General features: G+C 37.2%; 3 protein-coding genes across 4 annotated transcripts in view; all 3 read left to right on the top strand.

Annotated features, from left to right (window-relative positions):
* Positions 1-23,820: 23,820 nt before the first annotated feature.
* On the top strand, positions 23,821-58,397 carry LOC129657091 (transmembrane protease serine 11D-like; the record flags this gene model as incomplete). Its single annotated transcript, XM_055587407.1, has 9 exons — positions 23,821-23,944; positions 25,784-25,902; positions 40,404-40,471; positions 44,840-44,994; positions 48,132-48,170; positions 51,232-51,409; positions 54,676-54,939; positions 56,073-56,211; positions 58,236-58,397. Coding segments are annotated over 9 exons (1,248 nt in total), but the record flags the coding sequence as incomplete, so codon positions are not given.
* Positions 58,398-68,616: 10,219 nt separating this feature from the next.
* On the top strand, positions 68,617-137,445 carry LOC129657931 (transmembrane protease serine 11C-like). Its single transcript, XM_055588698.1, has 10 exons — positions 68,617-68,672; positions 74,139-74,254; positions 88,145-88,263; positions 104,383-104,450; positions 105,823-105,986; positions 120,617-120,655; positions 124,252-124,423; positions 125,619-125,878; positions 127,197-127,339; positions 137,284-137,445. The coding sequence occupies exons 1-10, from the start codon at positions 68,617-68,619 to the stop codon at positions 137,443-137,445; spliced, it is 1,299 nt and encodes a 432-aa protein (XP_055444673.1).
* A 4,735-nt stretch (positions 137,446-142,180) lies between these two features.
* The window catches only part of GNRHR (gonadotropin releasing hormone receptor), a 16,535-nt gene continuing 14,536 nt past the window's right edge, over positions 142,181-144,179 (top strand). For both annotated transcript variants that reach the window (XM_055588699.1, XM_055588700.1), the window contains exon 1: positions 142,181-142,702. In XM_055588699.1, the coding sequence (XP_055444674.1) occupies positions 142,181-142,702 (522 nt within the window). The remainder of the gene's footprint in view (positions 142,703-144,179) is intronic.

Raw genomic sequence — 144,179 nt, 5'->3', positions numbered from 1 at the left:
CAGCCTATGGAGTAGTTATAGCCTTTCACAAAATACATATCACCTGTTATGTTTAATCATAAGTTACCAGTATAAATAAAATATTTACTGATTTGCAAGATTTCCTGTCCATTTCACAAGTCATATGATTGGTTCAAGTTGATTCCTTCAGACTTGTTTAACAAGTTAGGTTTTAATTGTGTGGAATTTCCTCCTTTGCTTGAGTTCTTTTATAGATCACATATAACATATGAGAGTCATTCATTTGAGTGGAAATCTAGGAGCAGTTGCATAGGCAGAAAAAAGGACTTCATTATTAAGGATTAAAATGTATAGGTAAGTTCTGTTTTTGTTTTGAAATTTTGACTGTATCATAAAGCATATGAAAAGTATACAGAAGCTTAAGAAATTTTGGTTGTTAGTTACTTCTAGTTACTGTTCTCAAAACTTCATTGAAACTTACTAGTTAATGTTTTAGGTAATATGCTTGATATTGTTTAAATAAGGTGCTTGGCTGCTTGACTGAATTTTTAAACAAATTGAATAAACCTAAATAGATGACTTAGTATTATGAAAACATATATTTAAATCAGGAAGTGTTTTTGTTTTCTCATGTTTAACTTCTCAGAAAACTGATGTGTGGTTTTAAAATGTAATCAGTAAAAAATTCCTTTGCTGTTTTAAAGTTTTTAAGGGTTCTGTATTTTTACTTCTGTCAAAATATCACTTTAGTTATTAAATATGAAGTGAATTCTGAAGCCCTCTTTAAGAAAGCAAAAACTGTATTTGTCTACCTTTTATATATTATGATATCATTACTTTCAAGCAAGTTTTTGTTGATACTTAAGAAAAAATAGTATTTACCTAGTTTTCTTTTCAATAGTTGCTTATCTTCATATACTTCCACATTAAAAAGCAATAAATTATAGCACAATCTAGAGTCAGATGGTACAATCTCAAAATTATACAATTTGAGATGTTTGTGCTTGCATCTGTGAGTATATTGTTCATTTTGTTTTCCCATGAACACAAAAAAGTGTGATACAAATAAGTCATTTTAAAAGGGAAATAAATGAAGTATGGATAGTTGGCCATGTCAAATGTAGTTGAGTTTATTTTAAATCTCCTGAACTTTAGGAAGGAAGAAATCCAATCAATATTCAAAAAAAATTTAATAAAATATATGTACAATTATATGCATTTAAATATATATATAACAATAAAAAATGGGTGGCAGGAACTTCCATGGTGATCCAGTGGTTAAGATTCCGTGCTCCCAATGGAGGAGTTACAGATTTGACCCCTAGTTGGGGAACTAAGATCCCACATGGTGCAGCCTTAAAAAAACAAACATGTGTAGCAGCCTAAGCTTTCAAAAATAAGTATTAATTAATAAGTAATAATATAAGAAAATAATAAAAATAATTTCATATTCATACAAGGGATAGTATAAAAACCTATTAAACTAGGATAAAATCTATGAAATAGCATATATTGTATGCTCTCATTTATGTGAAAATCAATCACAAAATTATATTTACTCATTGACTTACCTCTGAAAAACTATACATATGAAAATGTCTAATGAGAAATATAAAATATTAATGTTTGTTGTGTTACAGTGGTGAGCTTATGAATTATGTTTTTTCCCATTACTCCTAAACTTTTTATGACAATGTGGAATTGTTCTAATAATCACAATACAATTTGAAATGATTTTGCTAAAACATTTTTAATTTTGTGAAGAAATTCCTCTGATTAAAAAAAAAATCCTCATAAATAGCTAAACGTCTTTCAAAGAAAAATAAAAGGAAACTTATAAACAATGAAAATAATGAAATTGTACAATTTCAGAAAGCCTTGAATCAATTTAATTTCTAAACTGATCCATCCTTACACTCAATAAGACCCAAACTTTACAGTTACAAAAATAAAAAACAACAACAAACAACAGCTCTTCTTTGGAACTCGGTTTCTATGCAGCATACTTAAAAATATTTTCTCTCTTAAAAATAAGCTGTATCTACAAATAATAAGTTTTTCCTTTTTTATTAACCTAAAAGTACATAACTAGAAATTAGTTTTGCTCATTGGTTGGTTGATTTTTATTATAAGACGATAATCAGAGTCACTATGCCAAATTGGTGAATTTTGAGAATAACAACCCTTGTTCAACAATTTGAGGACCCATGACTATGAAACAATGTCCCTGTCAACCTGAGTAAACAGAATTTTCAGTGGAAACGGGAAACCTGTTACTCAAATGGCATGGGTAATTTAAAAACAGCAAATTTTTATTTTGACAAGACATATGCCTGAGTTTAATGGTGGGAGGAATTAACTGAAACTTTCAGTTTCCTTTTACTGGAATATCCCCATGAACATAAAGACACACCGTACTATCTTCCATTTAAAATAAATAAATAAATAACTCAAGCTTCACTATTTTATAGTTCCTCCATATGCTCTGAGGGAGCAACTGGGTAGAGGAAGTGATATGAAAGTAATGTTTTTAGGTAATTCTAGGTCTTTTTTAGGTAAAATAATCAGGTAATTTTGTGATACTTTTGGTTGACAATGGGATCTCTTAAATGGTTTGTGTGTGTGTGTTAGTTGCTTAGTTGTATCCAACTCTCTGCAACCCCATAGACTGTAGCCCACCAGGCCCCTCTGTCCACGGGATTCTCCAGGCAAGAACACTGGAGTGGGTTGCCATTTCCTTCTCCAAAAGGAACTACAGAAAGAAAGATAGTGAAGTCGTTCAGTCGTGTCCAACTCTTTGCGACCCCATGGACTGCAGCCTACCAGGCTCCTCCATCCATGGAATTTTCCAGGCAGGAGTACTGGAGTGGGTTGCCATTTCCTTCTCCTTAAATGGTTTGATTACTTGCATATAAACTCTAAGACCTCTTTTAGGTTGTCCTCTCCTAAATGTTGCAAAGATGGTGTGTTTCTTTTTTTACCTACCTGTTTACCTCTCTCTGAAAAGGGAAATCCTATCAGGGGACCCAGGAATCTGGGCAGTGGAGTTATTGTGATATAATTATTATTCTTTTCAAATCCTCAAGTACCCCAGATTTTCTCAGGTCCTCTAAGAGAGTGTGTTTTCCACTGGATTACATGAAAAGTGTGAAATGAAGTTTGGAAAATAGGATGAAGATTCAAATTTGAAATTTAGCATGTAGTTTAAGGAAAGATTAAGGTAAATGAGAATATCTCAGCTCAGGAACAGACATGTCTTAGAAGGACTCCTCCCACCATAACAAATCTTATTTCCATTTCCTTTCTTTTTGTTCACGCTCATGATATGATTAAATGATCACATAGATGTGTCAGTCAGTCAAAAGACATGGGGAAAAAAGCTATAACTGTCAGAAATACTTTCCAAATTCTGCCTGTTGATTCAATTCTGGTTTGTGAATTGCTGTTTTAATTTTCAAAAACCATGCTTAAAATTGTAAACCATTAGGCAAAAGATATATTTCTCAATAGAAATTAGGCAAGTGAATACCAATTTATCTTTACAGTAACAGAGCCCAAAATGGTGCTTTTAGAGTACAAGATACTATGCATAAGAACTTCAAGCCACAAGCTGAAAGAGCTACCCAATGGGCCAGACCAGAATGTTTAAATAAAAAGGAATGGTCAAGGGTATGAAATGTTGCTAAAGGTCTATGAGACATGGGTACCCCAATGTTCATCGCAGCACTGTTTACAATAGCCAGGACATGGAAGCAACCTAGATGTCCACTGGCAGACGAATGGATAAGAAAGCTGTGGTACATATACACAACGGAATATTACTCAGCAATTAAAAAGAAGGCACTTGAATCAGTTCTAATGAGGTGGATGAAACTGGAGCCTATTACACAGAGTGAAGTAAGTCAGAAAGAAAAACACCAATACAGTATATTAATGCATATATATGGAATTTAGAAAGATGGTAACGATGACCCTATATGCGAGACAGGGAAAGAGACACAGATGTAAAGAACAGACTTTTGGATTCTGTGGGAGAAGGCAAGTGTGGGATGATTTGAGAGAATAGCATTGAAACATGTACATTATCATATGTAAACTAGATCGCTAGTCCAGGTTCAATGCATGAGACAGGGTGCTCAGGGCTGGAGCACTGGGATGACCCTGAAGGATGGGATGGGGAGGCAGGTGAGAGGGGTTTCAGGATGGGGAACACATGTACACCCAGGGCTGATTCATGTGAATGTATGGCAAAAATCACCACAGTATTGTAAAGTAATTAGCCTCCAATTAAAATAAATAAATAAACAAAAATCTAAAAAAAAAGTCTATATCTTATCTTCCCTTAGAAAGTCATAAGGGATTTTTTTAAATGACAATTTAAAAAAATTAGCCATTTTTTAAATGTCCCCACTGTCTTACAGAGCAACACAATAAGTACTCGATATCTATTGATTTTTTTCCACTATTCATTCAATAAACATTCAATTTAATGTTTCCACCATTCATTCTGTGTAAGAGAGTGCCCACAATATCCTAGGTTGATTAATTAATTTAAAAGAGCACAGACAAAAAAATTAAGAGACATGTGTAGTAGATGTGAGAGAATCTACCAAATAGAATGGTCATGGAGTGAGAAGGAACCATCTATGTGAAGCACGAGAAAGGAGAGACCTGTGAGTTTCCTGACCTGTGAAGGTGGTCAGGAAACTCACTGATTCTTCATTCAATGACAAAGGAGAAAACTCAAGTTCATAGAAGTGATTTGCCTAATGTCAAGTAGCTTTGCTGATCTCTTCCAACAGTGTTTTCCTCCACACTATGTAAACTGCTTCCCAAGAAAAGAGATATATCTGCAACATTTTTACTAAGTTCTAAGGAACATATTCTATTGTGTAGGTTTCAAAAAAGTTAGTACCAAGACCCTGGAACTCTGCTCATTTCATATGACACAGAATCCTCCTGGGAAAATGATACAGAGAATCTCAATTTTTTCCTCTGCCTCTTGAGAAAAGCTGGGCAAGAAGCCACTAGGATTAAGTTCTGAAGGGTTGTTGTTTTAAAAAATATACTGATGCAACTAAATATTACTCAAGAGCATTTGAAACAACTAATCTTGGGTTTGGTCCATGATTCATTAAAAGCTACTTCTTTTCCCTATGAGAACAATTATCATGTACTGGATACAGTTAAATAGAACTAACCATGAAGAATACATTCAAGGTTCTAACTTCAGTCTCCACTCTTTCCAAGTTATGGGTAATAACACTTAACTAGTAGCTCTGAGAGAATAATTCAGTCAATTTCCAGATTCTCTATTCTATCCTGCCCACTAACTTATCCCAGCCAGCTTGTGCTGAAATGTCTTTCTTGCTTTAGAACCTACACTAATATATTTTTACTTAACTTGTACATTTCTTTTTTCTTTCTTCCACCCCATCATTCACAGTACCTCCTCTGTCCCCCCCACAAGTAAACAATGTTAAAAATCTAGTATATATGTTTCACACAAAGTAAACCAGATTGTCTCACTGGCAATTGTTAGAATTTTTAAAATTTGGGTCTATAAAGAATAATCAAATCAAACATTGTAAGATAAACACATTTAGAGCACCAAAAAAATGCTTCCTTGTGCTTCTCCAGAGTGTGATATACCAAATTTCTCACCTCACTGGGACATGTTTTGTAGAAACAATGAAACCGGAAATATCCTGATGCTCTCAATTTGGTATTACAAATCAGATCACATTGAGTTAGGAGTAAGAGCCCCTAAATACTACACTCATTTATTTCCTATAGAAAACAAATACATATCTGGTTTTATATTAGGGTCAGTATATTTGACAAAGCAGTAAGTTAAGGTTTTCAACATTTCCTAATGATCTTATAGGAGGATTGTCTCCATTGTACTTGGACTTCAGGAAACAGAGAAGAAACTAGGCTGCCTTTACTAAAAATCACTCTTCTCTGCCTTGGAGCTATTCTGATCTAACTGTATCCAAAAGCTTTGTTCCACAAAGTGTGGTCCTTGGACCAATAACATCAGCATCACCCTGGAACTTGTTAGAAATGCAGAATCTTAGGCCCAATCCCAGATTCACTATTTAAATTTGCATTTTAACAGGCAACTCATATATACATTGAAATATAAGTACTAAACAAACCAACTGAAACTAAACAGCTACAAGGTAGTTTCCAAGTATTATTCAAAATTCAGAGCATTGGGCTTCCCAGGTGGCACTAGTGGAAAAGAACCTTCCTGCAAATGCAGGAGTTCTGAGACTCAAGTTCTATTATTGGGTCAGAAAGATCCCCTGGAGGAGAGCGTGGAAACCCACTCCAGTATTCTTACCTGGAGAATCCCTTGGACAGAGGAGCCTGGCGGGCTACAGTCCATAGCATCTCACAGAGTCAGACACAACTGCAGCAACTTAGCGTGTACACTTACTTCAGAGCATATTAAGGATGACCAATGAGTGAAAGTTTTATGAAGAACAGGATAACTGCTTAGTTTTGAAATATTTTCCCTACCAAACAGCTTATTAGTTAGAAATGGAGACAAGAAAATTTATAGTCAAGAGACAATCTGCTTACCCAAACAATGTTAATATCACCAACAGTGAGGCAAATGGCCATCAAGTGTCCCTGGGGTTCTTGGTGTTCGAGTATGTGCCATCCTACAGGGTACTATAGGACATAACATCAGTTTTATGGAATTCCTCCCCAAGTTGCTAACATGTATCTAATCATGTGGAAACCAAACTAAAAATAATCAGTCCATCTTTTTCAAAGTGTCCAGGTCATGAAAGACAAAGACAGACTGAGGAAAGTCTCCAGAGTAAAGATATATGACCTAAATGAAATGAGCAGTCCCAGATTCTATCCTGAACCTAGAGAAACAAAATTATGAAGGACATTATTAGGACAAATAACAAAATTTGAAAATAGGATATGTTTTAGTTAAAAGTGTTGTGATGATGATGAATGTCCAGGTTTTTAATTCTGTGATTATGTAATAAGTGTATTCTTAAGTGTTTCAGTTCAGTTCAGTTCAGTTGCTCAGTCGTGTCCGACTCTTTGCAACCCCATGAATTGCAGCACGCCAGGCCTCCCTGTCCATCACCAACTCCCAGAGTCCACCCAAACCCATGTCCATTGAGTTGGTGATGCCATCCAACCATCTCATCCTATGTCATCCCCTTCTCCTGCCCCCAGTCCCTCCCAGCATCAGAGTCTTTTCCAATGAGTCAACTCTTTGTATGAGGTGGCCAAAGTATTGGAGTTTAAGCTTTAGCATTAGTCCTTCCAATGAACACCCAGGACTGATCTCCTTTAGAATGGACTGGTTGGATCTCCTTGCAGTCCAAGGGACTCTCAAGAGTCTTCTCTAACACCACAGTTCAAAAACATCAATTCTTTGGCTCTCAGCTTTCTTTATAGTCCAACTCTCAATGACCACTGGAAAAACCATAGCCTTGACTAGATGGACCTTTGTTGACAAAGTAATGTCTCTGCTTTTTAATATGCTGTCTAGGTTGGTCGTAACTTTCCTTCCAAGAAGTAAGCATCTTTTAATAAAGTCTAGTGTCTTTGACTTATTTTCAGATGATTCAGGAAAAAAAATGGAGAAAAAGAGAGTGAAAGAGAGAGAAAGTATGTGGGACAAAATGTTTAAAATGTTAAATTTAATAAACAATTTACAGGGAAAAAAAAAAAAAGAAAGAGAGTTACAGCAAGACGTACTTCTGTGTATTTACATATGAATGAGCATGCCCTCTCAGCTGGGTGTGCAGTAGCTCTCCCATTCCTTTCCTGCAGAAACACTGAGTGATTTAGGCAAGTCAGAACTCACAGAGGAGCATTTTCTTAACTGAGCTCCAGGAACACTGTGCTCCTCAAAATGTTAGGTATTTCAGAAAGAAATGGTTCTGCACTCAAATAAGTCTGGGGGACACTGTTATTTAGTCAGTTCAGGCTGCATAAAAAAGGAAGAAATGGGAGAACTGGGGAATGTGTAGAAAATGAATGGGGTTTTTTTTGGTCATTTAGCAGCTGGAATTTAAATATAAGTTTTTCTCTAGGACTGCTTACCTTTTTTTTTTCCTACCCTGGCAAGTAACAGTAATATGTGTGACAGACTTCTGTAGATCTAACCAGGCTTATAAGCAATTCCCAATGCACTCCTTGTAACTCCACTCAAAAAATAAATAAATAAAAGGAAAACACAAATGAGTGAGAGCAATGTTATGGTGGAATTATGCTTTAAATTGTGTATAAATAATTTCAAAACTCTGATGCTTTAACTATTACTTGTAACAATTCGCTTGCTATTGTTGCTGTTGTCATTAACTGACAACACACCTGCTGCTACTGCTGCTGCTAAGTCACTTCAGTCGTGTCCGACTCTGTGCAACCCCATAGACGGCAGCCCACCAGGCTCCCCCGTCCCTGGGATTCTCCAGGCAAGAACACTGCAGTGGGTTGCCATTTCCTTCTCCAATGCATGAAAGTGAAAAGTGAAAGGGAAGTCGCTCAGTCATGTCAGACTCTTCGCGACCCCATGGACTGCAGCCTACCAGGCTCCTCCGCCCATGGGATTTTCCAGGCAAGAGTACTGGAGTGGGGTGCCATTGACAACACACCACTGCATTCTAATACCTAGCTGAGAATTGCTTTGGAGGAAACAGCACTGAAACTTGAACTGAATGGGTTATTGAGTCCTTTTTTGTCTCTGTGAGTTCAAGTCCACCGTCACTGTCAATCATTCTTTGAAAGTTTGGTAATTTTGTTATTGCAGTAAATTGAGAATCATAAAAGATAAACAATTTTAACAGCTTTATTGAAATGTAACTATGTATAATAAAGTTCACCTAAAGTGTACAATTCAGTGGTTTCTAGTATACTTATAGGGTTGTACAACCATCATTAAAATCAAATTGCAGAACATTTTCATCATCCTAATAGATAGATTTAATTTTAAAAACTAATTTCAAGCATACATTTTAAAAGAGCATTTTGACAATAAAATATCACATCACATGCTTGACATATATACACTACCATGTGTAAAATAGCTAGCTAGTAGGAAGCTGCTGTATAACACTTTTGTTCAGCTCGGTGCTCTATGATGACCTAGAGGGGTAGGAAGGGGGTAGGAGGGAGGTGCCAGAGGGAGGGAATATAAGTATACACATAGTTGATTCACTTTGTTGTATAGCACAAATGAACACAATATTCTAAAGCAATTATACCCCAATAAAAATAAAAATATCACATGTATATAGTATCATGAATATTTCTTTGCAATTTGCAGAAAGATGGCAAAATAATGTTGGTGCCAATAAAGGTTAAATATCATCTTTAGGCTTCCTTTGTGGTTCAGCTGGTAAAGAATCTGCCTGCAATGCAGGAGACCTGGGTTCAATCTCTGGCTTCGAAGACCCCCTGGAGAAGGGAAAGGCTACCCACTCCCGTATTCTGGCCCGGAGAATTCCATGGACTGTATAGTCCACCAGGTCACAAAGAGTCAGATGTGGCTGGGTGACTTTCACTTCACTTTAGTTTAAAAAAAAAAAAAAAATTAAAGGAAAGGAAATAAAAGGAAATAAAAAATAAAAAAAGTCTAGTCTTTAAAAACTAAATCTATATAGGAAAAATACTATTTGGAGGAATACAGACAAGCAAATCTTCAACTAAATAGTTATTTCTTGCTCTGAAACTACTCTGGGCTCAATGACTCAGTCAGTAGCTACCTACACTTTCTAGAGTTCAGAGGGAGTACTAATACGGACAGCAGTGCCCTCTAGAGTACATGCTAATCTTTCCCTAACATTAATCAGGCAAGAAGACAGGGAACCTGTCTTCTTTCTCTGTTACATTTGTCTGTACTGATACACCAGGTACATGTGTTTCAACAGTGGTAGAGTCAAGAGAGCATGACTCCATGACTGTGGGTTTGGTGATTTCTAGAGAAATATTCTTAAAATATCAGCATCTCAAGTTCCGTAAGTAGCTTACTGTTCCGTTGTTTCAGATCACTGAGGCAGGCTCACTTTTGCAGACAGTGTCACTGTGTACCATAGCACCACTGTGCCTGTTTGCACACTGAAAAGGCTCCATCAGCTCAATTATGAAAGCAGAACCTACCCTTTGGGCAGCTGCACAGTTTCAGCAAAGTTGACTTTCCTTATAGAAGCATATATATTAAGTTTAGCAGCACTGTGCTGAATCGCTCAGTCATGTCCCTCTCTTTGTGACTCTACAGACTATAGCCCACCAGGCTCCTTTGTCCATGGGATTCTCCAGGCAAGAATACTGGAGTGGGTTGTAATCCCTCCTCCAGGGTATCTTCTAGACCCAGGGATCGAACACATCTCTTATGTCTCCTGCATTGGCAGATGGGTTCTTTACCACTAGTGCCACCTGGGAGGCCCAAGTTTAGCAGAGCAGTAACTTTAAAAAAAAATGCCTTTAGGTCTTTAACAGACTCTGTCACTCAGGAGTCATCAAATACCTTCTGTTAATAATTATACAAGTCTAATTCTATTCCTGAATATGGAGATATATTCTGAGTAAGGAAAACCTGGCAAACTTTACAGATCTCAGTCCAGCAGCAGTCCTCAAACCCTCCTCAGCGGTCTACTCCATTCAATTAACCAGATCATCTACTTGAGAAAAATGAAGCATGAGTGGGACAATTCAGATAAACCATTTCCTTCCTTAGTCTAAAATAAGATAAATATCAAACAAAGATCAGAAACAAGCATCTGGAAATGCTTACTTTAAAATAATGGGAGCAAGGCTGTATTAGAGTTCTGAGTTGAACAGGAAGAACTTTGATTTTCTTTGGATGAGTTTTCCACAGTCAAGAATTTATTCCCCTGAAAAAGTCTTTGAAACCAGCCTAACTTATGAACAAAGACTCTTGTTCTTGGTATATGTCACATTCTTTTATAGTCTTTTCAATATTAGAATCAGTTCCTGCGTCTAGTCAATGCCTTTCTTGAAAGATTTCTTGAATATGTTGAATACACAGAAACCAGAGTAATGGGGCCAGTCTTCTTAAAATGAAGACATTATTCATGAGAAGGAAGGTAGAAGGAAAGGTGGGAAAGAAGGAAGGAAAAACCTAGGGAAGGAAGGAAGGAAAGAAGGAAAAATCCCCACCTTCATGAAGCTTCTAAACCAAAATAGCAAATAAGCAAATTTTCAGAATGGCAAATAAGAACAAAGTCTCAGCCTATAGCTGTGAACTGGTTGGGAAAAATCTATCTACAATGAAATTATTATGATCTTGGTCTCATTATATTATGCCATAAGTAATAAAATAATTAGCTACTGAAGGGCCACTCTTACTCCATTAAACCATCAATCGTTTAAATCATCATACACCCAAGCACCCAGCATGAGTAGTCATTTATGTTGGTTCATTCATTTGACTATTGGTGCCTCTTTAAAGCATAGGCTAGTAAAAAAAAAGTACAGAAAACAATTTGTATTTCTTTTCTATTTGTCAGCCACAATAAAAGTTCATTTCTTCTGGGTCATGGTTCATTGCATTTTTAGCCTCATACATAAAAATTATTTCACTTATGACAATGGTGTGATTACATGTATTTTGTTGATGTTTTGTCACCAAGTCATGTCCAACTCTTTTGCAGCGCCATGAACTATAGCCTGCCAGGCTCCTCTGTCCGTGGGACTTCCCAGGCAAGAGCACTGGAGTAGGTTGCCATTTCCTTCCCAAGGAGATCTTCCTGACCAAGGAATGGAACCCATGTCTCCTACATTGGCAGGCAGATTCTTTACCACTTAGCCAGTTGGGTTACCCTTACAAGTGTTTAGTAAGTATTAATTGATGGCTGCCTAAATTATACATAGACACTGATTTCATAATACCAGGTGCTCATACTTATTACTGGATACCTAAGGCTGTGATAACAGAAAGCTCTTTATGACATCAAATTCATGTGTCTTTGCATATCTTCCTGGACATTTACATTGTAGTTTTTTTTAATCCAAATTTAGTGAAATGAGTTGGTTTCACAGTCTATTTTTCAGAGCTTTAAATTACTCTCTCTCAGAAAGTAGCTTCAAAAAGGATATCTCCAGTCCCAAGATCTTTTCCCAGGCTAATTACCTTTTCTGCTAACTGCTGGGAATTATCATACAGATATTATTAGTTACTAAAATTAAATATTACTAAAATATCCTCCAAAAAACTCAAATTGTCTGCTGATATAACTAGTATAACTAATTCCTAAGTTACTCAGTTTGAACTTTCAGTCTCCTTTTGGGCTGCCACTCTTGCCTCTGGCACTGACTCCTCTATCAGGAAATGGCCCTAGTTTTCCATATTCCATGTTTCCCTCAATCCCTCCTTTTCCATCCCACAGTCTCTACAGGGTCCAAGGCCCATCCTATCCCATTCATGGATTAATGGGTTAGTCTCCCCAGTAAGACCTCCTGCCTCCCAACTCCCTCCCATTCATCCTAATCAAACCACCAGATTGGCCTTTCTACAACATTGCTGTTTTGCTATAACTCATTTCAAAAGCCTGAGTGATGTCCTAAAGCAAAGACTCCAAATCTATCACACTTAGTCTCTTCCGTAATCTCAACTGATCTCGTTTTTCTAGATTATTTTCCGTTTACTCCTCTATAAGTGCAATACATGACCAAGTACTCTTCCCCAAGTACACTTTGTACTTTCTATCTCTTTTGTCTTTGTTTATTTGTCTACTCAGATCTCCTGTCCATCCCATAAAGCAGAGCTCACATGCCACATGGTCTATGATGAGTGGAAACAATTCCTCCTTCCTCACCCAAAAGTCACTTCTCTGACCTCTCAATTTTCTATACCATTTGGCATCTTTACATGCCACTATCACTCTCAAGTCATTTAAGGACTTTTTTTGCATGTCCAGAAAAATAATAGGTATGTAAAATCAACAAATATTTCTGAGTAAAGCAACTGATGACTATAGAAGAAGAATAGAAAATTAATATTAAATTTCTTCTACTACAGAAAGTACCTCAGTAGAGGTGCTAGGGACATGTCCATAGCTATGGACATATCCTTTTCCTTCAGTATAAAGTATATGTGTGATAACACCCAGGTGTCAGTTGGAAGATATTGGAGTTCATGAAAAGCATTATAACAGACATGTGGACACAGGAGGGAAGGGGAGGGTGGGATGAATTGAGAGATTGGAACTGACACATATATAGTGCTTGTGTGCATGCTAAGTCATTTCAGTTGTGTCTGACTCTTTGCAACCCTATGGACTGTAGCCAGCCAGGCTCCTCTGTCCATGGGGATTCTCCAGGCAAGAATACTGGAGTGGGTTGCCATGCCCTCCTTCAGGGGATCTTCCCAACCCAGGGATCAAACCCAGGGCTCCCATGGCTCCTACATGGCAGGCACATTCTTTACCACTGAGCCAACTGGGGAAGCCCTGTGTAAATAGACAGCTAGTGGGAACATGTTATAAAGCACAGGGAGCTCAGCTTGGTGCTCTGTTAGGATCCTGAGTTCCAGGACACAGCCTAGGAAAGGAGTCCTAAGAAAGGAAGAATTTGACTAGCCTATGAAGCGATTGAACCCATATTCTTGACTTCACTGGCAGTAGGTTCTCCTGACCCATCATCAAGCCCCCAATTCAACTACTATATGCGTGCCAACATACACACATGCTTACATACATACCTATTAGCCATTTGTCTGTATCAATTTGCAAAGTTTATAAGAGAAAAATGAATCCTAGGTTGGCGTTTCCCACAAGCAACAGATTTCAAAGTTTTGATATATCATTTCTGGTCTGTTGTATACAGCTATGCTTGTATAATGCACAAAAATGCTGGTTCGGGGGGAGACTGGAAGCCAAGACTGTGCCTCTATGCTCCTTGCCAAGCTGTCTGGCTCAGACTAGAGCTGCACGTAGCCCAAGGAACACCTTATGTCTGTTTCCCAGAGAAATTTCTTTTTTCCTAATTTTCACAAAAACATTGTACAGGCTTGCTCAGGTACCACTTGCCCAGTCTCTGTATACTCAACTGGTATTAGTTCAGTCGCTCAGCCGTGTCCGACTCTTTGCGACCCCATGTACTTCAGCATGCCAGGCCTCCCTGTCCATCATCAATTCCTGGAGTTTACTCAAACTCATGTCCATTGAGTCGGTGATGCCATCCAACCATCTCATCATCTGTCGTCCCCCTTCTCCTCCCACCTTCAATCTTTCCCAGCATCAGGGGCTTTTCCAATGAGTCAGTTCTTCGCATCAGGTGGCCAAAGTATTGAAGTTTCAGATTCAGCATCAGTCCTTTCAATGAATATTCAGGACTGATTTCCTTTAGGATGGACTGGTTGGATGTCCTTGCAGTCCAAGGGACTCTCAAGAGTCTTCTCCAACACCACAGTTCAAAAGCATCAATTCTTCGGTGCTCAGCTTTCTTTATAGTCCAACTGTCACATCCATACATGACTACTGGAAAAACCGTAGCTTTGACTAGACAGACCTTTGATGGCAAAGTAATGTTTCTGCTTTCTAATATGCTGTCTAGGTTGGTCACAGCTTTTCTTCCAAGGAGCAGATGTCTTTTAATTTTATGGCTGCAGTCACCATCTGCAGTGATTTTGGAGCCCAAGAAAAGAAAGTCTGGCACTGTTTCCATTGTTTCCCCATCTATTTTCCACAAAGTGATGGGACCAGATGCCATGATCTTAGTTTTCTGAATATTGAGTTTTAAGCCAACTTTTTCACTCTCTTCTTTCACTTTCATCAAGAAGCTCTTTAGTTCTTCTTCACTTTCTGCCATAAGTGTGGTGTCATCTGCATATATGAGGTTATTGATATTTCTCCTGGCAATCTTGATTCCATCTTGTGCTTCATCCAGCCTGGCATTTTGCATGATGTATTCTGCATATAATTTAAGTAAGCAGGGTAACAATATGTGATTTATATCCTCAATGAATATAAATGTATTTAATTATTACCCAAGATTAAGTTGGAAAATAAACCTTTGAATTAAAAGAAAGTCATGCAGTGCATTCCAAAGGTATATGCACATAAAGTCTCATGGATATGTGATTCAAGGATAGGAATCTTATCTTCCATATGAATCCAGTGTTTTAAGAATGCATCATGTTTTAATAAAGCAAATATATCTAAGAAAACTTAAAACTAGAGCACGAACTCTACCATCATCCAGTTGTGCAATCTTAAATAATTCTATGTCTCTCTTTTCTTTTGGAGCACACTAAAGCTAGCAAGAACAACAACAACAAAAATTTTCTTAAGAACCCTTAAGAAATTAACAAAAGTGTTGGGCTAGATGAGTGATTTGTTAGAAATAGGAAACACAACTCAAAATCAAACAGAGAAGCTATTCCATTTTCATCTGTTTAAATCATTAAGCTTTCAAGTTTTTTAAGACCTTGTTTGAACAAAGCATTCCTCAACTTAAAAAATTAAATCATTGAATTGGATAGTCTCTAATGCCTGCTTCATGACAACCATCGAGATTTAACGAAAGGGACTAAAATAGAAAAAGTCCCTCTTCTTGGAACTATTTCTCATATTCTGCATAACACCAACATATTAATACACACACTGAAATAACTGTCTTTGCATATCCTGTAATATAAGGGCTATAGAAATATTTTGAACTTTCTGTTTCTTAGTACCAACAAGGTATAAATGTGATAGAAATTAATAACAATATAATAATTAACAGAAAACGTCTTCCCATCTGAAGTGGTCATTTTGTAGTTTGAGCTTGACAGATCTGGGTTTGCATTCCAGCCCTCTTACTAGCTGACTAATTAAGCTTCTATTTTATTATCTGTAAACTAGAGAACATGGTGTGCTGCAGTGCATGGGGTTGCAAAGAGTCAGACACGGCTGAGCACCTAAACAAGGGTTTTTAACAGGGATTAAATTAAATGATGTTGAAAAGATCAGCCAGTACATTGTAAGCACTCAATAGATGGCAGAGATTATTCTCTGATCTGTATTTTTTTTAGTATTTAAAATAAGAATGCACAGACTACAGTGTTAAAAGTCCTTCCAAACAATAGTAAAATTATTTTTAAAATCCCTCTTTGCAGTCATTCATTAATTTTTCTATTGCAATGCCCAATGTGGACTCACTCTATAATAGGTATTGTGTATGAATGAGGCATATCCTGGCAGACAAGATGCATCTCTGCCTTTCATGAGTTACGGCAAGGGTCACCAACCCCCAGGTCAAAGATTGGTACTGGTATGTGGCCTGTTAGGAACTCGGCTGCACAGCAGAGGGTGAGCAGTGGGTGAGCAAGCGAGGCTTCATCTCTATTTACAGCCAGCCCCCATCACTCGCATTACTGCCTGAATTTTGCCACCAGTCAGATCAGTGGCAGCATTAGATCCTTATAAGAGTGTGAAAGAAAGTGAACCCTAAACCAGAAGTCAAGGCACAATATACTGAGATTGCCACAAAATAGAAATAAAGTACATAAAAACTGTAATGTACTTGAATCATCCCAAAACCTCCCCCCGCCCCCTCCCCGCCATCTGAGGAGAAATGGCCTTCCAAAGAACTGGTTCCTGGTAAAAGAAAGCTTGGGCACTGCTGAGTTACAGCCTAGATGTGGATGCAGGCACATGAAGGGATAAGGATTGTAGTAGAGAAATTCATTGAGCATTATGAGATCAGATGAGGGGCAGCAAGAGGAGAAAAGAGTAACTACCTGGTGGGAAATGAAAGATGCTTGAATTATTTTAGGATAAAATGAGAACTATACAGATATGACATTCTCCAGGCAAAAGACATCACAAGCAGAAGTGACTGTGACATTTGATCTGGATGAGGTCAGGTGGGCAGGTGAGGATGTGACAGAAGATAAAGTTGCAGAGGTTGGCCTTAAATGCCATGGACGGTTTGAATGCCATTTGAGGATTTTTGATGAACTGTAGATAAATTTAAAATGAGGTATTATTGGAAGGGAGGATATCGGACCCTAAGATTCACATTTTTTAAAGCACTTGAAGGATTGTAAAGGGTTGATTGGAAAGAGGCAAAAATCCTGAATTCAGTCTGGATTCCTCTTTTTCCCACATCTTGTAAGTGAATCATCAGCAAATCCTCTAAGGCCTAAATTCAAAATATATAGAGATTCTTAAAAAAAAAAAAAAAAATAGAGAGAGATTCTTACCATTTTTCATCATCTCCACTTCTACCACCCTTTTTTAAACTACCATCGTCTCTCACTTTAGTTATTTAGTGACCTCCTGCAAGGAGATCCAACCAGTCCATTCTAAAGGAGACCAGTCCTGGGTGTTCTTTGGAAGGACTGATGCTAAAGCTGAAACTCTAGTACTTTGGCCACCTCATGCAAAGAGTTGACTCATTGGAAAAGACTCTGATGCTGGGAGGGATTGGGGGCAGGAGGAGAAGGGGATGACAGAGGATGAGATAGCTGGACGGCATCACCAACTCTATGGACATGAGTTTGAGTGAACTCTGGGAGTTGGTGATGGACAGGGAGGCCTGGTGTGCTGCGATTCATGGGGTCGCAAAGAGTCGGACATGACTGAGCAACTGAACTGACTGACTGACTGAAGAGGTTTCCCTGGAGGAGGAAATGGCAACCCACTCCAGTATTCTTGCCTGGAGAATCCCATAGACAGAGGAACCTGACAGGCTACAGTCCATAGAGTCACAAAGAGTCGGACACAATTGAAGCATCTTAGCATGCATGCAAGAGGTCTCCCTCTCCATCCCAGGCCCACTACTCCCCATGAAGTACCCACAGTGGGCACCTATTAAAGAAATAGAACTGATATCATGCCTTTGCTCAAAACCCTCAAAGATCCTGTCAAAGGATCTTTGACATCAAAGTCCTCAAGTGCAAAATCCTAAATGATTTTCCCCCAACCACTGACTCCCTGCTCCTTATCTTTCTGACCTTATTTTCTTTCAATGTCCCCCACTCCTGTCTCACTCTACTCAGTTCAGGTGCCTCTCTTAATGGTCCTCAAATTTACTCTGTGAGTTCTTGGCTCACGGCCTTCAAACTGCTGTTCTTCCACCTAGATAATTCTCCCCCTGATATCTTCATGGCTTGCTCACTCATCTCCTTCTGGTCTTCTGGTCTTTACTCAAATGTCAGCTCCTCAGCAAGGCCTTTCCTGGTCACTCTATTTAAATTTTCATTATTCCATATATATGCCCTTTCTCATCTCTTTGCTTTTATTTTTCCTTTATTTTACTTACTTTTCTTACTCATTTCTCTCCTCTTACTATTAGGATTGCTATGATTGTTTCTTTTCATTGTATTTCCAGCAATTACATTTTGCCTAGACCATTGTAGGCACTCACCAAATGTCTCTTAATTAGGTAATGAAAGAAAGGAGACCAGTTAACAGGCATTTCACATAATACAAGATGATAACATCCAGAATTAAGAGAGAGAGGATGAACAGAAAGATTTAGGCTGTAGGATAAACACCATACACTGACCTCTCGAAAGTGGAAAATTATCAAGAGGGAGCAGGTACAACTAAATCTTGGGTCTTTAACTTATGGTACCAGATAGATGGTAGGGACGTTCCCAATATTAGAAATAGCAGGGAGGAGAAAAAACCTGGAGAAAAAGATAGCAAGTTCAGTTTTGAACTGAACTGTTATACTTAAGGAGGCTGTAAAATATTCATAAGATGTCCAATGCACAGCTGGAAATAATGGTGTGGAGCTCAGAGACTGAGATCTGAGGGGGAAGATCTATCTCAGAAAATATTACCTTATTAAATGCTACCTGAAACCAGGGTGTAGGATGGGATCAGCGAGGAAGAATATGTATCAGGAAAAAACAATCATGGACCAAATCTTTATATCATACCTGAAATCTTGTTCAAAGAGACACAAAACTGTCTGAAAGTCCTCTACAGACACACTGTGTATATCTGAATTTGTAATTACCTTTCCCTGTTTTCCTCTATTCTTACAAATAATGGAAAGCCATTGCCAACTCTATTAATCAACAACCATATATTGTTTCTAACTATGTATCGATGGACAAAATTAACTAGTATTCTTACATAAATCTGATATGTTAATCTAAGATGTACTCTCAAATTAAACCAACAATTATTTTATTGTGCATATACTATGTGTAAGAACAAAATCCTAGTGCTCAATTTAATAAAAACTAAAAACTCAATAGATGTTGATTCTCTTTGCTTCCTCCAAGTGATATCAGGAGAGATAAAAGTCCCACAGCTTTTCTGTCTCTTGTAGTGTGAGGGAGGAAGTGTACGTCAGAGGAAGTCCATGTTCTTACATTCTAACCCTCCTTTCTATTTCCAGTTTCTGTTACTCCCGAGAAATTATGAGTTATTTATGTTTCTCTGAGCCTCAGTTTTCCTGTCTTCCAGAGGTCATAATAGCCACCTTATAAGACTTTTATGAAGATTGGCAATAAAAATGTATAAAGTCTGCCGCTTAGGTTCTCATAAGAGCATAGAATATGTTTTTCAACATTCTTGTAATTTTCCAAGTCAATGAGAGAAAGAAAGAGGCGGAAGCTCGTTAAACATGTCACAACTATGTATTTGTTTTTCTGTTTAAACACAAGCACTAAAAACTTCACTGATTAAGATCCTGCTTTAAAAGCAAAGGATTTCCTCACAGATTTCCACTGCTTATGAGTCAAAATTCAGACAGTGTTAGCAAACTTATTTTCCCTAAGAATTTGCAAAGCAAACATTGGACACAATTTAGTGTGTGTTGTCATAAGCTTTATAATCAGCCACATACAGAGGTTCAATGACAAGTTGAACCTGTAACAAGAGGGCAGATACCAACAAAAGAACAGATACTTTAGTTGTTTCTACAAAGTGGAACAACACATTGTTATGTAATTAAATACAGCTTGTGAGATTATGCTAATTTGAGGTCCACACCCTTTGTTTATTGAGTCATGTCTCATGGTGTTTTTCAGCCACTGAGTTTTAAGATGTTTTCCATGAACTAAAGCAAAGTTGCCTGAAAAACCATTCCCATGAGAGTCTCATCCAAGCTAAAGCATATGCTGACTCTAGCCTTTGGTTTGGGGTTTTGTTTTGGTTGTTTTTTTTTATTGTTATTTTAGCTTTCAATTTAAGCCTAGTTCTTAGTAATTTCTTACTCTACACTAATAAATCTTGACACTTCTACTCATCTCTGTAAATACAGCTGGTTCCTGGTAGTTGAGGTGATACTTTGGGATGGCTTGCTTCTAGCTCTTCTTTTGGCTCTACCCTGCTGAGCAACCCCTGACATTCGCCAAACTTACAAATGTCAAACAGTGTGCAACTGTGACCACGTGTCACCAGCCACAGCAAGACCACAAAGAAACAGAAGAGTAAACCGAGGCTTAAAAAGTCAGCAAGTATCAATGTACCAATTTTATCCTACTTAGAAAATGACTACAGTTCAGTTCAGTTCAGTTCAGCTGTTCAGTTGTGTCTGACTCTTTGTGACCCCATGGACTGCAGCACGCCAGGCCTCCCTGTCCATCACCAACTCCCAGAGTTTACTCAAACTCATGTCCATTGAGTCAGTGATGCCATCCAACCATCTCATCCTCTGTCATCCCATTCTCCTCCCACCTTCTATCTTTCCCAGCATACAGTTAGTTATTCCCAAATGTTGGACTCTGGACCAGTGTTAGTGAAAGTCAGTTTTCACTAGCATAGCAAAATTAATAAGAGCAATGTAGTAAAAAGATATCATTAAGCTAAGGCTAAATTATTCATCTTTTTTGTTATTCTGAGTTTATGTTATTCCTATTTTCATGAATTTAAATGACCTTTTATTAAACAATAATATTTGAGCTGGTCAATTTTTATAATGTTTAATGTGTTTATTCAACAAAAAAGTCAGCAAGTCTATGCCCACCTCCAATAATCTTCTGAAATGATGTGCTTAGCCATTCAGTCATGTTCGACTTTTTGCAACCCCACGGACTGCAGCCTGCCGGGCTCCTCTGTCCATGGGGATTCTCCATGCAAGAATACTGGAGTGGGTTGCCATGCCCTCCTCCAGGGGAATTTCCCAACCCAGGGATCGAACCCAGGTCTTTCACATTGTGGGCGGATTCTTTACCATCTGAGCCACCAGGGAGGCATACTGGAATGGGTAGCCTATCCCTTCTCCAGAGGAACTTCCCAACCCAGAAATCAAACCAGGGTCTCCTGCATTGCAGGCAGATTCTTTACCAGCTGAGCTACCAAGGAATTCCTCTGAAATGATACTGGTCCCATATCCAAGGCCTTCAAAGTACAAGTGATACAAAGTAAAACACCAGGAGATGCCTTCATCAGTGTGAGTTGCATAAAGCCCAAACACCAGGCAACCCTGCCGTGAAACCTACACTCTGAGAGTCACTGAGTCTCAGATCATCCCCTTCCCATATACACTAGAATGTAAGCAAAACAAATAGAAAGAAATGGAAGTGTGACTGTGTTATGGCAAAATGTAACTGCTTTTCAGTTCTGTTAAGGCTTTTAAAACTGAAACACACCCAGGAGTTAACATATACAACAAATATTTATAAATATCATAAATCCTAAGTGGTCCTAGTAGTAAAGAACCTGCCTGCCAAAGCAGGTAGACATAAGAGATGTGGGTTTGCTTCTTGGTCACTCCCTGGGTCAGGAAGATCTCCTGGAGGAGAGCATGGCAACCCATTCCAGTATCCTTGCCTGGAGAATCCCATGGACAGAGGAGCGAAAAGTCAGACATGACTGAAATGACTTAGCATGCTTTCATGCACCACCTATATATACCAAGTAGCCTACAAAGTGTTAGAAACATATGCATGAATACCAACTTTATTTTCAAAGTTCTCACAGCCTAGTAGATAACATATTTAGTAGAAATATCTACTTTATACACTTTACATAGCCTACATAACATAACCTCATTGATCTTCAAAACAGTCTTAAGCGAGTATTAGTCCCATTTTTCAGATGAAGAAAACCTCAAATAAATGACAATATCATCTTCAAGCAAATGGGATAAAATAGGAATTCATACAGAGTACTTCTGGTGACCTTCCCAGTGTGAGTGTTTGTGGTGGGAAAGGAGACAGTGAGGAAGTACTTGGATTATATGCCTAATATAATCCAAGGAATCAGATACTACAATCTAGAAACCAGATACTGTGTTAGTACAAATCTATTGGCTTACACAAGCTGGAATCAAGTTTGCCAGGAGAAATATCAATAACCTCAGATATGCAGATGACACCACCCTTATGGCAGAAAGTGAAGAGGAACTCAAAAGCCTCCTGATGAAAGTGAAAGTGGAGAGTGAAAAAGTTGGCTTAAAGCTCAACATTCAGGAAACGAAGATCATGGCATCCAGTCCCATCACTTCATGGGAAATAGATGGGGAAACAGTGGAAACAGTGTCAGACTTTATTTTTCTGGGCTCCAAAATCACTACAGATGGTGACTGTAGCCATGAAATTAAAAGACACTTACTCCTTGGAAGGAAAGTTATGACCAACCTAGATAGCATATTCAAAAGCAGAGACATTACTTTGCCAACAAAGGTCCATCTAGTCAAGGCTATGGTTTTTCTAGTGGTCATGTATAGATATGAGAGTTGGACTGTGAAGAAAGCTGAGTGCCGAAGAATTGCTGCTTTTGAACTGTGGTGCTGGAGAAGACTCTTGAGAGTCCCTTGGACTGCAAGAAGATCCAACCAGTCCATTCTAAAGGCGATCAACCCTGGGATTTCTTTGGAAGGAATGATGCTGAAGCTGAAACTCCAGTACTTTGGCCACCTCATGCGAAGAGTGACTCATTGGAAAAGACTCTGATGCTGGGAGGAATTGGGGGCAAGAGGAGAAGGGGACGACAGAGGATGAGATGGCTGGATGGCATCACTGACTTGATGGACATGAGTCTCAGTGAACTCCGGGAGTTGGTGATGGACAGGGAGGCCTGGCGTGCTGCGATTCATGGGGTCGCAAAGAGTCGGACACAACTGAGCGACTGATCTGATCTAATCTGATCTGATTGGCTTACACTGCCAATTCATGGGTGAACAAAATCACACAAATCCACTGCTGCTAGTACAGTTCTAATTAAGTGCTTGTTACTCTCCTGGATCTCAGCTCTCAGCCTTTGCTGCTGCTGCTAAGTCGCTTCAGTCCTGTCCGACTCTGTGAGACCCCATAGACGGCAGCCCACCAGGCTCCCCCTTCCCTGGGATTCTCCAGGCAAGAACACTGGAGTGGGTTGCCATTTCTTTCTCCACAGCCTCTAGCCATATCCTCATTTTAATAATATAGAGGCTATTACTGTGAGAAATGCTACTATTCTGACTCCCTCTGCCCCTCTTCCCACAAAAAAAGATCTCTCTTCAGCACATCCCTGGGGATGGTGCCCAGGTAAGGGAGCTTACCACAGTAGTGTGCAACAAGGGTCTTAGAAGTTGTAGTAAAACAAAAAAGAGTTGTTATTCTTGAGAAACTTATTAACTGTCAGAAGAAGGAAAAGCAGTTGCAAACCATAAATCATATTTCCTTATTCTTCTATCAAACTACCTAAATGTCAACATTTTAGTGCTTAAAAAATGGTAAGAAATACTATTAAAGAGAGTGGTGTTCAGTCTGATTTCATTTCAGAATCATATTCCTATTTGTATGGTGAAAGCCAACATGATATTGTAAAGCAATTATCCTCCAAATAAACAAATAAATATTAAAAAAAGAACCAATCAATTTTCTATGATAGAGCCACATGCAACCTAAGAGACTTCAGAAGTGCTGAAATGATGGCTTCTCTGAGTGAAATATATGGGCTTTGATCTTTTCCCCTTGTTCTAAGGCCAGCACGAGCGACATCAGCCTCAAGATCCCTGAATCCATACCTAGTATTTTTTGTTGTCGTCGCAGTGGTGGTGATCCTGGCAGTGATCATAGGTCTACTTGTCTACTTTTTAGCTTTTGGTAAGTACCAAAAGATTGGAAATACCACTTCTCAGATGAATTAACTGAATATACTTTCAAAGTTTGGCCTTCTTTCTTTTATTGCCACTTTTATTTTTTAATACAACATAATTATATATTTTATTTATATGCCTCTAAATATATTCTCATGTTTATATTTTCTATAATTCAGTATTTTTTTCTCTTCTGTTTTATTTATTTATTTTTGGTCTTTTTTAGTATACCAAATAACATTATTACCCAGGTAAGGATTATTCTAGCTGACGAAAAAAACAATATTTATCTGATGCTAGAGTTCACTTGTTTTGTTTTTCATTAATCCTATAATTTGCTTCTTTATTTAAAATATTGCAAAGCACCCTAAGTTTCAAAATCTAAAAGTTGGATGTACCTAAATATTCATTAATTCATTATCCGTGTCCTGAAAACAATCTTAGGAGCAGGACAGTTATGATAGGAGATGAATTTTCAGTTAAAAAGTAGAAAGAGGTTAAAAACAAACTTTAAAAATGATTCTGTTCTTTTTTGTTTCTCTTTTCTTTAATTTTTTATTAAAAATAGGAAACAGAAAGAAACAACATTAAGAATGCATATACACTCTTCATTAACACACAACTTAATATCCCAGTGAATATTCTCTCAGAGGTTTTAATGTGGATAAAATGTGTCAAATTTCACTAGATAATATATGCTATAATCTGTTTTTTTTTAATTTCAGCTATAATCCCATTGCATTATTTAAATAATTGGGGCTGGGATAGGAGGAGAATGAAGGTATATGGGTATGTGTAAGGTTAGAGACTAAGTGTGGATAAATTTATTCCAGTAACTAGTAATAGTCTTTTCACTCAATTGAATTATAAAATTGTAGCTAAATTTTACTTGGGACTATATTTTGCTATCAAATCACCTAGAGACTATTACGTGCAAGATGAATTACAGAAGTAGGAAAAACCAACATCAAGTTTCAAATTTAATGGATTCCCTCCTAACAACACTGTATTGTCACACTTAAACACAAAGACAGGAGCCTAAGTCCTCTTCAGAGTGTATTCAGTGACCATTCATGACCCTAGAAAGACTTGTCCTTCTGCCACAAAGGACCATACTACCCTGTTCCCGGGATCTCAAATGCTTTCCCTGATTGAGATATTTCTCTGTATAAATTATGTATATGCATGATCAGATGGAAGCAGGGATTTTTTTCCTGAGACAAATTAGGTTATGTCCATGTTCATAATGTTTCTAAGATATGTACAAGTGTGTTAGGAATTTTCATTTCCTTCATAAAACTTAACATATCCTTCGGAAGACCATTTTTGATAGAGTTTACAGTGAACAACCAGATTAGCTATCTTGTCAGAATAGTTATTTTCTGGACTAGCTTAGTCCAGAAAACTGACAGGTCACTAATTCCTCTAAAAAGAATGATATTTGAAATAATTTTTAAAACTATTCAGAATCATTTTGGATTATTCCTTAATAATAAATGAATAACATATTATAGACATCAATAATTCTTGAGTGAATATATCTGCAATCACAAATATCCCTAAAATACAGTAGGAGTGAAAATTATGATACTACTGAACAACTTAATTTCTCAAATGCTGCTGCTCTGATTTTCATGCATTTTTAATGTTTCAGCTTTGCCAATCTTTTTAAAGACTGAAGGAGAAAATAATTTTATTATAGTTACATTTTTACTGTTTAGAATTTTTTCCTTTTAAAGGAATTAATTTTTTTAATTGTATGACATAGCCTAAATAATTCTATATGAAATAAAAATTAAAGTACTTAGTAATGTGAGACTGATTCTGCCTTTTCCTTGTTTTTCAGATCAAAAATATTACTTTTACCAAAGCAGCATTCAAATCCTGGGTAAACAATATAGTGATGAGTTAAGTTCACCAGCTACAGAGAAATATAGGACTTTGAGTGGAAGTATTGAATCTATGGTAAGTTAATATTTGTCTTTGTTCTTTATTTTATCATAAAACAAATATGATAATAAACCTAATATTTTGTGATATATTTACAACTGCTAGATGCATATTTTCCTTCCCTGAATGCTGAAGAATGTGTTTCATTGTACTTCTTCCAAGTCAATTTGCTTGTACATTGGTTCTTATTCACATTTTCTTACATCATGAGTGAAGAGCTTTAGGTCATGAGTAAGTATATTTTTTATGATTATGGCTTCAAAAATTGGAAGTCTATTGTTTGTGCAATTTGAGCATTTCTCTATCCTTGAGTTTGTTTTTTTAAATCATTTTCATTTTGCCTTCTTTCCTTTTTTCTTATGCAACTAAACACACAGGTAGTAAGTGTTAAAATACACGTTAACGTAGTTTGGACAAATAATACTTTGCTTCAATGATGAACACAGAAAATAAACAAAGCAAGTCTGGTTTCTCAAATGAAGAGGCCCCGAGGCTGCCTGCCAAGAAATCTCACAAGCAGACCCTTAGTTTATCATCATAGACCAGGGTTTGGCCTTCAGCCCTCCAGAGTCAGAGCTGACCAATCTCAGCTCACTTACATTACCTTTTCTGAAACTCTTAAGAATATAAATTAATCCAATGGTTGTAAAACTTCAGCATGTAACAAAATCACCTGGAAGGCTTATTAAAAAAACAGATCTCTGGGCCCCAGTTTCAGAATTTCTGATTCAGTAGTTAGAACTTGCATTTCAGCAAGTTCCCAGGTTATGCTGATGCTAATTGTCCAGGGACCTCACTTTGGAATCATTGAGTTAAGTCATAATGAGGCCTATGATGGATGAGGCATTGAGTCATCTGCTTGTCTGACAACCTTTACCCTTAGAGACAAATTAGACTGGGAGCCAAGTTATGAGAAAAGTGCTTCATGAGCATAAAATTAGAGCAAGGGAAGTTAGGTATATTGTTTAAGTGTTTAATGAGATCAGAATGAACAACTGAACCAGAATAATTTGGGAACAGAATCTAGGCCAGGAGGCAGAGGTAGGGCTAATACTGGGGAACATCAGTTGGTTATGTCAGAAGTGGGAGCCTCCTGTTCCTTCAATAAACATTAAACATTAATCCTGCCAAATGCAGTGAACATACAGAAAGTGGAGTAGATATTAGATATTGGATGTAAGTTTGTGCTAAGAGGATAAATTATATCCAATCATGGAGATGAGGGATGGTTTCTTATAAAAGAAGATTTTCAGGCTGACTTTTAGAATGAGTAAGGTATACCACAGCTAAAACATAAGCCAAGACATAAAGAAGAGAATGTCCTTAGCTAATAACAAATTGGGGTTTTATTTTGTAGACAAAAAGTCTTGAACTACAGGCAGAATGATGCAAACAGGATCTGATAGATTCACGTTCACAATGTAAAAATTAGATTATAAAGAGAAGAGCCCGCACACAGTAAGACTAGTTAGAAGCTCATTACCCTGGTCCAGAAGAAAACCAAGGGATTGAAAGCTTGAATTAGGGCATATTCCAGAAAATGTGGAAATGCATTTTAGGCTTACCTCCCCAACTTCACTTCATGGCAAGTAGATGGGGAAACAGTGGAAACAGTGGCTGACTTTATTTTTCTGGGCTCCAAAATCACTGCAGTTGGTGATTGCAGCCATGAAATTAAAAAACACTTGCTCCTTGGAAGGAAAGCTATGACCAACCTAAACAACATATTAAAAAGCAGAGACATTACTTTGTCAACAAAGGTCCAGCTAGTCAAGGCTATGGTTTTTCCAGTAGTCATGTATGGACGTGAGAGTTGGACTATAAAGAAAGCTGAGTGCAGAAGAATTGATGCTTTTGAACTGTGGTGTTGGAGAAGACTCGAGAGTCCCTTGGACTGCAAGGAGATCTGTCCATTCTAAAGGAGATCAGTCCTGGGTGTTCATTGGAAGTACTGCTGTTGAAGCTGAAACTCCAATACTTTGGTCACCTGATGCGGAGAGCTGACTCATTTGTAAAGACCCTGATGCTGGGAAAGATTGAGGGCAGGAGGAGAAGGGGATGACAGAGGATGAGATGGTTGGATGGCATCACTGACACAATGGACATGGGTTTGGGTGGACTTCAGGAGTTGGTGATGGACAGGGAGGCCTGGAGTGCTGCGGTTCATGGGGTTGCAAAGAGTCGGACACGACTGAGTGACTGAACTGAACTGAACCTCAACTTCTTACTATCACTTCCCAACCTGTTGTTAAAAAATCATTAACAATATTTAGTCATAGCATTTGCGTCATGAAAGCCCATTGTTTAGGCTTCAAACCAATGGCCATTCTTAAATTTCTTGAAGAAGCTTCTAGAGATAAACATCTCAGGAGGCCAGTCTGAAGACCATTATTAATAATGAAGCCCTCATACCCACACAAAGACATCTTGTAATGTTTCAGCTGTATACCTAGTTTAATAAAAGGGAGTAAACTGAAAGTGCGTATTTTGAAAATCCCAGCTTCATTCTAGGGAATTAGAACCCGGCTACCAGTCATTAGAGCAAGATGACAGAGATGTCCTCAGCCCTAAAGAGGTCATTCAGTTTCTGTCAGAGAGACTAGATATGTTAGGTGAGTTCATCCTTCATAGAGCACATGTAAAATTGCAAAACACTATTTTGGAGAGAAATGGCATAAGGCATAAAGCACAACATATAGCACATTCAGCAATGTGAAAACATAAACTAAATAAATTTCTTTGAAAAGTTCTACCAGCACCTTTGGAAGATATTCAGTAAGTCTTTAAAATACAACCTCCAATGCCAAAAAAATTGTACAATCTAACTTGTTATTTTTAATTTATTCTCAAAAATGGTCTAAAAGCAAATGATAATGTATGTATAAATTTTGTCATCAAAATGAAAATAATTTTAGTAATCTCTTTTGTTGTAAAGATAAAACACAAATGTAGAAAATTCAGGGCATTCAAGAAATATATTAAAAAAAAACAGAAACATGCATGGAATCTCAATACTCATATATCCACAATTAATATTTTGATGTTCCAAGTATCTTTCATGTAAACTTCATAATCATACATGCACAAACACATATAACTTTCTGTCAATGGAATAAGACTATACATGCTTGCTTTTTCCTACTTTTTTCTCAAAACTGTGTCATAGAAGTATTTAAATATCAATGAAGAAATCTACCATTTTAAATAACTGAACAGTATTATAGTGTAAAAAGATACAATATTTTATTTAACCACTCTTTTGTTGACAGATGTTTAAACTGTTTCCAGTTTTTCACTATTATATTCAATATCTGATGACCATTCTTGTTGATACTTGCACACCTGAATGATTATACTATTGGGACATATTCCCAGAACTAGAATTATCAGAATATAGGTTTATGCATTTATTTCTCTCTAAAGATTTTCAAATTTTTCTTCAGCTTTAACAAGTATTTTATTTCGGAAGCATTTTAGATTTATAGAAAAGTTGCAAAGATAATATAGAATTCTCATATACATCACACTCAGTTTCCTCTGTGTTTAACACCCTGTTGTTCAGTTGCTAAATCATGTCCTACTCTTTGTGACCCCAAGGACTGCAGATGCCAGGTTTCCCTGTCCTTCGTCATCTCCCAGAGTTTGCTCAAATTCATGTCCCTTGAGTCAAAAATGCTATCTAACACCTTACAATAGTACATTTATTGCAATTAATGATTTAATGTTAATCAGCTCAGTTCACTCACTCAGTCATGTTCGACTCTCTGACACCCCATGGACTGCAGCTCACCAGGCTTCCCTGTCCATCACCAACTCCCAGAGCCTACTCGAACTCATGTTCATCTAGTCGCTGATGGCATCCAATCATCTCATCCTCTGTCATTCCCTTCTCCTCCTGCCTTCAATGCTTCCCAGATTCAGGGTCCTTTCCAATGAGTCAGTTCTTTGCATCAGGTGGCCAAAATATTGAAGTTTCAGCTTCGGCATAAGTCCTTCCAATGAATATTCAGGACTGATTTCCTTTAGAATGGACTGGTTGGATCTCCTTGCAGTCAAGAGTCTTCTCCAACACCACAGTTCACAGCATCAATTCCTTAGTGCTCAGCTTTCTTTTTAGTTCAACTCTCACATCCATACAGGACTACTGGAAAAACCATAGCCTTGACTAGATGGACTTTTGTTGGCAAAGTAATGTCTCTGCTTTTTAATATACTGTCTAGGTTGGTCATAGCTTTTCTTCCAAGGAGCAAGTGTCTTTTAATTTCATGGCTGAAGTCACCATCTGCAGTGATTTTGGAGCCCAAAAAAATAAAGTCTGTCACTGTTTCCATTGTTTCCCCATCTATTTGCCACAAAGTGATGGGACCAGATGCCATGATCTTAGTTTTCTGAATACTGAGTTTTTAGCCAACATGTTTACTCTCCTCTTTCACTTTCATCAAGAGGCTCTTTAGTTCTTCCTCACTTTCTGCCATAAGGGTGGTGTCATCTTCATATCTGAGGTTACTGATATTTCTCCAAACAATCTTGTGCTTCATCCAGCCTGGCATCTTGCATGATGTACTCTGCATATTAGTTAAACAAGCAGGGTGACAATATGCAGCCTTGATGTACTCCTTTCCTGATTTTGAACCAGGCTGTTGTTCCATGTGCAGTTCTAACTGTTGCTTCTTGACCTGCATACAGATTGCTCAGGAGGCAGGTCAGAAGGTCTGGTATTCTCATCTCTTGAAGAATTTTTCACTGTTTGTTGTGATCCACACAGTCAAAGGCTTGGCATAGTCAACAAAGCAGACACATGTTTTTCTGGAATCCTCTTGCTTTTAGTGTATTAACTCTAATGTTAATACATTGTTATTAACCAAATTTAATATTTTATTCATATTTCCTCTTCTTTTACTTAATGTTCTTTTCTGTTTCCTGATCCCATCCAGGATAGCAAATTATATAATTGTCATGTCTTTTTAGGCTCTAAAAAGTTCCTCAGATTTTCCTTGTTGGTGATAATCTTGACCAAAAAGTTTGGTCTTGACCATAAAGTTGAGGCATACTAGTCCAGTATTTCGGAGAAGGCAATGGCACCCCACTCCAGCACTCTTGCCCGGAGAATCCCATGGACAGAGGAGCCTGGTGGGCTGCAGTCCATGATGGGGTTGTGAAGAGTCGGACACGACTGAGCGACTTCCCTTTTTCACTTTTCACTTTCCTGCATTGGAGAAGGAAATGGAAACCCACTCCAGTGTTCTTCCCTGGAGAATCCCAGGGACGGTGGAGCCTGGTGGGCTGCCATCTATGGGGTCACACAGAGTTGGACACGACTGAAGCAACTTAGCAGCAGCAGCAGCAGTCAGGTATTTTATAGAAATGTCCCACATCTAGGGGTTTTCTGATGTTTTTCCTTATGGCTAGACTGGGGCATGGGGATTTAGGTAGGAAGACTATAGAGGAAAAATCTCACTTTCTTTACATTGTATGAAGTGGGGGTACATAGTATCAACATGATTTATCACTGTTGACCTTGATCACCTGGCTTAAGTAGTGTTTGTCAGATCTCTATTACTACACTAAAGTTCCTCCCTTTTCCATATTACACTCTTTGAAAGAAAGACACTATGTACAGGCCACACCTAAGAAGTGGAGTGAAAAGTCATGCTTTGAATATTTAAAGTATATTTGAAATTCTTCTATTTGTCTAGTCTTTCCATGTATTTGTGCACCCATTTGTTTAGTTCAATATAGTGGTCTAAGCATTTTTAACAATTATTTTAATTTCTAGATTGCACTCAAGTGACCCACCTTACATTCTTACCACCAGTATATAAGTATGCATTCAGTTCAGTTTCGTTCAGTTCAGTTGCTCAGTCGTCTACAACTCTTTGCAATCCCATGACTGCAGCACGCCAGGCCTCCCTATCCATCACCATTTCCCGTAGTTTACTCACTCATGTCCATGCAACCATCTCATCTTCTGTCATCCCCTTCTCACATGCCTTCAAACTTTCCAAGCATCAGGGTCTTTTCCAGTGAGTCAGTTCTTTGAATCAGGTGGCCAGAATATTAGAGTTTCAGCTTCAATATCAGTCTTTCCAATGAATATTCATGACTGATTTCCTTTAGGATGGACTGGTTGGATCCCCTTGCAGTCCAAGGGACTCTCAAGAGTCTTCTCCAACACCACAGTTCAAAGCATCAATTCTTCAGTGCTTAGCTTTCTTTATAGTCCAACTCACACATCCATAGATGACTACTGCAAAAACCACAGCTTTGAGTAGTTGGACATTTGTTGGCAAAGTAATCTCTCTGCTTTTTAATATACTGTCTAGGTTGGTCATAATTTTTCTTCCAAGGAGTAAGCGTCTTTTAATTTCATGGCTAAAGTCACCATCTGGGGTGATTTTGGATTTTGGATTTTGGAGCCTCCAAAAGTAAAGTCAACCACTGTTTACCCATCTATCTGCCATGAAGTGATGGGACAGATGCCATGACCTTAGTTTTCTGAATGTCGAGATTTAAGCCAACTTTTTCAGTCTCCTCTTTCACTTTCATCAAGAGGCTCTTTAGTTGTTCTTCGCTTTCTGCCATAAGGGTGGTGGAACCTGCATATCTGAGGTTATTCATATTTCTCCCGGCAATCTTGATTCCAGCTTGCGCTTCATCCAGCCTGGCATTTTGCATGATGTACTCTGCATATAAGTTAAATAATCAGGGTGACAATATACAGCCTTAACGTACTCCTTTTCCTATTTGGAACCAGTCTGTTGTTCCATGTCCAGTTCTAACTGTTGCCTCCTGACCTGCACACAGGTTTCTCAAGAGGCAGGTCAGGTGGTCTGGTATTCCCATCTCTTGAAGAATTTTCCACAGTTTGTTGTGATCCACACAGATAAAGGCTTTGGCATAGACAATAAAGCAGAAATAGATGTTTTTCTGGAACTCTCTTGCTTTTTCTATGATCCATCGGATGTTGGCAATTTGATCTCTGGTTCTTCTGCCTTTTCTTAACCAGGTTGAACATCTGGAAGTTCACGGTTCACGTATTGTTAAAGCCTGGCTTGGAGAATTTTGAGCATTACTTTACTAGTGTGTGAGATGAGTGCAATTGTGCAGTAGTTTGAACATTTTTTGGCATTGCCTTTCTTTGGGATTGGAATGAAAACTGAACTTTTGCAATCCTGTGGCCACTGCTGAGTTTTCCAAATTTGCTGGCATGTTGAGTGCAGCACTTTCACAGCATCATCTTTCAGGACTTGAAATAGCTCAACAGGAATTCCATCACCTCCACTAGTTTTGTTCATAGTGATGCTTTCTAAGGCCCACTTCACTTCACATTCCAGGATGTCTGGCTCTAGGTGAGTGATCACACCATCATGGTTATCTGGGTCGTGAAGATCTTTTTTTGTACAGTTCTGTGTATTCTTGCCACCTCTTAATATCTTCTGCTTCTGTTTGGTCCATACCATTTCTGTCATTTACTGAACCCATCTTTACATGAAATGTTCCCTTTGTGTCTCTAATTTTCTTGAAGAGATCTCTAGTCTTTCCCATTCTGTTGTTTTCCTCTATTTCTTTGCACCAATCACTGAGGAAGGCTTTCTGACCTCTCCTTGCTATTCTTTGGAACTCTGCATTCAAATGGGTATATCTTTCCTTTTCTCCTTTGCTTTTGGCTTCTCTTCTTTTCACACTATTTGTAAGGCCTGCTCAGACAGCCATTTTGCTTTTTTGCATTTCTTTTTTTGGGGGATTGTCTTGATCACTGTCTCCTGTACAATGTCATGAACCTCAGTCCATAGTTCATCAGGCACTCTGTCTATCAGATCTAGTCCCTTAAATCTATTTCTCACTTCCACTGTATAATCGTAAAGGATTTGATTTAGGTAATATCTGAAACATCTAATGGTTTTCCCTACTTTTTTCAATTTAAGTCTGAATTTGGCAATAAGGCATTCATGATCTGAGCCACAGTCAGCTCCCAGTCTTGTTTTTGCTGACTGTATAGAGCTTCTCCATCTTTGGCTGCAAAGAATATAATCAATCTGATTTCCGTGTTGACCATCTGGTGATGTCCATGTGTAGAGTCTTCTCTTGTATTGTTGGAAGAGGGTGTTTGCTATGACCAGTGCATTCTCTTGGCAACTCTATGAGCTTCTGTCCTGCTTCATCCTGTACTCCAAGGCCAAATGTGCCTGTTAACTCCAGATGTTTCTTGACTTCATACTTTTGCATTCCAGCCTCTATAATGAAAAGGACAACTTTTTTGGGTGTTAGTTCTAGAAGGTCTTGTAGATCTTCATAGAACCATTCAACTTCAGCTTCTTCAGCATTACTGGTTGGGGCATAGGCTTGGATTACTGTGATATTGAATGGTTTACTTTGGAAATGAATAGAGATCGTTCTGTCATTTTTGAGATTGCATCCAAGTACTGCATTTCAGACTCTTTGGTTGACTATGATGGCACTCCACTTCTTCTAAGGGATTCTTGCCCACAGAAGTAGATATAATGGTCATCTGAGTTAAATTCACCCATTCCAGTCCATTTTAGTTCACTGATTCCTAAAATGTTGACATTGACTCTTGCCATCTCCTGTTTGATGACTTCCAATTTGCCTTGATTCATGGACCCAACATTCCAGGTTCCTATGCAATACTGCTCTTTACAGTATCAGACTTGCTTCCATCACCTTCACATCCACAACTGGGTGTTGTTTTTGCTTTGGATCCATCTCTTCATTCTTTCTAGAGTTATTTCTCCACTGATCTCCAGGAGCATATTGGGCACCTACTGACCTGGGGAGTTCATCTTTCAGTGTCCTATCTTTTTGCCTTTTCATTTTGTTCATGGTTTCCTCAAGGCAAGAATGCTGAAGTGGTTTGCCATTCCCTTCTCCAGTGGGCCACATTTTGTCAGAACTCTCCACCATGACCCGTCTGTCTTGGGTGGCCCTACACAGCATGGCTCATAGTTTCATTGAGTTAGAGAAGACTGTGGTCCATGTGATTAGATTGGTTAGTTTTCTGGGACTGTAGTAGGTATGCTTATTTTCCCACAGCATTAACACTATACATCGTAAATCTTATTTACTGCTGCTAATCAAACAGATAAGAAGTGATGTCTCACTATTATTTTGGTTTCCATCTCTTTGATTACTAGTAAGATTTAATCTCTCTCCATATATTAATATGTCATTTTTATAATTTCATTTGTGAATTTCCTGGTCATGACCTTGACCATGACTCTTACTAGAGCATTTGTGTTTTCATAAAAATCTGGGAAAAAAATTATTTACTTGTTTAGAATATCAGAATTTTCCTGTTTTTCATGTGCATATATTTCTCTAACTTGTGAATGGGATTGACTTTCAACCCCATTTATAATCTAGGATTTTTTAATGCCAAATAGATTAAATTTTTTATGAAGCCAAAATTATCAATCCATCTGTAATTTGTTTGTAATAAGACATAAATCTAGCTTTTTCCCCAAAAAATAACTAGGTGGTGGTACCAAAGCAGTATATTAAACAGCATAATGGATTTATTTGTTGTACCACTTTTATCATACACTAAATTTCCCTTTATTTTTCCTTATTCCCCTCTCTTTCACTGACTAATCTTTTCCTGTACCAGTACCAAACTATTTACTGTGGCTTTATAACTGAACATCTGGCACAGAAAAATTCCCCTTGAAATTCTTTTGACATATGATTTCCATAGTTAATCTCATTTATTTATACTTCTGTAGGAACACTTTGAATAATACTCTAATATAGTGCTTTACAGTATATAAAGTACTTTTACATATATCATCTAACCTTCAGTTCATAATAGGTATATTATTTTTATAGATGGGTAAGTAAAGATAGTAAGCTTAGGAAACATGTCAAAGGCCATTCAACCAGAAAGTGCTAGAAAAAAAATTCAAACCAAGGTCTCCTGATTTCAAATATAAGAATCATACCATTCACCAGTGGTAATATAGTCACATCATTATTCTTGTTTCATAGTCAGTAGTGTTATACTTAATGAGCAGTGGAATAACCCCAGAACTTTCTATTATATTAAATAATTCACTTCTCTTTCCTGGTTCTCAATTTATTCATTAGTAAAATAAAATCATTTGACTAGAAAAAGCCCATGATTATGTGATTTTTACCCAAGATACCATGCTGCCCATTCACCTGTTTTTCTCATCTTGCTTCTCTGGCCATTCCTCCTCTGTACCTTTTATAGTCTCATCCTCCTCTACACTGACATTAAATGTTAAAATTCCCCAACTCTTTGACCTATGCCCTCCTCTTCTCTCACTATTTTCTGTCTCTAGATGATCTCAACCCTGACCAACTTCTACCAACACTTACATACTAATGGCTCATTCTGTCTCCAGCCCAAACTTTTCTTCTGTATTTCAGACCTTTTCACCCAACTGCCAGCTTAATAGCTCTACTTGGCTCATGTAAAAACACCTCAAATATATTTGTCCCCAAATCAAACTCATGATCACCCCATGCCATACTAGCCTTCTTCCAATAATTCTATCCCCATTGATTAAAATGCTATTTATTGTTTTCCAAACCAAAACCCTAAAACTCATCTTTGTACTGCTTTCATTCATTCCAAATATCCAGTCTATAGGTTTTACCCCTATTCTTCCCCTCAAATCCATTCATTTCCCTCCATATCTACTACCACCAGATCTATCCAAGCCATCACCTCTACAATGAAGTACCAAAATACCACCATAACTAATCTGTCTTATTTTGTACCTCAAATTGTTTATCCAGATGCAGCCAGAGAAATTGTTCTCAAATTGCAAATCTGATTTTATTACTCTCTTGTTTAAAACACTTCCTGTTATTTAAGATAAAGACTAAATGCTTCACAGACTAACAAGACTTTCATGATCTGGTCTTTCTATCACTCTAGCCTCCTTGCTTCCTATGCTACAATCGCCTTGCCCTTTCATTCCTTAAACACAGAGTGTTTATTCCCACCTAAGGGTTTTTTATGTGCCATTCACTCTACCTGCGTAGCTGTTTCCTTCCTCTTCAACCAGCTAACTCTGCTTTTTCTTTAAGATCTCAATTAATACACATGCACAATAATGAACATGTAAATGAACAGTTAGGTAATAAAAACTGACACTCTTCTATTCCTGGCTACAGCCACACTGCCAGGTAAAGCAATGTCTTAAGTAAATCAATATACTTCTTAGAAGATTAAAAGAGAAAAGAAAACAAAAGCTCCATCAAATAAGAAGGTATTGAAAATAAGATAGTGATTTACCTTCTTGAAATACCTAACAAGATCTTTTCCCGCTTAAGATGAAAAATATTAACAGCTGTTAGGTATAATATGTATAATGTTTTATCCTTCATATGACTTCATCTGTTAACAGGTTAATGATGGTACTTTGTAAGAGTTTACCTCAATAATCCATATCTCACTTCAATTCTTATCAATTATGAATATGGCTGAGGTTTAAGGATCCAAGGCTATTCTATATTTCAAAGGTAGTATTGTCAACCAGGAGAGAAACATAAAATACTTCTTTTTTCATTGTTTACTTAATTTTAGCCCATTGGAATAAAAGGATCAATAATACATGTTCCAAAACCAAAGAAGTGTGAAAACAAACTCATCTGACTCATTAAACAAATAATAAATTTGAAGGGAGGGGAAAAGGACAAAAGGTTGTATATAAACTTCACTGAAAGTAGATGCATAGCCTCTAGGAGTTGCAGCAGCCAACTGTGCACAGATCAATTTTTTAAACATGCTTTGGACTGTTATCCTCTTACAGATGAAAATAATGAGAGGAAGAAAGGTTACAAGATTCATTCACGTTCCCGGAGCAAGCTAACTTCTCTCTGTATACCCTGTGTATACACTTCCCACCTAGCCCATTTTCTTCCTATTCAAGCATCTGTTCACTGATTTTCTACCAAGAATTTGATAAGTTCTAATGGAAAATTCTGAAAGAGATGGGAATACCAGACCACCTGACCTACCTCTTGAGAAATCTGTATGCAGATCAGGAAGCAGCAGTTAGAACTGGACATGGAACAACAGACTGGTTCCAAATAGGAAAAGGAGTACGTCAAGCCTGTATATTGTCACCCTGCCTATTTAACTTATATGCAGAGTACATCATGAGAAACGCTGGGCTGGAAGAAGCACAAGCTGGAATCAAGATTGCTGGGAGAAATATCAACAACCTCAGATATGCAGATGACACCACCCTTATGGCAGAAAGCGAAGAACAACTAAAGAGCCTCTTGATGAAAGTGAAAGAGGAGAGTGAAAAAGTTGGCTTAAAGCTCAACATTCAGAAAATGAAGAACATGGCATCTGATCCCATCAATTCATGGCAAATAGATGGGGAAACAGTGGAAACAGTGTCAGACTTAATTTGGGGGGCTCCAAAATCACTGCAGATGGTGACTGCAGCCATGAAATTAAAAGACACTTACTCCTTGGAAGGAAAGTTATGACCAACCTAGATAGCATATTGAAAAGCAGAGACATTACTTTGTCAACAAAGGTCCATCTAGTCAAGACTATGATTTTTTCCAGTGGTCATGTATGGATGTGAGAGTTGGACTGGGAAGAAAGCTGAGCACCAAAGAATTGATGCTTTTGAACTGCGGTGTTGGAGAAGACTCTTGAGAGTCCCTTGGACTGAAAGGAGATCCAACCAGTCCATCCTAAAGGAGATCAGTCCTGGGTGTTCATTGGAAGGACTGATGCTAAAGTTGAAACTCCAATATTTTGACACCTGATGCGAAGAGCTGACTCGGTGGAAAAGACTCTGATGCTGGGAGGGATTGGGGTCAGGAGGAGAAGGGGATGACAGAGGATGAGATGGCTGGATGGCATCACTGACTCGATGGACGTGAGTCTGAGTGAACTCCGGGAGTTGGTGATGGACAGGGAGGCCTGGCGTGCTGTGATTCATGGGGTCGCCAAGAGTCGGACACAACTGAGCAGCTGAACTGAACTGAACTGAATGAAAGAGTCCACAGAATTTTCATGTTCTCTATGAAATACAGAATCTTAGCCATAGGCTTCTTCTTTTATCCTCGTATATGGATATCAGCCAATTAATCAACTTTCTTTATGTTGCTTATTATCTTCACCAAATTACCTCAATATTTTCTACATAGCAAAAATGTAATAATTAAATTTAACCCTTTGGTCAAGTCTAGCCTGTGCTGGTACAATATCAAATCATGAAATATAATTACAAGAAACATTTGGTTAAATTTTAGCAATTCCTTCAGTTTTAGGTCAATTCTTTCTACTTCTGTTAAAGTCAAGTAATATTAAAGTTAAATCAGTTTACTAAACTACCTCCTACAATATACCGTATAAACAAACACATTAAAACCCATCCTTCTACAAAGTTAACTAGAATATGGCTGACCAAATGGTAGCATCCTATAATTCTAGATCATAGAATTTTGGTTGACTTTTTGCTTTCTTCTTAACACTTACTAGTAATTCTTGAATTTTTAAAAAAGGAAATTATTTTTATAAAATCAAAAGCCTCATAATTCTTAAAAATGTTTAAGACTTCTAGAAAGAAAAAAAGTTATCATATTTTCTAACAACTGGTTGGTTCAATATCAGCCTAAAGAAATGGATAATGAAAAAGTAAGATATAATATGGTATGACAGAGATTATGTAAACTTTACAGTCTCAAGAATTGACTTCAAATCCTGGCTTAATGTAATATTCAGCATGCTACTTAATTTCCCCATTTGAACTTCTTCAGGTTCACCTCAACCTTGGTCCAACCTCACAGTACTAGCCAACAGAATCCACTCCACAATATGATGGCTTAGTACATCTCACCCTGCATCTTGGTAGAACTGTTCCAGTTACAGAATCACTACTTGTTCTCTGTGAAGCTAAACCTTATACCTCAAGAGAACCATCCTTGCTGGCACTGAGCAATGATTCAGGGGGAAGATTAAAGTTAGGTCAGGAAATAACAACTGATGTTAAAAATAACTTAAGATGTTTAGGCATTAATCAGAAACAATAAGGAAAAGACCATCCTTTATTTCTCTTCCTCCTTCTCATCAGGCTCTCCATTGCTCCTCATTTTAATCTGGTTTTAACCTATTTAAGAACAGTTGCTGCAGGATCACAGTGTAAGTTGTATAGTGTTGGGTTAGCTCATGCCCCAACCTCTTCAGAAAGAGCCACAAAATCACATAACATGAGCTCTCATTGAGCAAAATGTCTGCTGTGTTTAGAATGGCCTCTAGTGAAAATGCATCCTGTCCATTATTATCTTTGTGTAATAGATGAAGAACAGACCCTGCTTCAGAAGGTTTTTAGCTTGTCTAAATCGATCCCAGGTGTTCTAAAGTGGAACTGAACTAAACTGAACTAAAAAAACTCCAGTCTATATTCCTCATTAGCATAGTCCCATGTTTCAGTGTTGGAAAGAGGAAGGAGAGAAAGAACTGTAATTACAGAAAGGTTTTTTTTTTTTTTCCTTTTCTACAGATTACCAAAACATTCAAAGAGTCAGATTTAAAAAATCAGTTCATCAAAGCTCATGTTGTCAAACTGAGGTAAGTGGAACTACAGTATATATATAAGCCTAGATACAATTTGCTTCATTTGACTTTGTTCATAGCATAGATAATGAAAGAGACATTCATACAATGTGTTGCAATATCATGAAAACAGTATCTTGGGCAGCTTAGAAAACAATGTCAAATTATCACATATGGTCTATATATCTAGTAACGTGAATGACTGTTACTTCAATTCTTCATGAGAAAAGGAAGAGAGTTGGGTGATGGTACAGTAACAAGGCTATTTATAAATTCAGGGGATACTATTCACAATGCAGTCTGTGCAAACAGTGCCTTGTGGATATGTGCAATGCTGTGATCCTGGGCATATTCATCCAATATCGGAATGCTAAACCAACATCAAAAGTGGCTTTTCAGTTTTTGTCTCCCTGGAATGTTTTAAAGGATGCTGTGGCCAGATACAGACATGTCTGAGATGAATCAGTAATAGGGGAAGTAGCAGCATGCATATTTATTATTTTCTATTTCTATCTGAATGGAATACAAACCTATTCTTGTGATGTGATGAGATGTGATGTGATATCTCTCCCAACTAAAATAGTTACCCTTACTGAAGTGAAAGTAAAAGTGACTGGCCCTACCACTAGTGTCTCAAATGTCCACGCTGCTCAGTCCTTCAAATAATGTAAAAAAATTCTTCAGAAGAAAGAGAAATGATACTAATTCTTTCTCAAATACTAACAACACAAAAAGATTAATTTTTCTTATTCTTGGTAGAGTCACCTAGTTAAGTACAAGCATGGTGCTCTGGTCAATTAAGTTTTGCTGAGGAGCTCGAAAAGTAAGAAGAATTCATGGGAAGAGTTTGTTTCAAAATGTATTTCAGTCAGTTCAGTGCACATTCACCTTAGTACTCCCTTGAGCAAGTCTCTGTACTAGCCACTAGCTGGCAATACTTGTAGAACTGAATCTGTATTTCTTTTCCTTTTGTTCACTTCCCACTTACTGCTCAATCTACTGCCCTCTGGCTTCTGATCTCACCACAAAATACTAGTTGTCCTTCCCAAGTTCAACAATGACATTTGAATCACAAATTCCAAAAAAACTATATCAGTCCTCTTCTTGAACCTCTCAACAGAATTTAGCACTGTTGAGCTTTTATTCTTTTTTGAAATAGTGCCATCCCTTGGTTTCCACGACCCTCTACACTCTGATTTTCCTTTTACTTCTCAGTTATTTCTTCTCAGTTTTCTTTGTTAGCTCTTATTCTTTCTTTTTACATTCCTCAAATGTCTGACTGTGCAGTAAGCCTCTCATCACACTGAAGCTCCTTTTAGGGGCTTCCCTGCCTCTTATGCTGGGAAAGACTTGAGGGCAGGAGGAGAAGGGGACAACAGAGGATGAGATGGCTGGATGGCATCACTGACTCAATGGACATGAGTTTGAGTGAACTTCCAGGAGTTGGCGATGGACAGGGAGGCCTGGTGTGCTGCACTCTATGGGGTTGCAAAGAGTCGGACACAACTGAGCGACTGAACTTCCCCCTATATGCTAATTATTATCAAAGTTGTATCTCTGGGGCCAGACCTCTTTTCTCATCTCTAGCTGTGAACATATACAGCCATCTACTTGATATCATAATATGGCTATCTTGCAGATAACACAACTTTAATACATCCTGACCTGAACCTATCCTCTGTCCCCAATAAAATACGTTCCTCATTTAGTGTTGTCTACCTCTGTCAGTGGTTTACCTTCAACCTAGTTGCTCAAGAAAGAAATATGAGTTATTCTTTAATTCCTGTCTCTCCCTCAACCCATACATACGATCATCTAAGCTTCAAAGTTCTGTTTCTTAAAATGTTTAAGATCCATAACTTCACACACACTGTCCTCAGTCATCTCTCTTCTGGACTTACACCACCTCCTAATGCATCTCCTCTCCTCTAGTCTTGCTCCATTCCACATTTTACATAGCAACCAGTAAGATTTTTTTGAAATGATAAAGCTAAACATAGTACTTGCTTAATGTTCTTCTAACTGCCACTCCTTACCCCTACGATATATAAACATATATTATGTCTGTATGTATAACATTATATGTGCATATACATACATGTGTAACACAATATATTTTAAAACAGAAGAGGAAGAGGAAAAAAGTGGTGTGAGTGTGTTTATGTGTATTTCAGGCAGAAAGAATAGCTTATGTATGAAGTTTTTGAGGTTAAAAAGAGTGAAAAACTGAAAGCAGTCTAGTGGGACTGGTGAGTGAAGAACAACATCAGTTCAGTTCAGTTCAGTCACTCAGTCGTGTATGACTCTTTGCGATCCCATGAACCACAGCACACCAGGCCTCCCTGTCCGTCACCAACTCCTGGAGTTTACCCAAACTTATATCCATTGAGTCGGTGATGCCATCCAACCATCTCATCCTCTGTCGTCCGCTTCTCCTCGTGCCTTCAATCTTTCCCAGCATCAGCATCTTTTCCAATGAGTCAGCTCTTCACATCAGGTGGCCAAAGTATTAGAGTTTCAGCTTCAATGTCAGTCCTTCCAATGAACACCCAGGACTGATCTCCTTTAGGATAGACTGGTTGGATCTCCTTGCAGTCCAAGGGAGTCTCAAAAGTCTTCTCCAATATCACAGTTCAAAAGCATCAATTCTTTTGCACTCAGCTTTCTTTATAGTCCAACGCTCACATCCATACATGACTACTGGAAAAACCACAGCCTTGACTAGACGGACCTTTGTTGGCAAAGTAATGTCTCTACTTTTTAATATGCTGTCTAGGTTGGTCAGAACTTTCCTTCCAAGGAGTAAGCGTCTTTTAATTTCATGGCTGCAGTCACCATCTGCAGTGATTTTGGACCCCCAAAAAATTAAGTCTGACACTGTTTCCACTGTTTCCCCATCTATTTCCCATAAAGTGATGGGACCAGATGCCATGATCTTCGTTTCCTGAATGTTGAGCTTTAAGCCAACTTTTTCACTCTCCTCTTTCACTTTCATCAAGAGGCTCTTATTTGTTCTTCACTTTCTGCCAGAAGAGTGGTATCATCTGCATATCTGAGGTTATTGATATTTCTCCCGGCAATCTTGATTCCAGCTTGTGCTCATCCAGCCCAGCGTTTATAGTAGTAAAAGACTAGTCCAGAAATAAGAATGGTAGGAGCAAACTTGATATTGGACAGTTTAGTAAACCTTATAAACACACACCACTTTTTCTCATTCCTCTTCTCTTTTAAAATACACTGTGTTGCAGGGAACCATACTGAATATCCTGTGATAAACTATAATGAAAAAGAATATGAAAAAACAAATGTATTTATATAACTGAGTCACTTTGCTGTACAGCAGAGATTGGCACAATATTGTAACCCAGCTATACTTAAATATTAATTTAATTTTTAAAAAAATACTGTGTTATCAGAAAATCTGAGGTACAATAAGGCCAAAAAATCAGATGATGACTTCTGAAAAGACAGCTTGTTACTCACAGTTTCCAAGAGGAAGGGATATGACTCTTAGAGTTGTTATTAAGATCAAATCAATGATGTATAAACAGAATCCTGTTTCATCTATTTACGTGTTTCTCTTTCACCAAAGGTCCCTCTTCTTTGAATTGTTTTTCTATTGTTTGTCTTTTCCTTATTAATTTGTAAGCATTCTGTGTTTATAGGAGGCACCAAGCATTTCTTATTTTGAGTTCCGAATATATTCTCCCTGTCTACAGCTTATCTTTACAGTTTGTTTATGGAATCTTTTGTTGTAGAATATCAATTGCAAAGTGTCTTATTTAAGAATCCCTTCCCTCTCCTATATATAAAGACATTCTCTCATACCTGCTTGTAAGTTTTAAATTTGTGCTGTTCACATTCAAATGCTTTGTTTGTGTGTGGTATAAGCAGAGATTCTTGCACAACTTATTTTCCTTCAGATTTGTGATACTACTTCTATAATATGTTGTTATACATGTCTATGAGTCTGTTTCTGGACTCCTACTGTATGCTATGTACTCTTCCCAAAGTTTTATATATATTAATTCATATAACCTTCTTGATAACCCATTTTAATGTGGAGACCGACATAGGTTAAGAAGAAAAAAAAAAAAAGCCACAAAGTCCAACAGTAAATGGTAGAGTTGGTACGCAAACTCTGGCATTCTGACTTCAAAAACAAGCTATCCTGAATGCTGCGTACAGTGTCCTATGCACTGAAATCAAGGGTTTGTAGGATACCATTGTGATATATCATTACATATACAAACACTGTGTGTGAATCTGTTCTAATGTTAAATTTCTTAAGTAATTTTTTAAATGCCTAATCAAGAAGAAGATGTAAAAAGAACAGAAAATTATCATAATTGTACACTTAAAAATATTTTTATGGCTATTCAGGCAAAGTGGCAATGATGTGATAGCAGATATTATCATGAAATTTAAATTCACCAGAAGAATCAATGAAGCATCAATGAAAAGCAGAATTGAGTCTATTTTACACCAAATGCCAAATAACTCTGAAGACTTGGACATGCATCCAACTCAGTTAATACGTAAGTATCATTTTTTTATATACCATTTCATTTCAGTGTATCCCTCTACAAGTTCTATTTCATATTTTTTATTTAATGAGGGACTCTTTTTTCCTGAATTAAATTTTGTGAAAACAACTTACTATGAAGTTAAATGTAATATATAGGTCTCTAATATAAAATATTCTGATGTTTTAAAGAATCATATTCATATCATAACTTTTATTTGCTAAAAATTCTTTATTGTTTTTCCCCTCTCAATATTCCTTATGAGGGACATTGCTGTCAGATGTTCAATGTGTAATTATGTAATAAGAATGGTAAATAGCTGTTCAAGGTCAGAGAACAGTTTAATTTATGATCCACCTCATTGAGAAAAAAGTATGTAATTGGAAGGTGTCTGGTAAATACTTGTAGAATAAAGAAGGAAATTAGATTTAACAATATCTCTATCTCCTCTCTGAAAATCCACACTACTTCTGCCTGGAATGGAATTCTAGTTCCATTGTTTTCCATCCCTATTGCGATCACTGTGGTCCAAGCCAGCATCATTTCTTACTTGAACAACTGCACTAGCCTCCAAGCTACACTCTTTCTTTACTTTCACAGCCCTTCCAATGTACTGTCCACATATTGATCAAGGAAATATTTTAAAATATAAATACAATCTTGCTTAAAAGTCTCCCATGTATTCCCACAAAATGAAACAAAAACACCACCTGTAAGCAGAATACCATATTTCCTGGTTTACTCAGGACAGTAATGGGGACCATGTCAATTGTGTAAGAACCATTATTAATATTACCCTTTACATGCTCTGATTTGGACAATAAATGATACGGTGATTTCATCTAAAACACCGTATGATCTCATTCATGCTTACCCCTGCAGCCATTTATTATGCTATTCTCTTCCTCATTTACTACAATCTGACCACACCTTTACCTTCTCCATCTGTAAAGATTCTCTCCTTCCTGCCCCAAGCCTTTGCATACATTGGTCCAGTTTCTTATAACACTTCCTAGATCACTCCCTTGCATCTGGTCAAGTATCATCTGGATCATTTCTTTCTAATGTAAGCCTTTTCTGACTTCCACTACTAAATTGTTTATCTCTGTCACAGACATCTTCATTTTCCTTCACAGCATTTATCATAATTGAAACTACAAACTTGTTTCCATGAGTTTGTATTGTCTTCATACTACTCTAAGTTTTCTGAAGACAAGAACCAGTCTGCCTTGTTAATCCTCCTTACTTCTCTTACTCAGTATCTAGTACATAATAAGTACTCTATTAATATTTGTCACATAACTTTTAAAAAAGAAATTACTCAATTCATGTATAAACACTCCTCCAACTTTGTCATGTACTACTCTCTTAAGAAACCATGATTCACCTCATAATAAGCTCCAGATTAAAGGGTTTTGGTGACTCCTATATTGGACTAGTAGTTAATCGGCATACACTTGTTATAATTTTACCAGCGGTTAAAACAATGAAATTCTTTCCTATCTGTTGGCAAATAACCACTACACCAGGCCCACAAAGTTGCCTCTCTAACCCCTCCAAATTCTCCTATCCCTATCCTGGACTCCCAGCTCTTGACCCTGAAACTACAGAGTTCATGCTTAGCACAGCAAGGACCTCCAAGACTGCTCCAGCTCTGTGGGTGGCTGTGTCCTGCCTGACTTGCTGATGTTTATTCAAGTTTGTCTAATTCCCACAACAACCACATACTATAGATCCTTTTATTGTCCCCACTCAGAAAATATAGATAATTGTCCAGGGCATATAGGCAGGATGAAGGCTATTGTTAAAAGTAAAGGTGTAAAAAAAAAAAAAAGAATATAGGTGTCGAATGATGAAAGCATGTACTCAAGTAGAAGCTAAAGGGATGGGAAAGATGGGGCTAATTCAAAGGATAGTTAGATGCTGGAAGGTACAAAATTCGGAAGCCAATAAGATGTGGGAAATAATGAGAAAGGAGTTAGAGACCATTTCAGATTTCTAGCTATTGGTGGGAGTGATGTCATTTACTAAGAGTGTGTGTGTGTGTGTTAGTGGCTCAGTCGTGTGCAACTCTTTGAGACCTCATGGACCGTAGCCCACTGGGATCCTCTGTCCATGGGATTTTCCAGGCAAGGATATCAGAGTGGGTTGTCAGTCTCTTCTCCAGGGGATCTTTCCAATCCAGGGATCAAACCTGCAGTTTGATCCTGCAGTGCAGGCAAATTGTTTATCATCTGAGCCACCAGGGAAGTAGTAAATTGGGGCTAAAATTTGATGACATTGAGTTTGCGATGGCTCTAGGACATTCAGAGGAAACAGCTCAAGCAAAAATTGAACCGGACTAGATAGGCCTTCAGTGTCTGGTACCAACATAGTTTCTTTCTGTGCTCCCCCATCACTTTCCTACATGCAACATTTGTGTTCTCTACTGACTTCATTGCTCCACAAACATCTTATATCTTCACGCATTTGTGCCACTATACCTTTCACCTGGAATGCCTTTCATCTCTTGGCTGCCTGAAAAATTGCCTTTAGGTATTCAAAATACAATTCAAATATTATTTCACCATGATAACATCAGTGAATCAGACAGAATTACTAACGCTCTCCTTTCTCCTCTCTATTTTGCATTTAAATTCATTTGAATGATTCCTTAATTAATTTCCTTCTATAAATTATGTGAGAGCAAACCCCCTATATTTTGTTATACCTGCAGTACTACAAATAATATCAGTCAAGGAATACAGATATAGTTATATATATATATATTAGAATAATTGAAAAATTAATTTTTCTTAGAGATTTATTGCTTTGTATCTCAGTGACTATGTTTCTGTTTTCCCAAGTAAACTGAGTGACTTGAGAACAGAAATATCTTTTAAATATCTTTTAACTGTTCGATGAGAAGCTAATGCACAAACTTTAGTGTGATTAATGACAAATTGGGGCAAGATAATAAAGGCAGGTTTTTGGAGCCTGTGACTCAGATTCTCTCAGCAGGTCTGGGATGGAGCCTAAGAATCTAAATTTAGCAGTCCTACAAATGATTCTGATTATGGTTGTCTGAGGACTACACTTTAAGAGATTAATGTGAAATGATATACAGTCTTTTTTGTATTGATCTGACTCCCCCTCTTTTTTAACACTAGCAATAACTGGCCAGGATACAGTACAATTGTTCACTCGAGGTAAGATTTTAAATTACTTTGTAAATGTGGTTTACCAAAATAACAAGGGTAAATGTTCAAGTGATTTGTACTCTTTGCCAAGGAAGTATCTATTGAGATGGTATCAGTATTCTTAGTTTACTCATGTAGGTTGTTGAAATTAGACACTGCTGACCTCATTGGGCTATGAAGTGATATTTAGGTTTTCTCCTATTTTTAGAAGGAGGAAGAAGTATTAGTGCCATTCCACCCACTCTGTATCAAGTTTGGTCTCATTAAAGTTTTCTTGGCAACTTTGGAAAGTTTCTCCAGCCCTGATTCTATGGTCGCATTTTAGCAGACTTGCAAATTACATTTGGCTGCACCATTTATATAGCTTTTCCTAATTACCAGAATAGTTTGCTTTGTGATAGATTTAAGTTAATCATAGAGTATAATAAAAAAATTACAAAAAGCATTATGAGTTTTATGTCTATAACATAACAGAAAAGTCAGGGTTTTCCAATGTCATTATATATATACTCTCAGGCTAGGATAGCAGACATATGCTGCTGCTGCTAAGTCGCTTCAGTCGTGTCCGATTCTGTGCAACCCCATGGACTGCGGCCTACCAGGCTCCTCCATCCATGGGATTTTCCAGGCAACAGTACTGGAGTGGGGTGCCATTGCCTTCTCCTAATATATCTTGATAGCTGGCCTATCTCAGATACTTAAGTAATATAAGTTAATACTTCCTCTATGGGTGTTTTTCAACTTCATGTATATTTATTTTAATAATTAATGCTTCTTTTTTATTAGAATGTGCTTAAATAAATTACTAGGGGCTTCCCTGGTGGCCCGGATGGTAAAGAATCCACTTGCAACTGGGACACCCGGGTTCGATCTCTGGGTCGAGAAGATCTCCTGGAGAAGGGGATGGCAACCCACTCTAGTATTCTTGCCTGCAGAATCCCATGGACAAAATAATTTACTAGAGAACTTCCTTGGAGTATGCAGCAAAGGAACCTATATGCTATTTATATTCTTAATAGAAGTCTATTCCTCCTCTATCTGGGAGATCTGTTGGAAAATAAATACCTTTGGATGGCATCCTATTGAAGTCATATCACTTACCTTAGAGCTGGTCAGCAACAGAAATTTTTCATGGTGATTTACCTCTACATTTCTTAGTAACATACTAACCAAGAGGAAATAAACCATGAAAGTAGGAGTTGAGTGATCAAGCCCACTCCAGCGCATTTCAGCTTTGGCCACTGGAGTGTTATGGGCTTTCTTAAGATGTTTAAATAAACCTAATCTAGATACTTAAAAACCCTCAATCACCCTCGAGAATATTCTGTGGACCTAAAGTAATTCCTTTTCTAGGGCCCATTTGGTAAGATAGAATCAGTTATGGATGTGGACTGGGTCGTCCGTGATGAACTGCATTACCACCACAGGCTTCATGATAAGAGCAGTTTCCCTCTAATGTCACCAGGCACATGAATCACTTGTTAAATACAGCTGCTAAGAAGTTCTGGGAACCTAATGTATGGCTTGGCGACTCTAGTTAGTAATATGGCATTATACATTTGAAAGCTGCTGAGAGTAGGTCATAAGTATTCTCACCAAACATACACACAAAAATGAGTTAACTGTGTTAGGTACTGTGGGCTTCCCAAGTGACTCAGTGGTAAAGAATCCACCTGCCAGTGCAAAGATGCAGGAGACCGGGGTTCAATCCCTGGGTCAGGAAGTTCCCCTGGAGGAGGAATGACAACCTACACCAGTATTCTTGCCTGGAGAATCCCATGGACAGAGGAGTCTGGCGGGCCACAGTCCATAGGGTCTCAGAGTTGGACACAGCTAAGTGACATGCCCATTAATGCATGTGTGAGGTGTTAGATGTGTTAATTATCTTGAACTTGGTAATCATCTGCAGTGTATTTGTATATAATATCATCACATTGTGCACTTTAAATATATACAATTTTATTTGTCAATTCCTTAGTAAAGTTGGAGGAAAACTGTAATTTTTGATTTGTTCCCTAATGTGGGTCTGAGAGTCAACATTTCTTTTTGTTGTTGTTCATCTTTATTGTGGTACAGCTGAAAATAAAATTGTAATATATTTAAAGTGTACAATGTCATGATTTGATACATGTATATATTATGAAAAGAGTTCCCTCATCTAGCTAATTAACACATTCATCACCTCATGTATTTATTACCTCTCTCCCTTTTTTTTGGCAAGAACATTTAAGTTCTACTCTCTAGTAAATTTCAATTATATAATACAGAGCTGTCAGACGTAGTCATAATGTTATACATTTGATTCTCAGACCTTATTCAGCTTATATCTGAAAGTTTATATCCTTTAACCAAACTCTTCCTTTTTCCCCTACACCCTGGCAACCACTTTCTACTGTTTCTAGGTGTTTGGCTTTTTTTTTAATTTCCACATAGAAGTGATACCATGCAGTATTTGCCTTTGTCTGGCTTATTTCCTTAGGACAATACCCTACAGTTTCATTCATGTTGTTGCAAGTGACCAGATTTCCTTCCTTTTTAAGGCTGAAAAACATTCCAATGTGTGTGCATGTTTCTACATGCATATATACCACACTGTTTCTTAATCCACACATCTACTGATAATCACTTAGATTGTTTCCACACAGAGCCAACATTTCTATCAAGCTCTTTGGGGACACTCATGTTGCAAGTCCACAGAACACACTTTGAGTAGCAAGGCTATTGAGAAGATGGATATTCCCCAGGGAACCTGTGGCCTCAGCTAGTTCCTCTAGCACTGACCTACCTTAACCCCCACTCATGACAAATTCCAAAGAACTCTGAATCTGCTCCACAATTTGAAGCCTCCATGACAATCAAGTTCAGAAATGTTCTCTAAAGTGAAGTCTATAGGTAACAGTCAGATAAGTATTCTAAAAGTATAACATATTGATCATGCTTTTGGAAAGCCTAGCATGTCCTAAAAAAAAAAAAAGACATAAAAGTCATAAATTATGGTGAAACTCTTACAGCATCTCCCAGATGTAAGCATCATGATCTTCCTAGCCACATTACTTCCCTTTCCCATTAGAATGTGGGGTCCGCTCAGACCTGATAAACTTGTCTGAAGAGAGAATCATGGGAGGCACTAAAGCTGAGGAAGGAGACTGGCCATGGCAAGTCAGTCTACAGTGGAGCAGTTCTCACCACTGCGGAGGAGCCTTGATCAGTAATAGGTATATCCTGTCAGCAGCTCACTGCTTCAGAAGGTAAGACTGCAGTTCCCTATCCATCTTATCATGCCCTAGTTGTTTCAGCGAATACTTACGTCTGTGTTAGAGGGTATCAATCAATCACATAGTACTAGAGATACTAAGTATAACACTGCCAATGTGCAACACAGATAAGGTTCATAAATTCAACTGGTTCCAAACCTTGCTTAAATAAAGGAAAAGAAGGGTGGGAGAGAGGCAGACAGAGAAGAAGAGTACCTTTTAGCATCTTCACTAAAATGACCTGAGTAAAAGAAGTTTAGCGTAAAAAAAAAAAAAAAAAAACCATGTATTTGTTTGTTGTCAAATATTTTTTCTTTAGAATTTCTAACTAGCACTTACTCTTCTGCAAATTGCTATACCTCACAAAAGTATCTCCTGGACAATATATATAATTTCTATTTTTTCATATAATTCCACTATCAAAACTCCACAAAACTCTCAAATTATTTGGTTGTATTTTGTTTTTATTCAACCTTAAGAGCATGTTGAATTATCAGCTTCCGATTCACAGAACCTTATTTTCATCAGTTTGTATAAGACTTTTCTCTCATTTTATTTTTCTCCTGTCATACCTGAAGTCCAATTCTAATGCCTTCCCTGCCCCCATAGGCCTCACCCAAATATTTGACATGTGTCTTTAAATATGCAATTACCTGTAAAACCTTTAGTTTGTGTGTGTGCTTCTTTAATTTATATAAGTAAAACTGTGTATAAGTCTCATATTGTTCCTTAATGTTTTTGCTCAACCCTTGCAATTTTAATCTGGTCCACAACTACATCCACCATATCCTTTCATCTAGCTAGGCTGCGCCAACTTCCCACAGCCACAGATTGCAGCACATACAACTTTTTCTCATGCCTGCATATGTGCCTCTCTATAAACCTTCATAACATCACTGCAGATGGAGACTGCAGCAATGAAATTAAAAGATACTTGCTCCTTGGAAGGAAAGCTATGACAAACCTAGACAGCATATTCAAAAGCAGAGACAGCACTTTGCCAACAAAGGTCCATATAGTCAAAGCTATGGTTTTTCCAGTAGTCATGTATGGATGTGAGAGTTGGACCATAAAGAAGACTGAGTGCCAAAGAATTGATGCTTTTGAGCTGTGGTGTTGGAGAGGACTCTTGAGAGTCCCTTGGACTGCAAAGAGATCACACCAGTCAATCCTTAAGGAAATCAACCCTGAATTTTCACTGGAAGGACTGACGCTGAAGCTGAAGCTCCCTAATACTTTGGCCCCCTGATGCAGAGAGCCAACTCACTGGAAAAGACTCTGACGCTGGAAAGACTGAATGCAGAAGGAGAGGGAGACGACAGAGGATAAGATGGTTGGATGGCATCACCAACTCAATGGACATGAGTTTAAGCAAACTCCAAGAGATGGCGAAGGACAGGGAAACCTGGCATGCTGCAGTTCATGGAGTCACAAAGAGTCAGACATGACTGAGAGACTGAACAACAACAAATAAACCTTCAGGAATTTCTCTGACACATGCACCCAGAAGTGTATATACAGTGTGCTAAATACACTGCAGTGCTTTCCAGAATTTTGTATCTTCACATTTAATGCAAAAGAGTTTGAACTTCTTTATCACCAACACAATATTATTCTTTTTTAATTTTTTCTATTCTTGTGAATATACATTAGATGCTCATTACTGTTATAATTTTCACTTCTCCACTTACGAGTTTGAGTATTTTTCATGTCTACTGGCTGTTTGGCCTTCTCCTCCCATAAATGCCTATTAATATTTTTGTTCATTTTATAATGGTTCTCTTTCCATTTATTGTTGGTTTATAGAATTCTGTTTATTCTACAAAAATTTTAGATGTTAAACATTGCAAGTATTTTCTCATGGTTTTTTTATTCATCTGATAAATATATCTATGGTGCAGTTAATTTTGTTTTTAGTTTTATATATCTTTTAATTGATTTGCTTTTTTAATGTTCAGTTCAGTCACTCAGTCGTGTCCGACTCTTTGCGACCCCATGAACCACAGCACGCCAGGCCTCCCTGTCCATCACCAACTCCCGGAGTTCACTCAGACTCACGTCCATCGAGTCAGTGATGCCATCCAGCCATCTCATCCTCTGTCATCCCCTTTTCCTCCTGCCCCCAATCCCTCCCAGCATCAGAGTCTTTTCCAATGAGTCAACTCTTCGCATGAGGTGGCCAAAGTACTGGAGTTTCAGCTTTAGCATCATTCCCTCCAAAGAAATCCCAGGGCTAATCTCCTTCAGAATGGACTGGTTGGATCTCCTTGCAGTCCAAGGGACTCTCAAGAGTCTTCTCCAATACCACAGTTCAAAAGCATGTTACAGACCTTTTTACTGAAGTATAGATGATGTACAATATTATATAAGTTATAGGTGCACAACATAGTAATTCACAGTTTTTAAAGGTTATACTCCATTCATTATAAAATATTGGCTACATGCCCTGTGTTGTACAATATACCCTTATAGTTTATTTATTTTATACACAACAGTTTATATTTCTTAACCCCTGCCCTATCTTGTGCCTCCCCCTCTTTCTCCCCCTAGTAACCATTAGTTTGCGCTCTATGTTTGGCACACTTAATATTGATTTCATGAAATTCATTCTTCTTAACTGTTCAGTTTGTATTTTGGGAGTTTGGCAAAAAGTCCCTATTCCTAGATCATAAAGATAATGCCTTACATTTTGTATATATTAGTGCTCTCTCTCTCTCTGTGTATTCATACACACAAACATATGCACCAAAATCTTCAACAAGCAACATATTTTAGTACAGAAAAATCATTTATCCACTGATAAGACAAGGAGCTCATTCATCACTACTCTTTAAATGGAGCTTCTGCCTAAAGGAAAGGAAAAAAATAACAGAAGGAATCAGTTAAAACTAAAGTGAATATTGTTTCAGACTTCTTAGTTGCTTAAATGGAAGGATGTAGAAAAGGGAAAAATAAAAGAAAAATTTTGCTATACTAGTGTTCATCAAAGTACCAGGATATCCTCACTGGAATAACAGAACACCAGGATGTTCATCACCCCCACGATATGTTTGTTAAAGCATTTCTGTGTTTCTTTAGACCAATAATCATTGTGCCAGTAAAGAGTTACAGAAATAGATCCCAAAGAAATGTTGATCAAATAGTTCCTAGATGGGGCGGGGGGGGGGGGGTGCCGCAGGGCTGGATGACAAACACAAAACATAAACATTTGAAATTCTCACAAGTTCTCTATTCAAATAGCATGTTTTCATATTTTTTAGCTACTCTGATCCTCGCCAATGGATTGCCACCTTTGGTACTTCCACAATATCTCCTCTACAGAGAGTAGGAGTAAGCAGTATTTTAATCCATGACAATTATAAACCTGAAACTCATGAAAACGATATTGCACTTGTACAACTTGATAGAGAAGTCACCTTTGACAGATATATTCATACAGTGTGTCTCCCAGAGGCTAACCAGGCCATTTCACCTGGTTCCACTGCTTATGTAACAGGATGGGGATCTCAGAGTTATAGCGGTAAGTATCTCAGGAAAAATCAAAACAAAGACAACAGCTATATCTCCTGGTACTTGCCACTATGCATTTTTTCTAATGAAGGGACACCTTAAAGGCAGGTTTCTACAGAGAGAACCATCCTACAGTTTGATCATCCTAACAAGGAGTTCCCTCAGCAAAGGAAAGTGCTGTCCCTAGAAACTATAGGGAATTCTCAAATATAGTAATAGGGAAATGTGAAAGGAAGTGACGAAGAAATATGAGTTCTCCAATGATCCAGAGACTCTATAAGGACTCAAGTGGCTCCCCTAAAAGGAAAATTTTAAAAATTTAAGATAGAATTTGGATCGGTATCCTTTAAGGGTTTTAACAACTTTTAAGGTATTACCAGCCATTTAAGTTATTCTGAAATGAAATAAAATTCTGCCTTTACAGCAAGAAATTGTGTGTACACAAGTGTTTTTCACACTTGTTTTTGAAGTGAATAAAATCAGATAAAAAATAAGGATGACATGAAAGAGCAAATATGACCAAAGGGAAAACAAGAGTATCAGCTAGGGAGTGGAAGGGTAGAATTAACAATATGTGCATGTTTCTACCCATGTTGTAGACCATCTCTCCAAGGAATAAAACAAAAGCCTCATTGTCCTAAAAAAAAGTTCATTGTATTTTCATGGCCCAAAGTAATTTGGTATAATAGATAAAATTTGTGCCAATAAGAAAAAATGGCAATGCCATTGTGAAGAAACATCAATATGCAATAAATTCATTCTTTAGCCTTGAAACCAGATTGGTTACTCTTTTGTTACTAGATTAAAGGTTACTCAACATGTAATTTTCTAATTCAGAATCACTCAGTGGATATTTCAGAGTACTAATCTATTTTAAGGAAGCAGACGCTTTTCCCTAAGGGGCACTATATGACAAAGCTAAAATAAAACAAACAAAACAAAGATACTGATGTATGTAAAGGGGTTATCCGTCTCTAATGCAGAAATCATTGCTAAGAAAAAGACTCCCAGGACATCTTCAGTAGCCTTCTTTGCTGAATAAGAGATATATTTGGAGTACAAATATTCTTTCCTATATTCACCATAGCTTCATTAATTCATCTACCCTGAAGTCCATTTTATTTCTCCCTTTATACTTAACAGGCAGCACAGTTCCAGATCTAAAACAAGGACGGGTCAATATAATAAGTAATACTGTATGTAATGCACCAGCTGGTTATAATGGAGCCGTCCTGTCTGGAATGCTATGTGCTGGACTACCTGAAGGTGGAGTGGACGCATGCCAGGTAAGTTCAAAACAACCTTATCCATGTCATTGTTCAAGTTTATAAGCACTTACTAGCATGTCTTACCATGATAGACATAGTAGTAGTAGCAGTGTTAGTTGCACAGTTGTGGGCAACTCTTTGTGACCCCATGGACTGTAGCCTGCCAGGCTCCTTTTGTCCATGGGATTCTCCAGGCAAGAATGCTGGAGTGGATTGCCATTCCCTTCTCTAGGGGATCTTCCCGACCCAGGGATCGAACCCTGGTCTTCTGCACTGAAGGCAGATTCTTTACCATCTGAGATACAACATAATATCACCCTAAATGTCTAGATTTCACAGATTCTTATATGAAATTTTCCTGCATGTTCCACTCTGGGCCTCACTGATTTTCAGCTAAAATACTATAATGCCTAGAGTTTATGTCTCAAAATAGCACTTTATGTAAGAATTTATGAGATCCTATTTGTTTTTGTTCATTCATTCTTTTTAATTGCATCACTTAATTTCTATGTGCCAGACTTTGTACTTATACAACATCACTTGAGCTCAGCAGGTGAATGGTTTAGAAGAGAGAACACAGGCCTAAATGTCTGTTCAGTGAGGCGATAGAGCTGGCCAAATATAGGAAACATTGCATCTATTAAACTAAGTCCCTCTTAGTTTAGTATTTGCTTGCCCTCTCTTGGTAGCATGTTTTGTAGAGAAATCTCTTACTATAGAAGAAATAGCAGAAAAACACAGTGATGGGAAAGTGCTAAGAACTGGCAAACTGGAGCACATATGCATTATCTAAAGGACCCAGGAGCCAATCGGCTCCACACAGGGACTGTCATGCAAGCTGGTGATTCAGACACTAAACCCTTCTCCCCATATAAACCAGTGATTAAGCACTCATGGAAGAACTAACTACGAAGAGCAGTCAAACGAATACCAAACTATTCTATAAGCATAGCTGGTGCTAATAGCTGACTTTTATTAGTACTGACCATTTAGCAGGATGTACTCAGAGTGCTAGGTGTGTTAAACTCTATTAAACACATAAAATTATTATTTACAGAGGAAGAAGCTGAAATACAGAGGGCTGTTATGTGGCTTACTGGAAATCACATAGTTATTAAGTAGAGGATTAAAACCTAGACCAATTCAAGAACCTCAGACTTAACTCATCATGCAACATGGAAGATATACCAATTTTTCTCTCCATATGGACTATTACATGTAAAAATATTTAGTTGGTTGATTTATTATCAATATTATAAGTGGCTCATAAACATTTCATAAGGAATGCTTTATTCATTGCCATATAAATTTCTTTTCCATTATTCACCAAAAGGATATTTTTGATATATCAATACTATACATGAAACACTATGCATTATGCTATGAATAGGAAGATAAATGAGATTTCTAAAAACATGTTCATTCAATAAATATATTCTTAGCCTTCCCTTTGGGCTAGATGCTTAGAGAATAGCAGTGTCCAGAACATGTATGCCTCCCTTCCCTGATGAACCTTACAGTATAGCCTGAAAAATAGATACTGAACAATATCATAAATGCAGTGAGGGTTGCAGAGATGTGCAACTGCTACAACGAGGGGAGCTGACTCAGTGGGAGTAAATTCAAAAGGCATGCAAATGTGCTTGCATAAAATAAAGAAGTAGCAATGAAGGAGATATACACAGGGTGTGAGAGCACTGACAGTAAAAAATAATCTAGCCCAAAGCTAGAAGGGGTGACACTGGGGAGGAAAGGTGGAAGTCAGGGGTAACCCCCTGAAGGAGGGGAGCCTGGTCGGGGTAGCAGGCTGGCGAAGTCTAGGAGATGTGCTTCTCATCTTCTCATACTTGCTGAAGGAACAACATGTGTACTCGGAGGATTTTTTTAATTTTTGCATGACTTAGTATATAGCATTTCAACAAGAAATGTAAGACTAACTTTTCTGTCATTATGTATGTGATTTCTACTATCATAGAAATAAACTTCTTCATTCTTTGGGGTTGTCTTCAAGTTTAAATAATCTCTCATTCTATTTCCTTCAGGGTGACTCTGGTGGCCCTCTAGTACAAGAAGACTCACGGCAACACTGGTTCATCGTGGGGATAGTAAGCTGGGGGTATCAATGTGGTCTGCCAGATAAGCCAGGAGTATACACTCGAGTGACAGCCTACCGTGACTGGATAACCCAAAAAACTGGGATCTAGTGCAATAAATACATCTTGGTTCAAGAGTCTGAATGCAGACATGCCTGTCTAAAATTCTAAAACCTTCCAGCTGCAAAAGAAACTAAGTGTCTTATTTTAAGTTTCACACTATTTAATCTTTCTCTGTTACTATGGGTTTATATTTTCTCAAGAAAATTACATGAATGTTGCATAGTACTGGGGCTATGTGCCAGGGGAAACACAGAAAACTAGTCACAGAGGTAACAATTATGCTATACTTGTGATAACCTAAGTACTACTAGTGAGAAAAGTAGGTACCCGGAGAGTGAAAACTAGAGGCAGCCGCACAAGTCTCCAGGGTCAGAGGAGTTTCCTCTAAGGAAGTCTCATCGAAGCTGAGAAAGGGGCAAAGTATAGAAACTTGCAAAGGAAAAACTTGTAGATAACATTCAGGACAGAATACCGTGAGGCAAGAAAAATACTAGTTTTTAAAATTTCTGGTTACTTAATGTTTTATATGAGGTGTGAGTCCTAAAAGTTATGTATGAAGTCACTGTAGTCATACAGCAATCTTAATTATCCTGTAGCAACATGCTCCCATGAGAACTAACCAATGAATTTCAGGCACTTAACAATCCAAACTAGAATATTCACTCCTCATCAGAGAACCAAAGAATTATAATTTTCATAACTATTATTTAAAATACCTTCATCTATGTGAATGAGAGAATTCATTCCCTCCGTAGAGAAACTGAGTGAATATACCTACACAACATTCTCAGGTAACTTACAATTGTGTACATACATGTTGCTTTTGAACAACTGAATATGAGTAACTTTAAGATCTAAAGATCACCAAGTGGCAGTTATTTTTGAAAGTTTAGGGATCCTCTGTAGCTAAACTCAAGTAATGAATTGAAAGTCATGAGGGAAAAAATAGGAAGGATTGCTTTGCAAAAAAGTAAAAATAAAAAGGGTAAATAGCTTTATTTCAATACAATTATCTTAGTGAAGAAACTTTTCTCTCTCTCCTTTTTCCTCCCTCTTTCTCTCCTCTCCCCATCCCTCCCTCTCTCTCCCCATCTACTTCCTTCCCTCTTTTAATAGATGTACATCCAAAGAACATGCATAAAATATATTAACATTTAATGGCACAGCAATTTATGTAATATGAATTATGAATGTTACTGAATTTTTATGGGATTCTAGCATGATTATCTATGTGTCAGAGCGTCCACCTTTTAAAAGCTAATTCATGACACCTGGATGTCAGAACAACTACATGCATTATGATGAAAATGTCTTGTATTTACTCAGGTAAAATTGTGAAATCATTCACTTAATAGAAGCTGAAAATTTAACTGACTCTCAGTGAAATGTACAAATAAGTACTGGTACACATTATTCCAAATAAACTATTTTAAAATCACTTCTCTGCCTAAGTATTTATTGAAAGTTATGGTTTATGAAGGACAATCCAAAACAATTTACTTAATTGGTTCTCCAACAAGAGAACTGACAATTAGACTCTACAGTTTTGGCACTTTCAACTGCCTTATAATCAAGCTCTATAACTAAGCAAGCATCTAGCTTGACACTTCCTCGCTGCTCCCAATGAGGACAATATTAAACTGGTCATTTAGAGTAAGTCTCAAGGGAATGTGTTTGTGCAAGAGTGTTGGTGTGTTTTCATGTTTGTGTGTGTGCCTTCACATAATCATAAACATACTAGTTTCTATGTATTGAAACCTATAAAGGAAAGTACTTCTTTAGCAGATTTGATTATTTTTTCAAAATATTTAGCAAATATTCATATCTTTATGAAGAGACATTTGAAGAAATCCACCTCTCACATATCACTTCATCTCCAAATTCTCTCATGATGAAGCAAAAACTTTAAATTCATCAGGAACAAAACAAATTATCCAGAGCAAAGAAATCACACTGATCAGAATTCAAATTAAGTAGAAAGCCATTCTGGTGAAAAAGAGAACTGAACTAAATGAGAAATTAATTTAAAAAGCAAACAAAGCTCAGGCATTTTCCTACCTCCAATCACACAAGTTAGACTTGAATTATTTATGCAATAAAAATCTGTTGATACAGTATTAATAAATGATTTTTTCCTTGAAAAATTCATCCATCTAATGAGTCATTCATTTCTTTACTCATCGATTTGTTTGCCAATAGATTTTGAGCACTTCCAATTTGCCAGGAAAATTGTTGGCCAGCTGAGTCAACTTCAAGGAAAGAATAAGATAAGCAGAAGAAGATGCAAAAGTCCTGAGGTGATTACAAGTTTTCGGGTTTGAGGAACACTAAGGGGTTTCCCAGGTGGCACTAGTGGTAAAGAACCCACCTGTCAATGCAGGAGACCTAAGAGACACGGGTTTGATCCCTAGGTTGGGAAGATCCCCTGGAGGAGGTTTGACAACCCACTCCAGTATTCTTGCCTGGAAAATCCCATGGACAAGGAAGCCTTGCCAGTTACAGTCCATGGGATTGCAGAGTCAGACATGACTAAGCGACTAACACACAAGAAGTCAGCATGACTGGAGTGAAACTAATAAAAGACTGGTGTTAGGGGAGGTTGAAGAAATAAATGCAAAGGTAAAATTCTGAAAGGAAATTAGATGATGATGATTTTTTTTTTTTTTTTACTTTCTAGACTTCCCTGGCAGTCCAGTGGTTAAGACTTCACCTTTCAATGAGGGGGGCATGGGTTTGATTCCTGGTCAAGGAGCTAAATCCCATATGCCTTGAGGCCAGAAAATATGAAGCAAAAGCAACATTAAAACAAATTCAAAAGACTTTAAAATGGTCCACATCAAAAAAGTCTTTAAAATTTTTCTATTTTCTGAAGTCTACACTGGTGAAACTGAGGTTAATCATCAGTTGGATCTGTTAAACCTGGAACCTACTTCACTGATCGAATTCCTTTTAATTGCTACTACAAAACTTGTATGTCCTCCAAGTGGCATGTAATCTAAACAATATAATGTTTTCCCAAGTTGTGTCCAGTTCAAGCTCCAGTTGCTTAAGACTGGTGGAGACGGCAGACCCTCCAACCTGGAATGCCTGAGTGACCACTTAGTGACATTTTGATGTCAGAGGGCCAGGTGCTCCACCCTCAGAAGATGCCAACACCACCATTTTATGACCATGAGTTCTATGATGAAGGCTGTAGCTTAGTTACATCTGTGCAGAAACACAATTACCTTATCTTTTTCTTATTTCCAATCATCTTTCCCCATTCTCCCCACACTTCCAACCACCCTGTTTGTTTATCCCAAGTCCCTCCCTTTGGGAAGTCCGATTTAATATTTTGTTCTCCCGTCTCCTCACTTGGCCATCTCATGAATATGAAACAAAGTCCCCCTGAAGCTGAGTTCCTCTGCCAAATTTATGATTAACCTCTCTATCCAAAACTATTCTCCCTTTCTTGCCCCATACCTATTAAGGAAAGAGGAGATTCAAAGAAAAGAGGAGCTTGATATTGAGCAAGACCCTATGGGGTCCTCCTGGGAACAAAAGCACTTCCTTGTCCCCTCTGTTTCTTGTTCAAAGACTTTCCCTGAGTTCCAAAGAGCACATTTAAACTGCTAATAATTAGGAATGTGAGTGAAAGCAAAAACAAAGGAAAAGCAGCCAAGAAACCATAGTGTAATGATAAATAAGAAAATTAGTTCCTCTTTAAATTATATACATAACAATCTGATACTTTTCTTTGAGTTCTTTGACAGGAAGTAAGGCCCTGACCCAGATGAAGGATGGCAACTTCAGGCTGAGCACAAGCATGTAGACCTCAGATTGGTTGGAACCAGAAGGCTGCTGATTAAGATTCCTGGACCAACACCCTATAACCTCACTACCAACCAATCAGAAGAAACTCATGCATCCTGCCCTTAAGTTTGCCTTTAAAGATTCTTCCCTGAAGACTACTGGGGAGTTTTAAGTGTTTTGAGCATGAACCTCCCATACTCCTTGCATGGCCCCTGCAATTAGCCTTTCTCTGCCCCAAATTCCAATGTTTCAGTTTGTTTGGTTCCATTGTGCATCAAGCACAGGAACTTGGGTTCAACAACAAATAAAAACTTTCTCTGTGGCAACACTTCGTGGTCTCAGCATTTGGCTTGCTATGCATCGGCAAATGAACCTCATTTGGTTACACTGGCTACTCTGTAGAGAAAGGTAAAGAGGACAAGAGAAGAAGGGAGACAGTCAGAAGACTAATGCAGTAATCGAAGGAAAAGATGGGACTGATTGGATTAAAGAGCTAACAGTGAAGATGGTGAAAAATAATGCCATTCAGAAAATATATGTGGGGAGAAACAACAAGAGTTTCTGATAGACTAGATTCAGAGGCTGAGGAAAAGGAAAAAATCAAGGTTGACTCAAATTAGGAGTCTGAACCACTGAGATGAAATTTGAGAGGAGTAAGTTTTGCTCAGGGGTGGAGAACTGACAATTTCTTTCTGAATCTGTTACATTTTAAACATACAAGTAATAAGGTCAGGTCAGATCAGATCAGTCGCTCAGTCGTGTCTGACTCTTTGCGAATCGCAGCATGCCAGGCCTCCCTGTCCATCACCAACTTCCGGAGTTCACTCAGACTCATGTCCATCGAGTCAGTGATGCCATCCAGCCATCTCATCCTCTGTCATCCCCTTCTCCTCTTGCCCCCAATCCCTCCCAGCATCAGAGTCTTTTCCAATGAGTCAATTCTTAGCATGAGGTGACCAAAGTACTGGAGTTTCAGCTTTGGCATCATTCCTTCCAAAGAAATCCCAGGGCTGATCTCCTTCGGAATGGACTGGTTGGATCTCCTTGCAGTCCAAGGGACTCTCAAGAACAACTGTAAATGTAAATACATATCTGTAGCTCTGGGGAGAGAGTGAGACCTGAAATATCTATTTGATGACATTTATAGTTTCAGGGAAGTGGGGGACAAAAACCATGCTGGATGACTAGAAGAGGAAGTGGGAAATAGAGCTTTTGGAAAATGTAAGGAAATATCTTGACGATCAAGAAATATTTTGATAGCTAAAGAAGATGGAATGATTTTAGCATCACAACAGAAAGGGATTTAAATGAAAGAAGTTAAATTTGATTTTCTTAAAATTAAGAACTTTCTATCCAAAATACACTATTAAGGAATAAAAAAGTCAAAATGACAGAGTGAGAAGATATTTGCCATATACATAATAGATACCATATATCTAGAATGCGTGGGGAATGACTACAGATCAAAAGGAAAAGATAATTCAAAAGAAAAATGGAAAAAGATTGAAAAGGCATATCAGAAAAAAAGAAGTTTAAGTGGATGATGATGCAAGATGAGGGGTTTAACCTTATTAGAAATAAAGAAATGTAAAATAAAGCTACTGTAATGTATCACAGCTACACATGTACCAATGGATAAAATTGGAAAGTCTGACGATATCAAGCATTGGTCAGGATGTTGTTGTTTAGCCACCAAGTCATATTCTGACTCATTTGTGGCTCCGTGGACTGTAGTCCACCAGGCTCCTCTGTCCATGAGATTTCCCAGGCAAGAATACTGGAGTAGGTTGTCATTTCCTTCTCCAGGGGATCTTTCCAAGAAAGGGATCAAACCCACCTCTCTTGCATTGCTAGTGGATTCCTTACAACTGAGCTGCCAGGGGCTCATTGGTAAGGATGGGAGAGTGTAAATTTCTTTAACGTGAAAAAAAAATGACATTATCAAAGAATATCATATGCATATCCTACAATACAGCAATTTTATTCCAAAGTGAACCCTCTAGAAATGGTTCCCATTGTGTAGAAATATTCAAAGCAGTATTATTCTTCCCAGCCAAACAGTGGAAACAACCAAATGTCCATCAACAGTAAAATGGACAAATAAATCTTATTTTTCACACAATGGAATACAATGCAGCAATAAAAATGAACAGACTAGAGTCACACCTAATAACATGGCTGAACCTTAATATGCCAGCAAATATGGAAAATTCAGCAGTGGCCACAGGACTGGAAAAGGTCAGTTTCCATTCCAGTCCCAAAGAAAGGCAATGCCAAATAATGCTCAAACTACCGCACAATTGCACTCATCTCACATGCTAGTAAAGTAATGCTTAAAATTCTCCAAGCCAAGCTTCAGCAATACGTGAACCATGAACTTCCAGATGTTCAAGCTGGTTTTAGAAAAGGCAGAGAAACAGAGATCAAATTGCCAACATCCACTGGATCATGGAAAAAGGAAGAGAGTTCCAGAAAAACATCTATTTCTGCTTTATTGACTATGCCAAAGCCTTTGACTGTGTGGATCACAATAAACTGTGGAAAATTCTGAAAGAGATGGGAATACCAGACCACCTGACCTGCCTCTTGAGAACCTATATGCAGGTCAGGAAGCAACAGTTAGAACTGGACATGGGACAACAGACTGGTTCCAAATAGGAAAAGGAGTACGTCAAGGCTGCATATTGTCAACCTGCTTATTTAAATTCTATGCAGACTACATCATGAGAAACGCTGGGCTGGAAGAAGCACAAGCTGGAATCAAGATTTCTGGGAGAAATATCAATAACCTCAGATATGCAGATGACACCACCCTTATGGCAGAAAGTGAAGAGGAACTCAGAAGCCTCTTGATGAAAGTGAAAGAGGAGAGTGAAAAAGTTGGCTTAAAGCTCAACATTCAGAAAACGAAGATCATGGCATCTGGTCCCATCACTTCATGGGAAATAGATGGGGAAACAGTGGAAACAGTGTCAGACTTTATTTTTCTGGGCTCCAAAATCACTGCAGATGGTGTTTGCAGCCATGAAATTAAAAGACGCTTACTCCTTGGAAGGAAACTTATGACCAACCTAGATAGCATATTGAAAAGCAGAGACATTACTTTGTCAACAAAGGTCCATCTAGTCAAGGCTATGGGTTTTCCAGTGGTCGTGTATGAGTTGGACTGTGAAGAAAGCTGAGCACCTAAGAATTGATGCTTTTGAACTGTGGTGTTGGAGAAGACTCTTGAGAGTCCCTTGGACTGCAAGAAGATCCAACCAGTCCATTCTAAAAGAGATCAGTCCTGGGTGTTCTTTGGAAGGACTGATGCTAAAGCTGAAACTCCAATACTTTGGCCACCTCATGTGAAGAGTTGACTCATTGGAAAAGACCCTGATGCTGAGAGGGACTGGGGGCAGGAGGAGAAGGGGACGACAGAGGATGAGATGGCTGGATGGCATCACCGACTCGATAGACATGAGTTTCGGTAAACTCCAGGAGTTAATGATGGACAGGGGGGCCTGGTGTGCTGCAATTCATGGGGTTGCAAAGAGTTGGACACGACTGATCGACTGAACTGAACTGAGAAGGCTTCTTGAACACTTCATTCTGCTTTACTAATTGCCTCTGCCTTAAAATCTAAACAAACTTCTCATTATAATAAAAAATGTTCTGTTTTTGGCCTTGACTCCTTTAAGTATAGACAGTCCCAGGGACTTGACACATACCCTGAACTCCATTTAGCCACTGCCTCCAACAAAACTCCCTCCATGCAAGAAAAGAAAACTAAAGCTTCCATAAGTGTCAGTGCAATGAAACAGGGACTCTGAAAGTACAGAGTGAAGTCACTCAGTCATGTCTGACTTTTTGCGACCCTGTGGACGGTAGCCTACCAGGCTTCTCCATCCATGGGATTTTCCAGGCAACAGTACCGGAGTGCATTGCCATTTCCTTCTCCAGGGGATCTTCCCTACCCAGGGATTGAACCCCAATCTCCTGCATTGCAGGCAGACAGTTTACCCTCTGAGCCACCAGGGACAAAATGTAAACTGGGTTTCAAGTGAGTTGGCCAGAAGTAGTGTTTTACTATAACTTTTAAACTACTGTACTTTTTTCTACAATGTTTGCTTTTCAGTTCTAATGCTGTCCTAACTCAGTACCTCTCATACTTACTATGGGCCACCTGAAAAAAAAAAAACAGAAACTGCATTTTGATCATTTCATGATGATTTATCCATCCTTATAAGGTAATTTCAGTAACATTTTTTTGTCCTGAACAGGCTTAAGATGCAACCCTGTTTCTTTTTAACCGTAAATATACCCCTTTCTCTCTACTTTTGACAGTAAGAGCAATTTCATGAACTCATCAACATTGGCTCATAAGATATGTGTTTATCACCCACTTAGACTAATTAAAAGAAAAAAAAAAACCTTTAAAATTATCCCACAGATGTTAAAGTCTATATAATTATATTATTCTGGTTTTAAAAGGAAATCTCCATTTGGTTTATAGCATTTATCAGAAAAGAAAATATTTTTTTCCTCTAAAATGCTGAAGCTTTTTATAATCCTTTCTCTAAAACTTTTCTCTATAGAAGACTCAGCAAGCAGTAATAGTCGTCGTCGTCGTTAGTCGCACAATTATGTCTGACTCTGTGACCCCATGGACTGTAGCCCGTCAGGCTCCTCTGTCCATGGGATTCTCCAGGCAAGAATACTCGAGTGGATTGCCATGGCATTGTTATTATAAATTGACGGTGACTTCATTTTTTTCCCAAACCTGACTCAGGAACCATCAATTGCAAAATGAAACGCCTTTAAATTTAGGGTAACGCTTACCTATGGTACTGCCAGCAACGCCCACAGGAAAAATAAGATGGAATCTAGGCGGTAAGGTCAACCTTCCTTTGTGCTTAGTCTAGTTTCATTTGCTCATAGAGGCCCCACACAGAGGCCTTGCACCTAACACGCGGGATTAGCATTCCCAGCACAGAACCACCAAGCCGACCACTTGGCACGTGTGCAGAATTTGCGCACAACGCTGGAATCCAAGATGGCGGGAGGGGGCCAGGTGAAGAAAGGCTGTGCCTAGCACTCCTAACCTAGAGTGTGAGCCCTGTCAGAATAGCACCCACCTTGCAAGAACTGTGTGCACCCAGCAAGATCTCCTCCAGATGAGGAGAATTCTGTAAATCTACCCTGCTGCCAGCCTGTCAGGGAGAACATACAGACTAGAGCAAGAGCTCACAACTCTCCATTCTTGTTGTTTGGTCGCCAAGTCATGTCTGACTATTTTGCAACCCCATGGACAATGGCAGGGTCTATGTGGAACAATATTTCCACTTGATCCTATAAGTTTGAGTTTCTTTTACAAAGACTGTTATCCAAGGAAGCCTTTGCTCCCAGCATAACTGGATTCTCCCTTCCTGCTGGTCCCTGGCCTCTGGAAAATTATTTTTCTTCCAAGTGGCTAAACATCAGAATGTTTCCTATCTAGTCTCCACAACATTATCTAAATTGGCTGCTAAGAACCAGAATGATACCTAAAAATCGGAAAACTTACTGGTTATTCCATATATACTTTTGATAAAAAAAATAATCAGCACATTTTGGACTTCAGAGAATGAAAAACTCTTTAATGAATGCTAATGTTAGGTTAGCAGTAAAAATGTCAGGGATGAAGTCATGAGAGGGTGATATGAGTCTAAGGAGACAAGAGTTATAAGTTGTAGAACATTAAGATTCTAGTGGAGGGTTAGAACTTGGAGAGCCATTGGTCTTCCACCCAAAAGCAATAAAGAAATTGATGCAATCTAGGTACAGGGGCTGGATGGCATCACTGACTCGATGGACGTGAGTCTGGATGAACTCCGGGAGTTGGTGATGGACAGGGAGGCCTGGAGTGCTGCGATTCATGGGGTCGCAAAGAGTCGGACACGACTGAGCGACTGAACTGAACTGAACTGAGGTACAGGGTTCCCCAACCTCCAGGATCTACACCTGATGATATGAGGTGGGGCTAATGTAATAATAATAGAAATAAAGTGCACAATAAATATAATGCCCTTGAATCATCCCAAAATCATCACCCCTTCACATCTGTTGAAAAATTGTCTTCCACAAAGCCAGTCCCTGGTGCCAGAAAGGTTGGGGACCACTGAAGAGAATAAGGGCAGCTGCTCTCTTCAGATTCACAAATACAGAACTGGGTAAAGACTATCCTTCTCAAACCAGGTGACCTTATTGCTTCCTCAATCTCAGTGACTGAGAATTTTAAATTTTGCCTCTACTTGTGTTGAGTATTTATGATTTATGGAATAGCTCATGTTTTACTAATGTACAATTAGGAAATGCTCAGAAAGTGCTTTGAAGATGCAAAGTTGTATGAGCACTAAGTATTATCATTACATCATTATCATAAAACACATAGTAGCCAGAATCTCATAAGCTAAATAGGTGAGAATGACTGAGCTGCACAGCACTCAGGGAGAAGATGGCAAAAGGACAGCCTCCACAGAGAGAGCAGGCATGGACACCACTGCAGAACAGGTGGGCCTGGGGGCTGGGCAGCAGGGGGGCTTGCCCTCGTTTCTCAGAGAAACTTTCTAAAGGGACCAAATTCATTAAAGTAGCTTCATTCGTATTTTAAATTCTCAAAAATGAGCTTTTTATGGAAATAGGAACAAAGTATATTCCAAATCAAAGAAAAACAAGAGTGATTAAGATTGATAAATTCTAATCATCAGAGTCTGTTTTTTTGTGTGTGTGTGAGAAATTTTTTCATCACAGTTAAAACATTCATGACAAGTGTATATATAAATTGCTGAAGCAAAATTGGGACGTTTTACTTTTTAAGATAACTTCACTTTGAAAACTGAAAGATCACAAGATAGTTATATATATATATATATATATTTAATGGTGTGTGTTGATACAGAGACATTAATGTTATATTTATAACATGCTATTTTACCTATAGGAAGTGATAGATAAAAGTTTAAGTCTTAATTTTTGATCACTGAAATATAAAATGCTTCATTGCTATACATTTTTACTGGTATGATTTAATATTTTAGATAGAAACAAGAACAGAAGGAGATTTTTTTTTTTTTTTTGATTAGCAACACCATATGCTTAGATAGCAATTGGCCCAAAAGTCAAAAAATATGCTGACTGGTTCCATGGCACACACAGATGGACAGATAAGTTTTGATTAGCACACAAAGATAAATGTTCTCACACATATTATAGTCTTTTCTGTTACTTCAAAATGCATGCCTTAACAAGTCCATTAGGCCTGATCTAGATTTTTAAACAAGTTTTCTGGTTTTCACATCTTGACAACATCTAGATTCTAGGTGAACAGTTTAATAGAGGTCAGAATGTAACTTAATTAATAATTGCATTCACATTAATATTTAATGTAACTATAAGAGATAAGAGAACTCCCAAAATCTTTTCCATTAAATTGTGACTGTTAATCCCTATGATTTAATTAACAAAAAGTCTACTAAAAATGTTTGGTCTTGGCTCATAGTAATATATTTTATGTTCATGTTAACTTGCTCAGTTCCTTATGCTCTATTAACAATATATGAGAAATAATGTACAGACACACCCTGATTTCATCCCTTCAAGGAAACAATTTTTAAGTAAAACTCACCAGTTAAGTCACACTTTCTGAAATTGATAAATCATCTTCAATACCATTATTACACCTGAGTGGCTTAAAAATTGTTGTTGTTGTTGAGTTGCTAAGTCATGTCCAACTCTTTGCGATCCCATGGAATGCAGCATACCAGGCATCCCTGTCTTTCACTATCTCCTGGAGTTTGCTCAATCTCATGTCCATTGAGTCAGTGATGCCATTCAACCATCTCATCTTCTGTCACCCCTTCTCCTTCTGCCCTCAATCTTTCCCATCATCAGGGTCTTTTCCAATGAGGATTCAAGATACACTTGGTGAATAAATAAAACTCAGGAGAAATAGGCATGTTGTTGAAATCTAAATGTTTTTCTATTCCTCATGCCACCTCCCACCTAAGACCCAACAGACACTATTTTGCAACAGACACTTCATATAATAGCACTTTAAGAAAGTGGAATTTAATATGTCTCACATTGTTTCTAGAGAATACTTTAAAGAATCTGAATGGTGACAAGGTTTAATTTGTCTTTTGAATTTAGGAATACCCACACACACACATACAAACAAAACACTCAAACAGAAGATAACTACTTTCCAAGTCAATAAAACCCATCTTCATCTTTGAAAACTCAGATAATAACAGAAATAAAGTTCATTTGCCTTTAAATTTTTATTAACTAACCATAATTTTACATTTGTGAATCAAGATAGTTGTCTTGATCACTACAGTGATCTCAGATTTTGACTAGAAGATAAGTGAGAGTTCCAAGTTGGAGAGTCCTATATAATTTAATTTTCTTTCTGGAGATCAGGAAAGAATCTTAATCGATATTCTAACCTTATCACTAAATATACTGCTAGTAATCAAAGAAGAAATCTCTACCTACTTAGAATGCTTGTCTTCCCTAGATTCAGAAGGTTCTAAAAGAAAATATTGTCCTACAGTTTCCACATTTTTAATAATGAAACAGCAATGGATGATTTGCAAATTCCCTGCCAACTTCAAAAGGCCATGCATCTCTCATTCTAGGAACTTTACATTGAAGAGAAGTTTGAAGTCAAACCATCTTCCTAGTATACAAGTTCTTGTTTACAAGCATCAATTGTTTGTCACCTTACAGACAAAGAAGGAGAAAAAAATTAATGAAACGTACATGTAATAAGTTGTACATGTAAAAATTAATGAAATGTACATGTAATAGGTTGAATTATTATAAAATTGGCAATATTCAAATTTTTTGATTCACAAAAGCAGTGTCTTTATATAGTTCAATATAGTTTTAAGAACACAACTGAGATAAATAGAAAATATATTCCAAGTATTTGCCACATCAAATTTCACACTCCATTTATCACATTTTCATTGAGGCTTATTCCATGGTAACCTGTATTAAGGAAAACATACAGACATACACCTTTCGGTATGGAAGAGGATACTTTAGGATAACATACTCATCTACAGAATTTAAGTTACCAAGGTTTTACCAAGTCCTTTAGTCTTTTCCTTTTCCAAAAACCATGTCATATACTCTTCTAAACTTAGTAAGTGAATTGGTCCAACTGAAAAGTGTTTTCCTCTAAACTTTTACATAGTCAGGTATCCTTATGGTTTTTTATTTTATTATGGACCAAAAGAGTTCATGATTATCACATTTCTTTAGAAATATTGAGATATCAATTTTATGTGCAGGATGCAAACATAATTTTGACAAACACTATTTAAATAGTCAAAGTGAGTTTTCTTTTTAAGTAAAAGGAAATATCTAAAAGATGTAAAATTTGGACATTTATCTATACCAGGGATCTAGTAAATATTTCTCCAAGGATATTACCTTTCAGAGAATGACTGTTAACTAAAAAATAAATTTCTGATAGATACTTGACTCTATTTACAAATTAAAAATCAAATTAATATGAATGCTTTTAAACTAATGAAAATTTAGTAGTCATTTTAATGTATATATTTCAATGACATATATCAGCAATGTCTTTCACACATACAAGCATACCTGGAATATTTTACATGTGGGTATATATAAAATATGAAATATATAATATAAATTCAAATGTATATTACATTATAAATATAAATATGAAGTGTTTTATTTTCTTAGGTAGAACATTCTACAGCACAACTGACCCAGTACCTTCAATAAGTCAATGTCACAAAAAATTTAAAAAGGAAAGCAGGATATGAAAGTTATTCTAGATTAAAAGAGACGTAAGCAAAATAATAAACAAATGCAATGTGAGGGTTTTGATCTGATTTTTGTTCAACAACAAAAAAATGTAAAATATATCTTGAGGAATATGACCTTGATATTACACTATATTAAAAAATTATTATGAATTTTATTAGAAATGATGGTCATTTTTAAATGCCCTTATTTTTTATAGAAAAAATGTTAAATTACTTTTCCATTGTTAATGTCATGATGCAATTATTTTCTATAATTATTGCTTTCTGTAACTACTAATACTTCAGAAAAATAGATGAAAACTTACAAAATGTTTTTAAATATATGCGATTGATAAATTGAGTTTTATTAAACTATTTTCTATACTTTTATGTATATATTTAAATTTTCCATAACAAAATAAAACTTTTCTTGATCCTGTTTTCTTCACCATGTATATATTCCCATTTCTTTACTCCCTTTTTCAGCAAAATCTTTGAAAGTGTGAACAGTGCTTATTGTCTCTAGTTCCTCTACTTCCATTCTCTCTCAAACCATCTCTAGCTACTATCATACCCCTTCTATTCCTAAAATTTCTTGCATCAAGGTCACCAATAACCTCATAATGGTAAACCAATGATGAATTTTCAGTGCTCATCAATTTTATGAGCCATTGGCAATCATCTGACACAGTTGATCCCCTACACAATCCTTGATAAATTTCTACTGCCTCCCAGGACATCAATTTTCTTGGTTTTCCTCCTACTGGCATTGGTGGCTTCCTCTCAGTCTCCTTTGCTTGGTTTTCCTCTTCTCCCTGCTCTCTTAAAATAGGAGTGTCCCAGTGATCATCTCTTGACCTTTTTCTTTAGTTACACTAGCTCCTTTGGTAATGCCATCTGGCCCCAGAGCCTAATCTCTATGTTGAGGAGTGCCAAATGTATATCACCAGCCCAGACCTCTATTCAAATCTCCAGACTTGTATATCCCACCTGCATCTTCACTTGGATGACTAGTGAACATCTAAAACATAAAACTGAAATAATAATCATCTCCTCAAAAACCTGCCATAGCAATAGCCTTCCCATCTCAGATGTAGACAACTCCCTCCCTCAAGCCCTCATGCTAAAGAACTGGGAACAATCTTTCACATGTCTTTTCCATCCACTCCACCAGTTCATCGGGAACTTCTATCAACTCTGTATTCAGAATATATCCAACTCAAATCCTTTTCACTTTCTCCACCTCCAGCACTCTGGTCCAAGTCAACATCATATTGTGCCCCAATTATTATCATTTCTTATCTTGTCACTCTGCTTCCACACTTGCCATGTATAATTTACTTTCCACAAAGCAGTCAGAGGGATCTCATTAAGAAATTAGGCCAAATCATCATAGTCTTCCATTCAAAGACTTCCAAAGTTCACACTTAACTCAGAGGGGAAAAAAATTTATTACAATGACCCACAGTCCCTATATGACCTGGACTCTGGTACCAATAAGAATTACTCTTACCACTTTCTGCCTCATTCACATTCCTGATGTAGCTCTACTTTTCCTACAGTACTTATTACCTTTTTACCAGTTATGCATTTTATTTATTAAATATACTCTATTTGTTGTCTATATCCCCTTAGTAAAATGTAATCTTCATAAGGAAAGAGATTTTTATTCCTACAACTATGCTTAGTAGGCTATCTATAAACATTTGCTGAATGAAGTAAGTTTAATTTTAGTAATACATTATTCATATGTGCTGAAAAATAAGCAGGTCAATATTAATTCACTAGTTTTACATATTGTTCCCCAAGCTCAGCTTCCCTGGTGGCTCAGAGGATAAAGCGTCTGCCTGCAATGCAGGAGACCTGGGTTCGATCCTTGGGTTGGGAAGATCCCCTGGAGAAGGCAATGGCAACCCACTCCAGTATTCTTGCCTGGAGAATCCCATGGACAGAGGAGCCTGGCAGGCTACAGTCCATGGGGTCGCAAAGAGTTGGACATGACTGAGGGACTTTACACACACATACACACACACACACATGCACACACAAGCTCAGCAGTCCACTGAGTCCATAATTAACGTAAAACAGTGCACTTTTACATTTTACATCAAAGTCCATGTTTATTTCTGAGAGTATCCTATATTTTGCTCATATTAACACTTGCTTCCCTATCCTTACTGCTCAAAAGAATGGATTCAAACACAAAAATGAAAATCACAAGGTGTGGAAAAATTACCCTGTGTATCTTAACGGTGGTCATCGCCATACTAGTCATCGGACTCATTGTTTGTTTTGTCACTTATGGTGAGTACTCAATATGTCTGATCTTCTGATCATACAGAATTATTGTTTCCATTGTTGGGAAAATTAGGAATTTTGAGAATGAGGGAAGGAAAGCAGTTCTATAAGATTACTAGACAGAGATAATTTCTCATGGTTAATAACATTTAATGAGATTGTTCTTTAGCAAACTTTGGCTTAGGGCATTCTGCATCCAAAGATTTGATGTGGTGGTTTCTGGGTAAAGATTTATGTTCTCAATTCAATGTATTATTGAATCAAGTAGTCATAGCCCCTACCTTTGCTGAACATAGAACTTTCTGAAGAGAAAGTCAGTGAGTTAACAAACATAAGTCTATAACATGGGATTCTAAGGTTTCTTATCCCAAGGCCTGTAATTTTTTCTCTATACTAAGTTTTCTTCTCATAAAATTCTTACTAAAAAGTAGAATTTTCCCTATTATTGAGGAATAAAATTTAAACTGTCAGAACAATATTTTCCTATATTTTGCATACTATAGAAAAAAATGTGGAGTCATCCTGAGGGCTTTCCCTGTGGCTCAGATGGTAGAGAATCTGTGTGCAAAGCAGGAGACACAAGTTCGATCCCTGGGTTAGGAAGATCCCCTGGAGGAGGGCATGGCAAGCCACTCCAGTATTCTTGCCTGGAGAACCCCATGGACAGAGGAGCCTGGAGGGCTACAATCCATGGGGTCACAAAGAGTAGGACACAGCTCAGTTACTAATGCTTTACTTCCAGGTTGTTTTTCTTAAAAATAGCTTTTTGTGCCAAGTTTTCTGTTCTATTCTCGTTACTGCCTTTAACCCCCTCTTTCCTAACCTTTTTAAGAATGAGGACTTTTTATAGGGGAAATTTTTTCCTACATTCCCTCAAGAGAATAAATACTTCTTGAATTAAAAAAGGCATAAACAATATAAATTTAGTAATGCTTTTAGTTAACCCACTTAATTACATCTATATATGTTTGAAAATGACATATGTATAAGAATTGTTTTTTATTAAGTATAGAAAAAATGCCTGGTGTATATACATATATATATTTTTTTTTCCCCAGAATCATCTCTACTGCCAACTTACCCCTACCCTGTATAATTCATGGCTTACAGGATGGGAACAACTGCTGTAAATCATAGTAGTATTTTTTTTTTTAAATACATTTAGAAAGAGGCTTTCTGGCTAAATAAACATTCATTTCCATTTATAAGAGGACAAGAACTTGGATAAAGAGAAATCGAGTTGTGTGTAATGGAATAAAGAGGCCATCTCCTCAGTAACTGTGTGTTTTACTACCATCTGTTTCATCTTCCAGAGACAGACACAATTGTGTGAACACTATCATTAGGTAGGTCATAATGCCAGTTGCTACCACAGCCAAAACAAGAGTCATAGTCATAGTATATGCCCATAAACCTTTGAGTAAGAGGTGCTCACTCAAGACAGACGTTGCCTTTCATCAAGTGTGTAAAAGTGCCAGAAACTGGAGATAGGCAAGGATATTTGAATAGGTTATCTTTAGAGATAGGTGCGCTGTAATTAGGAGAAGGCAATGGCACCCCACTCCAGTACTCTTGCCTGGAAAATCCCATGGACGGAGGAGCCTGGTGGGCTACAGTCCATGGGGTCGCTAAGAGTCGGAGACGACTGAGCGACTTCACTTTCACTTTTCACTTTCATGCATTGGAGAAGGAAATGGCAACCCACTCCAGTGTTATTGCCTTGAGAATGCCAGGGACAGGGGAGCCTAGTGGGCTGCCATCTATGGGGTCGCACAGAGTCGAACACGGCTGAAGCGACTTAGCAGCAGCAGCGCTGTAATTTCCCATACAACTACAACCACCCTGATATGTGAAGAATAGGTGATGTATTTCCCTTTACATCAAGCTGAGAGAAGGACTTTGAAAGAGACCAATGCAACCCTAAGAAGACTTGCAGATCCAAGAAGAGAGTGGACTGGACTCTGACTCATATGTGGACATTCTAAAAGGCAAGAGACGTGGTGGTGCTTGTTTAGCAGAGTGAAGAGAAGACAGTACCCTTGGGCCGTTTGAACAACTAGTCTTTGAGACAAATAATGCATAAAATGTTCCCTGTGAAACAGATATAGACCACCCTAGAAAAAAGCCCCCTCACCTTAGGTCCTTTTCAAGAGGCCACCTGGAGGGGTAATCAGATCTTCAGTTAAAGAATAGGAAGTATCTCCAGCTACTTAAATGTTAATGAATGAGTAAAGTCAAGCTGGAATTACTACATTTGTTCGTGTAAAGGAACTGTAGTTGAAACATCACCAGTAATGAGTAGAAAAATGAATGTCAAAATTCAGGAAAAAAAAAGAAAAACTAGAAAGAAGTTAATTGTAAATACAAACTAAGTTCCTAGAGCACAAGAGCTAGATGCCAAATTCTCAACCATTCAAGTAGGCACCTATGGGGGTCCAAATCCTGTATATTAAGTGGAAAAGGAGGAATAGCCAGACTTACTGGGTAAAGAGGTTGGGAAGGAAACTATCTCAACTTTAAATTAAGTTCAAATTTTGATTATTAAATGGACCTGGATATCTTACTTTCTGAATCGAGATCCTGTTTTGGGTTTATAGTGATGGTAAGACTTTTTAATACTAAAGAATTAAATCAAATTTTTATGGTTACACCCTATAAAATAATCTTGTTTGAAATACTGGTCTATATACATGTGTATATAGTACAAATATATGCATCATGTTGCATATAATGTATATATGAAAGTGAAAGTGTTAGTTGCTCAGTCATGTCTGACTTTTCGTGACCCCCATGGACTGTAGCTCACCAGGCTACTCTGTCCATGGAATTCTTCAGGCAAGAACATTGCCATGGTTAGTCATTTCCTGCTCCAGGGGATTTTCCTGATCCAGGGATTGAACCCAGGTCTCCTGCACTGCAGGCAGATTCTTTACCATCTGGGCCATCAGGAGTAGCCCAATGTATATATAATACACATATTTGGCCTTGGAATATGGAATGAAGCAGGGCAAAGGCTAATAGAATTTTGCCAAGAGAACGCACTGGTCATAGCAAACACCTTCTTGCAACAACACAAGAGAAGACTCTACACATGGACATCATAAGATGGTCAACACCGAAATCAGATTGATTATATGCTTTGCAGCCAAAGATGGAGAAGCTCTATACAGTCAGCAAAAACAAGACTGGGAGCTGACTGTGGCTCAGATCATGAGCTCCTTATTGCCAAATTCAGACTTAACCTAAAGAAAGTAGGGAAAACCACTAGACCATTCAGGTATGACCTAAATCAAATCCCTTATGATTATACAGTGGAAGTGAGAAATAGATTTAAGGGACTAGATCTGATAGATAGACTGCCTGATGAACTATGGACTGAGATTCATGACATTGTACAGGAGACAGGGATCAAGACCACCCTCATGGAAAAGAAATGCAAAAAAGCAAAATGGCTGTCTGGGGAGGCCTTACAAATAGCTGTGAAAAGAAGAGAAGTGAAAAGCAAAGGAGAAAAGGAAAGATATAAGTATTTGAATGCAGAGTTCCAAAGAATAGCAAGAAGAGATTAAAAAAGCCTTTCTCAGCGATCAATGCAAAGAAATAGAGGAAAGCAACAGAATGGGAAAGACTAGAGATCTCTTCAAGAAAATTAGAGATACCAAGGGAACATTTCATGCAAAGACAGGCTCGATAAAGGACAGAAATGGTATGGACCTAACAGAAGCAGAAGATAGTAAGAAGTGGCAAGAATACACGGAAGAACTGTACAAGAAAGATCTTCATGACCAAGATAATCACAATGCTATGATCACTCACCTAGAGCTAGACATCCTGGAATGTGAAGTCAAGTGGGCCTGAGAAAGCATCACTATGAACAAAGCTAGTGGAGGTGATGGAATTCCAGTTGAGCTATTTCAAATCCTGAAAGGTGATGCTGTGAAAGTGCTACACTCAATATGCCAGCAAATTTGGAAAACTCAGCAGTGCCCACAGGACTTGAAAAGGTCAGTTTTCATTCCAATCCCAAAGAAAGGCAATGCCAAAGAAAGCTCAAACTACCGCACAATTGCACTCATCTCACACGCTAGTAAAGTAATGCTCAAAATTCTCCAAGCCAGGCTTCAGCAATACATGAACCATGAACTTCCAGATGTTCAAGCTGGTTTTAGAAGAAGCAGAGGAACCAGAGATCAAATTGCCAACATCCTCTGGATCATGGGGAAAAGCAAGAGAGTTCCAGAAAAACATTTATTTCTGCTTTATTGACTATGCCAAAGCCTTTCACTGTGTGGATCACAATAAACTATGAAAAATTCTGAAAGAGATGGGCATACCAGACCACCTGCCCTGCCTCTTGAGAAACCTGTATGCAGGTCAGGAAGCAACAGTTAGAACTGGACATGGAACAACAGCCTGGTTCCAAATAGGAAAAGGAGTATGTCAAGGCTGTATATTGTCAACCTGCCTATTTAACTTATATGCAGAGTACATCATGAGAAACGCTGGGCTGGAAGAAGCACAAGCTGGAATCAAGATTTCTGGGAGAAATATCAATAACCTCAGATATGCATATGACACCACCCTTATGGCAGAAAGTGAAGAGGAACTCAAAAGCCTCTTGATAAAAGTGAAAGAGGAGAGTGAAAAAGTTGGCTTAAAGCTCAACATTCAGAAAATGAAGATCATGGCATCTGGTCCCATCACTTCATGGGAAATACATGGAGAAACAGTGGAAATAGTGTCAGACTTTATTTTGGGGGGCTCCAAAATCACTGCAGATGGTGATTGCAGCCATGAAATTAAAAGACGCTTACTCCTTGGAAGAAAAGTTATGACCAATCTAGATAGCATGTTGAAAAGCACAGACGTTACTTTGGCAACAAAGGTCCGTCTAGTCAAGGCTATGGTTTTTCCCATGGTCATGTATGGATGTGAGAGTTGGACTGTGAAGAAGGCTGAGTGCTGAAGAATTGATGCTTTTGAACTGTGGTGTTGGAGAAGACTCTTGAGAGTCCCTTGGACTGCAAGGAGATCCAACCAGTCCATTCTAAAGAGATCAGCCCTGGGATTTCTTTGGAAGGAATGATACTAAAGCTGAAACTCCAGTACTTTGGCCACCTCATGCCAAGAGTTGACTCATTGGAAAAGACTCTGATGCTGGGAGGGATTGGGGGCAGGAGGAGAAGGGGATGACAGAGAATGAGATGGCGGGATGGCATCACCGACTCGATAGACGTGAGTTTGAGTGAACTCCGGGAGATGGTGATGGACAGGGAGGCCTGGCGTCCTGCGATTCACAGGGTCGCAGAGAGTCGGACACGACTGACGACTGAACTGATACTAATACTTTATATACATATGATATGCGTATGATATACATAATCACCACTTGCAGTTTATTCTAAAACAATTAAATTCAGATCACTTCATTGGGCCCAGAAGAAACCTACTCATGGGAGAAATGAGTATAAATTCTAATATATTTAAGATACACTCTTGGAGTTAGTCATAGTAATACCTATTTCCCAGAAATTATAAAAGTTAATTGCTTATAAAAACTTCCATAAAGGAGAGGATCCAAAATTAAATACCTTTGTATGAAAATAATAAATAATTTTGTTAATAATGTAAGTTTTCTCAAATCATAGTACACCTGTAAAAACAGGAATAGAGTATCCTAATACTGTGTAAAGTACTTTGATAGAGTGTCCAAAGTCCTAGATTTTATTTCTTTGTCTTTTTACAGACCATTTGTTTTTACTTTTAGGCCACCTACCTGATTCCACAATATCTTGAATGCACTAAAAAATTAAATCAAAAAACCCTTTTAAGAATATACCTGTTTGTCACTAAATAAACAAAATCTCAATCTAATTAAACAATTTTTTACTTTTTATCCAGATGTTTTGGTATCATTTAAAGGCAGTCTCTTAAATAAGGCTTCCATCACCATTTTAAGATTTTCTAGTTCACTATTCCAGACACCAAACATGGAAGTAACTGCCCATCTCCTCTCATTAAGGACTCATTCCCTTGGGCCAATGACCAATTAAACAAGTACAGCTGGACAAACCAAAGCACAGCACAAATAGTCACTCCAAAAACATACCTTTTTCTACTTCACAACTCTATGCAACGATAATGTTGTGTTGTCTATTTGGTTAACTTTTTAAGAGATGATAGAAAGAGTGCCTTCTTCTTTCTCCCATTATATCTGAAGTCTTAGTCACTCAGTCGTATCTGACTCTTTGTGACTTTATAGACCCATGGACTATAGCCCACCAGGCTCCTCTGCCCATGGGGATTCTCCAGGTAAGAATACTGGAGTGGGTAGCCAATTCCTTCTCCAGGGAATCTTCCCAACCCAAAGATTGAACTCAGGTCTCCTGCATTGCAGGCAGATTTTTTTACTATCTGAGATACCAGGGAAGCCCATATATCTGAAACTGGATAGAAATTCAATCCAACAAGCCATTCACTGGGTGACTGGTGGTGATGGTTTAGTCACTAAGTTGTGTCCAACTCTTACAACCCCATGGACGTAGCCCACCAGACTCTTCTGTGCCTAGGAATTCCCAGGCACGAATATTGGAGTGGGTTGCCATTTCCTTCTCTAAGGAATCTTCCCAACCTAGGTCTCCAGTGTTGCAGGCAATCTGCATTGCAGGCAAATTCTTTACCAACTGAGCCACCAGAGAAGCCCCACTGGGTGACTACTATGTACTTAATGAAAAGAGTAGGGTAGGTGCTATCAAGGGAGTATACCATTAGTGGAGGAGAGTTTCTAGAATATCACATTAGTCCTTTTCCTAAAGTGCTCAGCTTCTAGTACAGGGTCAGCACACTTTTCCTGTAAAGGGTCAGACAGTATACAATTTCCACTCTGTGGGTGATAATAGTCTATCACAACTCAAGTCTAATGTTGTAGTGCTACTGTAGCCAATATGTAAATAAGTGGACATAACTAATTTCCAATAAAGCTTTACTCGTGGACATTGAAATTTGAATTTCAGGTAATTTTCACATGACATAAAATATTATTTTTACTTTTTTCAACTTTTAAAAAATGTAAAAACCTTCTTAGCTCATTTGCTGTTGTTCAGTTGCTCAACCATGTCTGACTCTTTGTGACCCCATGGACTGCAGCACACTAGGCTTCCCTGTCCTTCACCATCCCCCAGAGTTTACTCAAACTCATGTCCATTGAGTCGGTGATGCCATCCAACCATCTCATCCTCTGTCGTCCACTTCTCTACCTGCCTTCAATCCTTCCCAGCATCAATATCTTTTCTAATGAGTCAGCTCGTAGCATCAGGTGGCTGAAGTATTAAAGCTTCAGCTTCACCATCAGCCCTTCCAATGAATATTCAGGGTTGATTTCCTTTCTGATTGACTGGTTTGATTTTCTTGCTGTCCAAGGGAATCTCAGTCTTCTCAGCACCACGGTTCGAAAGCATCAGTTCTTCAGCACTCAGCCTTTTTTACTGTGTAGCTCTCACATCCATACATAACTACTGTAAAAACCATATCTTTGACTATAGGGACTTTCGTAGGCAAAGTTTTGCCATTGCTTCTCTTCCAAGGAGCAAGTGCCTTTTAATTTCATGGCTGCAGTCACCATCTGCAGTGCTTTTGGAGCCCAAGAAAATAGTCTATGAGTCTTAGCTCATAGGCCATACAAAACTCAGCAGCAGGCTAAATTTCATAGTTTGCTCATCCCTGATCTAGAGTAATAAATTTTAGCCCTGACTGTACCTTAGAATCACCTGGAAAGCTTTTTAAAAGAATACTAATACAAAAGCCCCACTCAAAAATGATGTATGGCAAAACCAACACAATATTGTAAAGTAAAAATAATAATAATAAAAGTGTAATTGTAAGCAAAAAAAATAAATAAAAATAAAATGAACTACAAAAAAAAAAATGCTGTCTGAAATGGAAATTTTAACTTTAAAAGCTCCCCAGATGGTTCTAATGTTCAGCCAAAGTCAGAACTACTGATCTGGAAGGAGACAGATATAATATAAGATTCAGAGGTACAAATAGGTACAAATAAGTTTAGAGGTTAGTGACTCAGGTTCAGTTTGTCACTTCAAGATTTCAGGGACCCAGTCTCCTTCAATCTTGCTATGCTACTACCATTGTCCAGATCTTAATGTTCAAAGTGATGGTGTCAGTTCTGACCGTTAAGTTCTCATTCCAGCCAGACAGAAGGCAGAGTAGGAAGGAGATGAGCTTGTTTTCTATCAATAAGAAAACATCTCAGGAGCTGCACATACCCTTTTCCCTTTCATTCCATTTGTCAGAACCTAAGTGCACTCCATCACTCCCAGATGGAATAAACAGGGGCAGAAAAATATAGATTTTTATTTCTGGATAGAATTTCCTCAGTTAAAAATCACAAACTACCCTGCTATAGGAAAAGAGAAGGTAGAATATCAAGAAGTAGCACATAATGTCTTCCTCAGGAAGTTAAAATTCTATCTAGGTTAGGCTGTGAGTAATTGATGAGGAAATGAGCAGATGAGACTTCCAGGGAAGTTTCGGAATATGCATGGAGAATGTTAATCTGTCTGGATGTTTTTCTCACTACTGGTAATTCAGGAAGTTTCAAGTATTCCTGTGCCAACTGTAAATGGAAACTGTTAATCCCAAAATAGCAATCTCACTTTCAAGGAACAGGAAAAGAAAGGGAAAACAGAGTCAAGGCAAAAATTATTCCTTCTTGAATTGAAATTTATATTCTTTGTTTTTGTTTTTGCTTCTTAGCAAAGAACAAAATGATATTAATAAATATGTGAGGTACTTTTCCTAGACTTTTTCTTCAGGGCTAAGTTTAATGTTAACTAGTAGTCTTTGGAAAAAAAGCATTTCTTTGACTCTCCAGATCCTAGTTTAGAGAACTACTTTTAACAAGTCCTAAACATTGAGAACAGAAACCAAGGACCAAGCTGGTAGTATTTCAGGTGATTCGTTTTTTAAGATAATAGCAGCCAAAAATGGGAGCAATTGGTGGCCACTGGAATCCAGTTTTGAGCAAATAAGTCACCATGTGTGAGAAAGAGCTGGGGTGGAAAATTCCAGGACAAGTACACAAATGCTGTTATCAGTTAAATGATAAGCCCATAATATATGTATGGTCATGACCACAGAAAGAATTCTATTTATCATAAGACAGGTAGAAAATTCAACATAAAAAACAGCATTTTTTTATTACTTCTCAGTAGTTTTGGAAAGATACAAAGAGTAGGGGAGAAATCTGGCACGTGGACCAAGTGAATAACATCAGCTCTGATGAGACAAACTGATATCAGGAGCCTAATATTTGCTGAAGGACATATAACTGTTGTGATATTTATTGGCAGAAAAATAAGCAAATCATAATCTAAATCTAGTCATAAAAAACTTCAGTCTTATTCAAATGTCAAGCCACATAGAACTCCCATATTCTTTCTTTAGAATTCTAGAGAGGTTGTGTCTCATAATTACTCTTCTTTTCTAGAAAAGTCTATGTTATTCTGGACCATTAATGCCATCCTCTCTCAATGTGCATTTTCTTAATCTTGGTGTACAGAGAACTGATGGAGCATCCATACAGGAACTAAACACTACATTTCCCTTCACTGATAATCCCAGGCCCCCACTTCATCCCACATAGGAATCTTAGCTATTACTAACTTCCCAAGTGATCTAGCACAAAGGGAAAATTTTCTGTAGTTGCAAGTCATTAATTTTTGATGGGAATTGCTAAAGGCCCATCAGAAATCTGAACAGAAAAAGAAAAGAAGAATTTGGGATATAGGAGAGAAGTAGTATAAAGACTTAACCTTGACTATCACAGAAAATAAAATGTTGAAAAACACTTGTTAGGCAGGAACACCAAAGGTACAAAAGTAAAATTTTTCAGTTGCAAAACCATGGCATTTCAAGAAGTAAGGAGGACATAGCCCCTAATAGGACATTTACCTGAGAACCTGCTATGTCATCCTCTTCCACTTCCTCCTCTAGGTTTCTTCCTCAAGGGAAATAATGTGCAGAAATCACAGCAGCATCTTCAGAATATGCCTTTAAAGGCTTCAGCACAGACCCTTACCTGCTACCACCATGGCCACAGGCAGAAGAGCCTGGAAATTCAGGAATGTCTACCCTTCCCTGTCTCAGGAGAGATTCAGGAAAGATGACTCCTACATGAAGAACAAACTTTGAGCTTCTCCTTCTCTGTCTTTGAGGACCCTCCCTTCCCACAGATGTCCCAAATTTTGCTATACAATGACTAACGTGGGCTGCACCACTCTGCCTCTACCAAACCCATGCAGAACAGACCCTGTTATCTACCCTAGGACCAAAGGCTGAACCCGACCCTCATAAATATGCTCGGGAGTGCAGATACTTAACCCTGGCCTCAGAATCATCTAGAGCTCTTAATTAAAACAACATTCATGTTCCCACCAAGTCCAATAAACAAATCTGTGGGAGAGAACACAAAGAATGATAGTTCTTCAAAGTCCACATATGATCTTTTTTTTTTTAATTTTTTTTTTAATTTTATTTTATTTTTAAACTTTACATAACTGTATTAGTTTTGCCAAATATCAAAATGAATCCGCCACAGGTATACATGTGTTCTTAATTGAAAGTGCGGGCTTAGAGCCACTTATCTAAACCCTGCTTTTCAAGCTTTAATGTGCACAAAAATCACTTGGAAGGATGTTAACTAGACTTATTATGGTGATCATTTTTAAATATGTACATATATTGAATCATTATGTTATACACATGAAACTCTGGTAGCTCAGTTGGTAAAGAATCTGCCTGCAGCACAGGAGATCTGGGTTCGAGCCCTGAGTTGGGAAGATTCCCTGGAGAAGGAAATGGCAACCCACTCCAGTATTCTTGCCTGGAAAATCCCATGGACAGAGGAGCCTGGTGGGCTATAGTCTATGGGGTCATGAGTTGGACATGACTTAGCAACTAAACTACCACCACCACACATGAAACTAATATAATGATGTGTGTCAATTATATCTCAGTTTTAAAAACCACTTGGAATTCAAACAAAAGTAAATAAAGACACAGAGAGAAAAACTGGTCAGGATAATAGTCCTGGGCTAGGTCAGGATAATAGTCGGCTAGGACTAGCCCAGAATGTGACCTGGAACCTTTGAAAAATGTGACTCTTCTAAGAAGGAAAAACCAATCAAAATAATACTTAGATCATAGTCCATAATTTTTCTTGCTTAAGGTCTAGGTTACATTTGAAGGACAGAAGCTAATCCTTTAATATAATAGCCTGATAATTCCTTTGAATGCCAACAGTGGCACTCAATTTACCGCTTTGCCTTCTAATTCAGGACTCAGAGCTCTAACAGGATTAACAGACCCAGGGAATGGCATTCCTTTCTAGTGTTTAAAATTCTTTTAGTAGTTCAACACATAAATAAAACCTAATACTGTCTTAATGGCCTAGATTTTCAACCCTGATATCCTAATGGAAAATTAAGAAGTCATACAGTATTTATGAATAAAAATATACAATGACAAAAATAATATGTTCCTTTGAAACTTTCTTTTGCCAGCTTTACCTAAATATAATTGACATATGACATTAATGTCAGTTGAAGGTATATAACAAGTTGATTTGATATATATTGCAAAATGGTTACTACTATACACTTACATATTATAAAATGATTATCACAATATGCTTATACATTATTTCAGATGTTTCATTGTTAGGGTATAGAAACACAACTGATTTTGTATCCAACAACTTTACTGACTCAATTAGTTCTAACAGTTTTTTGGCAGAGTCTATAGGACTTTCTGTATATAAGATCATCCGTGTACAAATCACAATTTTCCTTCTTCCTTTCTAATTTGGATGCCTTTTATTTCTTTCTCTTACCTGATTGCTCTGGCTAGGATTTCTAGAACTATGTCAAATAGAAGTAGTGAGAGTGGGTACCCTTATCTTGTTCCTGACCTTTCAACCTTACGTCCTTGATTATCATGCTGACCATGGATTTGTCATTATCACCTTCATTATGTTGAGGCTTGCTCCCTTAGGTTTTTACAATGTGAAAGGCTATATTTTGTCAAATGCATTTTCTGCCTCAATTGAGATGATCAGTGATTTTTTATCTGTCATTCTATTAATATGGTATATCAAATTTATTGATTTGTGTATATTGAACTATCCTTCAATTCCAGGGATACATCTCGATTATGGCATACGATCCTTTTAACATGTATTAATAGTTACATTCAGTCTGCTATCATTTTGTTAAGGATTTTTGTACCATATTCCTTAGGGATTTTATTGCAGTGTCCTAATCTGGTTTTGATATTAGGGTAATACTGGCCTTGTAAAGTGAGTTTGAGCTTCCCTGGTGGCTCAGTGGTAAAGAATCCACCTGCCAATGCAGAAGACTTCAGCTTGATTCCTGGGTTGAAATATCTCCTGGAGAAGGAAATGACAACCAACTCCAGTATTCTTACTTGGGAGATCGCAAAACAGAGGAGCCTGGCAGGCTACAATCCATGAGGTTGCAAAGTCAGACATGACGTAGCAACTAAATAACAACAAAATGAATTTAGAAGTGTTCCTTTCTCTTCTATTTTCTAGATGATTTTGAGAAGGATTAACATTAATTCCTTAAATGTTTGGTAGAATTCATTGGAGAAACAATCTAGCCCTGGGTTTTTCTCTTTGGGAAGGTTTCTGATTATTGGTTGAAACTCCTAACTTGTTGTTGGTCCATTCAGATTTTCTGTTTCTTCATGATTAAGTCTTGGAAGGTTGTATGTTTCTAAAAATTTATCTATCTCTTCTAAGTTAATCAACTTTTTGGTGCATAATCATTCATAGTAGTCTCATGATCCTTTATTTCTGTAGTATCAGTTGCAAAGTTTTCTCTTTAATTTCTGGTTTTGACTCTTCTCTCTGTTTTTCTCAGTCTAGCTAAATTTTCTTGATCTTGTTTAAAGTTTCAAGAAACCTTGATCTTTGCATCACATTATTTCTGCTCTGATTTTGTTGTTTTCTTGCTTCTGGTAACTATGGGGCTTCCCCAATGGCTCAGTGGGTAAAGAATCCAACTGCAATGCAGGATGAAGGAGAAGAGGGTTTGATCCCTGGGTCATGAAGATCCCCTGGAGAAGGGCATGGCAACCCACTCCAGTATTCTTGCATGGAGAATCCCATGGACAGAGGAACCTGGGGGGCTCTAGTCCACAGGGTCGCAAACAGTTGGATGCAACTGAAGTGACTAAACACACAGACACACACACACATACTATTATTATATCATTATCTATTTCTCCCTTCAGATCTATCAGTATTTACTTAATGTATATAGATGCTCTGATGTTGGGTACATATGCATTTAAAATTCTTATGTCTTCTTAATGAATTGACCCCTTTTATCATTACATATATTATTATGTTATGATCTTCTTTGTCTCTTATTATTCAATACTATTTTTAGCTTAAAATCTTTTTATCTAAGTATAGGCACTCCAGTTTGAGTAGTATTATTTTTGTCACATTTGCCAATACAGTTCAAGAAAAATGATATCTCATTTTACTCTGCTTTTTTTTTTTTTTTACTATTAGTGAGTATATAAGAAAGAGCTTTTAAATAATTAACTGCAGTCACTCACTCATATGAAGAATTTTATTAGAATGCTAAAATATGACGTACATTCTTTGACAAGGTTATAATTTAATATGCATGTCAAAGTTATTTCAACAATCACTAGGAACTAATACTATTTAAATGTCAAGTTATCTGAAATTTCATAGGAGTATTCTATTTCACAAGATTTTTCTTAGGAATGAAAGCAGTTACACAATGAGCAAAATGAAAACTGTTTTTTCTTTTTTCTCCTTCTCAGGAAAGACATATTTCTACCATCATATCAGCTTTAAAGTCAATAATATTGACTATGACAGCAAGTTTGCAAAACCATATTCACAAGAATATACGGACCTAAATAATAAGATAGTATCTTTGGTAAGTTGAAATTCTTTTCTTAGCATTGTTTTTTTTTAAATGCTATTCTCCTTTAAATGCCTGAATCCTAGCAGTCACCTTTCAAGTTGAAAATGATTTATAATTTTATATTATTTCTTGCCACTACCTCATTTCTAGATGAAGATAGTCAACCCTTTCAGAAAATCAGTTAGAAAACATGCATGGGAGGAAACATGTAAGAGAGACATTGAGAACACCTAAGAAACACTTACCTTGTGATAGACACTCAAAGAAGGTTTTTAATGTATTAAAAATTAAATGAATGAAATTTATTCTATATCCAAGATACCTGATGAAGGCCATGTTGTTTCTGCTTCTAATTTAAACAGTTATTCAAGGAAGAGAAATGGTTAGTGTAGAAAAGAATTGAGTCATGTCCGACTCTTAGCGACCCCATGGACTACAGCCTACCAGGCTCCTCCGTCCATGGGATTTTCCAGGCAAGAGTACTGGAGTGGGGTGCCATTGCCTTCTCCAGTAGAAAAGAACATACAACCCCAAATAAAGTTCTTGTTAAACCTCAGTGTATGTAAACATTAATGTCTATTTAAGAGTATGTTTTGTTATGTGTGCTGTACTGTGCTGTGCTTAGTCACTCACTCGTGTCCGACTCTTGCGACCCCATAGACTGCAGCCCACCAGGCTCCACTGTCCGTGGGATTCTCCAGGCAAGAACACTGGAGTGGGTTGCCATTTCCTTCTCCAATATTTTAAGTTAAAGCCAATGAAGAGTCTTGACTGTCCCTTTAACATTAGCTTCCTTTATCATAGATGCCATTTTAACTCAAATAATTTTATAAACCAAACCAAATTGTGCAAGAGTAGTGATGGCATCATTCATCTCCCATTTTCTTGAGCAGATTCTTGACAACACATTTTCAGACCTAACTCTCTCTGACAAAAGCTTGTAATTTTTCTAAGGAATTTCAGTATCTCCCAGTTTCTAATAAATCCAAAGACTTTAAGAGTCTTGGTATGCTTTTACCATTATACTAAGAGTTAGTATAATAAAAAATGAAAGAGAATTCCTGCTTTTAGTTTAGCTTTATGATAAAGAGGGAAATGACATGGAAGTAATCAATATAACTCACTGATTAATAAATAGGTTTTGGACTCAGAGTCCTTGTTCAATTCTAAGTTTAACCATTTATTAGCTGTATGACTTAACACAAGTTCTTTCATCTCCCCACACCTCAGTTTCTTCAACTAACAATGAGATGGCAAACATAGATACAATACCATGGGAATGTTCTTGGCATGACATAAGGTTAAATATGCCATAATCTTAGCAGAAGTTCTATTAATCTGTAAGCCCTTAGAATTAGAATAAGGGCTAAAGTGAGTACCATTAATAGATAATAAGTTATAAGTATATAACAAAGCTAATGTATAACTTTAAAATAACTCCAAATAGGCCTATATTAAGAAATTCACCTTTTATGCTATAAATTCAAATCAAGATATTCAAATAAACTAACCTATGTTTACTTCACAAATGAATATTCCAAAAGTATCAGTCTGATATATTATTATATCATCTTGGTTAGTCAAACATTAAGATGTCCTGACATCTTGTTTCAGGCTTCTTTTGCAGCCCTCCCTCATTCCCAGTTTCTAACTACCTGTATTAAGACAATCACCAAATATTTCTCATACTTTTTTCATTTACATGGGTCAGGATGCCTGCTTCTACATGCCTTTCTCTCTATTTTCATTTAATCCAATGTTCTTTGTATTATAAGTATTACCATATACACAACATCCATAAGTACAACACCTGTGATAATCAAATGGAGATAGAATGTACCAAATGGAATTCTGAACATTCGTCAAACTTAGCTATTAGTCACAATTACAATGTGCACAGCCTGTTTCTCTTCTGATTTCCGTTAAATAATTCTTATGATGATTCACTCGAAGAGAAGAAAAAGAATAAAGAGAGATGTTGCTTTACTATGAATGACAGTCTTTAATTTTTTACTACTGGGAATAAATGTTCCTTCATACAGAACATTTTCATGTTTTAGATATATGGTTTTCCAGTGGGAAATGTAAGAAATATCTGTAATTTCTTATTTTTTGTAGCTCCCCAGAAGATATGATGCCCAACTATAGTGAATATAAATTCTAAAATTTAGGAGTGAGGCAGTACCTTAACAACAAAAATTAGCTTTACTAATTGTCAGTACTGGTCTAAGCACTTTATGTATTAACTTATTTGATTCTCCTGGCATTCTCATTTTCTGTATGAAGAAACTGAGGCACAAAAAGGTTAATTTACCTAAAGTTATACTGCAATACCTGCTTCTTCTTTATGATGTATTGCCCTATAATTAATGAGCATGTGAACATTATAAAATTTCAAGCACACTTCAGATTACATCACCTTTCATATGACCAGTCATATATTCCAAAATGTTTAAGAAACTCCCATGTAGTTTTCACATATAAATACAGTGGATTATAGATGACCAAAATGATACCTGGTATGTGTAAGATATCTAAGAGGATCCATAAGAAACAGATCAGCCAAACTTATACATCAAACCACTTACCAGAGTATCCAAGAACAGAGAGCATCTTTGATCATTATATAACGATAGCATTTGTCAAATAACAAATATTCAGCTGAGCTAACCTAAACCTGGAATGAACATATACATCTTTATGCTTATGACTCTTCTTGCAATCTACCAAATGATAGATTATCTATGGAATTCATCAGGCTTAGAAGTATGTGATTTTTAAAAGGTAACAAAGTGAAGGATAATATTCAAGATTCCTGTTCCGTCTAATACAGATTAGAAATGTCTCAGGTAGAATAAAAATTAGGTTAGTGTTCATTCAGTTTCATGCCCCTCAAAACTTATTAGAAAACTAAGGTCATGGCATCTGTGCCACCACTTCATGGCAGATAGATGGGGAAACAGTGGCTGACTTTATTTTTGGAGGCTCCAAAATCATTGTAGATGGTGACTGCAGTATAAGCTATTGAGAAAAGTGCTAATCTGATACATTAAATGAAAATCATTGTGCATTAATTGCTAACATGAAGGAACTGAGAAGATCAAAGGTTTATCAAAAATGCAACCAATATTACAGAGACATTATTCATATTTTCAAATGGTATGAAGAAAACTTACAAAACTTACTGATGGACTAGCTTTCTTTTGTACGATTGGAACATAAGGAAAGAAGAAATAAATACTAGATGCTCAGGGCAGGATGTCTGCAGACATGGTTGCAGGGTCACGGGGTCATAATGCCCACTAACATAAGTTAGTGAGAAACTAAATGAGTTTATGAAACTTGGCATTTGGTTTCAGGTCAAATACCTAACAACCCTTTTCCTACAGGGTGTGCCAAGAGTCTGAGCCTCTTAAAAATAGGAATTGTATGACTGTTACTGGGGAAGCTCTCATAAATCCACCTTACAGCTTCTTGGAACACCCCAAGCCTAAAGTTACTATTCGCTCGAAGGATGGTTCTACATCATCCATCTATACACACCTTATTAAACAAATATTATACGCTAAGGCTGGGTGTCTGAGTTCATTCTGAAGCAATATTTTAAAGGATCATTTCAGTTCAGTTCAGTTCAGTCGCTCAGTCGTGTCCAACTCTTTGCGACCCCATGAATTGCAGTATGCCAGGCCTCCCTGTCCATCACCATCTCCCGGAGTTCACTCAAACTCACGTCCATCGAGTCGGTGATGCCATCCAGCCATCTCATCCTCTGTTGTCCCCTTCTCCTCCTGCCCCCAATCCCTCCCAGCATCAGAGTCTTTTCCAATGAGTCAACTCTTCGCATGAGGTGGCCAAAGTACTGGAGTTTCAGCTTTAGCATCATTCCTTCCAAAGAACACCCAGGACTGATCTCCTTTAGAATGAGCTGGTTGGATCTCCTTGCAGTCCAAGGGACTCTCAAGAGTCTTCTCCAACACCACAGTTCAAAAGCATCAATTCTTCGGCGCTCAGCTTTCTTCACAGTCCAACTTTCACATCCATACATGACTACTGGAAAAATTAGTAGGCATCATTTCTGATCTTGAGTCTAGTCTCTTTCCATGGTTTTAATTCATGGTATTCCCATTCTCAGACTCACCTATCCACCATATCTTAAAGTCAATTTTGACCCCTCCTTCTCCATTATCTAACCATTCACCAAATTTTATTACTTATTCCTTCAAAGTGTTTCTAGCCTAACTTCCAAAGCAAAATTGCTGAACAATAGTGAGAATTTATCCCTCTCTCTCCTCAAATTTCACTAAAATGACAGAAAACAAATAAAAACAATGTGTCTTATAATGACAGAAATGTTGCCACCAAGAGTGAAGAGTTTTTGGAAGATAAAAACTAGAGATTTGCAAAGAGCAAAATCTCAGCATCACAGTTGCTGACAAATAACTCCCTGGAGATAAAAATACTGGCCTCCAAGAAAGTGAGTTTTCCAACAAAAACTTGGAATAACCTTGAGATCAGAGAAATCAAAGGTTATGAAAGAAAGTCACAGTCAATAACTAATTAATCAATTTAAGGTATTAAGTATTTCTACAGGAAATAATATATTGTAAATTAAAGGACTGAATCAAATATTCTACTAGAAGTCTATTCCAATGCAATTAGAAAAAGGAAAGGAAGTAATAAATGAATAAAGAATGAAGGAAAAGGTCATTATTTACTGATAATGTTGTTGTTAAGACACTAAGTCGTGTCCAACTCTTCTGAGACACCATGGAATATAGCCCACCAGCCTCCTCTATCCATGAGTTTTCCTAGGCAAGAATACTGGAGTGGGTTGCCATTTCTTTCTCCAGGGGATCTTCCTGACCTAGGGATATGAACCCGTGTTTCCTGCCTTAGCAAGCAGATCCTTTACCATTAAGCCACCAGGGAAGCCTACTGACAGTATTCTGTATACTTAAAATACTCAAAAGACTTAGTTGAAAAATTATTAGAATCAACTGTAGAGTTTTGTAAGGTGGCCAATTACCAGACCAACATATAAAAAGTAATATTTTTCTTAATTACCAAAAGTAACAAAATATAAATATTATTTTTAAACTTCACTTAATAGCAACAAAATCTATATAATATACATGAATGAAACTAACACAAATTATAAACAATCTATATGAATAAAAATATGAAATCTTGCTAAACAATATAAAAGAATAAATAAGGGGAAAAAACATGTAACTTTATTTTAATTATGTCAATCCTGTGCAAATTAATCAAAAATTCAGTACAATCCTTTAGTTTATGATAAGGATGTTATTTCAAATTCAGTATTGTTAGGACAATCAGCTAGCCATCTGGAAAATATAGGAAGTAATATTGCTTGCATTTCTGGCATAATCACTCTATTACATAAGTAGTTAGCTTGGGCAAGATTCTGTTTACTTATTTGAAGAACAGGACTAATTAAGATTAAGGTGGTTTATAGATTTAAATCCATGAATCTGTGGATTTATTACTATCAATTCTAGGACGCTATTATCTAACCACTCCAACTCAAAATGTTGTCTCCCATCTCTGAATATCTACAGAAATCACAATCTGTGGTACGAATTTTGTCATTGTGTCTTTACTTTGCAGCTACAGGTATGCTCCCTGTACAATTGCCCCAAACTTTCCCTCATATTCAAATAATATTTGGGGAAATAGGAGAATAAAAAGTCAGGGGGAAGGGGGTTAGGAAGGAGCGAGAGAAGAAAAGTGATGAAATAGCTTAGGTAGATAAGCAGAAATATTTCTGCAGCCTAGGAGAGCTAACAACAGGTGCATTATTCTGAGCATATAAGTAGTTGCATTATTCCCTCTTTTCATAGGATTTTCTTTGGTGGCTCGTTTGGTAAGAATCCGCTGGCAATGCAGGAGACCTAGGTTCCATCCTTGGGTTGGGAAGATCCCATGGAGAAGGGAAAGTCTACCCACTCCAGTATTCTGGCCTGGAGAATTCCATGGACTGTATGGTCCATGGGGTAGCAAAGAGTCAGACACAACTGAATGACTTTCACTTTCTTTTCTACAGGAAACAAGATACTGCTCTTTCAGAGTGCAGTACAGTATTTCATGGTCTGTTCTTCAGTGATATCAGTAGCTAGCTCACACACTCTCATCTAAAAAGATTGCTCTTGACTCTTTCCTCCTCCAGCAACAGTTTCCTTCTCCCCTTCTCAGTAAAATTTTGTTGAAAATTTTAGGTTTCTGTGCTGTTTCCACCTCCTTGTCACCTGTTCTCAATTTAACCCTGTCCAATTAGAATTTCTTTCTCTCTACCCCATTCAATTATTCTTATAGAAGTCACCAAAGACCTCACTGTTGCCAAATCTGATGGTCACTTCTTACTTGAGCTTAGCCCCATTATTATCTTTTTCCTTCTTCCTTTTCTCTTTTTGGTGTCTAAGACACATCCGTCTTCATTTTTCCTTCTTCTTCACTAGCTGCCTTTCCCAGCTGCCTTGGGTGGTTCCTTATCATCTGTAGGGCTTCCCAGGTGGCGCTAGTGGTAAAGAACCCACCTGCCAATGTAGGAGATCTAAGAATTGTGGGTTCAATCCCTGGGTTGGGAAGATCCCCTGGAGGAGGGCATGGCAACCCAGTCCAGTATTCTTGCCTGGAGAATCTCATGGACAGAGGAGCCTGGTGGGCTACAGTCCATAGGGTGGCAAAGAACTGGACATAACTGAAGTGACTCACCATGCATGTACACTATCATCTGTAGATCTCTAAATATAGGTGATCCCCTCTGCATTTTCCAGACAATCCTCACCTCCTCCCTTCTCTTTCTTACCTCTTCCTTTCATCTCCTTTCTTCTCTGTCTGTACTCCCTCTAACTTCCTCATCCAAATTTTAAAAGCCAACAATATTGATGACTCCAAAAAGGGAACTCTAGATCTTTACCCCAAGACCTGTTTCTCCTCCTGCCTTACACTTCTCAGTAAATAACACCAAAATTAACCCACCTGCTCAACCTAAACACTTAACAAAGAAACACTTTTCTCAATCAACAAATTAGTACATTCTATTGACTCCATCACCAAAATATAACTTTATCTATTTTTCTCCTTAATTGCAGCCCCTATTATTTTTATTGCCTAAACCCCTACACTTGCCTCCTAACTGGCTTCTTTGCTTTCACCTAATCTCCCTACAATAAAAATGAAAATCAAATCACATCACTTACCAGCTTTAAAACCCTCCAAAGATGTCCAAGTTCATTCATATTTATATAAAGATGTACACATAAAAAATAAAAGTAAAATTTATGTAAGTGGAAGAATAGGGTAAAACACATAAATGGATTTTTTTTTAAAGTTCAATCCTCCTTTTGCTTTTTTCCCTATTTTTTCCCACTCCTTCCTCTCCCTCTACATACATCCCCAAACTCTACCTCCAATTAATTCATATCGACAAAATGGTATATCTCCTTTCTTATTCTCCTCCTTGATTAATTAGCCTACATAGAAAAGAAAATCCATAGGAATGTTTATCAGTATTTTACTGAAGAAGGTTTATATTATACACAATCTTCTGAAATTTGTTTGCTTTTCTCAGCAATATCTCACCGATACTCTCCAAGGCAATGTAAAGGTTTAACCTATTCTTTTCTATGACTGCATAATATTCCTCAGTATGGATGTAGCACAATATATTCAATTTTTTCTGTATTTTTAGTTATTTACTTTGTTTTCAGGTTTTGACTAATATAACCAACATTGCAAAAATGTCCTTGTATATACATCCTTATATTTATATACATTTGATAGGTTTCTAGATTGAGATTTCTTAATCAGATGAGAATTTCTAATTTTAAGAAACATTGCCAGATTGTTTTCCAAAGGGTTGAAATAATTCACACTTCCACTAGTTGTGTATTTGAGTATTCTTCCTCTACCACCCCCTGCCCCCCAGCAACAGGTACACAGTTTTAACTTTGTGCTAATTTGATAAGTATATGCTATTGTTAATTTAATTTGCATTTTCTCTAACTAGTAATGAGGTTGAGAATTTTTTTCTCTACATAGTGACCATTTGGGCTTGCTCATGTGTGAATTTCCTGTTACTTTCTTTGCCCAGTTTTTCTATTGTGTCTTTTGCTTATCCTTGTTAATCTGTAAATATCTCTGTAAATTATAGATGTTAAAACTTTCTTTACTATTCACATGCAAATATCTTCCCAAATGTACTTTTTACCATCTGACTATTTGTGTGGTCTTATGTTGACTTTATTTTAATTTTTTGAATTTTTGGTCTTGATTCAAATGGAATTCACAGCCCATGAAAAGAAGTGTATCCAATTTCCTTGGGAGTTTTTCCCCCTACTTTTAAGTCTTTATCCACACAGAAATAATTTAGTACAGGTGATTCTCAGTCACTTCAGTCGTGTCCTACTCTTTGCGACCCCATGGACTGTAGCCCGCCAGGCTCCTCTGTCCATGGTATTCTCCAGACATAATACTGGAGTGGGTTGCCATTTCCTCTTCCAGAATTAGTACAAGGTAGGAGCCCAAATGTATTTTTTTTCCAAGTATAGAGAGCCAGTTGAGTTTGCAGTACTTATTCAATAATTCAACCTATCCCTGTGATTTAAAATGCTACCGTTTCATAAGGAGAAGCACAACATTCTTCCTTCACCAAAACAACTAATGTTTCCACTCCTTCTTTAAAAAAAAAAAAAAAATTCTACAGAACAAAGTGTAAGAGGCAGGAGAGATTTATTTGCCAGGCTCTATACCTAATCCTGGGTTTCTCCAATGGCTCAGTGGTAAAGAACCCACCTGCAATGCAGAAGATAAAGGAGACAGGTTCTATCCCTGGGTCGAAAGATTCCCTGGAGGAGGGCATGGCAACACACTGCAGTATTCTTGCCTGGAGAATCCCATGGACAGAGGAAACTGGGAGCCTATAGTTCATAGAGTCACAAAGAGTTGGACATGACTGAAGGGACTGAGCAGGCACACATACCTAATCCTACTTCTCTATAGGATTCTCCAGAACCCAACAAGATGGTCTTCTAGCACTTTTGTTTCAACTGGGATCTATGTGCCGAACCAAATCAAATTTCCTTCTACTTCACATTTTGTGTGTATCTCTGTGTGTTTATTTCTTTATTGCTCCAGATCTTTGCCTTTTGACCCTTTGGTATTTGCTCTTAACTCTGTCATCCCATATCTGATGTTTGATACGTGTTTTCAAGTTCTAAACTCTGGCTTTCCAGTTCTCAACCCTTAGTTTTATTTAACAAGCCCTTATATGGCTTTTTTTGGTTTTTTTTTGAACAGTGTCTGTCACTGTTCTAAGCATAATCATCATAACAACTCATAAGCCACATATAATTACTAGCCCTGTTCACAAAATGCTTGAAGTATGAAATATTGCCAACACCTGCAGTGAATCTCATCCAAGTCTTAGGGCATCCAGTGTAATTACTGGGAGACAGTCACCAACCACATAAGCATGGAGTGGCCACATGACTGACCTTAACTGTTTAATCTGTAGCCCCTCCAGAGGTGAAACTGATATACCCTGACCAGAGCCCCAGGCAAACAAAAGCAAGCATCCCTCACAGATCACTGTGTTAACTTGAAGTCTGCTGCTGCTGCTACTGCTAAGTCGCTCCAGTCGTGTCCAACTCTGTGCGACCCCATAGACGGCAGCCCATCAGCCTCCACCATCCCTGGGATTCTCCATTTCCTTCTCCAGTGCATTAAAGTGAAAAGTGAAAATGAAGTTGCTTAGTCATGTCCGACCCTTAGCGACCCCATGGACTGCAGCCTACCAGGCTCCTCCGTCCATGGGAGTTTCCAGGCAAGAGTACTGGAGTGGGTTGCCATTGCCTTCTCCCAAAGCCTCAGGTTTACAAGACACTTCTCAGGCAGGATAATCCAAGGTTCAAAGGTTATCTCTCAGAAGCCGCTCAAGGGTCTCTCTTTTCCTTTGGAATGAATGTACAAAGTTCCTACGCCTACTGAGTTAACTCTTTACTGCACAGATAGCTTCTAGAACTTATGCATCTCACAGGAAAATTAACACTGTTATATGAGGAAGAGGGTCAGGGCCCTAAAATGATGATGAATGCATCATGAACATCAACACTGGAAGTATGTGGCAGAGGAGGATAAATTAGTCTTGGTATTATGGAATCAGAATCCAGTGTGTGGAAAAGTTTTCCAGTCATTGGACATGCAAAATATTTTAAAGGTTTCAGTTCTTTCTTTTTTTTAGATGTAACTGACATTTAACACTCTCAACATTTTGTTGGTTCCAGGTGCCTAACATGATTCCATGTATATACATATTGTGAAATGATCACCACAATAGGTCTGTTCAAGATCCATCAGTATTTACACATATTTCATTTACACATATTTCAATAAATGGTCAAATGGAAGTTCCCTTGTACTGGGAACATATTTTATAAGGCAGTATATAAAATCATAAATATACATCACATTTTTTCTCTTATAATGGAAATCATACAAAATAAACTATATAAGAGTCTCTGTGTTTTAGAACTCAAACCTGTGGTCCTTAAACAGTGAGTACACAGGTGCAAACATGAAATAAACCTAGATCTTCCCTAATTTAAACTACATTTTTCCAAATAAAATTTTAATGTTAATTTGAAAAATAAATAAAATTAATGCCATCCTTGTTGTATCCTAAGTCCCTATATAACCTGGGATCTATTTTTGGATTCTATATTGAGTGCCACATTAATTGTATACCATCTCTTTCTCATAGCTTCTTTTCAACAGTCTTTTATCCCTTTATTTACAAGTATGATTCTTTTTAAATAATAGATAACTAGGTTTTAATTTTGAATGCAATTTGATAGATTCTTTAATAACAAAGCTTTATCTATTCTCATTAATTGTAGCAGGTAGTATACCTGATTTCATTTCTTCAGTTGGCTTTAAGTAAATAATGTATTTTTTAGTTTCTTTTCCTTATTCTTGTTGATTTTCATTGTTTTTCATTCTGTGTTTTCCTTCTTGAAAATTTCAGTGTACTTAGTTAATAGTTAAGTTATCTTTCCTGAAACCCAGTTAGATGAATATTTGTCTATTATTAAAAAAATTATTATCCCTATCAAGATGTTATTCTCCTTACCTAAACCCTAATCCAAGAACAGGAGGCCTTCTACATACTTGCACGTTTCTTCTCTCTTCACATTCCTATTCCCCACTGATAGGGCTTTGAAGCATTGTTTCCTCTCCTCTTCTGTCCTCCTTTCCCATTCCTAATAAGTAGGTTTGCAGAGATAGCCCTGCAACTGCTGAAGTATTGTTAGCCTGTTTCTTAAAGTACACTGTCTCTGCTGCAAGCATTTCAATTTTACATTCATTGTATTTCACACACACCCCTCCGGTTTCATTGCTCGATTTGTTCCCTCTCCTCTTCATCTCCCCCTCTATAAAGACTCCAATTCTGGTTTAGATTTTGCTTTCCTAAAAACCTTAGTCATATATTTTTCTTTTTTTTTTAATTTTATTTTATTTTTAGACTTTACATAACTGTATTAGTTTTACCAAATATCAAAATGAATCCGCCACAGGTATACATGTGTTCCCCATCCCGAACCCCCCTCCCTCCTCCCTCCCCATTCCATCCCTCTGGGTCGTCCCAGTGCACCAGCCCCAAGCATCCAGTATCGTGCATCGAACCTGGACTGGCAACTCGTTTCATACATGATATTTTACATGTTTCAATGCCATTCTCCCAAATCTTCCCACCCTCCCCCTCTCTCACAGAGTCCATAAGACTGTTCTATACATCAGTGTCTCTTTTGCTGTCTCGTACACAGGGTTATTGTTACCATCTTTCTAAATTCCATATATATGCGTTAGTATACTGTATTGGTGTTTTTCTTTCTGGCTTACTTCACTCTGTATAATAGGCTCCAGTTTCATCCACCTCATTAGAACTGATTCAAATGTATTCTTTTTAATGGCTGAGTAATACTCCATTGTGTATATGTACCATAGCTTTCTTATCCATTCATCTGCTGATGGACATCTAGGTTGCTTCCATGTCCTGGCTATTATAAACAGTGCTGCGATGAACATTGGGGTACACGTGTCTCTGTGTGAACACTATGCTACTGAATTTTCAAGTATCCATAGCTATCTTTCTTTTACTCTAAAGAGCGATTATGTCCTGATTGGGAATAGGATTGTTGAATTGTCAGTTTTTTCTCTCAGATATGAGGCTATTATTCCACCAGCTTCCATCTTCAAATGTTACAGATGAAATTGATTATATTTCTTCTATTAATATATTTTAACTGTCGCAATGACAAGGAAGAAAAGAGGAATGAGTCTTTCCTTCTCCTGAGATCAAAGAAAATAAAGAGAACAGTGAGCAGGCTTGAACATTACTAGTTTTTTTATTTTTTTTTTTTTTACTTTAACTTCTCCTAACTTTGCATGTCTGTAACTAAGTTTGCTTTTCTGCTTCCTAACTTTGCAGGAGCTATACTTCACACCTATTTTCCTTTGACTCTGCTAAATACAGCCTGTATCTGCTGTTTACCCTTATAACACCCATCCTCTTGCAGGTACATTTCAGAAAGTAGGCCACAGAGTCACTGAACTGCCAGACTCAATTACTGGGTTACTGACACCAGCCTATGACTGTTTTTGACAAGATCCTAACACCTTTGTTCCTCATCACTGACTCCTGACTGTGAGCCTCAACTGATACAAGCCTCTAGATTTCTCATGGAGGGGGCACAGTTGTTGAGGCATGAGCTTACTGTATTCCCCTCTCGGCCAGCTGAGAATTAAAGCCACTTTTCTATTTCCTACAAACCCTGTCTCCATATTTTTTTATTCAGCTTCAGTGGGCAGAGAAGCCAAGATTTTGGCCAACAATATAACTTCAATATGGAAGTTGGTAGAAGTGTTTCTTTGTATCTGAAAGTTGAAAATAGTCCTCTGATATATCAAATCTGCCTGAAACACAGTCTGTCTCCTTGGATATGCAGATTTTGATCTTTCTTTAATTCAGAACCTCTTTGTCCTACTACTTACATTACTATAATTTTTTCTGTCTTCAAGATTCTATTATTCATAACCACTTTTGGAATCATGATCGAAGTGTTTTGTTTTGTTTCTCTTTGTTTTCTTCTTTTTAAATTTTACCATTTAGAGTATATATTGTTTCTGGCCTTTTAGGCCACGAATTTGTATCTCAAGAATGACGCTCATCTTTTTAAATTGACTCACTAAATATTTTAACTTGAAAAGTGTGCTTCTTAATACTATATCATCTTTTTTTAACCTACCTGAATGTTGGCATGAGTGCTTTTTTTTGTCATTGTGGTTTAGGTTGCTGTTTCCTCCAGAAGTTCTGTTTTGATGAGACCTAATCTGTTATTTCCTTTCTCTGGTTGTTGGGTTTCCTTATTTGTGTTATCATTTTTCCTTGTTGGTGTATTCAGGTCACTGCCTTGTTATTGGAGACAATCCTACAAGATAGAAGATGAGATGTTCTTAAATCCTGTAGGCTGAAGTTGGGGCAGCAGGCCTCCTGCCTCACCAAGGACCCAGGAGGAAGTCTTCCAGCTTCCCACTTTCTACCCAGAACTCTCCCAGCATCAGAAGCAAAAAAGCTTCATCCCCCTTTGCAGTTCCTTCGTGACCTCTGTTGGTTCATGGAAACACAGTCTCATGTTCCAGTGTCAAACTTATCCCTGGATATTCACAAACCTCTGTCAGCCAAGATCTTCCCAGGGCCTGTTATGATTCTGTCCTTGCACAGGACTCTCAGATTATTCTCTAGGTTCTTCCCTGACCCATGGAAAACAGTTTCTCATCACCTTCCTGTTTGTAGGATTTCTATAAAACCCAATCCCACCTGCCCCCCAGGAGTGGCAGATTGGAATAGAGAATTGAAGAAAAATACAGGATAGTTTAGTTACCATGTTGTCAGGATTCCTCCATTCATTATATTTAGGAATAACATCCAAATTTATTACCAAATCCAAATTTATCCAAATAGGCTCTCTGTAATGGCATTGCTATTTACCAGGGCAACCTCAACTTACACACTCTCCCTTACTCACTTTACTTGAGTCACAACTTTACTGCTCTCCCTCAAATATGAATCTCATTTTTATCTGGGATTATATCACCTGCTGTTCAATCCATCTAGAATATTCTTCTCCCCTTGATTATCAACTTTGCATCTTTCAAGTCTCAATCAAATATCTTAAAAAGGATCTTATTTTATCATTCAAACAGTATCCGCTGAATCACTACATTATGTTATTTTGCATTTTCAATATAACCTAACACTATCTCGTTATCATATTTATATATTTATTTCTTTGTATGCTTATTATCAATAACCTCAGATATGCAGATGACACCACCCTTATGGCAGAAAGTGAAGAGGAACTAAAAAGCCTCTTAATGAAAGTGAAAATGGAGAGTCAAAAAGTTGGCTTAAAGCTCAACATTCAGAAAATGAAGATCATGGCATCCAGTCCCATCACTTCATGGGATATAGATGGGGAAACAGTGGAAACAGTGTCAGACTTTATTTTTCTGGGCTCCAAAATCACTACAGATGGTGACTGCAGCCATGAAATTAAAAGACGCTTACTCCTTGGAAGCAAAGTTATGACCAACCTAGATAGCATATTCAAAAGCAGAGACATTACTTTGCCAACAAAGGTCCGTCTTAGTCAAGGCTATGGTTTTTCCTGTGGTCATGTATGAATGTGAGAATTGGACTGTGAAGAAGGCTGAGGGCCAAAGAATTGATGCTTTTAAACAGTGGTGTTGGAGACGATTCTTGAGAGTCCCTTGGACTGCAAGGAGATCCAGCCAGTCCATTCTGAAGGAGATCAGCCCTGGTATTTCTTTGGAAGGAATGATGCTAAAGCTGAAACTCCAGTACTTTGGCCACCTCATGCAAAGAGTTGACTCATTGGAAAAGACTCTGATGCTGGAAGGGATTGGGGGCAAGAGGAGGAGGGGACGACAGAGGATGAGATGGCTGGATGGCATCACTGACTCGATGGACGTGAGTCTGAGTGAACTCCAGGAGTTGGTGATAGACAGGGAGGCCTGGTGTGCTGCGATTCATGGGGTCGCAAGGAGTCGGACATGACTGAGCAACTGATCTGATCTGATCTGATGCTTATTATCTCTCTCCTTCGTTGAATCTCCTAGAAAGTATGGATCTATCTAATTAATTTGTATTTTTATTTCAGTAGATATTATTGAATAAATGAATACCTCCACCTGCTTTGGAGCCAGAGAAAAAAGATATATTAAATCTCTGCAATTCCAATAATAAGTGACTGTTTTTGAAGCATTATCTTTGCCAAAATAAAAACTATGGACAGTGCAAATTTTGTCCTGTACTCTGTGAAGATCCTGTTGCAATAAATTATCCATTAGGTTAAATCTAGAACAGCTGAGAAAATGACTCTTACGTAAAATTTCTCTGAGCAATTTCCATGTATACTGCTTTGAACCTACCAATAGCACATAACTGAAAGATCAGGGAAAATGGTTTGCAGTCCAGATATGAAGAAAGAGCTTCCATAGTACAAAAATAAATTAGAAACATTTCCTCCTTCTGGGGACACTTCTGTTTAGTGGCATTGATGTTCACAAGAAGTCTGAACATGGAAGATAAACTCTATCAGGTGGACCTTTGAATTTACTTCTCCAAAATAAGAGAACAATATTCTTTCCTTTCATACTGTTGGGAAGGAAGCAAATATTTTTGCCTCACTTTGTCACACAATTTATTGATTCAAGAATATTTGTGAATTAGTTGAGCCAGTATAAAGGTAATTTTAAAAAAATACATGTTTAACACACATTCCATCTCTTTTTTAAATGAGATCCAGAGAAATTTGAACACTATGTATTTGATGATATTAAGTAATTATTTAATTCCTAGGATGTGAGTAGTAGTAAAATTAAACTGATTTGGTCATTTATTGATATTTGGTGAAGCTGACTGATGGGTACGTCAGGTTCATTTTTCTTTCTATACTTTCACATATATTTGAAGTTCTCCACAATGAAAATTAAAAAATAAGTCATTGTTCATATTACTTTTAACAGATAAATGAAACATTTCATGGATCCAGACTGAGAAGACAGTATATCACATCCCAGGTTGTCCAAGTAAGGTATGTAAAACAGCCTGAAATGCACAAAATATAAAATTTTCCTTTGCTTTCATATTTTATATTTAACAGAATATCTTTGTATAGTATATAATGAAAAGGTTAAATCTAGGGCTTCAAAACCACTAGCAGTTTCAAATGTAAAAAATATATTCAAGGTCTGCTGGGAAATTATTAAACCAGAACCACGAGTTCCAGCTCATGAAGAATATCAGGTAAGGGTTAAATGGACTTGTTTTTCATTGGAAGGCACAAAGCCAAAGAGCAAATTTAAATGAGATGATGATTTCAATATAAGAAAGAACGGATAAGATAAGAGAACCAGGTACAGAATGTCTGACACAGGAGTAGCTAATATCTCAAAGATATATATCATCTTACCTGATATGACCTGGCTTCTCTCTGACTTCATCTCATACCCTCATCCTCATATAACACTTGATATCCACGCAGATCTGTTGTTATTCCTCCAATAAACATGCCAACATTGTTCCCATCACAGGGCTGTCAAAGCACAAATTACACCGGACAAAACTGAACAGACAAGGAAGACAATGTTCAAGTCTTTTGCAACAGAGAAGAGAAGCCAGAACTGTTTTATCTTCCCTGAAACAAAGCACAATAGGGTTTTTTTAAGGCTGGGGTGAGAAAGAGACCTTAGGCCATCTGTGTTTGTGATTGGCTTTGCCCAAAGAAAAGTAAACTTTTCACATATTCACAGTAAGAGAACTTGACCCAGTCTTGCAATTGTGCCTCCACCAATAAAGAAGAAAAAAAACTATAAATGATTCTGTCATCTTTCCCTGTTACATTTCATTTCATTATTTGCTATTGGCTCTTCCTACAAGGTCCATAGTGCATTTATGAAACATAGATACCTTTATGTTAGTAAATAATTGTCCCATAACATTCTGAGATTTTTCAAAACACCTCCATATACATTATCTTATGCGGTGTTTACAATAACCCAGTAAATGGCATTATCATCCCCATTATAAAGATGGAGAAGGAAACGGCAACCCACTCCAGTATTCTTGCCTGGAAAAGGCTACAGTCCATGGGGTCACAAAGAGTCGGACACCACTGAACGACTAAGCATGCACACGTTATAGAGATGAACGGTATGGAGTACAGTGCTCCTTGCCATAGTCAATGAACTGACAAATGATAGATCTAGAATACAAAGTCAGTTCCCATGAGTCTAAATCAGTCTCCCTTTACTGTTCACCATGCCAACAAAGTGCCATTTTCACTCCCTTTAAAGGAACTGGAAAACTGCCAGGAACTCTGATAACCAAAGGATAGAATGACTCCACTAAAAATGATAGAGACTCCGTAATAAAGTATAATTTCTTTGTCTTTTTCTGTTTTGCAGCCGAGCTAAAGGAAAGGTGGTAATACACACTGTGCTTAAGTTTAAATCTTATTATACAAATACTTCTGCAAAATTTCGAGATAAGATCGAAACTATTTTACGTCAGAAGCTAAACGGCAAAACTGGGTCATTATATATAGATTCTTCTTCATTTAGATTTTCAGGTAAGTCTTTTTATGTATGGAGCAGAATAATTTTCATCTTTTAATTTGAGTGTGGTGCTTTGTTGTGCAATTGAAAACAATACTGCTCTCTTTAATTATCATTTAATAGATAATGGTAATTACTTTTAACCACTGTTAAAGTAATTAAGGTCTGTGTTAATCAATTTTTAATATAATATCATTCCGTTGTTCTTGAAATCAAACTTTACTTAATTATAGATTAAAAAAAAAAACTATCATGGTCCCAAATATAAGTCCCAAGTTTTCTTTGCGTGAACTCAAATATCAGGGTGCCAAATAGTGCTGTTTCTTTACTATGTGAGCTCATGTTTTTAGCAGATGAGTTTCCAAAAATATATTCTTGGTGGTGAATTTTCTATAAGCTGGAGAGCTGTTTTATTTCTCTGTGGTTTTGTTTTTGAAATCATCAAAGGTTGGATAAGCTATGTGAGAAGAAAGGCTCTATGACAGAGTATCTAATAGTACCCAAGGAAAGTCACATTGGGTTCCAAGTTTTCTTTGCAAAACAAGGCAATCTTAAATGTAAACTCTTATGGCTTGTTTCTGTGGGTCATGATTTCTCCCTAAGTTCTTTTGGATGTCTCAAGAATCTAGACTCCCAAATTCCAGAAATTGAGTTTAAATCTCCTTAACAGCAAATTTATTTCTTGATAAGCCTTTAATGGACTTCATTTGTTTCACTCCTATATATACTCTAATTCTTGTTCTTGGTCATGTGACAATATTGTGGAAGACGGCTTCTAAAAGACAGGGACACACATTCTCCCTTCCCAGGATAATCAGTGTTTCTCTGGTCTTGATGAAAGTACAGCCAATGCCTGGCACATCTAAGCTAGGCTATCAGTTCTCTGCTACAACAAATATGATCAAGGGAAAAAAAGTATCCCCAGCCTACAGGAAGGACTAAATGTTTGTGGAAAAAAATCCACTCCAAGTGTTCATTTGTCTGGAATAGCAAAAGGATCAAAAAGTAAAACCTGAATATGCTTCTCCTGGATAAAAAGCCATCATGTTGTTGAAATGTGACTCTCCTCAGGTTATATTAGATGCTCTGTTGTAGAGCCTTCCTTCTCACATAGCTTATCCAACCTCTGATGACCTCAAAAAAAATCACAGAGAAATAAAGCAGTTCTCCAATTTATAGAGAATTCACCAACAAGGACATATTTTTGGAAACTCATCTGCTAAAAACATGAGCTCATGTAGTTAAGAAACAGCATTATATTCCTGGTATTCCTCCAGACTTTAAGAACATTAAATAGGATCCCAGGAAAATGAACTTTCTGAAGGTATTTTCTAGGTTTATGGCTTTTCTCTGTAGTTTTATTTATTACAGTGCATCCTACAAGTTTCTGAAGAGTAGTGACTGGTAAGTGCAATACACTTAAGTACATACGTGCTTTGGTACTGTCTTAGCCTCCACCTGTTGCCTAGAAACTCCCTCTCTCTCCTCCCATCACCTCTTATCAGAAGCTAGATGTGCCATGAAACTGACTGGGCGTTCACAGGTGCAGGATCAAACTCAGAAGCCAACTGGGCTAGGCCTCTAAAATCACAATGAAGTGACTTAACACAAGGCTCACATTCAAGACAGTTCTTACTTAAAGAGATTATGAATATTCACTGGTCACCACGTAAATGGATCTCTGGCTTAGGGATTTATGAAAGCTTATTTAGGTAGCCAAGGTTGCTGTCAAAGCATCTTATTGAATAACCTGACCTTATTGTTGCCTGGTTAGTTGGGTTGCCTAGTACCTGCTAAGTATGTCAAGGTTGTGGATTTCATTTTCATACAAGCTGCTAACACAGAGGAAAAAGACATCACTGACCAGTGCTCTAAGCTACAATGAATTGCTGAATACAATATCCAGTGTTCCTATATTATCATGCTTAGAAGAGTGCATGTAGATAACGATATGCATAAACTCTGAATCATCTGGATGATATTTTAGGTGCATAAAAGTTTCATCACAACAAAAGCCACCTGGGATTTTTGAGCTTAATCCCCTTCCAGAACCCCAGTTGAGAAAGACTGATGGCAAGTTTGGCACATATATGTTCTAGCAAACATTGTTATCCCCGGATTTAAGATGTAAAGAATGCCTTAATTACTAAGAACTGTGAACATAATATGTAATTTAATTTCCCACTTATGAATTCCAAGAAAATGACACTTGCAACTACTGTGCTAGGTACTAACAGTCAGTATTGATGGTGTATTCTTCAGTGAGAGATCAACATTTCTCCATCAGTTATAAACTTACTAGATCAGAGGATTTTCAAATTGACCAATGAGCATAAAACCTAGAGAACAACATATAGTTTTCCCCTGCCCATGATAGAACAGTTTTCTGAAAAAAACTCTCAGGGGCTTCAGTGGTAAAAGATTTTATGCATTCCCAAACCCCTAAATTTATATTCACTTATGCTTTATGCTTAAACAATATTATATTCTTTTAAAAATAGAGATGATAACCTCAATAGCTATAATTAGTTAACACAATTTTTCTTTTATAATGTCCTTTGTAAATTATAAGGTCATGCTTACATGATCTTGTTGTTTCACAGCTTAAGAATCACAACAGAACATACATATGATACTTATGTTCATGTAATTAAAATTTTAATGCAAAGAAAGAAAAAACAAGTAAAGCATTGCAAGTGATATATCACCCAGCAAGTCGATCTCACAATATGATGCACTTGACTATCACTGCCATAAACTATTAAGCCAAGAGCTAAGAAGAAAATGTAATGCTAGATGTACCAAGTACACAGCTGCAAGGATGACCATATTGTGTTTCTCTCCTGGAAGCTCTGGAAGGAAAAATCAGAATCATTTTTTGTAAAAACAAAAAAATAACCTCATAAACTGAAGTGAGGTTTTTAATAAAATTCAACTTTATAGTTGAATGTTCATGACTTTAATGGGCATACTTAAGGATATGACTGTAACTTGTTTTAAAAAGTAATTATTATTTCCTGCAGACAAATGTCTTGTACATACTGCTATACTTAACCATCTACTGATTAAGCATGAAAAATATTTTAAATATTTATCTTAAATCATAATTGGTTAAAGTAAAAACTCAATTATGTAGAACTAATAGAAATTCATACACAAGGATGGTCATCCTGACCCACTATTAAGGGTTTTACAGGAAGAATGAAACTCTGGTCTTGCACTCATTTGTGAACAACTGGCTAATGCTTAGATATAAATCATGTTAGTAGAACACACCTTTTTCATATGGCTTGATCCTGAGATGCTGCATAGGTTCATTTGTAACACATTTTAAGCAACTTTATCCAATAATTCTTAGGTAAATTCTAGAGGACATTTTTTCAAAGTATGTTGCCTCCCACAGTGTCCTTTCTCAACCAAGAACCAATCTTCAGCTCCACAAACATGTTTTATCTGCAAAGTATGTCTTAAAATAGTCTCAGTAGTATAAGACCTTGACCAGAGACAATTCTTTGAAATAAGTCTTTCTAAATAGGCAAATTTCCTGCTGTTGCTGCTAAGTCACTTCAGTCTTGTCCAACTCCGTGAGACCCCATAGATGGCAGCCCACCAGGCTCCCCCATCCCTGGGATCCTGAAGAGTTTATATTTCATCTTTTTAACAAAACAGAAAAATTCTCTTTAAAATTATATTTTTACAAAAATCTTTCTCAAACCTACCACCTCCTCTTTGACATTACTATGGACATCCACTAATTTAGAGTGGATGTTGTAGTGCCCTCAGAGCATTTAAGGGAATGAAGAGATATTAATGCCTTCACCAAATAAACCCCAATATTGGAGTTTTGAGCTCTCATATTTGTTCATTTTCATACTTCAATGTCAAGTCAAATTCTTGCTGTCACTTTTATTCTCTCTGTTCTTTCTCCTACCTTCTTCAAATTCATCTTAAAATGTTACATTTTAAAATTTTAAATTATTTTAAAATGTTTTATAGTAATTTCTATATTAAAATTGGAAAAATGAAATAGCCTTTCAATTAAGGTGTATTGAGCTTCCTTATTTAGTTATATAAGCTTTAGTGAGCTTATATTTTTGACATATCTTTTGATATAGCTTTTGACTTCTCAGATACCCTTTTTTCCTGATTGTTGACTTTATTGCAGAGAATGTTTCCAGGTTTACCAAGAGATATGGAGCACTATTCCTGTTGGCAATTCAAAATGTCTTTCAATAAAGCCAGGAATTTGTTTCAAATAATATTTAAGTTATTTTTCAAATGCAAGTTTGAAATATATGTTATTGAATGATACAGTTATTAGACATTGTCCAGATATTTTAAAGAATTTAAAACTTATTAATAGTCATTTCATTAAAAGACTCACTATCAATACGGCCCACAAGAGACACTGCCACAAAATTATCCATGAACTAAGAATGATCCTGCAAATGAATCATCCTTATTTTTTAATCTCTAAAAAGGAAAAAACATAATTTACAATAGTTATTTTTGATAGTTAACACTAAGTTTAAATTATTAATGCTAAAACACTGCCTCTAGTGAGCCAACTCAGTTACTTGCCTGAACTACCTGTTAGATTATCTAGAATGACTGACACTCTAGATCAAAAGAGGCATCCTATTAGCTGACCAGACCCCACAGATTTTTTTAGTGAAGTTCTAAATTCATCTTACCAATTTAGATCCAGTATACCTGAGATGAATCCTGAATTTCTGCCCTATGCTATCTGCATCATATCTTTTCCTTGATACTTCTTGTGACTGAATTCCCAATCTGCTTCTCTATTCTGTATTGTACAACAATTTCTATTTTAGTAATTTGTGGTTTCTACATTTTCATTCTCAAGCTGAAGTTTCTCTTAGAAACTTAGCCATTTGGACTGGTATCCTAATAGCTATGATAGCTCTTGTCACCTACCCATAAAATTACTGGAATCTTGTATTCATGGCTTCCCAGGTGACACAGTAGTAAAAAAATCTGCTGCTAATGCAGGAGACACAAAAGTCATGGGTTTGATCCCTAGGTTGGGAAGATCCCCTGGAGAAGGAAATGGCAACCCACTCCAGTATTCCTGCCTGGAAAGTTTCATGAACAGAGCAACCTGGCAAGCTATATAACCCATGGGGTCACAAAGAGTCAGACACAACTGAGCACAAGATCCTTGTACCCGTGGCTTTTAACACCTGCAAACCAGACACTACTGTCCTGACTAAAGTCTGGCATTATTCATCTGAGTTTATATGATGGTAAATTTTGTGCCAACTTGACTGTGCCATTCCATGTGCCCAGTTATCTGTTTAAACATATTCCTGGCTTCTGTGAGGATGTTTTCAGAAGACATCAGCATTTGAATGGGTGGACTGACTCATTGCCCTCTCCAATATGGGTGAGCATAATCCAATCCATTGAGGGCCTAAACAGAGCAGAAGGATAGAGGAAGAGTGAATTCTCTCTCTCTGCATGGCTGATTGAATTGGAGCATTGGTTTTCTCCTGCCCTCAGACTGGCAGTGCATTTCTCAGGCCTTTGACTAGAATGACAGCACTCTCTTGGTCTCCAGCTAACAAATGGCATATTGTGGGGTTTCTCAGCCTCCATAATTGCCTGTGAGCCAATTCCTCATAATATATATGTTTCTCTAGAGAACTCTGACTAATACAGACTGCCATAGAGCACTGTAAGCTACCATCAAGCCCAAATAAACTCAAATTTATTATGGGCTTTTGGAAATCCCACTTGCCTTACATACTCCTAAGAGTCAAACTGTGCATATAGCTAGAGCAACTCTCCTATCTCTTTTCAAGTCTGACCTGGTTGCCTTTCATTTCCCAGGAACTTAACCCTTTGAAGCCACAGAATTCCATATGCTCAGCTTGAGTGTCTTATAATATAATATATATTAAAAGTGATTAGTTTTAGGTTAAAGAGTTTGTGCTTTGGTAGTTATAAGGGTCCATTAAAATCCATTAAATCATGAAAGACCTGTAATGAAAGGTCTCTTTTCTAAAATTTTTATCTGATACTATTGTGTAAGATGAACTAGTGGGGAAAGTCTTTAAGCAAAGAGATCAGTTAGGAAAGAATTGCAACTGTCCAAGTGTGAAGAATTAAAAACCTGAAATATAATAGTGAAAATAATATTACAAATAATAAACATGTCAAAGAGATTATACTTAAAGAATTGACAGAACTTAAGACTGGATATGAGACACAACAGTGAAAGGAACAGAATACAACGTTCAAGTTTTAAGTCTGAGTAATCAGTGAGATGATAACTTCACCAAGAATAGATGAAAAGGTAGGAGAAAAAAAGGTTTATAAATAATCAATCAGGGATACATAATGTTACCTTCTAAGAAGATGGACTGGATACACTTTTCCATATTTCTCTCACTAAATACAGCTTAGACCCCTAAGTATTACAAATAAAACAGATATAAGAAGAGCCCAGACTGGCTAGTGACCTCAGGGCCCAACAACATGGTGAGACTCACGGGTTTGTTTTATATATCCGGGAATTGGAACTGAAGAGGCCGGCAGTCCCAAAACTTCCAAGGATACAGGAGAAATCATCTTTACATATTAAAAGACTCAGTTAGATAGCATTGTCTCCAAATTGATATACAAGATCATAATTTTAGGAAAAAATATGGGAGGAAATCTTTGGCATCTAGGGCTAGGTAGAGTTCTTTAGACTTGACACCGAAAGCATGTTTCATAATAAGAAAAAATAATGAATTGGATTTCATCAATGTTCAAATTTTTCTCTGTGTAATATAACCTGCTGCTGCTGCTGCTGCTAAGTCACTTCAGTCATGTCCAACTCTGTGCGACCCCATAGATGCCAGCCTACCAGGTTCCCCCGTCCCTGGAATTCTCCAGGCAAGAACACAGGAGTGGGTTGCCATTTCCTTCTCCAATGAGTGAAAGTGAAGTTGCTCAGTCGTGTCCAGCTCTTAGCGACCCCAAGGACTGCAACCTACCAGGCTCCTCTGTCCATGGGATTTTCCCGGCAAGAGTACTGGAGTGGGGTGCCTTCTCCTGTTAAGAGGAGGAAAAGACAAACTACACACTTGGAAAAAATATTTGCACCTACATATCAAATGACTAGAGTCTAGAATATAAAAAGAACTATCAAGACTCAGTGAGAAAACAAACAATCCATTCAGAAAATGGAGAAAAAAACGTGAAGATACATTTGACCAAAAGGAATATATAGATGGCAAATAAGCACATGAACAGATGCTCAATATCGTTAGCAATTAAGGAAATACAACTTAAAACTGCAATGAGATATTGCTACACACTTTAGAGATGGCTAACAAATTCTAGCAAGAATGAGGAGAAGCTGAATCACTCATATGATGCCTGTAGGAATGTACAATGGTACATTCACTCTGGAAAACTCTTTGGTAATTTCTCAAAAAAAGCAAGCATGCAACTACCATATAACCCAGCAGTGGCACTCCTTGTCATTATCTCAGACAAATAGTGAGTTGTGTTCAAACAAAAATTTATGCATGAATGTTTATAGGAGCTTTATTCCTAATAGCCAAAAGCTAAAACAACCTAGGTAACCTTCAACAAGTGATGGTTAAATAAACTCAGGTACATCATGACATGGAATACTTCTCAACAAAAAAAAGAAATTGAATACTTAAAGAAGCCAGTCCAAAAAGTTACATCTTGTATGTGTCTATTTATATGAATATATGACATTCTTGAAGTGACAAAATTACAGAAAGGGAAACAAATTAGTGTTTGCCAGGGACTAAGAATCATGGAAAAATCAAGAGAGTTCCAGAAAAACATCTATTTCTGCTTTACTGACTATGCCAAAGCCTTTGACTGTGTGGATCACAATAAACTGCAAAAAATTCTGAAAGAGATGGGAATACCAGACCACCTGACCTACCTCTTGAGAAATTTGTATGCAGGTCAGGAAGCAACAGTTAGAACTGGACATGGAACAACAGACTGGTTCCAAATAGGAAAAGGAGTTCGTCAAGGCTGTATAGTGTCACCCTGCTTATTTAACTTATATGCAGAGTACCTCATGAGGAACGCTGGACTGGAAGAAACACAAGCTGGAATCAAGATTGCAGGGAGAAATATCAATAACCTCAGATATGCAGATGACACCACCCTATGGCAGAAAGTGAAGAGGAACTCAAAAGCCTCTTGATGAAAGTGAAAGTGGAGAGTGGAAAAGTTGGCTTAAAGTTCAACATTCAGAAAACGAAGATCCTGGCATCCGGTCCCATCACTTCATGGGAAATAGATGGGGAAACAGTGGAAACAGTGTCAGACTTTATTTTTTGGGGCTCCAAAATCACTGCAGATGGTGACTGTAGCCATGAAATTAAAAGACGCTTACTCCTTGGAAGGAAAGTTATGACCAACCTAGATAGCATATTCAAAAGCAGAGACATTACTTTGCCAACAAAGGTCCGTCTAGTCAAGGCTATGGTTTTTCCAATGGTCATGTATGGATGTGAGAGTTGGACTGTGAAGAAGGCTGAGGACTGAGAATTGATGCTTTTGAACTGTGGTGTTGGAAAAGACTCTTGAGAGTCCCTTGGACTGCAAGGAGATCCAGCCAGTCCATTCTGAAGGAGATCAGTCCTGGGATTTCTTTAGAAGGAATGAGGCTAAAGCTGAAACTCCAGTACATGCGAAGAGTTGACTGATTGGAAAAGACTCTGATGCTGGGAGGGATTGGGAGCAGGAGGAGAAGGGGACGGCAGAGGATGAGATGGCTGGATGGCATCACTGACTCGATGGACGTGAGTCTGAGTGAACTCCGGGAGTTGGTGATGGACAGGGAGGCCTGGCGTGCTGCGATTCATGGGGTCGCAGAGTCGGACACGACTGAGTGACTGAACTGAACTGAACTGAAGAAGGCAATAGAGTGGGAGAAAACAAGTGTGGCTATAAAAGAGCAATGTGACCAATTCTTGTGGTGATGGAAATGTTCTGTAATTTAGCACCATCATTGTCAATATCCTGGCTATGATATTGTAGTATAGTTTTGAAGATTTTAACCTTTACAACATCTTTGCAAGATATTACCTTTGGTAGAAATTGGGTACCAGAGTACATAAGCGGTGTTTATTGCATCTACATCTGAATGCGCTATTATAACAAAATGATCATTTTTTAATTGCACTGATGAGTTTGGTTCCTATCTCTCATGCTCCTAGATCTCTGAATTGCTGCATAACAAATATTATTTAAATGAGTCATAGTATGAGTTTTGTTTCATAAAAAGACATAAAAAGTCTTATGAATAAAAAGTCTTTTATGAAAAAACATTCATTAAAAAGTCTTGATAAAAAAAGACATGTTTTTAATGTCTTTGAAAATTTTGAACATCTTTTCAAACTAGCATAATGGATTACTTCTACTAAAACATAATAATATTTTATCTTCTGTTCCAGAAGCCTGAAACCTTTTGACATTCATAAACACTTTATATAAGATTGTGAAGGTACTAAAATTATGTACAAAGCCAGTTTGATTTTTTCTTCTTTATTACTGATAAGTTGCATATGATTCTTTAATTCCTACATTAAATAGCTGAAAGTACCATATACTAAATGCCAGTTTTAATGTTTTATTCTCCTTCGATTGATTTCTGTTTCTGATAAAATATGCAGAGCCTTTTATTAAAGCTCTGCATATTTTGAAGAGCCTTTATTAAAGCTCATAATGTGAGATAAAATCAATAAGGACAAGATAAGGCATTAAAAATATTAAAAGCTCTTTTTTGAAAAAAGAAAAATCTTTCTCAAGTCTGTCAATTCAGGCCACAAAGAAACTTAAAAATTTCAGAAATTTTTCCCAAACCAGTTTTTCTATTCTTTTAAAATAGCGTATCTTTATACTCTCTGCATTTTTTGTCTCCTATGTAGAATTTCCAAAGAAACACACGAGTCCTACATGTTCTGAGTAAGAAAAAAATAGTTGTGGTTTGTCTATAATGACAGCTCATTTGTTCAACTTCAAAAACCATGTAATTGTCATGGATTTACTCATAAGTAATGCATAAAATAAGTCTATAAATTCTGTCATAGTTGTAATTGAATCTATTAATCACTGCCTGAATATTATTTCTCTGTGTTTTTTTTTCAATATATACAGTTCCCAGAAGAATTTTTACTTTAGGAAAGATATATTTAAAACAAGAAACTTGAAATAAGTTTCAGAGAAAAAATTTAGTTTGTTCAGAATGAACAAGTGAATACTACCAGATGATGGTTATTTTGAATCAAAAACTACTATATCCAAATTGGCAAGGCAATATGAAGTTAAGCAATTATTTGAGAAGAGGGAGATAAGAAGGAAAGCTTCATGGAGAAGCTACATCTCAAGATGAGTCTTTTTTTTTTTTTTTTTTAATTTTATTTTATTTTTAAACTTTACATAACTGTATTAGATTTGCCAAATATCAAAATGAATCCGCCACAGGTATACATGTGTTCCCCATCCTGAAGTAAATGGGCATGAAATGAAAGAAATCCACAAAGTCATTCTCTGTGGGATGCAACATGAGAGGTGTAGCATCCAAATGCAAACTCCACAAAGTGTCTAGGTATGTGGGAGATCCAGACTAGAAACTCTCCAAACCGAAAATGCTAATCTTAAATATTACCTTCCTGTCCAACATTATCCACTGAGTCCTATATCAACATAATTGTCTAAAGATACTTCTCAGTACATGTACTGTCCTCTCTTCATTATGGCAATTTTTTATACTGCTTCCAAAACAAAACCAACAAAGTCATTGGAGAAGCATTTGTAATATCCAAATAAAAATAGATGCTTCCTATCTTTCATATTTTCCTTCAGTGAATAGTTCTACCTTTCAAGCTACCGCCTGTGTATACATCTGGTTATTTAATTGATTTATAAATAATTATTTAAATATAAATAAAATATTTTAAAATTTTATCTTCAGAGTCAGAATGGCAAACATATTAAAGATCTGTACTGTGAATAACTAATCTACATCACTTTGATAGTATTACAAATGATATATAATATCAAACCACAGAGATAATTTTCAGTCTATTAGAAACATAAAGAAAAGGATTTATTGAGGCTAACTATGCAGCCAAATGACTATTTAAAACCTGCAGTGAGTGATTCGGGGATTCAGATTTTGTTCAACCACAATCCAGGTCCACGTTCTGTTCCTTTGCCTTTCAATGTAGATCAGTCATATAATGCTCCAGAGTAGCTTTTTTGGTGAATACATTGTGAATAAACTTACCTAGTAGGAGATGATCATTTCTCTGTCAGAAAACAATTTTATTTGTAGCAGTATCTTGCTCAGTATGTCCCTGTATGTTTAAAGGTTTTCAGAAATTTACTACATGAATATTTTAAAATAGCTCATAAAACACACTTTGTAAGATAATTCAGCTGATCTCCTGAATTATCAGGAATTTGTAAGATAATTCAGCTGATATTTTTACTGCTGTAACCCTGGGAAAACTATCTGAAAAGTAGGGTTAATCAGTTAACTTAACATTAGATTCATGTAAAGTAATAACTTTACCTGCATTCCTGCTTAGTTACTCAGTCATGTATGACTCTTTGCAACCCCATGGACTGCAGCCCACAGGCTCCTCTGTCCATAGGGATTCTCCCCCGGGCAAAAATGGTGGGTTGCCATGCCCTCCTCCAGGGGATCTTCCCAACCCAGGGATCAAACCGAGGTCTCCCGCATTGCAGGTGGATTCTTTACCATCTGAGCCACCAGGAAAGCCCAATAAATTCACCTCAGTGGAGGTAAAGCCCATGGTATATGTAAAAATTATATTATAAATGTATCCACTGCTACTGTAAAATTCTTCCTTATTGGAACCATATAGCTCAGTTTCCATTATTATTATGCTTCAGACTTCTTTCTTAAGAAATAAACTATCCACTGGATAGCAGACTTTTAGAGCCCTCATTCTTACCAGTGCATCCAAAGTTGCATTTCTTACTTCCTAACCTCAAAAAGACACCAAATATGAAATAATAGTCATGGATTTGCAACACTACAGGTCCAAAAGTCCATTTAGAGAGCACTTATGAGAGTGAAAAAGTAAAAGTGTTAGTTGCTCAGTCATGTCCGACTCTGCGATCCATGGACTATAGCCCACCAGGCTCCTCTGTCCATGGAATTCTCCAAGCAAGAATACTGGAGTGGGTAGCCATTCCCTTCTCCAGGAGATCCTACTCTAATTTTCAGTAGTAAGTGAATTATGCCTATTTTGCTCCAGTAAAATTAATTCTTTGACTCCTCCCCTAAAGAATGGTGTCAACTGTTCCCATTCTCCCCATCATCCCTCTATGCTAGGTGTATCCAATTTTCTATGCATACATCTAACATAGTACTTATCACATAATGTTATCTATTTAATTGCACATCTCTTCCACAACACTCCAAGTTCATTGAGGACAGGGCCCACGTCTCTCCTTTGATTCCTGGCCCATTGGAGAAGACCAATGCTAAAATTAGCTGAGCTGCTTTTTAAAACTGCTTTTTCATATTATTCTTTGCTGGAATCTCCTCCTTAGCAAGGGCAATGCCATTGTTTTTGTCACTTCCTTTATGTGGTACATTGTAAACAGATTATCTTAGGTTACAGCACTAACTCCCTGATTCAGAGGTAAATCCATAAGAGTCCCAGCCCTCAAGTGTGAGCCAGGGGCTCACAGAGTTAGGATAGAAACACAAACAGCCATAGCAGTGACTCAGTCAAAAACAATGATGACTTCAGTCATTTCCCCATTCATCATCCTGTCTTCCACCTTCCCAAGATATACTTGTTATTTTAAGCTCTAAAATAATACAGCTATTAAAAGTAAGTTCTAATTTAAAGACATTTCTTCTTTTTAGAAAGTAATACATCAATAAAGAAAACTTCAAAGAAAGAAGAAAGTCTGCCAATAAGTTAGGATTTCTAAACAATTAATTCTTATAGGAATTAACATTTTTCCAATTGAATTGGAAAATTATTTCCCAAAATATTAATACAGTTTGATATATTTTACCAATCACATAAAGCTCAAAATCAAACTGCACAAGTATAATGTTGAGTAAAAATTAGTTTCTGGAAAGCAGTCATAAAGGATTAGATGGAAATATGCCATCTGTTTAAGTACGTGTGGCTCATACTTACTCATAGTCCATCTAACTGCTGAATTGCTCCTGCCTTTTTGTTCAGGCAGGTTGACTTTCTGGTAAAGAATGCTTTTGTCTCCCTGATTCGTTGTGCAACCTAATATAAGAGTGTAATTGTCATTGGCATATATAAGTGGATACTCCCTCTGGGTTTATAGAAATCAAGAGCACAATAAAAAATAAACTACATTGGCATTTATACTATTTAACTCATAGAACACCTGGTGATTTTTTTTTGAAGAGCAACTCCTAAGAAGAAATGCCTCATAGGTTTACAGTTCTCTGCATCTGAAACTTGGGACATAATTGTCATTCATTTACTCACCCTCTCCTCACACAGTTTGCACGTGAATTAAACAGGTTTGCAATTCTGCAGGAATTGGAGAGGCATAGCAAAATTATCTGGAGTAAATCTTACTCTAGAATATTCCCTAGATATCTAGGAATGAGTAAGAAATGATTATTAAAATATATTTTTATCCAAAATGAATGAGAAGTGGAATGGCACACTTAACTGAATGTTCTGAATAATGGAAACTTACTATACAAAATGTATTGATTTCTAAATGAGCAAAATACAGCAAAATGCATGTAACACCAAAAAATTCATTAAATGTAACAACATATCACTCTTTCCTGGTTACAAGCATTATTTTTTCTGTTATATAGTTGTTTTAGTGTCATAGCCTGCTTTCTCGAAAAGCAGAGCCTGAGACAGACACTTATATGCAGTAATTGATCTGAGAAAGAATAAAGGATAGAAAGAGTAAAATGGGGAGAAGAAGTTGACCATTACTAGCAGCAACCCTGGCTTCATCTCACTGGACGTTTTGAATTTTATTTCCCCTGTGACTAACAGGGGAAACATTTTTGCATCAGCTCTCATCCTATTCTGGCTCTAACAGAGTTACTGCCCCTATCTATTATTGTCCATCTGGGAATGTCCAGTGGTTTCCTTCTAGCAGAAACTGAAAAGTCCTAGGTACTGACTTGAGAAAGTCATCTGTTACTCCTGAGATGAGCAGATCCAAATCTGTGTGGAACTGGTAACCATACTGTGGCCAGGATAATTGGGCCAAGAGCATTCAAAGTGGCACCCCAAAAAAAAGGGGGTTAAATGCATTTAGTATTTAATGATTTGTATTCAAGATGTCGTGAAAGATCACCATTTTTCATATATTTTAGTATTTTTGAGGACCCAGACTTCTTTCTCAAATAACTTGTAATGGGGAATTTGAGAATCTTTTTAGAAACAGAAAAATAAATACTAAGATTTTATTACTCTCTATGCTAACCTATGAACATAAAAATTACATAGTCAAGACTGACTAAAATTATTATGCCTATAGAATGTGTTCTCTAAAACAAAATAGTTAATATTAATATTTTTTAAATGTGTTCATAAATCTAACTATGTCCATTTTCTTTTCCCTTGACATTTAGATATTGCAATGCCAACAGCAGAAAATTTTCTCCATACATGTAAGTTCATTAATAGTTATTTTCTAGTAAAAAATTTCTTAGATGTGGAAAAAAAAAAGAAGTTTTACTTGAGAGTTAATGTGGTATGCACAAAGGGGCAATGGGAAGCCTTTTTTAAAAAACTGTATGAAGGTGATTCTAGATGGTCTTACATTGATACCATGGATTTAAAATGAGGAACACATTATCTCATGCCATAATGGCAGAGGGGATCTAAGTAGTGATAATTAAAAACTCAGAATCTAAACGTAGCTACACATTAATTTTGAGCCCCAGGCCTGCCAGTTACTAACTGAATAAATTTACACGGGTTACTTAACTTCTCAGACCTTCAGTTCCAAGGTATTGTGATGATAAATGGAGGTACAAGTAAGTACTTGAAAAGAGTACACGCTCCTAGTGAGCACTCAAAAGATGTCAGCTATTTTCATTTTCTATTCTGCCAATGAAAACTTCAGGCCTAAGAGCTCTCTGTGGAATTCTGATCCTAGAAGCCAAGTCCATTAGTGTGCTGAGAAGTCAGCTGCCTTACATACAAGCAGCTCCTTGCTGGCCAAGGCCTTCTGCTAGATGCTTTAAGAAATGCGATCCCCAAGGTTACTAGAACCTGGAGCACGCTGTCAGAGAGAAGCACTCCTCTTACCTGAGGTTGACTGGAACAGCTGGATTAGAGGAATCGCCCTCCAGAGCGAGGCGACACCAACCCCAATGGCTATCCTTCAGTCACAGCTTGGTTGTTCCTGAGCAACCTGGGTAATATTTAACACAAATCTGTATTAGATTGCTTTCCTCTGTGATGTATTTTGATGAAACAATCATTTAGCAACTAATAAGACATTTTAAGCTCATTTATTCCTATAAAAAACTTCAGTACTGATATGACCAAAATCCAAAATTAAGACTCTGTCGGGTTGGTAGAGAGAAGTAATCAACATAGGAATAAAAGCAGTGATAAGAAAGAGATCAGCCAATTTGTGCATCCCCCCAACTAGAACATTAAACAACCATCTATATCAATATCTGAATTTGACTTGGTTTATCTGAGATTTTAACTCTACTTTAAATAAAAGGGGAGAAGGGAGAAGCAAGAAAAATCAAACAGGATTGAAAAGAGACTACAGCGGCATGTGACATAAAGTGACATATTAAAGTGCAGTAATAGGATAAATAACAGTATCTTACTGTATAGCACAGGGAACTATATTCAATATCATATGATCAACCATAATGGAAAAAGAATATATATATATATATATGTATGTATAACTGAGTCACTGTGCTGTATAGCAAAAATTAACACAGCATTGCAAATCAACTATACTTCAATAAAAAAAAAAAAAACAAGTGTAGTAAAAAAGTGATGATAGAGAGGCTGTTAGAGCTTGGTAGATTATTTGATGTTTCTGAAGCTATCACACAGAGAGCCTTTATTGTATTCCTTAAATCCTTGAAATTTTGCCATAAGACTTCTTTTGACAGAACAAAAGCTCTAAGGTGCCAGGTAAGATTTTGCAAAGACAATAACAAGGTAATACTGCAGCGGTGGCATCCAAAAGCTTAACAGAAGCAATTATCATGAATAAGTAAATCTTGGAATGAAAATTGGTGCATGGAGGTAAATTAGATTAAAATTCTGAGTAAGAGCAGAAACGGGGAAGTAGAGTCACCGAGGGGAGGTTCTAGTAGCCCAGAGAGCATTTTTGTTTTTACATTCCTCTGAAAGAAGTTGAGTAAAGGCCAACTTCCTTTAGGAGTTGTTCAAACAGAAGGGAGGATTCGGAGGAACCCTTGTAGTTTTAGGTTCTGTGTTATTTGCTTTATCCTCAGTAGCGTCCATGGTAAGGGAGTGGAAAGAAAGAGGGAAAGAAAAAGGAGTCATACTCAGTGAGTCAATATGAGGGTTCTCTCATTCAAAAATAACAACCACAAAGGCCCTGCTTCAACTCAGTGATGCTTGTGAAGAGGATGCCTTAACAACCTGAAGTTTGCGTCTCATCAAAGAGAACAATCTAGAGTCAGAAGCAATATATAAGCTTAAAGATTTCAAGAGGCTAGTGAAGGCCTTTTAAAAGTCTACATGTACCTCTTGTGTGTTTCTAATCCTTTCCACACTCAAGAAAGAATATCTCAAGATACATCTTGTCATATATAATGCATAACATCTCTATGAAGCAGTTGACCATCTAACCTTTCCAATAAATGTAAATATTCCCACTCTTGATACAAATACCTTTATCTAATTCAGAGTTTTTCAGTCTTAACTACTAACATTTTGGGCTAGAAAATCTTTTGTTTCAAGGACAGTTCATGCATTACAGGATTTTTAGCAGCATTCCTGGCCTCTACCCACTAGATAGCAGTAGCCAAACACTGGCATCCTTCCAGTTATAACAACCAAAAATGTTTCCAGATATTACAAATTACTTCTGGGGATGGGAGGTGGCATGTAAAACTGACCCCAATTGAAACCACTACTTTAATCTACGACCACTGCATTGATTTTGGCAAGTTTTATTTACTCTCCAAATTCTTATGAACAAACCTTATACATAAAAGGGTTTTGTAAAAAAAAAAAAAAAGGGTTTTGTAGTCAAATATTTTTATCTTAAGATGTCTCATGAATTACACTATATAGACTTCATTTCTACAAACATTTGAGAACTTGTTTGAGCTTCTTTTATGTGATGAGTTCTCTCCATTAGGTTCTGGAGAGAGAGAGATATATATATATAAAATATGTATGTATATTATTTTAATATTATAATATATATTATTTTAATAATAATTTGTAACATTTTAATATATATAATATATATTATTTTTAAAGATATGGTTCTTACACTCTAGAAATATTTATTAATGAGACTGAGAATCTCTAGCAAAAGGTATCATAAATTGTTAAGGGACAAGCTCAGTGCTTTAAATGGATTAAGACAAGATAAGAGACTCAGAGACAGGGTCAGACGGGTAGGATAATAGTGAAGTTATACTATTACTGCTATACAGATTTGTTTTAAAGACTTAAGAGTCTAGCAGTTTCTCTGGACCTAAATTGATGATAAAGCACAGTCTTGTTACTGAAAAGTACTGAAAACTTTGCGGCAAGGGTTAGTTCTCTTCATGTATTATTCCTTTTATCCAAGTAAAACACATTTCTCTCTACTCTGTCTCTCATCAGTATCTCATTCACATTCACATTCATTCACATTTTCTTATAAATGCTTCCTAGCAATCATTGCTTTAAACAACTGTTCACAAATTTTAAAAGCACACATTTTTCCATGCAACTTTGTAATTTGTTTTACAATTATTCCAAATTTAAACATTGAATTCCACCTACCTCTTTCAGGAGGTCATAGCAAGGACAAACACACACACAAAGGGGATGAGGATGGGGGAGAAAGAGGTCCATCTATTTTGAATGAATTTTCAGGAAATCTCATGACATCAGTAAATTAGTATTAACGTCTCCAAGACTGTGTTTTTTCTCAATTAAAAGTTAATAGTGACTTATTTATAGAAAGGTAGATTGTTTAAGAATGCATGCATAAGTGGTCTCAATATCGTTATGTGCTAATGACTCCATTTTGGAGCAGGTTGTGGACATCGCAAAATTACTCGCTCTGGCAACAAGATAGCCGGGGGCATGGATGCTGAGGAAGGAGAATGGCCCTGGCAAGCTAGTCTTCAACAGAAAAATGTCCACCGATGTGGAGCCACTCTGATTAGTAACAGCTGGCTTATCACTGCTGCTCACTGTTTCCTAAAGTAAGCTCTGGACCACATAAAGTTCTCAAATTCACTCAAGTACCTAAAAGTCTGATAGGTATCTTTCAAGAATACAGCCATATAACTATGCTTTCAACTGTCCAGTATTGTGAGGTATAGCTCAAAATTACTCAATGAACTATCAGTTTTTTAAAAAAAAAAAGATATATTCAGACTGAGAGATGTTATCAACAGTGGCACATTTTGGACCAAATAATTCTTTGTTGTGGGGGGCTATCCTGTGCATTACAGAATGATTAGGAGCATCCCTGTCCTCTAGACACCAAATGTCAGTAGCATCCCCTCAAGACTGACAACCAAAAACCTCTCCAGGCATTAGTAAATGTCTCTTGGAAGACAAAATAGCTCTCAACTGAAAGTCACGAAGATGAATCTACTTAATTCAATTTCATAAGGAAACTATAAAGCCCAAACTGAATGCAGATCTGTTTCTTTCTCATCTATTACATTAGGTCTAATTTACTTAATTATAAGTATTTTAGTCCCTCCTGCAACCTTCCATATATATCTTTGTTTGAAATGATTATTTCTTTAAAGGATATATTATTATACCAAAAGTTTGCTCTTTTATACCTGAAAGTTTTTTACCCTTTTGTTTGATGGTTCGTTTCACCAATTTATGTTGACTTTATATAACACTTAATGGTTTTATATACAAACAAAAATTCCTCTCAAACTTGAGAGTTTTAAAGTGTTCCAGCAGCACTATTCAGTGCTTAACGCATTGAATACAACCCTTGATTAACAAGTAATAGTAAAAATCAGAAATATCTTTCTATTTATCGTTTTTAATGATTATAAAAGAGAATTTTGACTATATCCTTAATTTCCATAAGTTTACTCTGTCTCATATCCTTGCACACTATTTATAAAATCTTATTTATCTTGTGTCGTTATATTTATCTTTCTAAATCCTCTTGAGTCTTTTCTGTACAAAAAATAATAATAAAATGTAGTTTCTATGAGTTACCTTTTAAAATAGAGCTTATTGACTTATTCAAAATTTATTCATGCTATCATTATTTTAACTTTGTTTCTTACGTACAGCTTTGCTTTTGTATACTTATATGCACTATGGAATTCAAAATTTATCTATTTCTTTTGCAAGTATAAGATATTAATTCCTACAACTCCAATATATAGGACTTTTAATAAATAAATCTATTTTCTTTAGTGCCAGGGATCCCAAACAATGGAATGTTAGTTTCGGGCTCCTTTTAAGTGATCCACAAATACAGCGAAGTGTCAAGGATATTATAATTCATGAAAACTACCGCTACCCCTCACACAACAATGACATCGCTGTAGTACGTCTGTCCTCACCAGTACTGTATACAAGCAATATCCGAAGAGCATGTCTTCCAGAAACTTCTTATGCATTCCCATCCAATTCTGATGTGGTGGTCACTGGATGGGGAACATTAAAGACTGATGGTGAGTTCCTAAACTTCTATCATTATATGGTTCGGGTTTTAGGAGTTTAAAAAGATACTCAGAATCACAGCTAAACCTGAGAAGTACTCTCTCTAGGTCATTTTAAAGGAGATGAAAACCAACTTCAATGACATTCATATAGAAACTATAATTTCATAGCATTTTTTATGTAACTTCACTTCCCTTAACAATGGCAGTTTTTACAGAAATGTAATATTTGAATGAATTGCTTATTACTTGAATAAGCAATTCATTCACCTCCATTTCATTTATTGATTTACTCATTCAATAAATGTTTATTTTGATCACAACCTTTATTCCAAGTACTGTCGTTTAGATATATTAGTAACTAAAATAGGCAAATATTTCCTGCCCTTACAAAGCTCACATTCTTGGCAAAGGAAGACAGACAATAATCATGAGATATAATAAATAAGATTACACAACACATTTTCTGTAGGTAAGTACCATAAAAAAAGTAAGCACCACAGAAGATTGGACATTTTTGATGGGATAAAATGAATGAACTTCTGTGACAAAGCAATACATGAGCAAAGACCATTTAAATGTGTGCATTTACATGACCCTAATAATGTAAGCATGTTGTGTTTGTGTTCATAAATGCATTTAAAAGCAGAAAAAATAAACCCCAAATTCCAAGATAGGATTATAGTAACAAACAGCAGAAAATCTAAAAATGATCATAAAATGTATATTTCTGGAGTATGAGTTTTTCATTTTGTTTTCTAAAGTATATGTGTAATAAATATAAACTCCCAAAACAATTCAAAAGTAAAAAAATTCCATCAACATGGATGGACACACTTAGTATTTCTAAATATGGTCATTTTTAACAGTAGCTGGGTGTGTTCATAACATTATTTCCTTGTAAATAAGAAAGCACACAAATACAAGTTTAAATAAAACATATGTTTTACATTGATTTTGAAATTATACACAGTGTTAGACACTAATAACTTACTACTACTACTACTAAGTCGCTTCAGTCATGTCCGACTCTGTGTGACCCCATAGACAGCAGCCCACCAGGCTCCGCCGTCCCTGGGATTCTCCAGTCAAGAACACTGGAGTGGGTTGCCATTTCCTTCTCCAATGCATGAAAGTGAAAAGTGAAAGTGAAGTCGCTCAGTCGTGTCCGACTCTTTGGACCCCATGGACTGCAGCCTACCAGGCTCCTCCGTCCATGGCATTTTCCAGGCAAGAGTACAGGAGTGGGTTGCCATTGCCTTCTCCGCTAATAACCTAGCCAGGGAGATTAATATTGACTTTAGAAAAAGTTATATAATTTTTTCCCTAGGAACAAGTCCTAATATACTCCAAAAGGGATTAGTGAAGATTATAGATAACAAGATCTGCAACAGGAAAGTGGTATATGACGGTGCAATCACACCTGGGATGTTGTGTGCTGGGTTTCTGGAAGGAAGTGTCGATGCCTGCCAGGTAAATCTGCTTATTCTATTTTCAAACGGATTTTTTTGTATGATTTTTAATTTCCAATTAATCTGTTCAATGGTCTCAAAAGACTGATAATCTTTAAAGACTGAAGTACGTATTATAGCCAAAGTAGCTGATTAAAATTATATTTCTTATATATAATGATAGGTCTTACTAAAGTATTAACGGGCTAAATCACCCTTACTGAAAGGGGATGAGAATCAATTTCAAATAAGCAATAAAGAGATGCAACTGAATATTGGTAACTTTAGTTCAACTGGTCCTCTTTCACTGGGAAACACAACTGGGTCTGACAACAGGACTAAGGATTGTGGAGCTTTTTTGATTTAGGGTGGCTCCAACACCTTAGATATTTGATTTATTTAACATTTATATAGCATCTTCATGAGCTAGCCACTGTTTTAAGCTCTTTAAAAATAATTTAGTTGGGTTATAACAATCTTGTGATGTATGCTTATACTATTATAAACCCTACTTCTCAAATGAAGAGACTGGGACAAGTAGATCAAGTAATGTCTAAACTAACACAGGTATTCAATGACAAAACTGAGATTAAGTTCAGGAAATTAGACTCCACCAACTCTAATTTGAATGCTGCACCAGGTTTCCTTTCCATATGCTTCAGTTCAGTTCAGTTCCGTTCAGTTCAGTCGCTCAGTCATGTCCGACTCTTTGCGACCCCATGAATCGCAGCACACCAGGCCTCCCTGTCCATCACCATCTCCCGGAGTTCACTCAAACTCACGTCCATCGAGTCAGTGATGCCATCCAGCCGTCTCATCTTCTGTCGTCCCCTTCTCCTCCTGCCCCCAATCCCTCCCAGCATCAAAGTCTTTTCCAATGAGTCAACTCTTCGCATGAGGTGGCCAAAGTACTGGAGTTTCAGCTTTAGCATCATTCCTTCCAAAGAACACCCAGAGCTGATCTCCTTTAGAATAGACTGGTTCGATCTCCTTGCAGTCCAAGGGACTCTCAAGAGTCTTCTCCAACACCACAGTTCAAAAGCATCAATTCTTCGGTGCTCAGCCTTCTTCACAGTGCAACTCTCACATCCATACATGACCACAGGAAAAACCATAGCCTTGACTAGACGAACCTTTGTTGGCAAAGTAATGTCTCTGCTTTTGAATATGCTATCTAGGTTGGTCATAACTTTCCTTCCAAGGAGTAAGCGTCTTTTCATTTCATGGCTGCAAACACCATCTGCAGTGATTTTGGAGCCCAGAAAAATAAAGTCTGACACTGTTTCCACTGTTTCCCCATCTATTTCCCATGAACTGGTGGGACCGGATGCCAGGATCTTCGTTTTCTAAATGTTAAGCTTTAAGCCAACTTTTTCACTCTCCACTTTCACTTTCATCAAGAGGCTTTTGAGTTCCTCTTCACTTTCTGCCATAAGGGTGGTGTCATATGCATAACTGAGGTTATTGATATTTCTCCCAGAAATCTTGATTCCAGCTTGTGTTTCTTCCAGTCCAGCATTTCTCATGATGTACCCTGCATATAAGTTAAATAAACAGGGTGACAATATACAGACTTGACGTACTCCTTTTCCTATTTGGAACCAGTCTGTTGTTCCATGTCCAGTTCTAACTGTTGCTTCCTGACCTGCATACAAATTTCTCAAGAGGCAGATCAGGTCGTCTGGTATTCCCATCTCTTTCAGAATTTTCCATAGTTTATTGTGATCCACACAGTCAAAGGCTTTGGCATAGTCAATAAAGCAGAAATAGATGTTTTTCTGGAACTCTCTTGCTTTTTCCATGATCCAGCGGATGTTGGGAAATTGATCTCTGGTTCCTCTGCCTTTTCTAAAACCAGCTTGAACATCAGGAAGTTCACGGTTCACATATTGCTGAAGCCTGGCTTGGAGAATTTTGAGCATTACTTTACCAGCATGTTAGATGAGTGCAATTGTGCGGTAGTTTGAGCATTCTTTGGCATTGCCTTTCTTTGCGATTGGAATGAAAACTAACCTTTTCCAGTCCTGTGGCCGCTGCTGAGTTTTCCAAATTTGCTGGCATGTTGAGTGCAGCACTTTCACAGCATCATCTTTCAGGAATTAAAATAGCTCAACTGGAATTCCATCACCTCCACTAGCTTTGTTCGTAGTGATGCTTTCTAAGGCCCACTTGACTTCACATTCCATGATGTCTGGCTCTAGGTCAGTGATCACACCATCGTGATTATCTGGGTCGTGAAGATCTTTTTTGTACAGTTCTTTTGTGTATTCTTGCCATCTCTTCTTAATATCTTCTGCTTCTGTTAGGTCCATACCATTTCAGTCCTTTATCAAGCTCATCTTTGCATGAAATGTTCCTTTGGTATCTTGATTTTCTTGAAGAGATCCCTAGTCTTTCCCATTCTGTTGTTTTCCTCTATTTCTTTGCATTGATCGCTGAAGAAGGCTTTCTTATCTCTTCTTGCTATTCTTTGGAACTCTGCATTCAGATGTTTATATCTTTCCTTTTCTCCTTTGCTTTTTGCTTCTCTTCTTTTCACAGCTATTTGTAAGGCCTCCCCAGACAGCCATTTTGCTTTTTTGCATTTCTTTTCTATGGGAATGGTCTTGATCCCTGTCTCCTGTACAATGTCACGAACTCATTCCATAGTTCATCAGGCACTCTATCTAAGGCCACAGTGCAAAAGCATCAATTCTTTGGCGCTCAGCTTTCTTCACAGTCCAACTCTCACATCCATACATGACCACAGGAAAAACCATAGCCTTGACTAGATGGACCTTTGTTGGCAAAGTAATGTCTCTGCTTTTCAATATGCTATCTAGGTTGGTCATAAATTTTCTTCCAAGTAGTAAGCGTCTTTTAATTTCATGGCTGCAATCACCATCTGCAGTGATTTTGGAGCCCCCAAAAATAAAGTCTGACACTGTTTCCACTGTTTCCCCATCTATATCCCAGGAAGTGATGGGACCAGATGCCATGATCTTCGTTTTCTGAATGTTGAGCTTTAAGCCAACTTTTTCACTCTCCTCTTTCACTCTCATCAAGAGGCTTTTTAGTTCCTCTTCACTTTCTGCCATAACAGTGGTGTCATCTGCATATCTGAGGTTATTGATATGCTTCAAATACTTCTGATGCTGTTTATAAGCAATAGTCCTAGAACCAACAAAAATACTATTGTAGTTATCTAGGCAGGCACGATCAGTGATAAATCCAGAAGGATTCTTATCCTATTCATTCAATTCACTCATTATTCTTGCACTCCAGGAGCTAGATGACATGCAAACAAGAACTTGTAATACATAATTATCATTTCTTATTACTTATTCCCATCTTCCCAACTGTCTCATTAAACTTACTCTTCAACGTCATTACAAACTTAAATTCTGTTTCTCTCAACTTTATCCCAGTCTATCACCCTCTACCCCATGACTCTCTTCTACATTTGTGCACCCTAGAATCCATGTTTTATTACTTCAGCCATTCCATTGACAGCACCATCAATGATTTCATCATCTTTTGATTCCCCCACACCCATCTTAATCTCCAAACACAAAGAAATCTATTTGCCTTACTTGCTTTTATATATGATCCACTGTTCATGGGGTTCTCAAGGCAAGAATACTGAAGTGGTTTGCATTCTTTTAATGGTTTGCCTACAAGACCTTTTAGAACTAACACCCAAAAAAGATGTCCTTTTCATTATAGGGGACTGGAATGCAAAAGTAGGAAGTCAAGAAACACCTGGAGTAACAGGCAAATTTGGCCTTAGAATACGGAATGAAGAGGGGCAAAGGCTAATAGAGTATTGCTAAGAGAATGAACTGGTCATAGCAAACACACTCTTTCAGCAACACAGGAGAAGACTCTACACATGAACATTGCCAGGTGGTCAATACCGATATCAGATTGATTATATTCTTTGCAGCCAAAAATGGAGAAGCTCTATACAGTCAGCAAAAACAAGACCAGGAGCTAACTGTGGCTCAGATCATGAACGTCTTATTGCCAAATTCAGACTTAAATTGAAGAAAGGAGGGAAAACCACTAGACTATTCAGGTACGACCTAAATCAAATCCCTTACAATTATACGGTGGAAGTGACAAATAGATTCAAGGGATTACATCTGATACACAGAGTGACTGAAGAACTATGGATGAAGGTTTGTGACATTGTACAAAAAACAAGGATCAAGACCATCTGCCAAAAAAGAAATGAAAAAGGCAAAATGGTTGTCTGAGGAGGCCTTACAAATAGCTGTGAAAACAAGAGAAGTGAAAGGCAATGGAGAAAAGGAAAGATATACCAATTTGAATGCAGAGTTCCAAAGAATAGCAAGAAGAGATAAAAAACCCTTTCTCAATCATCAATGCAAAGAAATAGAGGAAAACAATAGAGTGGGAAAAACTAGAGATCTCTTCAAGAAAATTAGAGATACCAAGGGAACATTTCATGGAAAGATGGACACAAAAAAGGACAGAAATGGTATGGACCTAACAGAAGCAGAAGATATTAAGAAGAGGTGGCAAGAATACACAGAAGAACTATACAAAAAAGATCTTCACAGCCCAGATAATCACGATGGTGTGATCATTCACCTAGAGCCAGATATTCTGGAATGTGAAGTCAAGTGGCTCTTAGGATGCATCACTACGAACAAAGCTAGTGGAGGTGATGGAATTCCAGTTGAGCTATTTCAAATCCTAAAAGATGATGCTGCGAAAGTGCTGCACTCAATATGCCAGCAAATTTGGAAAAGTCAGCAGTGGCCACAGGACTGGAAAAGGTCAGTTTTCATTCCAATCGCAAAGAAAGGCAATGCCAAAGAATGCTCAAACTATTGCACAATTGCACTCATCCCACATGCTAGCAAAGTAATGCTCAAAGCCAGGCTTCAGCAATATGTGAACTGTGAACTTCCAGATGTTCAAGCTCGTTTTAGAAAAGGCAGAGGAACCAGAGATCAAATTGCCAACATCCGCTGGATCATGGAAAAAGCAAGAGAGTTCCAGAAAAACATCTATTTCTGCTTTATTGACTATGCCAAAGTCTTGACTGAGTGGATCACAATAAACTGTGGAAAATTCTTCAGTAGATGGGAATACCAGACCACCTGACCTGCCTCTTGAGAAACCTGTATGCAAGTCAGGAAACAACAGTTAGAACTGGACATGCAACAACAGACTGGTTCAAAATAGGAAAAGGAGTATGTCAAGGCTGTATATTATCACCCTGCTTATTTAACTTATATGCAGAGTACATCATAAGAAACGCTGGGCTGGAGGAAGCACAAGCTGGAATCAGGATTGCTGGGAGAAATATCAATAACCTCAGATATGCAGATGACACCACCCTTAAGGCAGAAAGTGAAAAAGAACTAAAGAGCCTCTTGATGAAAGTAAAAGAGGAGACTGAAAAAATTGGCTTAAAACTCAACATTCAGAAAACTAAGATCATGGCATCTGGTCCCATCACTTTATGGCAAAAAGATGGGGAAACAATGGAAACAGTGACAGACTGTCTTTTCTTGGGCTCCAAAATCACTGCAGATGGTGACTGCAGCCATGAAATTAAAAGATGCTTGCTCCTTGGAAGAAAAGTTCTGACCGACCTAGACAGCATATTAAGAAGCAGAGACATTATTTTGCCAACAAATGTCCGTCTAGTCAAAGCTATGGTTTTTCCAGTAGTCATGTATAGATGTGGGAGTTGCACTATAAAGAAAGCTGAGCGCTATTGGAGAGATGGTGCGTGTGATAAAGAGGCAGGTTGAGGAGGGTAAGAGTTCCATTTGGGGTTTGTAAAATATGAGATGCCTATGGAATATCTAGATACATATGTCCAATATATCATTGTAAATAAAAATCTTGAGCTCAGGAAAGAGTTGTGGCTACAGAGATATACCTTAAAGTCATTGTCACCTGGACAGTAGCTATATTCATGAGCATGGATACAATAACTCAGTGTATAAAATAAGAAGCAGCTAAGTAACTGAACTCAGATATACATGCTTTTAAAGGGCTAACAGTAAGAGATAAGAATGATCAGAAAAACTGAAAAGCATAAGAAATTGATCTCACCAAAATCCAGGAATTGGAAAAAAAGGGGATGGTTAATAGTAACACATAACATCAAGTTAACTGCTGGAAAGTGTCTATCAAATTCAACAATTGTTTATTGGTAAAGTTTGGAAAACTGCTTTGGTAGAAAAACTGTTTTGAATTTTTCTACCAATTGAGTAAAAGATTAAGTAAGTTGAGTAAAAGAGTATTAGTTTAATATAGTCTCATTTATTTTTTCTTTTGTTGCTCTTCCCTGAGAAGACATCCAAAAAGCTATTGCTAAAACCACTGTAAAAGTGATTACTGTTTACATTTTCCTCTAGGAGTTTTATGATTTTGGGTCTTATATTTAAATCTTTAATCCATTTTGAGTGTATTTTTGTATGTGATATAAGACAATGGTTCAGTTTCATTCTTTTGCATGTAACTGTCCAGTTTTCCTGGAAATGAAAGTGAAAGTCATTCAGTCATGTCTGACTCTTTGTGAAATTCCAGGCCAGAATAGTAGAGTGGATAGCCTTTCCCTCCTCTAGGGAATCTTCCCAACTCAGGGATCAAACTCAGAATCCACATTGCAGGTGGATTCTTTACCAGTTGAGCCACAAGGAAAGCCCAAGCACCATTTATTAAAGAGGATGCTTTTCCCCCATTGCATACTATTCTTGCCACATGAAAAGATGCCCAACATCATTAATTATCAGAGATGTGCAAATCAAAACTACAATGAGATATCACCTCATACCTGTTAAAATGGAAATTATGAAAAAGAAGATACAAATGTTGGTGATTGCAAAGAAAAGGGAATCCTTGTACACTGTTGATGGGAATGTGAATTGGTGCAGCTGTTATGTTAGCAGTTGGAAGTTCCTCAAAAAATTAAAAATATAACTACTTTATTAAATGGAAACTTCCTAAGTGTCCATTGATAGGTGAATGTATAAAGAAGATGTGGTACACACACACACACACACACACACACACACAATGGAATATGATTCAGCCATACAAAAGAATGAAATCTTGCCATTTGCAGCAACATGGATGGACCTGAAGGATATTGTGCTAAGTGAAACAAGCAAGACAGAGTAATAGTTACTATATGACTTCACTTACATGTGAAATCTGAAAAAAAAAATGAAACAGACTTATAGGAACAGAAAAGAATCTAGTGGCTACCAGAGGGGAAGGAGTTGGGGAACAGATGAAATAGGTGAAGAGAATTAAGGGGTACAAAATTCCAGCTATAAAATAAATAATGAAGTAGAACATAGAAATATGTCTAACACTGTAATAACTTTGCATGGTGACAGTGGTACCTGGACTTATCATGGGGATCAATTCATAATGTATTCAATATAAAAGATCAAATCACTATGTTATACACCTGAAAATAACATAATGTTATATGTTAACTATAATTCAATTAAAAAAAAAAGAAGTGAACAAAAGAATGAGAAACTGGAAACTTCAGTATAGACTATACATTAAGTTTGGGCTTCCCAGTGGCTCCGATGGTAAAGAATCTGCCTGCAATGCATGAGACCCGGGTTCAATCCTGAATCAGGAAGATCCCCTGGAGAAGGAAATGTCAACCCACTCCAGTATTTTTTCCTGGGAAATCCCATGGAGAGAGGAGCCTAGTAGACTACAGTCTATGAGGTTGCAGAGTCGGACATGACTGACCGATTAACACTATTACTACATGAAGTCCCTTTTATGAAAGGAAGATAATTAGAACAATATAAGAGCTTTTAATATCCAGAAATATTGTGATTTTTTCAAGTAGACAAACCAAAACAGGCAGACCAAAAAGTATATACGCCTACAGAGAAAAGGCAGTGAAGGAAATGAAGACATATTGGAAAAAATTACACAAAACAATTACTGAGAGAACAAGGTTTTGATTCAAAGAACAAATGAGGGGATTAACCCTGAAAAGAACCAAATACATCCATTTGCCTGAAAAGGAGAGTAAACATAGGTGTGGGCTGATGTAGGTGAGCTGGGAAATCAAAAGGGACAAGGACAGGAAACAGACAGATTGCTACCTGTTGCTCTCTACTTATTCCATCAATTTGAAACTAAGTAAGATACTAGGTTTCAAGTGAGAAAATCAAATTTTTAAAAATTCTGAAATGAATCTTGTATGTTGCTGGTGGGAACGTAAAATGGTGAGCCTATATGGAAAGCAGCATGGTAATCATTTTTCAAAAGCAAATAAAAATATATTAACCATACATTCCAGCATTTCCATTTTCTAGTATTCACCCAAAAGAATTAAAAGCAGGAACACAGATATTTGTACATCCATATTCATAGCAGCATTATTCACAAGAGCCAAAAGACTGAAGCAATACAACTCTCCATTGATGGAAAAATTGATAAACAAAATGTGACATATGCATAAATTACATATTACTTAGTCTTAAAAAGATGAAAATTCTGAGACACTCTACAACATGGATGAAACTTAAGACATTATGCTAACTGAAATAAGCCAGTCGCAGAAGTACAAATACTATACAATTCCATTCATATAAAGCACTTGAAATAGTTAGATTCACAGAGACAGAAAGTAGAATGGTGACTGCCAGGACCTGGAGAAAGGAGACAATGAGGAGTAATCATTCAGTGCTGGGTGTAGAGCTTTAGTTGTCCAAGATGGAAAAGTTCTGGAGATGGGTGGTGATGATGATCACACAATATGAATGTACTTAATGCCATTGAATTGCATACTTAAAATGGTTAAAATGGTAATTTTATGTGTATTTTATACAACTGAAAAATAAATATTTTTTTAAATTATGAAATGAAAAGTTTTTACTGGCTCTTCTTAACAATGAGAATGAAATATGTCTAGGGACCCCTAACTACAGGGTAAAAGATGTTGGTTTAAGGATGTAAATTTGTGAAAGATTTTCTTTCACAGTGTATGGTTGGCCCAGATTGTAGTGGGGAGGAGGGTAAGAAGCTAAGAATCTTGTTGGCAGAGTAGTCGTATGGATAAATCATGCAATGCAATGCTGCTGCTGCTGCTAAGTCACTTCAGTCATGTCCGACTCTGTGCAACCCCATAGACGGCAGCCCACCAGGCTCCCCCGTCCCTGGGATTCTCCAGGCAAGAGTGCTGGAGTGGGTTGCCATTTTCCTCTCCAATGCATGAAAGTGAAAAGTGAAAGTGAAGTCACTGAGTCTTGTCCGACTCTTAGCGACCCCATGGATTGCAGCCCACCAGGCTCCTCCACCCATGGGATTTTCCAGGCAAGAGTACTGGAGTGGGGTGCCATTGCCTTTTCCGAAATCATGCACTCCAGTCACATAAAGAAAGATAGAAAGTAGGAGGTAAGTTAATACAGTAGGAGAAAAGGGAGGAGTCAAAAATTAGCTTTCTCAAGAAGTTGAAGAGCAGATGTAGAATGAAAAGGAATGGAGTGAAAAAACTGCAAGTAAATGCTGGTAATAGCATTTCATAGGTGGAGCCAATCCAGGTGTTTCCCCAAGATTGGAAGAGCAATAGCCCAGTGCTGGTAGTGAGTAAATATAAACTACTTCTTTTTCAACATCTGTGTGAAAATGAGAGCGTTTGGGGAGATAATCAGAGAATTCCTCAGCATACTGATGATGGTATAAGCAACAATATCTTAAGTATCTCTTTTGGGTAATAATTGAGTTGAAATTTTTCAAATGTATTTCTTATTATTATATTGTTGTATCCAAAGACATATATTGATGTCTTTGATTTAAATAAATGATTACAGAATTTAAAAGTGTTCTTGACTAGAATCATTTTAATATTGAAATATTTAGCTTTTTTCCTTCTGTTTCCTCTGTCTTTACTACAGGAGAAAAAGATAAGCAATATTCATTCTTAAATTATAGTTATTATATATATCCTTTTATCTCTAGGGTGACTCTGGTGGACCTCTGGTTGGTGAAGATTATAAAGGCACTTGGTTCCTTGCTGGTATTGTAAGCTGGGGAGATGAGTGTGCCCTTCCAAACAAGCCTGGAGTCTACACTCGAGTGACGCACTACAGAGACTGGATCATGTCCAAAACTGGTCTCTAATGCAGAAGTAATTAAAGTTCAAAAATTATACCCTTATTAAATATGTTTGTAATTCCAAACCATATTTAACTTAGTATCACCTGTCTCTATGCACATTTAATGTTTCAAATTTAAGCATATTTGTATAATTTTAGAATTATGAAAACTTTTTGTGTATTAGATTTTGACAAATATTTAGTGATAGCAATGGGCCAAGACATAGAAATCTCCTTTCACCCCTCTCTAGACTGAAGGAAATTATTTGAGTAAATATGGATTGCAGTTTACTAAGGAGATTTTCTCTGTTGATTTGCAGATCCAGGTCCCTTGGGAAGTCACAGATTAGGTGTTATCAATAAATTCCCTTCTATTGCATATAAACAATCTCCTGAATCACAAGGACTCCTCCAGATCCACATATTAGTGGGTTGTAAGCTTCCGATTTGCAATAATACTGCTATAAAAATTTTTTCAGGAAAATTTGTCTATTTGTTTTCTTTCTAGTTTTTGTACTAATGCTAATCCCCTATTGATGGCTTCCTTACCTTGAGTGACACTCAAATTCTGATGTCCCTACTATCCTGTTATATGATATAGTTGTAACTAAGTATCTACCTAACATAGTACTCTAAAATGAAATATTTGCCGTAAAATTTTTGCATGAGTTAACACAGTAGGTTTATTATTTGATTGGTCTTAAAATATTCTGCTATATCTTGAGACATAAATGTATAAGAATTAACATTTCTACGCCCCGCCAAAGTAGTGCTGAAGTCCTGTCCAGTGTTCCTGAGCACAAGAAGGCTGTAATGTGCCTTATGGAGAAAATGTACATGTTAGATGGGCCTTGTCAGGCATAAGCTATAGTGCTGTGTCCATGTGTTCAATGCTAATGAATCAAAAACCTTGCACATCCAGAAAAGGGAAGAGGAAATTTGCTGATCTGTACATGAGGCTGCTTCAGAGAGTGCTAAGCTGAAACCCATAGTATATGACGAAACCATAGAAAAGCTGCACAATGCTGAAAGTTGTGGATTCATGAGATGAGGGCTGATTTTTTTTAAAACAAGTCAAAATAATTTTAATCGGCAAAATGTTATAACTTCAAAAAGTATTTACACTGACAATACAAACATTGTCTGCTGCTGCTAAGTCGCTTCAATCGTGTCTGACTCTGTGCGACCCCATAGATGGCAGCCCACCAGGCTCCCCCGTCCCTAGGATTCTCCAGGCAAGAACACTGGAGTGGGTTGCCATTTCCTTCTCCAATGCATGAAAGTGAAAAGTGTAGAGCCCAGGAGCATGCATGCCCTGAAAACCCAAGCCTCACTTGGATTTTAGAACAGACAGCCAGTTTGGTAAAACAGCTGGGAGTATCAGTAGACATATTACAACACCTCAAACAACTGTAAAAATTACCTTCACTTTAATAATGGAAGCAATGTTCAGAACATTCTTGGAACATTTTGTTTCTGAACAAGCTAACCAAAATTTGCACTGGTTTCTACACTTCACTTGTAAGGGTATCCCTTCATGTAATGTTGAAACATCTTCAAAATTAATACTATTAAAGGTAATATAATCCTTCAAAAAAAAAAAAGAAAAGTGAAAGTGAAGTCGCTCAGTCGTGTCCGACTCTTAGCAACCCCATGGAGTGCAGCCTACCAGGCTCCTCCGTCCATGTGATTTTCCAGGCAAGAGTACTGGAGTGGGGTGCCATTGCCTTCTCCGAAACATTGTCTAAAAGATCTTAACGAAATAGTTTAAATTCGCTTTTTCTTATTCAATCTTCAGAATCCATTGTGCATTTTACACTTAAAGCACATCTCAGCTCAGCTAAGCCAAACTTCAGATGGTCAATTGCCACCTCTGGTTGATGGCTATAGTGCTGGACAAACCCATGTCTCGTCCATTTCACCAACTCAAGTCGAAGCTAAATGATAGATTGAGTCTTTCTAATAAGCATCCCAAATATCGGAAGTTCTGGGCCAAGGGTCAATTATTCATATTTTTTATTGGAGTATAATTGCTTTACAATGTTGTGCTAGCTTCTGCTGTACAACAAAGCAAATTACCTTTACATATACATGTATCCCTTTTGTACTTCACTCCCACCCTCTCCATCCCACCCACTAGGTCATCTCAGAGCACCGAGCTGAGCTCCCTGTGCTATACCACAGGTTCCCACTAGCCATCTCTTTTACACATGTATTTATGTCAAATGCAATCACCCAATTCATCCCACACTCCCCTTCTCACACTGTGTCCACACGTCTGCTCTCCACATCTATGTCTCTATTCCTGCCCTGGAACTAGGTTCATCTGTACCATTTTTCTAAATTATATGTACATGTATTAATATACAATATCTGTTTTTCTCTTTCTGACTTACCTCACTCTGTATGACAGCCATCAAAGGAATGAAATTGGGTCAGTTTTAGAGGTGTAATTCAATTTTAAGGGCTGATTTTTTAAAGTATAGTGGACAGCATTGTTGTGAGGCTGAAAGTCAAAGAAACTTATGGTAACTAGTTTGCATGTTTCAAACTAGTTATAGTGTGATATTGTGATATAGTGTTATAGTGTGGAAAATGTCGAGCTTGCAGGTGAAGCAGTTTCTGCATATCAGGGATTTGAGGAAAAATTTGTAAAGTACAGTTGATTTATAATATTATGTTAAAGGATTTTTTAAAAATATCTGCCATGTATTATACAGGAAAAGGCTTATGTAAAGAGCAGGTGTTCAACACTGATTACTTTTGGCTTGTTTTTATAAGGATGTTGACAAATGAACCTGGGTGATGCAAGTGATATTTTTGGCTTGCAGAAACCTAACAGTGTATTTTCACTAGAATCAATGGTTCAGTATTCACTAATTCAGAGTTCATGGCAACTTATAGAATATAACTACCACAAATAAGTAAAGTGAACTGTATATCTATGCTATATTTTTGTTTAAAACTGCACATGTTACATTTTTCTAAAAAAACACACTCCTCTTGTTTCTAACTCATCTATTTCCACCACAAATTTTTCTAAAGCACTCTATTTCAGAACCAAAACAATCCATTAGAAAATATTTCCAGACCCTTCAGAAAGGCACTTAGGAAGTATATTCCATGTCCTATGGTATAATATTTCATCCAGGTCCAAAAGTTGGGAGGAAGCCAGTATTTCTGAGAACGTGGTGACAACCAAAAGGGAACCCAGGTAAGCAACTGGTCTAAGCTGCTCAAAACCCAGGAGCTAGCACAGAAGAAACTGAAGAGGTACATAAGGTAAGTCCAGTACGCTTATCTATCCTTATATAGTACCGAATAGACTCCTTCAGGGCCTCAGTGATGCAATGTTGTTGGTGGTGGTTAGTCTCTAAGTCATGTCTGACTGTCTTGTGACCTCATGGACTATAGCCCACAAGGATCCTCTGTCCATAGGATTTCCCAGGCTAGAATACTGGAGTGGTTTGCCAGTTCCTTCTCCAAGGGATCTTCCCAATCCAGGGATTTAACCAATGTCTCCTGCAATGGCAGGTGGATTCTTTACCGCTAAGACACCAAGGAAGCCCAGATGATGCTATATTCATGTTTCATTCACCTGCCAAGACAGTATATATAGCAGGTATTTAGTAATTATTTATTTAATAAATGAATGTAACACAACAAACAAATTAAACTACAAGAATGGGCCATCTAAATTAAAATAGCCACCCTTACTTTTAACATTATTCTTTCTTTGGCTGCTACAGAAGCAAACTAGCTGATAAGACAAATCAATCTGGTGACTTAATAAATTCCAATCTAAGTCATACCAGTAGTAGGAAACAACATCATCAAACACTCAATGTGTAAGATACAGCAAGAACACAGAGAAAGTTTCTAAGTGGCCCTAATGTGAAATGATCCAATTACAATATAAAGGGATGTATATTATATATAAACATGCATAGATGTGGTTAAGCATTTATACAGTGTTCCCTCTAATACCAAGCTACCCTATGAAATAATGTGCAAAAACAGCAAGTACAATAATTATAAAATCAAAGCAATAACAGAAAAATTGTTCATGAAGTTAATGATTTTATCTAAACATTAAGACTGATTGATAAATTTGAATACATCTCAGTATTAGATCAAATTGATTCTAACTGCTAAGGTATTAGTTTGATGTTTCATAGAGGACAGTTCTGAATAAATATATTTATCTAGTGTTTGGATGCTCAGCATTGTGTGATTGAAAAGAAAACAAATTTTTTGAGAAATTACAGATTTGTGATTCTTTAAATTACAAATCTTAACTGGATCAAGTTCTTTTTTAGTATTTTCTTCTTTTTCATTTTGCATGTATTGAACAGAACACTTAACATTTTTTTTTTAGAAAACATCTTCACTAAAGTTACTTGAATAATATCCTAAGAGAATTTTAAATACAAAATTAAGTTTCAAACGTCCTTCTTCACTTAGGAAAAATGTTGTGAAAACCAGGCCATCTGCTGAGATACTACAGTTACATTTGGCCCTCAGAAAGTGTTTGTCTGCTTTGCTTTAGCACCCAGCTGGATTACAAGCCCACAAAACAAGTTCACCTTGATCTTTCACTTTAAATACAAAGTATCTCAGGGACAAAATTTGACATAAATATAAACCTGTGACGTTACCAGCCAAATAAGGCTGAAATAAAACAGGACTCCAAGTGCAATTACAATAAAACATCAGAAGTGCCAGAAACACGAGTCTTGAAGCTGTATCAGCCATAAAGGATGGCAAACAGTGACTCTCCTGAACAGAATGAAAACCACTGTTCAGCAATCAACAGCAGCATCCCACTAACACCAGGCAGCCTCCCCACCCTGACCCTATCTGGAAAGATCCGAGTGACAGTTACTTTCTTCCTTTTTCTACTCTCCACAATTTTCAACACTTCTTTCTTGTTGAAACTTCAGAATTGGACTCAAAGGAAAGAGAAGAGGAAAAAGCTCTCAAGAATGAAGTTGCTTTTAAAACATTTGACTTTAGCCAACCTGCTGGAGACTCTGATTGTTATGCCACTGGATGGAATGTGGAACATAACTGTTCAATGGTATGCTGGAGAGCTCCTTTGCAAAGTCCTCAGCTATCTGAAGCTTTTCTCCATGTACGCCCCCGCCTTCATGATGGTGGTGATCAGCCTCGACCGCTCCCTGGCCATCACCAAGCCTCTAGCAGTGAAAAGCAACAGCAAGCTTGGACAGTTCATGATTGGCTTGGCCTGGCTCCTCAGTAGCATCTTTGCTGGACCACAGGTAAACCAATATTGCAAACTTTTTATGGAGATTACAGATTTCCTATCTAAATCTTAATGAAGGTCTTGTCAAAGGTAGTATTGTATTATCTCTAAGAGCTTGGGTGCTGGAAGTCAGAGTGTGGAATTTAATCCTAACTCTGCTCTGTTACCTTTGGCAAATGTCTTAACCTCTCTGAGTTTCAGGTCTTGCATTTATAAAACGGAGGTAATGTCTACTTGATGTACCTTTGTAATGATTAAACAAATAATTTGTTAAGTTTTCTATCATACTCTCTGGTACACAGTAAATGCTCCCTCAAAATGAAGCTATTCTCAAATTTGAACTCATCCTCATTTGATTCTTTCATCTACATTTTCTTTTACTCTGGTTGACATGGTAAATTGGGAGAATCTTTAGGAACAATAAAATTTGCATAGGTAGAAAGTATGCATAACTTGTTTTATTTGGAACTTCTTGAGTCTTCTGTCATTGCAGAGTAGAAAGAACTATCCTTAATTAGTATGTTCTGCAGTTTGCAGCTGGGTGGGATTGAATAAAAGGAAATGTGGGGCATCTTAGATGTTTGGATATTGGAACATTTCCCTGAGGTTGACTTGAGCTTTATTTGGAGGTAGATGAGACTGTAACAGGCTGTTAGCAAAACTCTATGACTGTTGGTGCAGGCAAGACCCTCTCCTTCAGAAAGCAGATAGCCCTCCAGACTGTCTTTATCAGAGGCACCCCAGTTGATGGATCTTCAGAATCTGCCTCTTCAACAGCCAAATCTCTGAAGAAGACGATGCATTCTTGAAAATGGCAAAGATGACCAAATTGTCTCTGTGTGTGAATGTACCCTGTGATGAATCCAGGGTACAGGGATGTGTCAGGAAGTCAGAGTTTACCATGATCCTCCAAAAACTTGTCACTACAAATAGAAATTTATCTAGAGATTCTAAACTAGCCAGCTGGCATAAAAACAAACAAAAAACAAACAAACAAACAAAAGCTGCCACACAGGATGCACTAAATACTTCAGGACACTAGAAAGTTAGATAACTATATTCTCCCACCAATTCCTCACTTAACATTTTGTTTATATCAGTGTGTGTTTTATGGCAGAAAAAAACAAAATGCTTTTATTTCCCTGGAGAAAAGTATATTAAAATTATTCTCACAGTGACTGCATATACAAGAATTAATTTAGCAAATATGTCACTTAAATGAGGTTACTTAGCAAAGGTTTGTGCTCTGAAATTTTCCATTTCATTTCTTTGAACTATCAGTGATGTGTATTTGTGCATTGTTCAATTTTCTTAGAGAAGATAAACACAAGTTGGGTTCCTAACACTGAACCAGGTACTGATGAAACAAAGAGACAAAAAAATGTCATTCAGTTATAGAAATAAAACTTATAAAAAATGAATACAACTATGTACAAAAAAAGTGTTCAAGCCTATTACCAGTGTAGAAGAGAGAGAGATGAATTATTAAAGTT

The sequence above is a fragment of the Bubalus kerabau genome, chromosome 7 (genome assembly GCF_029407905.1).
Source record: "Bubalus kerabau isolate K-KA32 ecotype Philippines breed swamp buffalo chromosome 7, PCC_UOA_SB_1v2, whole genome shotgun sequence".
In the NCBI taxonomy this organism is placed as follows: Eukaryota; Metazoa; Chordata; class Mammalia; order Artiodactyla; family Bovidae; genus Bubalus; species Bubalus kerabau.
The sequence above is the reverse complement of the archived record's forward strand: the minus strand, read 5'-3'. Positions and strand labels throughout refer to the sequence as shown.

Bases quoted from the DNA above. Each gene is read 5' to 3' on its own strand.
- LOC129657931 (XM_055588698.1), top strand. From the start codon at position 68,617: ATGGCAAAAGGACAGCCTCCACAGAGAGAGCAGGCATGGACACCACTG. The intron at 124,424-125,618 runs GTAAGCTCTGGA...TATTTTCTTTAG, and splicing joins GCTGCTCACTGTTTCCTAAA to TGCCAGGGATCCCAAACAAT. The intron at 127,340-137,283 runs GTAAATCTGCTT...TTTTATCTCTAG, and splicing joins GAAGTGTCGATGCCTGCCAG to GGTGACTCTGGTGGACCTCT.